A 125,075-nucleotide genomic window follows, 5' to 3' on the forward strand; every position below is an offset into this window, starting at 1 on the left:
TTTTCTTCATTTATTGTTATTAATTATTATGATTTATAATTATTTTTCGACCCATTCCTTTACGATAGACACATAAAATATGTAGTTCTTTTTCACTTTTAAATAATGAAATGATAATTTTCGAATTAGTTCAATTTGAATAGATATTTTTTTGGCAGTTGCGATTTTCAATAAAAAAATCTTTTTACTTACCTTTTAATAAAGAAAACTCAAAAAACAATTTGGAATATAATTTTTGGAGTTAGCTCTCGCAGCACTAAGATGTTAAACGTATTATGTAGTCGACGCATCGAAAGAATACAACCTGTCATAACACGTTTGTTTGTGATATACTCAGTTAGCGATCAACTTCCGAGACGAATAGACGCGTTTTGCTTTCGTTTAGAAGTCGTGCACGGGCTATTTTTGGTAACTGGGTTTTCCCCGATTAAAGGTTTGTTGGGCAGAGCCCTACACAAAATTTCATTCGTTGTCGCGCATAGTGTCGCAATGAGACGGCACAAAAACAGGTTTTGCATATACTATGCGCATCTACCGCGGAAACAATCTTACGAAGAGCTCCACAGCTTCGTAAACACAATTCTCGGATAGCAGAAGGAACATTTCGTCCGTATTAAACCAAGATGAAGCTTAGGATGCGCTTTCGTTAAGGTCAATGAACTATCGGTAGCACAAACCATCGTATCACAACAACAAACATGCATCCGAGATCAATGGCAAGACGTACAAACTGAGAATCATGATGGAAAATGGGGCAGTGAAAGTGAAACTGTTCGTTCTTTCCGAGGCCGTTACCGACGAGAAAATCGTCGAGTTTTTGCAAGTGTACGGTGACGTACTGTTGCTCCACGAGATCCTATGGGATAAGAGGTACACTTTTGGTGGTATTCCGACTGGAGTTCGGGTAGCCAAAATGCTGGTGAAAAAGAATATTCCTTCTTTTGTCACCATGGACAAAGAATATTCCTTCTTTTGTATTTTGTGATTTCGTACACAGCGGCATATCGTGTATCCAGAACAAAAAGCTTCTGGTTCAAAAATTCGCCGCCGATCAAGCAAACACATCGTATGCGAACGTCGCCAAGCAACCGGCCAGACCAAAGTCGGTTCAGGCACAACCGATGGTAAAGAAACAGCCAACCAACAAACTGTTGGTCCCGAAGTATTTGCCTCTACCGACTCCAAACACATCGACAGCCCTCTCGATTGCTTTCAAGCCCACGAATAGACCACCACAACAGCAGAGACATTCAGAATCCGAACAGCCTTCAACACATACAACTACAACAAACGACAGCGTTTTCAAAGTGCCATAAGTGGGGATTCGCAATCGACCATAAGGGGGGATTCACAACGCAGACCGGTGCCAAATGAACACCGAAACGATGGTGATGATACCGATCGATCCACGTCCTCTACTGGTAGCAGACGATTTCTCCGTCGTCCACCAGGTAAAAAGCAACGACAAGATGAACGCGATGACTCGCACGATGAAATTTTGGCCTTGTAATGGAGCAGCACACCAGCTACAATATCGCCACTATCAACATAAACACGATCACCAATACGACCAAGCTGAATGCACTCCAAATTTTCGTCCGAATGATGTAGCTCGACATCGTTTGCCTACAGGAGGTTGAAAATGAACAGCTGTCCCTGCCAGGCTACAATATGATATGCAATGTTGACCACGCAAAGAGTGGAAAGGCAATCGCCTTGAGAGAACACATACGATTTTCTCACATCGAAAAAAGCCTGGATTGGCGCCTAACATCGGTTCGAGTACACAACACCACACTCTGTAATGTATATGCACTGTCCGGCACAGAACTGAGAGCAGAAAGGGAGAGATTTTTCAATAACACGATAGCCTACTATCTTCGACAGTGTACGCGACGGGAAACAACATCAGCCCCGCACTCAAAAAGACCATCCAGCAAACGAATTTGCATGACGTATGGGTAAAGCTAAGCCCGCAAATAGCTGGCCACACATACGTAACGCACAACTCGACCGCATCTACGTCAGCTCGGGCCTCTGTGACCAGCTGAGAAACACACACACCCACGTCTGTTCTTTCACAAACCATAAGGCCGTCACGGCCCGAATTTGCCTTCCTCACCTAGGCAGGGATGTAGTATTGGACTCGACAACGTCGAGATGATAGTATTGGACTCGACAACGTCGAAATTTCTATTCATAGATGGATTGGTGGCTGGTATACGCGAAACCAAAAATTAAATCTTGTTTCCGATGGATGTCGAAATTAGCGCACGACGATTTTCACCGCGAACAGCAGAGGTTCTTTGCGCAGCTGCGCTTAGCGTACGATGGTTATTATCGGGATCCGACAATGCTAACAACCATCAACCGCCTAAAGGCCGAAATGCTATCACATCAGCGAAAATTCACGCACATGTTTGTGCGTAGCAGCGAAACGTACATCGCCGGAGAACCGTTGCTAACATTCCAGCTGGGGGAGAGAAGAAGGAAACGAACGACAATCACGCAACTGCGAATCGAGAGAGGCGAAATTCTCGGGAGCTTAGAGGACAGAGGGGAAACGAATGAAGCGAGGGATCACGATTTTGAATGCAACAGAGTTGTACCCGATAATGATGCAACGAAAGAGCAATTAAAACGAGCGCCCTCAGAAAATCACCAGGTTCGGACGGCCTTCCAAGGGAGTTTTATTTGCGAACCTTCGACGTCATCCATCGAGAACTCAATCTCATCTTGAACGAGGCCATGTCGTACAAGGTCCCCGCCGGCTTCGTTGAAAGGATCATAGTTTTGTTAAAAAAGAAAAAAAAACATTGGTTGTACCGCTCGCTCATACATACCAATTTCACTAATTATCGATTATAAACTTCTGTCTCGTATCCTCAATTCGACACTGGAGAAGGTCGTGAGTGCCCATCGAATACTGGGAAATATACAGAAAAACTCTAATCCCGATAACATCTTCCAAGCCACGCTCTCCCTCAAGGACAGGATCGCCCAGCTGATGGCACGTAGAGAGTAAAACTAGTAAAACTCATCTCGTTCGACCTGGACCACTTCTTTCTCAACCTCTGTGGATGATATTACTGCAGAAAGTTACACTGCTGAACACGTTTGCCACATTCAGAATGTGGTACCTTGTTTCTATCCTACCGCCGTCTAGTGTCCACACTGCCAAACTGACTGCATCTGTGGGAAGTTTCTTATGGCGTGAACTACCAGCTCGCGTGGCAATTCATCAACTAGTACGGGATCGAAAGCAAGGTGGCCTGAAGCTCCATCTGCCAGTTTTCAAATGCAAATAGCTGCTGATAAACCGTCACCTCAAAGAGATTAACTCCATTCCATTCTACAAATCCTACAAAGTAACTCGGCAAGCCTTCCACAAGCTGACTGCCCCTATCTGAAACTGATTCGACAACAACTCCCCCAAATACCCTCTCAACTTCAGCAAAATCCTTCCGCCGATCTCATACACCGTTTCTACACGGAAAGCGCCGAAGAGCCCAGAGTACAACGAGAAAATCCAAACTCGAACTGGCGACAAATCTGGTCTAACATACACCGAACGCGAGAACTTTCATTCAGCCAGAGAAGCTCACTTTTCCTTTGTAGTTAACGGCAAAATAGAACCAGGCGATTAATGTACGTAATCCGTCGCGCGGACGGAGAGCACTGCAATACTACGATTGAAATGCTCCAGTACAAGTTCAGCGAATGTACTCGAGTAGTAGAGGCGTGGACAGTGCTGCAACGAAAGGCTACGACAGTGCTGCGCGGATGGAAACTACTGCAGTTTTCAGATCTGATACGACTCACAATTGACGGAATGTCAAGAAATACAACAACGTATTTGCTAAAAGTTTTTGTAAATTATGTAAGTGTTATGGACAGATGTAGTATAGTTGATATAAATAAACTAAAATTTCATTTAGAAAATGATATGTAACTAATAGACTAGTCAACAATAAAAAAACAGTTAAAAAACATATACGCGTCACCCAAAGGCGTCAAACCCCCTCCTACATTCTGACCACTAGCGTGTAGCAACATGATATAGTCAAGATGCATGTGCTTGACAAAGTCTACTGAGAAACCCACTCATTTATGTGTAAAATTAAAAAAAGCAAGTGAAATTAAACTTTTGACTAGTAGTGTATATAGATCTATCTGCGGCTTTCAACAAAATGAACCATAATGTCGCAATAGCGAAGCTGGACAAACTCGGTATTCGTGGATAGCTCCTGCGGTGGTTTCGTGTCTACCTCGATGGAATGCAGCTCCAAATCAGCATCAGCATTCTTCGTTATATCCGGCATCCCACAAGGAAGCCTTCTCGGTCCAGTAATATTTTCCTCCTCTACTTCAAAGACGTCAATATCAAATTACAAGGACTCCGCCTTTCTTTGGCCGACGACATGAAATTTTTTTGCCGAGTATCTTCAAAGTGCATTTGAGAGCTTTAGTACGTGGTGTGACCTAAACAAAATGTAAATGCTCAATTGTTACGTTCATCCGCAAAACGCCATCCGATTCAGTTTAACTATCATTTACTAGACTCGAGCGTTCCAAGACACTCTTACATCAAGGATCTTGGAGTCATTATGAATTCAGCACCTAAATTCAAACCACATACTTCATACATCGGGGATAAGGTATCAAGACAGCTTGGGTTCATTTTCCGAATAGCGAAGAGAGTATTGTTCTGCTGTTTGGAATCCGTACTACCAGAACGGCGTCGACAGAATCGAGGTCGTCCAACGACGGGTCATACGTTTTGCACTTCGACATCTTCCTTGGCAAAACAGATTTGAGTTGCCGAGCTACGAAAACCGTTGTCAATTATTACAGTTCAACACTCTAGGCATCCGGAGGGACTGCTCTCGAGTCCTGTTCGTCTCGGACTTACTGTCTGCCATTGCCTGTAGGGTGTATTGCCCTACAATTCTCGGACGTCTGGAATTCAGGGTTGTTAATCCGATACATTTTTCACGATAATTTATCGGCGTTTGCTCGTTAACGATAATGTATCGTCATCGGAAAGTCCGTTGACGATAATGTATCGTCGCATTCATCGTCATCGTCGATAATTGTATCGTCGTATTAAGGTGAAGATATGCGGAAGCCACGTTGCTAGGCACCGACTCGCTTGTTTACATTAGGAAAAACTGAAATCTGAAGTGAAAATTCAAACGCACAAATGAGAGTTTCCGAACATTCTCCTTTGGTCATCTGCATATTGGCAGAAAATTTGAAGTTTTGTTAGTAAACGATTAAAGTTTCGCGAGTGTTTTTGCAGTGGTGTGTGAAAAAAGTGCATTTGAAAAAGTGCAATGAAAACGAGAAGTGTTTCGAAAAGAAACCCCAAGTGAAGAGAGGCGATATTTTCGCACAAAATAGGAGCTACAGATGGCATTCCGTCAAAAACTCGGATTGATTGTATTGGAAAATATTCTAGCTTCCTTAAGTAGCAGTTTCGTGGCACACCAGCAAGGTTAGTGTGTTGAAAAACGTATTTTTATATTTGCTCATGTCAGATACATGGTTAGGCAGGGGAGAGGGGTGTGTGTGGCGCAGCAGCTATGTTGTGGCTCGCATGTACAATGTCCTTAATCGGTATCGGCGATAATTCATCGATTATCGCGATACATTTTGCGTTATTTTCCCTTTATTGGAGTTAAAGCTGATGCGGTTAACTTTCAATTGTTTAGGAATAAATACCCATTGAAGGACATGTCGGCTGTTGAAAATCAATAGTTTTTCAATGCACACGGGGGTCCGACGATGCGTCAAAAGGAATTTTTTTCAACTTTTCGGGAATGTGTTTGTTATTGAAGAAAAAGTTGTTGGCAGTTGAAAATCAATAATTTTGGACATTTTCAATGCACAGGAAGCTCCGTTAATGTGTCAAAATGGATTTTTTCAACTTTCCCGGGAAAGTTGTTGCACAGAGGAGTCAGCAGGTGCACAGCGTTTCCAAAGTTACAAAAAAGTTAACAAAATTGTTTTGATCATGATAAAACGAATTTTGAGCTATAGTGTCTTCAGTCAAGTTTATTTACAAAATGTTTCCCACTTTGGAGAAAATATTAGCTTGGTAATTAATCCTTCTGAAGCTGAGAAGCAAATTTTTGTTTCGTATGCTATGTTTCAGCGCCCCATCTTCCTCTTGCCTTTATGTGACAAAATGCACACTTTCTTCTTTACCCTTAAACATGTAGTGACTTTTTATGACCGGCCTCATAATAGAGTTTTAGTCATTTTTTGAATATCATGAAGATCCGTTTTTATCAGTTCCTTGGTGAATTTTAGGCTGATTGAACGGGGACATTGACAAAGTCGAGACATATTTTTCCTTGCTTTTTAATAAACTGTAGTAGTTAAAATATTCTCCTCTAGTCCCTTGACATAGTATCATAACCCTTTCAGATCACTTAGTAAAAATTTCCCTTAAGGAGCTCTTACAGTGCAAAATTTAAAAAAAATATATTAATTTCCTCGAACTTGACTTGATTCGCATGCTAGAGCCCATCAGACGAATTTTCACATGAGGCTGAAAAAATCTGGTCAAAAAGCTGACAAAATCAGGGGTAGACAAAATCATAAGACGAAAAATCTGGGGCTGATAAAATTGGGTCTTCACTGTATATTTAGCATGCGACAAATGGTTATCCCTGGATATGGTAGTGTTTGCTTTACAGATTCGTATTGGTACACCCAAAATCCGACGAGTATGTTTCTATCACTTTTGGGTAAGATTCTCTTGTCTTTTCGGTAACAGACCACGCAATTGCGCATTGCGGTATTAAACTCATATTCCCGCAAAGGTAGTAAACGGTGGAATGCCGAATTTCGGTTGCTGTTCATGTATGTGCATCACACAATCAAACACTTTTTCAGTATGTGTCAACCTCGGCTCTGTTCGCATGTAGAATAATTCGGTCGATTTCTATGATAGTATTAGTACCGAGTCAAACTAACGGGAATCCTAGCGGATATCCAACCAAATTCAGGGTGGAATCTACCCCTAATATAGGTAGGTTGAATTGCGAAATTTTTTTTTAGGTATTTCCCGGATCCGGCCTAGTAGCCAGATCCGACACAGTTCCCGATCCGGACCAGTTCTCGGATCCAGACCAGTTCCCAAATCCGGACCTCCCGGATCAGGACCAGTACCTAGATCCGGACCAGTTCCCGGATCTGGACCAGTAACCGGATCCGGACCAGTACCTGGATCTAGCCGATCACCTTTCCCCTTTCCAAGTCCGGACCTGAACCAGGCCCAGACTTGGTGGTTAGACCCAGACAAGTGTCTGGATCCGGACCCTCGGTTCGGACACGTGGATCCAAACCATAGATTTTGCTTCCCGTGAATGACGGGAAGGACAGTTTATGTTTTGTGCAGTCGATATCTTGCTGTTGTCTGTGGAAATTTGCGGTTTCCATACCAAAATATTGCTTTTAGCGCATTAAAACATTCGATAACTCCAAAGATGTAAGAAATACAAATAAACTTACATTACAAACATTATGTATTTTCTTATTCAGAACAAAATCTTAAAACATTTTGAAATTCAGCAAATTCACCAGGAAGTTATTTTGAAAAAAGTAATTTTCAGGGGTATATCATAGAAATCTTCACAAATGTCTATTAAAATCGACAGATAGACACATAGTCTTTTAAGCGAAGTTAATGCTTTTGGAATTCTCTACAACTTTGCTAAATAAAGTTATTTGTTTATTTTCATAAAGGATTTGCTTCTAAGCTTTAGGGAGATTGATCACCAAACTGATTTAAAATGCGAAACAGTTTATAAATAAACTTTGCTGAAGACACTATAGCTCAAAAATTGTTTTTTCGTGGTCAAAACAATTTCTGAAATGTCCAAACCTATTTATTTTCAACTCCCAAAAACTTTCTCTTGAATAAAAAAAACTTTCGTTCACGGAGTTTCCGATGACATTGACGGGTGGTTAACGTTATCGACGATGACGATTAATTATCGATTAACAACCCTGGTCTGGATCTTCAACCCCGCGTTCGAGTTCTACGCAATAACTCTTCTGCAAGTTCCGTTCAGGAGAACCAACTATGGTTGCCAGAGCGCTGTTTAAAATTTTACAGGTGTTGTTCTTAGGCTAAAAGGAAACTTTTCCAGCCCAGCGCTCTTCGAGATCGAGTGATCTTGCAGAAATGACCAGGCTAATAGATACATTAAAAATCGCAAAAATTGCACAAGAGTATATAGTCCCAGAGAATTTGAAACGCAAAATTGATTGAAAAAAATGTCGATTTCTTCGTATAGCATCATTGTAGCCAATCGGATATGGGTGTTGACGGATCTATAATATAGATTTCTTTCGTGGAAGATAACGAGATTGATATTCGGACCGTGGTAAAATAAAACATACTGCAAACTGCTTAAGGTTGTTTTTTATACATTTTCCTATTTGATAACTTCTATTTATATTTACAAGTACTTAGCTAGTGTAATGGTTTGCAACATCTAATTAAGTTGCACAGTTCGATATCTGTTCCGGTAATTGGTTACCATATCTGAATTGCACGAATTAAATGCTCGCCTTCAAATCGTCCAAGTAGAGGAACACATGATTACGCCTTCGCCCGTTGATGTTGCAATTAAATTTAATCAAGGTATCTTCTTGAAATCGCGATATGCGAGCTTCTCTGGATTTTCATTCTTGGTTCCGGCATGTGCCAGCAATTCGATTGCTTCCTAATATAGCTGAGCCAACAAATGGCCGCCGGGGATCTTACTCATTTATTTACTATCTAATCTATCACAGCTGTGAAGTAGTTTGAATTGATTGTTTATTTTTCTTTTCGTATTGTTTGTCTGGCATTTTGTTGATTTTTCTAGCTAGTTACATACATACCTACCTCAGATTACTTGGCACTCCAAGATAATTTTAATACTTAAATACGACTCTTTTAGGCAAATTATTTGCTCTGTTGGTTTGACTGTGACGTTAGTGATTTGTAATTTGCACATTCGGCTTTCCAATGTATTGTTTAAATCATTTGGTTTACTTTGAAACCACTGTTGTCATTTATATTGCATCTAAAACTAGCACGACCTATTTATTTTTGAGAAGTTTGTTAGAGGTTTTGTATAAAATAGAAAATATTTTATATTTCACATAAACATTTTTATATGAAAAACTTACTGCAGGACAGAGGTGGTTCATTCAGCGCTACAGTTCATGTCTGCTTTGGTATTCTGTGGGAATATTACTGCAATCTCACATAAAACCACATGGCTCGTGACGCTCGATTGATTGGATACAAGTGCACGTGTGCAAAAATATTTTCATCCTACTTGAGACGTGTCTGTTGAGATGTCGTGTCAAAAGAGCAGTAATAGGAAGTATCTTTTGCCACCGGCTCTCAGATCATCGTGCAAATATTCACGTTTCAAACTAGAGTGGCGATTGACGACCAACAATGACAACGATAAATTCTGGCATGATCATGGATTTCTGCTTATGATTCGAACCAACAAAGGTTTGTTTGTTTGATAAGCGATGCTCCACTGAACAAAGGTGAGTGTCTACTTCTGGTTTAGATTCCAGCTCTGAAGTTTCTTGAAGAAGTGTTGTCATTAGTGTAGTGGATATGGGAGATAACAGCAAAATGTGTGTAAAAAGAATTTAGAATGTATATTAGTTATTGTGTTCATTTTGACGCAAGCAAAAACAAACGCAAAGCCGTGCCGGTAATCGACTATCAAAAACATCGGCTACACGAATGATGCAAAAGAGTTTGGGACACAACACGAAGTCATTTTTATACAGTAAGATTCCGTTTTTGGCACGTTCCGTTTTTGGCATGCTCCATTTTTGGCTACAAAAAAAGTTCCGTTTTTGGCAACAAATGGGTTCCGGTTTTGGCAACATTAATTTTGTTCATAGTAAATCTTTTGAAAAATGCTCAATAATCAGTTTGTTGTAATAATGGATATCGCTTTTGACTTTATTTCCAAACATAGGAGTCATATTCACTATATTTTATGGAGGCGGGCATAGCGAATAAAGTTAAATTTGTTGATTTTTTCTGTTATTTCATTCCATTTCACATATTCTTATATAATTAATGTTCTTGTGACATTTGTGATGTCACAAATTGAAAATAAAAGCTTTTAAGGTAAGGTTCCATTTTTGGCACGGTTCCAGTTTTGGCAACTGAAAAAAAATATTGTTGCCAAAAACGGAATACTACTGTATTTCTATTTTCGGTTAAAGAAAACCCAAAATGGAAAATGTTAAATTGGGCACCGTGTTGATAGAGCTTGTTGAAGCGAAATCGAACAATGCGAAGCTTAGTAAAGAGTTGGGTAAAGCCCGAGAAACAATTTTGTCGCTAGAAACATTTTTTCTATTATATCCCATAACCACTACAATTAGGATGAGGTATTTATTGATGGATAAGAATAATTATCATCAACTTTGCCGTGTTTAGATTTTTTCGTAAATCGTAATTTAGATTTTTTTCATAATTCGTAATTTCGTAATTTGCAGTCGCTGTTCAACAAATCAGGCTGAGAATTTTAGTGGTTGGGACTCAAACACATGACCACTGACACGCTGACATGCAAGACAAGCGGCTTACCGTGATACCCCCAGACAAGAAGTTCTTCGAAAATAGGCTTTAGGGATGTTGAGATTAATGCATTAGATTTTTCCGTAGTTAGCCGAAATTAAAACTTCTGAGCTTATTTGAAAATAGAATTTTAACTCCAATGAAATCGAAAAGTTTTACGGCTTTCTGGCATCGTCATGGCAAATATGTTTCTCGTCGTCTATGTATGGGTGTCTGCATAGAATTACTAAAGGCCACCTTGTTAAATTAATGACTGTTTAGCAACATCCTATAGGTCTCATTGCACCTAAATTTACTTTGGTTTCCCACTTGAAGCTTATGCTCACGTTTATCAGTTAACTTTGTGTCACTAAAACTAACTATTTTATAACCACTACGCATCACGAACAGCAGATCAACGGCTGTTGGTACCGTGCACCACTCACATGTTAACCTCCCACAGTTTAAGATAGTTATCTAATATTTCTTCGAACCACGCCCGTTTAGCTGGTTCCTTGAATATCACGCTTAGTGACTTCAGATCTAGCTGCAGAATAGCTTCGTTCTGTAGTAATTCACTCAGTATTCGCAGCAATGCACCGTCTCCGTGCAGCTTCAGCAAGCTACTGTAGGTGAACACATAGTAAGATAGTCGAAGCTTCCGCGATGCCCAGGCTTCTACCGTGGTGTTCCCACTGGCACACCGTATCTTACCCATGTGTTCCACGTACCATGGTGCAAAATGGTCATACAGATCCACTTTGGACAGTGCCAGCACCCCTCGTGATTTCAGTTTTTCTTTGATGTGCGCATAGTTGCGCTTATTGAACACAAACACCTGGTACATCGAGTTTCCCGTTACGTAAGAATTTATATAATGAGTCCCGTATTTGTTCATAAATTGAACCGCCGAAGTTGTATCTCCGATCGTTACACTTTGTACTTTTCGTTGAACATCGTTCTCCAGCACTTGGTTAGGTGGGATGGGTTTTGAAAACTTGGCGCTGTCTCGGAAGCGGGACACTCGTACCAACACATAGCAGTAATCGTCCCGCTCGAGGTACTTGCTTTGGATTCCTAGCTTCTTAGCAGCAATCTCCGTATGCCAACCTTCCGTGTATGCTCGCCACGGATTGTCCAGCCGTTCGATCTGGAAGTCTCTGAAGTATGCCTGAAACAACTGACGCTTGTTGTCGCAAAACTCCATGTGGAAGTCGCCGTTGAAGATACCTGGTTTCACTTCATACTCTTCGGTTTTAAGCTGATCCAGGCCCTAGCAGGGAAAGAAGAATAGAATAAATTAGGGTTATTGAATATAGGGAAGCAGAGATACAGAAAAGCTTGGGACAATCATGTCCCTTTAAGGATTGGTTAACGCAGATCATGTACGATCAAGTAGCAATATACCGGATACCGACTAAGGCCCATATTTGATAACAAAACTGTTCTCAGATTTTAAATTTTTGGCGAATGTAAAATGATTTAAATTTAAGACCATTCATATTGAATGAAGCATTTAAAATTGTTACTTGTTTGTAATTTACTCTCAAAAAGAAAAAATGATAAGTGTGGCAGTTAGACCGAATCGTCGAATCGCTATGGGAGAAGTTCTTGTGTGTTTCTTACAATAAATTGTACAAATAGTTGTCCAGAATCGATGAGGTCGTATTTATGAAGTTTACCCGAGAGACCCTCAATTGATTCAGAGTTCCCCTTAATGCCCCACAATGAAAAAGCTATTTGCTTTCTACGAGCGTATGTCAGTTGCATATATGATGAAAGCAGTGCGAAACAATCGTTCGTCCTTTGCCTTTGCTTAGCTTAGCTTACTTGACCGCCCGTGAGTTTCCCGTGATTGACCAAAGCCTGTTGAAATTGCATATTGAACTAACTGTATGATACTTGGAAGTAGTACATTATACTCAACGTGTAACCTAAAGAGACTAAGATTATGGTATGATCAATAACGTAGATGGCCACACCCATGCAAATCAGTTTTGGGATGGGAAGGAATGTTAGTTCAACACTTGTGCCTATTATGACCGAGGAATTCTCTGCATCATTCACAAGTGGCGCAGGAGAGGATTTGTGTTAAGCTACCAGTACACTGTTTGTCATAACGTGAAATATTTGATCAAGCAAAATTTGATCAAATAAACGTGTTTGACAAACAAATTTGACAAGCCCAGTACACGAGATCAACTGTTTAACAAACTTTTTTCATCAAATATTTGCATTGATGCGTTACCGGACGGTTAGCCTAATATTGTTTGACAAACATAATAAAACAAGTTTGATGGATCAGTACACTGTTTGTCAAATATAGTCAAACCGGCGTATACGTCAAACAAATCGCCATGCGAAAAAAATTTTGTGCTGTTTGAACTTCATGAATTTTCAAGAGTGCAAACACATGAAATATTTGTGTTAGCGCAGGGATGCCAGATGATTTTCCAGAAAATTTGTTTTATTTTTATGAATGGGCGAAGCAACTATATCGCACTCCTTTGATCGTGATTATGCAGTGTGATCAAATACAAATTAAATACGCCAAGGTCCCATACAAAAGGGTAATCATTTTATGACTCACCACGCAATCATATTTGTCTACCCATCGTATTGACAGGTCGAATTGTAGAAGAAAAAATAATTTGGAAGCGCTGTTCGATCAAAGCATGCCACGGTGTTCCTAAAACCGTTATTAACCAAAAAAAATTACCATAAATTTGGCATACGGCATTCGACAGATACAGTATCCAAGCATCTTCTCAGTGAATTTCAAAATGATCCATCGAGGGATTCGAGAGATATGGCGATTTGAAGTTTTATGATACGTTTCATAAGGCTACCAGCAAACACCCACGGGTTTGGTCCAATCTCTATAAACAAAACAAAAAAAATATTTGTCTACTTATTTAGTACATGGCATTCAAAAGATATAGTAATCAAGTATATCCCATGCAAGTTTGAAAATATTTCATTGACGGAATCGAAAGTTATAACGGTTTGGATATGGTATGCGGTCATAGATGGGTTTTCTACCAGACTTCAAGCGTGAATCCATGTTTGTCCATTGACTATTTAGATCCTTTATACGTGTCGCGATTTTTAAAGGAAACCCTTGCGATTTAATTACATAAATATAATGTACAAATGGTGTTATTTATATGGTGCACTGAAAAAATATGAAAATAGGGTTGTCTACCAAACGTTAAATATAATGTGTAAATTAAAAAAAAAATAGATGAAAGTTGGAATGTTTACTTCAAAAGGCCATATCTCAATGGTATGTTGACTGATTCTAATTATTTGATCATTGTTGAACAGGTAGACGTTTCATCGTTAATTTTCATCAAGAAGAATATAAAATAGAGTTGTCTCCATAAATAAATAGACAATATAATTGGTCTCAACTATATGTATTATAATTATTTAGTGATTATTTTAGTATTAAAAATAGCGGCCTATCAATTTTTATATACTAGTTGATTGCAATTGCTGTTTACTACAAATTATGGATATATGAAATGTTAAATATAACACAGTCGTGATTCGCTGGTCGCTCAATTTTTAACAGGAGCCGCTTTTTAGTTGGACCTCCGCTAGTTGGTCCATTGTCGACATCTGAATGTCAAATTCTCATGTTAAATTCAATTCGACAATAAAACTGACAATAGTTAGAGATATGAGCAGATGAACTTGTACTAATAACATCCCCTTTGATCCCACTACTAATAACATCCCCCAGTTTTAACATCTGTCAACCCAACCAGCGAATCACGATTGTACAAAATTTCCAACAAAAACCATATCATAACATAAATTGATCTGAATCAGCAAATACCTTCATATTTTTAAATATATGTAATGAATTTATGGTTTTATTTTCCCATGATTTGTAGTTTGCGTTCGTTGCATTCAACTAATGTATAGAAATTGATAGGTCGTCGTTTTGAATATAAAGATATTCACTAAATAGTGATAATACATATAGTTGAGGATAATTAAGTTGTCTATTGTTTGAAGTAGCCAACTCTATTTTATATTCTTCTTGATGAAAATTAACGATGAAACGTCTACCTGCTCAATAATGAAAAAATAGTTAGAATCAGTCAACATACCATTGAGATATGGCCTTTTGAAGTAAACATTCCAACTTTCATCTATTTTTTTTAAATTACACATTATATTTAACGTTTGGTAGACAACCCTATTTTCATATTTTTTCAGTGCACCATATTAATAACACCATTTGTACATTATATTTATGTAATAAAATGGTAAGGGTTTCCTTTAAAAATCGCGACACGTATAAAGGATCTAAATAGTCAATGGACAAACATGGATTCACGCTTGAAGTCTGGTAGAAAACCCATCTATGACCGCATACCACATCCAAACCGTTATAACTTTCGATTCCGTCAATGAAATATTTCCAAACTTGCAGGGGATATACTTGATTACTATATCTTTTGAATGCCATGTACTAAATAAGTAGACAAATATTTTTTTGTTCATAGAGATTGGACCAAACCCGTGGGTGTTTGCTGGTAGCCTTATGAAACGTATCATAAAACTTCAAATCGCCATATCTCTCGAATCCCTCGATGGATCATTTTGAAATTCACTGAGAAGATGCTTGGATACTGTATCTGTCGAATGCCGTATGCCAAATTTATGGTCATTTTTTTTAGTTAATAACGGTTTTAGGAACACCGTTATGCTGTTCATATATGATTATATAGAGTACTTGGCAATCTGTAACTGCATTTGTGTGTTCAACGATTTGTTTGCTTCCACCAACCACAGGTGGAGGAAAACAAATCGAAAATACTTTTCGGTCGGATTTTTTTTATGATGGAACCTGACCAACCGGTATAGACTTATCCAGCTGCGTTGGTACTGTGCCGTTTTGACGTTTGGATTGGGAGGAAAACAAACCACTCCTGGGTTTAAAGAGAGGGCTTTAGTATGAAATTGCGAGATCTTGGTGTGCGTATTTCAAACGTCAGATATCTACACAGTACGTCTCCTGAATAAGTTTTACAGCGACACAGAGCATTTCAACACCATTATAAATACTTCATGCGAGCTATTTCGAACGTTTAAATTGGCTGAGTTTTATGTATGTCAGCTGGAGGAAAACAAAACCCCGATTAGTGTGTGTGAAAGGAATAGAACTCTACAGCAACAAGGTCTACCCCAAAAAAGTTTAGGCAGACTTCAATTGGACAAAAAATTATTAGAACGGGAATTTGAAAATATTTAATCCTCTTGTATTGTTGGACATACAAAACGGCGATGAACACGGTATGGATTTTAGTTGCATTTCTTGCTCACTTGCTTATGTACTTTCTCACATCTACAGTTAAGCGGCCATATTCCTCCGACAGGTGTGGTTTCTGCGCTGGCCTATGTAAAGCACTCTTTCGGCGCGTGCTTGCCGTTACGGAAGAACGAAAGGAACAAATCAGGTGCACCCTGACGATACCAAATTTCTCCATTGCCTCGCTAGTGCAATCTAACTACATTACATGTTACAAACGCCGCCGAACCCTCATACAGCAGCTAATTATTTCCGAAAGCTGCTTTCAGATTTGGCCTAGCGCGGAAGAAGTTGACATCAAAGTGGATCCAGAGTTAGTACACGAGGACGCGGACGATGAGCGATCAGATATCGAAAACGCAGTGGAAGATGCTGATGAATTAAACATTTTCTTTTGGAACCAAAAACCGAAATGCGCATCAAGGGAGAGAACGGGAAGATTTACGTTATTAGGGGGTTGAGAGAGGAAAAAGTTGAAACGGGTGATTTGCAGAGCGTTTTCGTCGATTTATGGATCCGGATCGCAAGATGAAACAAAATAGTTCGAAGGGAGAAAAGGGATCTGATGGTTTGCCGCTAAAGAAGGATCGTTCATTATCCATTCAGAACCAATGTCCATATTGTAATAAAGAGTTTGCGGACAAGTACCTGATGATGACGCACATTCGATGGCACACGAGTAGGTTAAGGTTTTACTTATTTTCTTTTCTGTAAATTCCAATTATATACTGTTGACTGTTACAGGTGAAAAGCCCTTCAAATGTGTCCCCACTATTCGAAAACATTCACTCAATCGATAACGCTGAAGATACACGTCAGGAAAACTCCGTACGTGAGCGAATACTGCGACCGAGGGTTCACTCAATTCTACAATCTGACGGTGCACCTGCGAACCCAACACAACCAGATAATGGTATAGGACGCGAAGTCGACATGCTGCCCGAGCACAAATGTCGAGTATGTAGCAAGGTCTACCGATCGGTGAAAAGTTTCCGGCTGCAAGAGAAGTTGCATGCCACCGGGAAACTTCGATTGTAGCGATTGTGGTGAAAAGTATAACACATATGTGGCCAAATGCAAGGCTTCTAATACCGACGTGAAGGAAAATATGTACTCGTATAAAATCTGCAGCCAAACATTCAAGCATCAGCAAAGCGGGGTGTACCACATGAGCAACAAAAACAAACACAAACGGTTCAACAGAGGTTTTGAGAGATCTGGAGACGGACGAAGGAGAGGTGATTTGCCGAAGCTAAAATAACTTTCTCCTTCCCAAATTGTTAAAGCTACCAAGTACAACACCGAGCAACTTGACCAATTTTTCTTGAGCATGTTTTTGGCAAGTGGTGAGGATAGTGTACGCGTTTATTGGGTAGTATTTGGCGCAGGTTCCGTTTCATGGATTCGATGAAATCGCTATCGACAGACTCTTCATCATCTCGACTTCCATGAGCTCATTCAGTACTTTATGATAAAATAACAATAGTCAACACATGCTACGGTCCGACCAGGATGTAGAATTCAACTAGATACATTCGACAATAATACTACGCAAGACTGACAGTATACTCAACTGCTGTATGCTTTTCAAGAGCAGCTGATTCTTGGTGAATTATCGGAAAGGATTCAAAAGAAATGGCATTTGCTTACATTTCAGCATGTATCAAACAATGGAATTCAAATAGTTTGTACCTTTCCGATTTATTTAAGGCATGATTTTCCTGGAAAGACAATATCAAAATAGCGCCGTTTTTTTTAACGTGGCGAATGAATTATTTTAAATAACGTCACGTAAATAAAACAATCAATCAATCGGCCGAATTTCAAACCTTAACTTTTTTTCGTTTTGACAACAAATTCTGTCAAAAGAAATCAGTTTCGCGTGCGGCGTAAAATACTATCCTGAATGAGCAAAGCACGTTTGTCAAACTTTTCCATCAACAAGTTTGACAAATTTCTGCATTAACAAGTTTGACAAACTTCTCCATCGACAAGTTTGACAAACTGCAGCGTTACGCTGTTTGAAGTTTTGACAAACTGGTCAGTACACTGTTTGACAAATAGACAAATAATCGCTTTGACAAACACGAATGAAAAATTTGGCAAACTGTTTTTGATCAAATATTTGAAGATCCAGTACACAGCAGCTCAAATTTATTTCACGAAAGATGTCAAATATTTGACGTTATTACAAACAGTGTACTGGTAGCTTTAGTAGGTAGGGAAATGAATAAGGACATATCTTGGTAGATAGGGTGATGAGCCCATTATCGCTATGTTTCTATTATCACGCTACCCATTTGAAGCTTATTTGGTTAGAGCAGTGTCTGCCATCTTTGTTTAACGCATTGAGTCAAATGGTAGTGCAACAATAGGGGCACTCGATTCGTGTTTTCGTTGCGCTCAAACACGAGAATTTCACTGTTTTCAGCGCATGTATGTTATTTTCTTGGTACTTAACAACGAAGCAAAGCTGTTGATGTAAATTTGTACGCATTCCATTGTTTGTAGGCCGAGTAATTAATGATTCAGTGAGGCGCACTCCTTAGTATGGTGAAAATAGGCACTTCACCCTATTGTGATTTGACTAATTACTCACGCGCCTTGTCTTTTCATTTTAGATCAAAGTTTTCAGGAGTGCGACATCATGTAAAAATATGAATGCCTTTCGAATAGGCATTTTAATTAGGTTTTGTTTTTTTTTGTGTTTCGAATTCATCTCGTCAGTAACTAGCACCATCTGGGTGTCTAGTTAGACGATGTATCTAAACTAGTACCCAAATTAGCACTAGTTAGACACAAAAAAATCCAAACAGTTCACACGACATATGTGAACGCCTAAAGCCACATGTCCCGAGTGATGTCCCGGGAAGCAGATATAGCTCTGGTTTGCTGACGAGAAAGTGAAAACGAACTCTCTTTGGCATTTTGGCAGATCAATGGCGAGCCCGGTCGAACTTCATTTCTGTGTTTCCACAGTGCTTGAGATATAGTGCTACATATCAACATTGCTTCGACACCAATTCGACACATTTTCGAAATCATCATCTCCTGCATTTCGTGCTCGAGGACGAACCGATTTCGATTTCTTAAGCTTCGCCAAATATATTGCACAACTTTAAGCGCGCCGATTATGAAGTATACTGCGTGTGCTGCTGGACGGCTACTCTGAAACGTTGGCAGTTACATCTGGCATCCCACAAGGAAGCCATTTTGGATCACTCATCTTCCTACTTTACTAGAATGACGTGTAATACAAACTGAGTCCATGCTCATCGTATGCGGATCGCCTAAAAATCGTCAACCGTATCAGGACTTTGGTGGACGCACAGCGAACCTCGCTATCACGGGTTTACAACAAATTTTTTATCATGTGTCACATTTGTTTGATTTCCATTTGAGCCGAGATGTGATAAGGACGACGTTTTAAGTGTATCAGATTAAGAGGTTATACCACTGTTGAATTTCCAAAAAAATTAAAAAAAATATTGGTTTGAAATGTGCTCAAATGTGCAGGGTTGGGAATCGAACTCAGGTCAGCTTCGTATAAGGCAATCGATGTACCAACTACGCTATGCCCGTCCCCAGGTGCGTAATTTTATAATATTAACATACTATTACGCGACAAAGTTAACTTATTACGAGGAATGACCATGTTTTGCAATGGTGTTCAGTATATCTGAGAAGCAACCGCTCGAAGTGGTCCACTAGAGTCAAAAGATGCAAATGAACCCCATCGGGACAACCCTGAGTCGATTCCTAGTCCCACAGACTAGGGGCAGATCACTTGTGATGCATTTTTAAAAATCAGCGAAATTAAATGCATTTATTTCCATCGTAATAGAAATTCATAATGTATTTTGCACTGCGTGCAATGTTTTTGCTTTGTGTGCAATGTTGTTTGCGTTGCGTGTAAGACGTCAAAATCCTACAGAAAAACTAGCCCTACATTTAACAAAACGTCGAACAAAGTGGATCAGCGTAGGACGTTTGTTAAACAAACTTTTCTGCGAGGGAGTGCAAAACTGATGCAAAAATGGAAATTAAATGCATTTTTTCTAATTTGATGCAAATTTGTTATACATTCTTAGAGTGATCTGCCCCTAGCCCACATAAGTGTCTGCTCCAAATCGGACAGGACGAAGCTTGTATGGGATTTTTCGACAGTTTACATGGAGAAACCCACTAACCTATATTTTTATCGCTAGGTGGTACTTTATGCACCAGTTTATCACAGAAAGCGAAAAAGGAAAGATTAATTTTATTGTTTACATCTTTGTCGAAAACTGCAAATCAATCCAACTTCCTTAGACGAAATTATTGAACTTTTAATGAAGTGTTATCTGAGACTGTTTTGCATGGTGAATTAGTTCATGATCTGAGTCATCTTTCGACTACATATATTTAGTTCCATATTTCACCGCATAGTGCGCTGGTCCTGTAGCTATACTTATCCGATTTGACTCAAATTTGGAGCAGACACTCCTGTTAAAACTAGGAATAGACTCAGGGCCGATTGTGTTTTCAAAAAATTGTTTTCTTGCTGGGCAGCCTACTGTGCACATTTTATTCTGAAACACGGTAAAAATTTATTAAACACTAGCCAATACCAATCGCGCGTTACTGCGACTTTCAACGAAATAGGAGAAAAACACAATTTGTTCCAAAGCGCCATCTGGCGGGCAGATAACCAACCAATAGCACACAGACACGCTCCATAACAAATGCCTACTATGTATAAATTTTTACGGCAAACGGTTGAGCCGTTTAGGAGTCTATATATCATTATTAGATAAATTATTCAAGTACAATTCACTCCCAGGACTGTCAAATTCACCCCTAGGAGGGAATTTATTAAAAAATTTACCGTGTTTTTCGTATTTTTTTTCTGAGCTGACTAGAAACGTATCTTGAGCAAATCTTTTTGGTTGTTTTGACATTTCTACAGCATATATTTAAAAAAATTTAAAAAAAAAAACACGCCGGCGAAAAAATGCTTCACAACCGCCAATTTATTTAAAAACTACATAAAAATGTATCTTTGTGCATTACTACTAGTATTAAAAATCCCATTATATAGCATTTCAATTCTTCTCTTTATTGTGACATTTGGTGCTTTAGAATAAGTTTGCTCACTGAGCACGCCTCTTCAACGGTTATGTGTCCAACAAAAAACACCTTTAGCAGGCCAACGAGGGTACCCGGTACCCACAAATTGAAATGCTCATAACTATGTATGATTAGTAAATTTTAATAATATGCTAGCAATATGAGTATCAAAACTCTTCAAATTGTCTTGGAAGTCTCTTATTTATTGTTACGGGACCCTATGGCAATTTGAAAAATGAAATTGGAATGGAATGGCCACTCACGGTCCCACGGGAACCCGTTCCGGGATTAAATCACCAAATGGTTCCAAAACAACAAGATACAGCCTACTGATGCAATTTCAAGAATTTCGATACCCATATTGATAGTATTCCATTGAAATTCACAAATAGTATCCCAGCACTGGAACATGCTTCCGGAAATCCGGATTCCCGGGAACCGAATGAAGTAACCCGATTCATTTTTAACAAGTCTGAAAGTGGATTTCCTGAATCCAAAACACCCAAAAGTATCATAATTGGTTGAAAATTACCTAAGTTATTGGCATTTCAGTTTTGTGGGTACCCGGGTACCCACGTCGGTCCGCTATGTAGTAAAAAATTCAGGAGCTTCTCCTCACTCCCCCTTACTATATCAATAATATTATTAACTCAAAAGCTTGACTTAGTGAAGTTCTAAGATGTCACAAAGTTTCAATTTCCAGCTATGGATAAAACATGGGAATTTCATTATTTGAATCATACAAAGGTACCCGGGTACCGCGTCGGACACATAACGGTTAAATACCATGTCTGCCATATGAAATATAATACTGTAGTACATATCAGAAAGAATGGCAATAATGATATTTTTATCGAAATATGTACTCAAAAATAGTCTATTTTTAAATAAAAATTGTATATAATACTAACGACAAACTGTTCTCCTTCAAACTATCTGAAAGTATTTCTAAAACCATCTGAACGAAAAATGAAAACTTGCCTTTCTCATATAAAGAAAGGCCAATGCAATCACTCCAAAAATTGATTTTCAAACCGAGGCCCGGAAGGTCAAGTTTTATATCCCATTCGATTCCGTAAGTCGAGATCGCAAAATGTCTGTGTGTATGTGTGTATGTATGTGCGCGCGTTTTTTTATAGTAAGGTTAAAAAAGCTTCAAAAGCCTGGCCTGTAGTGTATTGGCATTGTGTGGGACTGACGTTCGTGCCTAACCACTAAAAAACATCCCTTTCTCGTCCCTGTGGTGAGCCGTTTAGGTGCTGATTCCCTGAGCCATTCAGCTCATGCTTCCGTGAGTCATTCAGCTCCCGGTCAGCCCAGTCTACACCGTCGGTGAGTTTCCCGGCGGCGGAATTTCTCCCGAAACCCTACTTGTGGTTCCACTGCGGCGTTCTAACCAATGTCGTTACTTTGTTGGTCCCTTCGCCACTTCCTTTGCAGCTCGGAGAGTATACTCGTAACAACTCTGTTGACAGCGGAAGCATCCATGCCCGGACAAAAACTGCATCGATGAAATGGATTGTCCCTCGACGCTGATCTCGACACGTTGGATTTGCTTACGGTTGCTGACCAGCACTACCTCAGTCTTGTGGTGAGTCAGCTGCAACTTGACGTTAGCCATCCTGGTTTCCACGATGCCTATTGTCTCTGCTGTCAGCATCTCCACCTCCTCAAGGGTCTCGCCCGTTATTGTATGTATGTGTGTGTGTCAAATAATGTCACTCAATTTTCTCAGAGATGGCTGAACCGATTTGCACAAACTCAAATGAACGGTGTAACGCTCCCATAAGACGCCATTGAATTTTTAGTTGATCGGACTTCCGGTTCCGGAGTTACGGGTTGAAGAGTGTGGTCACACAGCAAATTACCATATAAACTGGTAACCCTATGATGTCCGAATAATGTAAGACATATTCAACGTTACTTGGATTTGCGGGTCTAGATCACTAATGACCAATTGAAGTAGTTTTGATCACATTGGACACCTATGACGGACCTTGATGCCCCCTGGGAACTCGCCAAGCTCCCGAGCTAATGTCACATCTATTTCCCAGCAAACTCTTAACCGATGTTTAAAAACTTGATTTCAAATGAAAGATATAATACTCCCATTGACTGCTATTGAATTTCATTCAGTTCTGACTTTTGGTTCCAGGGTTACAGGTTGGTAATTGCGGTCACATAGGAATTTCCCATATAAACCGGTGCAATTGTAATACCTCATAGGTTTAAAATCTATTGAAATAAACATCAATTTACTTCGATTCGCAAGCCTAGATCACTGATGGCGAATCAAAAATTATTGGAATGTATTGTCCATTATCGATAATTCCGGAAGTACCGGTGTTCCAGGCAAATTCCAGATCTAAAGCCACTTCGGTGATGACAACCAAATTTCACTAACCTAGTCTCAAATGAATATGAAGTTCGGCTTTAAACTCTCCATCTACCCGTCCACCTACCTCTCAACCCCCAGTCCTCTCTCACCCCCACTCTCTCAGACCAACCTCCCACATGCATACCCTTCATCCACCCCGTATACTACAATAAGTTAGATGATTCCCGATGCATCCTTCCTCTCCCACTAATTATATCCCTTCCCTTCTCCACCATGTAGTTAACATGAAGACAACATTGAACTCACGCTGATTAAGCTATATAAATATTATATTTTTGTTTGTTTCAAGTGAGTCAGTATCGACATGTTGCTTATCAGGTTCGTGACAGTCGTACCATTAAATATTAGTTTGAATAAATGAGACAAGCACAATTGCACCACTAGGTGGATTAAAACAGGTTTTTATTTTGGAAATTGCACAATAACACTTTCCGAATATAAAGAGAAATTTATGAAAAATGACGATTTCCATTCGACTCTAGCAGGTCCTGATCGATTTTGATGAGCATTTGATTTTTGTTGTATGACCAATTATATGTATAAGTCAAATGTTTTAAAAAAGTAATTTAAGGTCAAAATAGCATCATTTTGAAACCGCCAATTTCGGAGGTTTAGTATCTTCGATGAGTTTTACAAACGTTAAACAGCGCATCATTTGATAAAATAATTTTGACGGTATATCGTCCAAGAAGTATTTATGGTGAATTTTCTCAGGTTAATATTCATGACTACAATAAAGTCTAAAGACGCGAACTCTGTTACTATTTTCTGAAAAATTAATTCTGCATAATTTTCAAACTTCAAACATTACGATTTCGGAATTATGCCGTTTGGACAGTAAGATCGATTTTCACCAAATCCCCACCAAACGGAATTTCTGGCTACGCCGCCGATTTCCGCCGGCTACGCCGCTGATTTCCGCCGCTACGCCGCTGATAAGTAGAAACAAAGTCGTTCTACACTCGTTCACAAGAAACTTTTTCGAATGCTGAATATCTATTATATTATAGTTTATGACTTCCATACCACTAAATCTAATTATAAGTTAGCAATTAGAAATTTTTAACATTGACACTAGCAATAGAATTAAGTGTAATCTGTACGATATATATATAGAAGATGTAATAAATAATAATAATAAAACATTGAAACCCCGATTTTATCAGCCAAATGTGAACATATGTTTGATGGGCTCCAGTAGACGAACAAGACTGAATTCGAGTAAATCCTTTCTCGAGCATGTTTTCCTTATCATGAAGATGGAAATATGCAAAAATAAAAAGTTCATCATAATCAGAAATAGTTATCAGACTACATCAAGAAACGGGAAGCATATTTTAACAGCTTCAGTTTATTAAAAAAGAAAAAAAAATTGCCCGATTTAGTCAATGTCCCCATTTTTTCAGCCTAAAATACGCCATGAGACTGATAAAAATGGGTCTTTATTGTATGTATTATTCACTGTGTTTCACATTAATAGGTACATTTCATTTTTGGAGATTTTTTTATTGCATCGAACTACAACAATTTTTAGGTAGTTTTCAAGGGGTTATTTTATAGACTTCTTTCAAAATTTGGCGAACTTATTCCAATTAATTGGTATACTTAAGGGTTTATATGTTGCAGATAGAGAAAATACTGAAATTTTCAGCTTTTTTCCTACACAATATTACGAAAGTTTATTAAACAATTTTTCCTAATAAGTTTGTGAAAATTATAAACTATTTGAATTTTTTTAATACTTTTATTTTTTATTTAACCGTGATTTTTTTATAAATAGTGACCATCGCTTCTTAACGTAGTCTATTTTTCATGGCTTGCGGTGAGCACGATTTCTCGAATTGATGAACTGAAAATTATGGAATAGAAATTAATTTTTAGTATTCTTTACAGATTTAACTCGCCGCGCAGATAGCTCTGAATTAGACCCGCTGGTGCCCTAAGACGATTTCGCTAGATTTTCAGAGCACTGTTCACCCAGTGCATTAACGCAAGTGACGGAAGGTTATCGAAAAGATTCGTGAAAAGGAAAATTCCAGTAATGATGATGATTTTCCCAAACGGTTCGTTTTCGTGAGGTTTTTATTTGTTCTTTGGCATTAGGATTAGCGATAATAATTCAAATCAAGGATACTACTGGGAAGTCACCTTTAGAAAAAGTCGATATCGAAGTAAAATTTGGAACTATGCACGCATGCACTTCAGAGATAGCGTGATATCAGGAGCTGCGATTTCATTTCAACGCTTTTTTGTGAAAAGGGCGATACTTACAAATGTAAACATAAGGACTTTTTTCATACATGCGAATGAGGGCTTTGAAACGCAACAAATTAACCTAAAAATTTGGATTCTACGATATTGCTTTCTTAAACTACAGCAAAAAATACAACGGGCGAAACTGTATTTTTGTTTGTTTATTTAATGTTTCGCCCTCCACGCTCCATGCAAACAAACAGGGCGATACTTTTTTTGCTAGCAGTTTAGAGGCGAAACTGTTATTTTCGTATTTTTTTTAGGATAATTAAGCTGATACCAGCTGTAAATAGTAACAATGATCCCTATTGAAAAAACACGGACGAAATCGGTGGTGTAGAACGGTAGTTATTGTAAAAAAACGTAAGGGCGATACTTCAATGCTGATAGGTGGGACCGAAAAGGTAAACAATCGCCAAAGGGGTGATACTATCATTTTGTCAATTTCAATAGCAAAAACAAATTTTAATTTAATAATTTCAAATACTTTATGAAGTTTCGATCACTGAATCATGCAGTCTAGGATGTAGAAAACACAATAGTTCTTAAATAGGAAATAAAACCAAGTCTGGAAATATTCACTGTTGATTTTCTTTGAATGGTATCACTGCTAGTATCGCCCTTTTCAAGAAAAAGCGTTGATTTCTTAGTTCTCAGTCGCGTTGGAAATTTGAGTAAAGTATAAACTTCAAACGATTTAAGAAAAAAATCGATTTTTTTGGCTCAGTACAATAAATAACCCCTTCAGGAAAATTCAGTTTTCCCACCACAATTTAGATATTTTATTAACAGAGCATTAACAATAATTCGTAATGATGTTGTCCTATGCTGATTTGAGCGATTCTCTGAGTCCTGCCACTATCCCATGTAGTATCTGTATTCAAAAACATCGCGAAGCATCAAGTTCTAAATGTTCTCAAACGATATAATATCCGAAGAGAGTGATAAAAGTTATAAGATATGTATCATCACACTGTTAGGTGGATTAAAAACGTTTTTAATAACAGCGTATGCTGCCTTTGATTAACGCATTGGCTAAATTGATAGAATAAAATATGATATCCGATTCAAATTTTCGCTTATGTCAAAAACTTAGGAAATCAACAATGATATAGGTAATTCCAAAATACTATTGAGTTAAACAAGCAATTATATATACACTCAAGTTTTTTTTTACGCGGTTTTTTTTTGCGCGGTATTTTTTTACGCGGTTTTTTTTTACGCGGATTTTGAAATTTACGCGGTTTTCATTTACGCGGATTTTGAAATTTACGCGGTTTTCATTTACGCGGATTTTGAAATTTACGCGGTTTTCATTTACGCGGTTTTTGAAATTTACGCGGTTTTCATTTACGCGGATTTTGGAATTTACGCGGTATCCATCAATGAGGTTCCCTTTATCGCGGATTCTTAAATTTAAGTGGTCTTCATTTACGCGGATTTTGAAATTTACGCGGCTCGTATCCCCCGCGTAAAAAAAACCTGAGTATATATATATATATATATATATATATATATATATATATATATATATATATATATATATATACATATATATATATACATATATATATATATATATATATATATATATATATATATATATATATATATATATATATATATATATATATATATATATATATATATATATATATATATATATATATATATATATATATATATATATATATATATATATATATATATATATATATATATATATATATATATATATATATATATAATAAGCCTGATATCAAAATCGTGTAGTAAAAGCGGAGCCTCGGCGCCGAAAAGTTTCCTCGTAATATGATGACAAAACTAGACTTACCTTGAAAATATTTTTCGTCGGCTCCTTGAACAACCACGTCTCACTGTCATTGTACGAGATCACCTTCATCGAAATCGATAGATAGCCATAGCGGATGAAGATGTTGATTGCTTTTCCCAGTCGAAGCTGCGATTCACGTTGTCCGGTGCAACTGTCCAGTGTCGTCAGCAGCAGCGTAACAACAACCAACGGTCCTAGCAGTGTGCCCAGCACATGCAGCAAAAGTATTTTCGTCATAACCCGGTTAATCGCGGGAGGAGTTAGACCTCCTTCTGACAACTGGTTTCGCACTATTTGCAGTCCGTCCGGGCGTCAGTTTAGACCCTGTTTCCGTGCCTCCCACCGACCACCGCTCACAGATCCAGTTTGATTTACTCTTTCACACCATCGCTAAGGTTACAGCATCTTTGTGAGGGTCGTGGACGCTGGAGACCGATCCATAACAAGGGCCACGGTCAGGGTTATGGTTGAAAGTGTATGGGCTCTGCAAATAAGTAATCAAAATGATGAAACTATTATTACTAGAAGTTGAAGATGGAGGTAACTTATTTGTGTAGTTAGCGGGTAGCGAATGAGAGAAACCGAGAGCTAATAACTAGTAACTAGTACATAGATGTTCATCTAAGCTACTAGTTTCATTATGCCAGTGCCGAGTCAAGATCAGGGACAATGTGACTATAACTCTAGATTCATAATGCTGGTCTATCTGAGGTTTCACAGCTATAATTTGTTTATTTGGATTACGTATACAGAAGCATACAAACGTCTTTCGAGTGAAGTTGGCTAACTTTAAATTGAGCACATTCAGAAAACTAGTTGGGTTAGACTAACACGACCAGATATAACGCATAATGTGGAAAAGCGTTAGACTAATTAGGGACCGTTCATAAACCACGTAGACCGAAATTTGAGAATTTTTAACTCCCCCTCCCCCCTAGTAGACCTTAGTACACTTTTACCAAACCCCCCCCACGCCAAAAGTCTACGTAGACTTTTATTTTTCTATTCGCGGGGAATGTAGAATTAGCAAGAAGCACATTATAATGTTCAATTAAAAATTAGCGTACCGATTTATTTCAAACTTTTTAAATATCAAAGAAAGGTTTTTCACATTGGTTTTTTGTCTATGACTGATCAAATCAATTAATAACAAATCAAGGTGCTTGTCAACGTTTGTGTAGCGGAATACTTCTTTTCAAGGTTAGTCACTCAAGTATATGAAAAAAGATTTATTGCTATAACTAGTTCAAGTTTTGGCCGAAGTGTAACCTACAGCAACAATGCAGAATTGCTAAACACTTTTTGAGCCTTACTGGTGCATTCATAATTGTTACATTAAAGGAAACAATTACAAAATAATACTGTCGATGTGTACTATTATCTAGACTAAAGTAATACACCAACCATGCTCACAAACTTCACTTTTCGTGAACAAATATTTAAATCTTCCCAAAAATATATATTTTTCTTATGTAATTAATAGCCATATCACCTGAGAGCTTAACTCCGAATATTTTCGAAGATAAATATAGTAGAACCGGTTTGCACGGAGTTGCGTAGGGTCAAGACATAAAATTTAACGGGTGTTTAAAGATTTTGAAATCAGTGTAAATGATTGCAAGAGAAACTGATTGACTCGAGTCAACACTTTGTTGTAGAAGTCTAACTACACTACTGCTTTAACCACCGAAATCAACAAATAAAAAAAATTAATCCACCTATTAATAAAAATCGGGTGTTTTGTTGTTACAATGGTGGTTTTATTGCTTAACTTTGACCATTTTTTAACTTTTATGGTTCATGCATTCAATGGTCCATGCATGTCTGCTAACTAGTGGTGTCTCAGATGATTTCACAGTCAAAATCTTCCGTCGAGAGGAATTTTGGTCAAACATCTTTAGAACTGTCATTTTGTATTATTCCTAGATCAAAACTATATCAAAATATACGCAAGAAACAACAACGTGTGAGGTTGCCCAAACAAAATCGTGGGTTCTGGGTTGAGTGGTTGCTTAACGAGTAGTTACCTCAATAGTGTACTAGCTTTGAAGTGCCTGCATAAATACACCTAGCTGAATAGACCGATATTTTAAATACAACTCTCTTTAAATCCCATTTATAATTAGTAATACGAGAATAACAAAAAATAAGAGTCTACGTAGACTTTTTCAAAGAGCCCCCCTCCCCCCTCGTAGACAAACGTAGACTTTTGCTAGACCCCCCCGTCCCCTCTATGAGTCTACGTGGTTTATGAACGGCCCCTTAGGTGCTAGCATACGATGATGATACTTGCGTGCTAACTTGGACAACTTTTATTAGATAAAAATTGCTCCTTATAACTAGGTCTCTAGATTGGGTCAGCTAATGAATATTGGCGAAAAGCTTTTCAAAATTTTAAAAAATGTTAAAAATATCTGGAAAACGTGCAACCTTATTCGGACCCTTACATATTTTGTATTCGTCCTACAAATGTGTGATTTGATAAAAGCAAGTAAATTCTTTGTGTTGTTTCTCAAGTCTCAAATTCACAGTTGGAAAAATGTCATCGAAAGTGATTCATAATTCGCCGGAGGCCAAGAGAAATCGCTAGTAGTGGTGCCTCTTCAAATTAGATTTAATTGTATCATTTGATAGTTGATCTTTAACTTAATAATTATGGGAAAGGTTTCTTTGTAAAAAGGTTGAAAAAAGTCCTTTGTAAAGTTTTTCTTAGAAGTATAAAATAAATTGTGTGCAAATATGTGACAAGTGGGGAAGAGCGTGTAAGCTAGAACAATACGTAACATGTTTTTACTGAAGAAAAAAAATTAAAGAATGGTTTACGTAATAGGGGAGGGGGGATAGAGAAATTTGTGACAATTTGTTACATGGGAGGAGTCAATTATGTGCAATTTTTGCGTTACGTAATTTATGAGCGGTCCCCATGTGAAAAATAATTGAAAATAATTTGTTTTGGTCACCGCTAGAATTTTTCTTTCTTAATAGCTGTTTGTTTATCATGTTAGAATGACCAAAATGTTGTTTCTTGGGTGACCATATCAGGCAAGCGAAAACCCAGGACAATCTAGGGGAGCCCCGTCCCCCTCCGTCATGTCTCGCTCGAACATGTTTGACGATACTCTGCCAGCCGTTCGTAACAATTCGAAACCCGGGCACTTCTTCGGGTCTATGCACACGCAATTTTAGCTACGCCACAATCAACGAAGATTTCAAGCTATTGTTGGAGAAATCTGCAATTCTCAATTGAGCGCCGACGAGTCTTTAGCATGTTATTGAAGAAAAGTAGAAACAGCAATGGTCCCAAGTAGCCTCACTGAGCTACTCTTGACGTAAAAATAAATGTCTGGTAATCTCTGGTCTAGGATCGAAACCAATGCAAAAAGTCGTGGTTCACTCTATTAAAAGCGACAGATAGGGGGGTGTAAGTAATATCAGTTTGATCGCGACGTTCCATAGTACCTGTTTTGTAGGATGTTTGACATGACAGGTTAGTCTCTGAAGTGGTTCCATAATCACCAGCTCGAGACAGCGCTCAATTAAGTTTTTTTTAAATTTCGATTATAGAGCTTTTAACCATAAGGTCATTCGCCTCTTCGGGTTAGAAAAATCTCTTATGAAAAATTTCTAACCCTATGTGCGGGGTCGGAACTCGAACCCAGATGCGCTGCCTACAAGGCAATCGATTTACCAACTACGCTACGCCCACCCCCATTAAGTTATTCCATGATGGTTATTATTGTATTAGTTATTTTCTTTCATGAACTGGAAACATGTTCACGGATTTCCAACAAGATAGAAAAATTCCTCATGCAAGAGATGTTTGAAAGATTTTGTGATTCAAGTACTGTAGGGTTTTGTTTCTCGTACTCCCTTGAGAGATAGTTAACCTCGGAGTTCACGTTGAAGTTATGGTTGCGGTCAGCCGTAATTGCGACCTGGACAAGCCAATTCAAGCATTTTTCTCGATATCCCCGGACACCAGGGGCGACATTATGGAACCATTACGAATCGATTTTTTTCTTACAAGCTTGCATACAATAAACCATTCGTTGCGAGATGGGCAATGCCACCCCAGGACAGTCAGTTCAAAACCAGGACATGCCATGGGAAACCAGGGTGTATGATCACCCTAAACGGTAGATAGAATTCGATTTTTTCGGAATTCTTCTCAAATTGAATATCAAATCAATCGAAATTATAGTAATTCAATGTTTGTTTATGTTTATTTTTTTTTAATTCTAGAGTGAAAAGTATAACACGATCGTTCTGAATGAACCTTTTTTCCTTTCTCAATAGAAAGGTATAGCAATTGCTCTGAAAACCGACTTTTAATGGTGGCCCGGAGGGCCGAGTGACATATACCATTCGATTCAGTTCGTCGAGTTCGGCAAATGTCTGTGTGTGTATGTATGTATGTGTGTGCGTATGTGCGTATCGGTGTGTGTATGTGACCAAAAATGTCACTCATTTTTCTCAGAGATGGCTGAACCGATTTTGACAAGTCTCAAATGAAAGGTGCAACGTTCCCATAGGCTGCTATTGAATTTCTAATGGATCCGACTTCCGGTTCCGGAATTACAGGGTGATGAGTACGAACACGCAGAAAATGTCGATTTTAATAAATTCTGCAATGAATGTATAAAGGTGAAAATTTTTCCAAAATATGACCACAACTGCTTCGATTTGTAGTATTAGGTCACTAACATCCATTCAAAGTCTATTTGGCCACATTGACCACCATCATCGGTTCCGGAAGCCCCGGCGGAAGTATCTAAATTTAGAATAACAGTCACATCGGTTTCTCGGAGATGGCTTGACCGATTCGACTAAACTTGGCCTCCAATGAAAGGTATTGCGTCCCCGTAAATGGCTATTTAATTTCATCCCGATCCGACTTCCGGTCCCGGAGTTACAGGTTGTGGCGTGCGAGCAAATTGTGATTCAAACCGATACTCCGATGAAAGCAAAAAAAAAGATGGGTGGGTAATGTCTGCGACATAACCGGAGAGATGTAGAATACATAAGGAACACGTTCTTCAAATATGTTGATATTCATTGGAATTTTCGGACAAAAGGTGATTTGGGCGAGGAATATTTCAAATTATTCTTTACAAAAATGATGGTGGTCCTGACAAGGACCGTTTTTGTTGGCGTTGTTGGCCTTGGTGGGGAGATGCGCTGGCTTCGATTTTCGTTGGATGCTTCTGACTTCTTACTATTTCCGGGCTTAGCTGTTGTCCAGGAGGTGATTCTGACATGATTGGTGTAGGTGTAGGTCGTCAACCGGTTATAATTTTTCAAGCGTTGTTTACATTTGAAATTAAACCACTGGATCAATTAAAAAAAGTATTGGTCTGTGATATGAAAAGTACGAAATATATCTTCGGGTTTCTGCATTGACGTTTTTGACAAATACAAGATCAATGCATGTGCCTGCAAGTGTAGTTGCTTGTGATGGATCAGAGATCAAACGAAGCTTGAAACATTCATTCATAAAATAAACAAATTTCAAATTCTCTTGTTTTGAAACATCTATGTTGAAGTCGCCTGAAACGACCATTGGAACATTCTGATTTCTAGACTAAATATTCTACATTAAAAGATGGGTGGGTAATGTCTGCGACATAACTGGAGTGTCGTAACTACACTTGTGACGTTAATCCAAATCTAATGATATGCAACGAAATTACGTTTGCATGTGAAATTTTCAAATGATTCGTTATAATTATGGTTAAAAATTCTAATTGGGAATTCTTTTCCATCACCAACTATTTTTCTTTTTTTCGAATCTACAGCATTCTTTGAAAATATTGTTGAAATGTTATTGATGAAAAACTGAAAATGCGTTTGGCAACACTGCTCACTAAATGGATGGTGGGAAGACGCACATTCGTTTTGATTATGCTAGTATTAGCAGCAGGAAAGAATGAAAAGGAACATAGCCCGAAAACGAGCAAGCGAGAGAGCGATAGTAATTCGTTTTCGCTCTACTAAACTAAAAAAAGATGGGTGGGTAATGTCTGTGACATAACCGGAGCATCGTGACTTCACTTCGAGACGTTAATTTAAATCTAATGATTTATGCAGTTAATCAAAGGAGGCTGCCAAAAAGTTCGAATAAAAGCACGCGACTAGTGTACTTTGCACGTTCTATATTTTATCAACACTAGAGAGAATCGAAAAAATAATTCAAAGTGTAATAGCAACATGCAATTGTGGCAACACTGGCCATGGGATGGTGGGGAACACGCACATTCGTTTAATTTATGATGTATTAGCAGCAGAAAGGAATGGAAAAGCAGTGCGCGAAAACGAGCGAGGATAATTTAAATTCTCTTTCTATCCACATATCGTATTTCTAACCTACTTGCTGAAAATTGTTAAACACCTCAAATGGATATTTCAGTTTAACTCTTATTAGAACACAATTAATTGGTCCTGAAAAGAACCGTTTATTGTTTTATTGCGGGAGCATAATTCAGACGCACTCCCCGCGACACGGTGAGCCAGTTTAATATATTTGGCCTGAAAGTTATGCGTTTGGTGCAGTATTTTGCATTCTCGAACAAACCAGGCGCACTATTTTGCATTCTCGAACCAGTAGGCATCGTTGGCTTCTCGGGGCATCATTACGACTGAGGTTTGTAAGCGTAGCTCGACTTTGCAGTCCTGTACAATCTCACGAACCAGACGCTGGAACGATAGCCTACAGATTAGTTGCCCTTTAGTTGGGGCGAAATTCTTGCAGGGCGACAGTTCCGATGAGTCACCAGTAGCTGGGGCACTGTTTCCGTCCATCGCCATTGCCAACTGCTTTCCTTCGGTGGACTGGCTGCTTGCTAGTGCTTGAACGAATACGAATGATGAGAAAAACCGACTGACCAATATTCATATATAAACACACGAGAAAGCACTACTATCGCTCTCTCGCTCGTTTTCGTTCCATTCCTGCGCCTTTCCTTTCCGTTCGGCTACCAATACTAGCATAACCAAAACGAATATTCTGTCTTTCCATCGCCTTCAATGTAGTGGCCAGTGCTAGCAAACTTGCATGTTCAGTTTTTCAATAACAACATTCAAACAATATTTTCAAAGAATGTTACAGATTTGAAAAGAAGGAAGGAAAATATTTTCACAAATTTAAATTCTTTTGTGTTATTTGTTAGCGCTGATAAAGGCTATTTAGTTTGCTACTAGCAAGGAGCTGCACAAACAAATCGATTTATGCAGTTAATCAACGGAGGCTGCCAAAAAGTTCGAATAAAAGCATGCGACTAGTGTACTTTGCACGTTCTATATTTTATCAATACTAGAGAGGATCGATAAAATAATTCAAAGTGTAATAGCAACATGCAATTGTGGCAACACTGGCCATGAGATGGTGGGGGAACATGCACATTCGTTTTAGTTATGATGGTATTAGCAGCAGAAAGGAATGGAAAAGCAGTGCACGAAAACGAGCGAGAGAGGATAATTTAAATTCTCTTTCTTTCGTTCCACACATCGTATTTCTTATATAGACGCTGGAACGATAGCCTACAGATTAGTTGCCCTTTAGTTGGGGCGAAATTCTTGCAGGGCGACAGTTCCGATGAGTCACCAGTAGCTGGGGCACTTTTTCGGACCGTCGTCATTGCCAACTGCTTTACTTCGGTGGACTGGCTGCTTGCTAGTACTTGAACGAATACGAATGAGAAAAACCGACCGACAGATATTTATATAATCGCGCTAATATGCACTACTATCGCTTTCTCGCTCGTTCTCGTGCCGTGCGTGAGCCTTTCCTTTCCGTCCGGCTTCTAATGGCCTAACCAAAGGAGTATGCCGTCTTTCCCCCACTAACTGCTCTCGTCAAGCAACCAAATACGAATAATCATAAAACAAACATGTAGTGGACCTATATATAAACTTTTCATTATTTTATTGTTCGGTTGGTCCACCATTTTGACGGCTCTGTGCGGGATGGGCTGAAAATTTTCACTTTTCCGAGTCGTTTTCGAAAGATTTTTCAAAACACAATTTTTTGTTATTAGTGCATGTTATACATACTTAAAATTTTAATACAGCATAGAGGAACATATTTTCAACAAATTGACCTAAAAATCAAATCATTCTGTTAAGTATGATAAAAGTTATTAACGTTCAAAATCTGACGCGGTGCCGCAGCCGATATTTTGAAACGGGACCCCTATATTGAAAGCTTAAATGTATTCTACATTAAAAGGTAAAAATTTCGCTAAAATGTCTCTCAAACAACTTAAATTTTCTGTTCTAGGTCACCGACGGCCAACCAAACTTTCGTTGACTACATTGACCACCATAGACGGTTCCGGAAGTGCCCGGGAAAAGCGGCCATCTTTCAAAATTTATGAACTCGCATCAGTTTCCCGGAAATGGTTGGGCCGTCCCAAATGATAGCTATAATATCCCCATAGATGTCTATAAAATTTCGTACGGATCGCTTATATGGGTCCGGAAATATAGACTAAATCGTCCAGTCACATATGAAATTCCCATATAAGCCGGAACTCAATTTTTTGTTTCAAAGGGGGGACCCCATAAAATTTCAAAAAGCGAATTCGTATTTTTGATGCCAAACATCTTTAAAATGCATGAAACGTCGAGATTTTATGTTATCACGAAAAATTTTTTTGGGACTTTGCCGATTTCCACCTTTTTTTTAAATTTAATATTAATTTGGCTGTTTTTTCTTTTACAAAGTTTTAGAACTCGAATAATGATTTCTATTCTTGTATATAGTTGTCATGTCGTGTATAATAAAAATGTAATATATACATTTGGAAGCTTATAATGAATATAAACAACGCAAAAATTCTCGTGTTCATGTTTGAGAAAGGCACAATTGCACCGCTAGGTGGATTAAAACAGGTTTTTCGTAATAATATCGTTGCGAAGCATTCGCTACTCACTATAAACGTGTTTTCCAAAATATATCCGATCACAATCAGTGCATCCAAAACATATTTGGACAATGTCCAAAGGAGGGGAGGAAGGGTCTAAAATGAAGAAATTTCATGATGAAAATAAATGTGAATTTCAAGTTCATGCTAATTAATTGAAAACCCATTGACAGTTTCCCTCCAAGAACAGTAGTTTTAATCAGTCCCGTATATATATTACATAAGAAACACAGATAAATGCATATTTTTTATCGTAAACGTAAAGTCACTTTTTCTAAGGATCAAAAACGAGTAGGTTACCCTAAAGAGTGTTCTTATATTCGTTCATCCCGAAAACATCTGATAGTTTTAAGTTAAACTACACACCAAAGAAATCTGAATTTTATCGTTGACGTAATTATAAACATGACACAATTCAACAAACCGTAATTTACGAAATGACGGAACATTACCGTGTTCCGTTTAATTTTACATGAAACATATACTTTACATGCGCAATAACATAAAATTACACTTCCTACCATTCAGAACAAACGCTGTATGTGAAGTAAAATTATATGATTTACGAAATTAAACGTCATGTAAAATTAAAATCAAACGTAAAACTAAGTCATTTTTGATGCTCGTATATGTCAGGGTCAGGAGACGTAAATTTACACTATTTTTTTAGGTGTGTATACAATCTGTGCATCAAATCAAACGTAGCAAGTGACCAGTGCAAGTAATATACGAGACAATTCCAAAAGCAGGTCATATATTATGCAACGTAAGGTTTGTGTAATTATTTTTTCGTCCGTGTCTAGACGAAACTTATCGCAAAGTATTCTTTTGTTCGAAGAAAATCTCTGGAATCGGTCAATTACCATAATAATAGTTATTGAAATATTATGATAAATACTCTAAACATCTAAATCACGATCACATCATTATCATAAAGGGTCTAACAAAACGTATAAAATTATTTACATGTTGGCTGAAAAATAATAGTTAATTCGAATTATCTGAACAACTATACTCATCAAACCTGCCAGGTGAATTACTTTTACCCTTAAAGTTTTGTCCAATTTTTTGGCATTCTGAGCACGCAACAGTTTACCGTAAGCACGTAAAATGATCGTAGCGTGGTGTTTTCTTGAACTGTACTATAATATATGTCCATCTGTGTGTGTTGTTTTGATTCGTTGCTAGCTCATTAATATGCGCGTCCATACTCTTTCTTTGGTTTTACTACCCAGGTACAGCACAGTAGGGGAGACCGGGGCTGGGTTTACTTTCGGAATTTCTGTACTCATTCTGGTTAGACTTTTTGAAAATCGGTTTGCGCTGTCATGAAGATACAACCTTTGAGCAAATATAATTTTTTTTTCATTCATGAAAAAAATCAGGGAAAAAGTTATTAGCAAACAAATGCAGAAAGAAAAATCGGCCAACCAACCCCAGGGCTGGTTTTAGTTGGATAGAGGCCCAACTAAAAAGCGGTCCAAGAAAAAAGTGATCAACCTGCAAATCACGACTGTACTAAAAGATGTGCAAATTTTTTTGACTGTCGTAAAAACCACAACAAAAAGGTGTAAGCCATTTTCATACAACGATTAAGTGGTCAGAATTTTCATTAATTCATCTATTTTTCAAATTGTGTTCAATTCTTCAAAATGCATGTTTAAGCATACATGGAATGATGAAATATTTGAAATTAAAATTCGACTGAGTTGTAATACACACGTGAAAATATTTTTTCTGGCAAGTCTGGTCCTAAAATGCAACTCGGATTGCGAAATCGTTTCGTGAAAACGTCATATAATACTTCTGGTTATGGTTCTTACTCCTGCAAATACTGTTAAAATTTGTGCACGTCTTATAGCATTAACATTCACAGTTGTGGTATTTTTTAATGTTTCGTAAATTAAAGATTACAGAAACTTAGAGTTCTGGATTAATATGCGTGCTTTGATATTTCCAATCATTTCTTAGAACATTTTACGAATAGAAAAAATCATAAAAAAATGAAAATGAATGTTGAAAAAGTCTTACAAACGTCTTGAAAAAGTTGTCACAAAATAAAAAAACTTCTTTGCTGGAAAGTAATTTTTACATACAGGCCAGTTGATGCTCATTGCAACTAGTATTTTTTCTTGTAGTACTTTTCACTGTCTTTCTAATAGAATAGAAATGTCTTCCACATATTTCTACATCTGCTAGCAATAGACGTTCAAAATGGCGTTATTTTTAAACTATTTTATTCAATAACTCTTAAGCTTTCAAATAAAAAATGTTGACGTCTTCGACAAATTGGTTTAATTTCTCAATTCCAACAACTTCCTAAAACATTTAAATTTGAATTGAATTGAAAAAATCTCAGAAAAAAATTATAATGAAAAAATGGTTTTTTGGGTGCCTTCCACGAACAACGTGCTTTATCTTAACACCGTTACGTTTTGGAGAGTTTGCATGTTCAGGAAGAATCGTAGTAAAATTTTCTACAACCAAAATCACTATAGATGTCGCTACTGCACATAATAGCCTTTTCATAAAAGGCACTCGGCCAACCTGCCCCTTCGGCCAACCAGCCCCGGTCACCCCTACGATTAAATTAATGCTGCATCTGAAGAGCTGTAAAATCTACACTGCGAGGTACGCTGCACTATTATCTTTTTACCCATAGCTTTTGATCAAATTATCCAGATTCGATTTTTTATGAATTTTCAAAAGAATCTTTGAGGGAGTTTTTGAAAAAATCATTTTTCGTGCATTTTTGAGGATATGAAGAGTGTTTGTGTAAACACTCAATTTTCATATAATAATACACCATTAAAACAGAGACGGCCATAACGTAGTTGGTAAATCCATTGCCCTGTACGCAATCCACCTGGGTTCGATACCCAACCCCGCACATAGCGTTAGAAATTTTCCTTAAATATTTCTTTAACCTGAATAGAGGCGTTATGACCATAACTTTCAAAGTTCTATAATCAAAATAAAGCAACATTTAAACAATACACGAAACGCGACGCGAGACACGACACAAAACTTATTGTCTTTACTATAAAAATGACTATTAATTTATTGGTTTCGGGCTCGGTGTTGTCCATCTACAGGGCGATGCCCGGCAATATTAAAACAATTTACTACATTTTTATTACAAAATATTAAAAATTGGGCGAGTAACAGTGAAACAAAAAGAGTGAACCCACACCTCGAAAAAAAATACGGTGTACCGTAAACCGGGGTGACATTGATCACTTTTCGAAGTAATCATTACATATTTTTAGATGCAACACATTATTTTTCAAATTTAATATTTTTAAACCATATACTGATGTATGGAGAACAAGATTGGATGGTTTTACCTAAAATTGTCCGCTTACAGCTATTTTTCCAAAAATAATTTCAAGTTGAAGTCCGTTTTCGTATTCCGGGGTGACTTTGATAACCTGCATGTTTACTCACATTAAGTTGTTAATGTCAATGTTCTTCATTCAAATGTTTGTTTAAATTAATTCAGGAAAGTTATCCATTGTTAAATAGATATTAATTGGTATTATAAAAAGTATTTCAATGTGCTGCACAATTCGAGTAACCAAAATTCGTATAATTTGTGTCCAACTAGAATAGAATATTCTGAAAATCTTTCACACTGCTAAAATGGTTTTTTGCGAAAATTAGATTTTCGGATTCAAAGTGTTACGAAAAATTCAAAAATAGAAAAAAGAAAGAGCTTTCGTTGTTACATTGGTTACCATATGTGTAACAATACTGTACAAAATTTCAAATCCATTGATCTAGTATATTTTGATTTATAATGTACAGTGCAAAACACGAGGCACCTCTGGAAATTAACTGTCACTCGATCGGCTTCAATATTTTGCAATGAAAATTTGAGACAATATTGTTTGATTGTTGCTTATGGAAATTGAATAAATTATACTAATACTCTATGTATCGCCAAGAATGTTTTTTAAAAATGTCTCTTTTTTACCAAACTATCCGTGCCGGCGAGGCCCTCCTACGCTTCATTAGGACCAAGAATACTACCTAAATAGAGGAATTTCAAGAGTGGTATACTGCCTATGATCGTAAATCAGCCCCATCAAAATAGTTAATCCCATAGAAAATGAGACATTTGTTATTTGGGTATAAATGTTCCCGAATTACTCCAAAAAGAATTCATACAACTTTGTGGAAGACATCAACTTTCTACCTCACTCCATTGATAAGAGAGTGTTGGCGCGAGTAGACTTCTTTGTCACAAGTATACAATTCCACCTACCGGTGAATACACGACCAGATTGGTTTCCTCCATGTAATTCATCAAAAAATCCCAACGTGATCCAGTACTTGGACTTCGCCGATTTGGCTCAAATTTGGAATAGACACTTCTGGTGGGACTAGAAATTGACTAAAACAATCGATCAGCCTGCCAGGAAAACATCTGATTTTGCCAACGGTTGACACGATTCAGTTCTGTAGCCTTACAAAGTCCGTATTTGACCAGGTCCCCATACAATTTAAAAACATATAAACCTAATTCTGGCTAAGATGGAAGCATACCATTTAATCTGCATCGAACGCCTGATTAGGTAGGATCGTTTCATACGTTGTTCGTTAACCTTGGCAATCACTAGTGAGAAAGCACTGCCCTGGAGAGTTTTAATGCTCAGCAGCGGACCAAATTTGAAATTATTTTCAATTTTAAATTCGTTTTAAACTCAAAATCATGCTAAACCGGATAGGACCACCAAAACAGATTTTAATTAAAAGAGATTATTAAATATTACGAATTGTACAACGAACATTTCAAAATCGAAATTGCGGACCCCCTCCGAATTTTTTTTCTGGATACGCCCCTGATGCTCAGTCTTCTATCAAATTTATTCTACATCATTTTCACAGCAATTTGTTCGAACACTTTCTGGGTTATCCATGTAACACAAAACTCTCGCCGAGATACACGCCTATTTAGAATTATTCGGATTTTTTGATCTGCGATCATTTATATTTTTTCAGGAAATTTGGTTGGAGGATGATTGCGCTGTACACCCCTCCCCTCTCTGGCTACGTGCCAGCGTGCACTTCTATCTCATTTGTCTGAAGCTTTAGTAAAAAAATGGACTGCATGAGACTCACTCAATTGCAATGGATGCGATCCGTCAGTGCAATAGCAGGGCGTAATATTCGCACCAGTTTTTCACATTTCACATATTTTGCTTCTGATGAAGAATGATGTTCAAAATGCCTTTGAGAAATGAATAAATTTCCTTCTTCTGATGATTCATATATTTCATTCATTTTTTTCATTTTTAGTAAATTTTCTTAGGGTGCCGACAACCGATCATATTTTTGCAAATGGCTAAAAGGATAATTTTACTAAATTGTTAGTAGGGTAAGGTGGGGTAAATCCGACCTAGTAAATGGTTTTAGTTGTAAAATGCTCATTTAACATCGGATCAAGTCATTTTATATACCAAATCAAAGGTTAGACTTCTGGGCAACTTTCTATATATAGCATTTTATTCGTGTCTTGGGACAATTTTGAAATACAAGCGTTTTACGAAAAAGTTCATTTTTGCGTTTTGTTTTTAGTTGATTAAGTACAGATATTACCTAAATTTTATGGGTTTTCAATGATAATTCAATGAATGTTATGTTATTAAATTGTAACACGAAAAAAATGGGATTCAATGTCAATCTTGGAATGTCAAAATCACAAGCAGTAGCACGTAAAGATATTCCCATTTGTATCGGAGCAATTGCTCGAAGAATACTATATTCATCACATTTCTGAGTCTTTCGCTTGTAATTACGAACCATTGGGCAAAAAATAATAATTAATAATTATAAAAATATATTTCAGTTTGATAAATAAAAATTTTCTTAGCAAAAAAGCGGTCGGACTTACCCCACTATTTTGTGGTCGGATTTGCCCCACCGCGTCATTTTTTTATTACTATGCAATTAAAAAAATATGAAAAAAGTTGGACTAAATTCATCTATGCACTTTGTAGGACTTGAATCAAAGAATTTAAATCTACTTACACTTTTTATGCAATCACTTTAACGATCAGTAATATTCTGTAGTCAATGATGTACAAAAATCAAATCAAAAGTTGCAAAAATCCACTTATTGTCGTTTGAGTATCTCAATGTAGACTAATAAAATGCTGTCATGCCACCATTATGATTATTTTCGATGCTCTACACGACAACATTGATATTAGTTCGCGTAGTGCTCCCGATTTTCGATAACAGAGGGGGGTCGGGTTTACCCAACGGTCGGATTTGCCCCACCTTACCCTAATTTTTTTCGAGGTGACCGAATAAATTAAATTCTTCCACCAGTTATTAGCTAAGGCCTCTAGCTTTGCATTGGTATGCTTATGTCCCTATATTGTGCAATTGGGGTAATGTTGTGAGCAAAATACAAATGTGTGCCGACAACCGACCACCTTCCTCTATATGTATAAAAATCAATTAGATGAAATTATATGACACACTAAATACGCGTGAATTTCTTGAACATGCATTCGTGGCAATGAGTCGAAAGTTTGATTATAATACTGGTATAATTATGGTACACTTATTATAACTGATCGGGGCTTAATAGGTTAATGAAATAGGTCATTGGGAAATCGGTAGAGCTAACACCTTCTACATCCCGTTTGCATGGGGTGATTGGACCATATGCAGAAAACTTTTTTTCAAAATGCCGTTGCCGCCCAGTGGGATTTAGAAGGTTAGTACACATACGCAATTGCATTATGGAGAAACTCTCATTAAAAAAGTTTTCTAAAGATAACATGAACATGTTTCTAAACTCCATACACGCACGCGAAATTTCAAACGCTCAAACCAACTATATTCATTTTTGATTTAAACCGTCACTCTATTATTGATTCAAAACTATTTTTTGTTAAGTATACATTGTTTTATTGTTGAACTAACAATATTATTTTTACTTCAACCAAATTTCATTATATGTTGGTCTTGCATAGTAGCAAATCTACATGTATTGTATATTTTTGTGTGGTTTCTATGCACCGTACGTGTTTTTCTTCAGCATACATGTAAGTAAGAAATCCAAAGTATAACGGCAGTACTATCACAATTTCTTTACTAAATGAAAAATTTCTGTTTCCACAGACTTCACTTACCAGCCACAACATAAAAGACAGTTGCGGGGCTGGTGCTAATATTATAATGACGTAAAGGATATTCTCTGGGTAAGCGCCAATTTTAAATTAATTTAAATATATTGAGTGTAACATTATCTTTCTAACTTTCAGAACAAACTTGAAATGATGAAAGTAGTCTGGCAAATGAACCTGTAACGCTTTATTATGAATGGAACGCCTTATTATGAAATAAATTAAACCTTTCAAAGATATTTCATTTAACTTTTATGGTACGAAAAGAATATTCTAATACCAATTGTTTACTATATTATTTATTGCTTCAATAACGGAATATTGTTGAACTAATCGTGTTCACATCATTCGATTAATAACACAGTGTCGGTCGTTTCAACAGTTTTATTGTTGATTCAACCGATAATGTGATTTAAATAATGTAGAAATATCAATATTATGGAATGATTGAATGTTATTAAGCCTGAGATAATAATAATTATTGTTGAGTTTGAACAAGATTATTGTTATATCTACAATACTACCTGTTATAATGTTATTAAAAAATATGATTTTAAATGTCATTTCAAATCAAAATACTTTTAACTAAAGTCTAAATGCTCATAACAAAAAGTTTTGAAAATGCAGTAGTTTCGAAATATTTTAAATTTTGTTTCAACCAAAACAATTATGTTGTTCTATTACGGCCTTCCCATAAGTTATTCGTGTTTCTCCATCAAGAACAAAAGGTTTTTAAAATTGCACGCGAAATGTCCTGTAACTTTTCTTTTGACATCAAGGCGGTATTGGGAGCGATTTATAAGCTACAAGAAAACAATGAATATTTTATTCAACTATAGGGTCTGATGATTAAACTATACAGTTTATTCATATTAACCCGAACACAACTGCAAAGTGTTGTTCGAATCGGTGAAGGTCATATTTTATGGTCAACCACTTTCTCATGGAATCCCTCACAAGCAAACGCGATCGCAATTTCTAGTGTGATCATCTTCTTTGCCTCCATCACGATCCAACAGATCAGAGACGACAGCACCATCAATGCTGATTTAATTTGCTTAACAAAGCCGTAATTTCGAATTCCGTTGGATAACGAGTGAATGGTGTAGATGTGGACGATGATGCTTCTCAAGATGATATTTAAATCCAGGCGGATGATTGACCGCTTCAAGACGGAAATTAACTGTTATTGAAGATATTTCCCCCTGCTTCTTTCGCACTTCAACAGGACGAATGAGCCCGGATCAGGTTGCGTTCGTGCACTGCAAGCAATCTTATTTGGCCTTCGATTAAAATTATTGAGACAGTGTAGATCAGGGCATCAAATGATGATCCGTATTGAGTATAATAGTGGTCTTCTATGTGTATTTCAACACAAATAAATTCAAACCTGCTATGCAATCAATAGCTAGACTGTTGCCTATATAATCATTAGGTCGATGACCCTATTAAGGAAGGTATTGAACTATCTCCTTAGTTAGTTAATGACCGACCATGTACTGGATGTACCTTTTGGCAGTTTGTTCGGTTGCACCGTCTCTCGACGCAAGCCATGGAAGGATTTCGCTACATTTCCCTCGATTTTGTGACTTTCCGGTTGTGCAGGATCGTCGGACGGATGGAACTCGATTTTCTCTCGATGTTTATTGTTTCGTTCAGCAAGGCTATGATCTTATCGATAACGAATCTACTGTTTCCTATCTACACAAATTACCCCACGATATATTTTTACTCATTCTTGGAAACACGTTGGTGAATTGTGCTCTTTTGGGATGAACTGAGCTCTATTGTCGTATCATTGTAGTACATCCTTTTATTGAGTAACTTTCTTTATTTCCGAATTCGTAGTGTTATCTGTCACGACAACGCTGATTTTCTTGCCACAGGAATAGATTTATTGCCAAATAATATTTTTTTCGTGATCTAATCCGTTAAAGTCACGGAATTTGTTTGAAATCGGCTATCGCATAGGTTTCATCGTGAATGCATCCATCGCGTTTTATCTGCATCTGGTCGAAAAGCATACGGATCTGGATTCTGGCCACTGCTTGTAGCTCGAGGCTTCAGATGGGTTAATTACTTGATCGATAAAATTTGTAACTTTGTCGAAGACGTATTCGCCGTAGAATACAGCGATTAGAGCTCTTTTTTTAACCAAATTATTTCCAAATGACATTCAGCTGCAACAAACGATATATGGTTCCATGACGAGGCTTGGTTTGGACTTGGCTACGTGCATATTTTAAAAGAAAATCTCAAAATTTCATCAACATCGGAGCACAACAACTTCAGTTACAGCCATTCACAACCTCTAAACCACTCGTAGACGGAAATCGGTTAAAGTTGAATATGTGCTCTAAGTGTACGGATTCCTGCGCATTTAATACAGCTGTAGTCAACTGAGTTCATAAGAACCATGGTTTTTTTTAAAAGAATGCAATCATTACCTAGTAACTTTTGGCGAATCTGATCAAAGTTTTTCATATTATTTTGTCGTGACCTCGAATTACCTTTTAATATAGAGACCCCTTTTAAAAATTTCGGGAGAAACCGGAAGAAAATTGCTTTGAGCGGAATTACATTATTTGTACTAATTAGTTGGGGCACTAATTTTATAATACATCTATGAATGAAGCAAAAACTTTAGAAAGAAAACCCGCAATTTGATTTCAGGCAAAGCCGAACCGAATATTGGGAACTTCTGTAAGTTCCAGATACATTTTTGTACCAATACAATAGTATTACCATAGCCCCACTTCCACCTATAGCCCATAATATGGAACATAACTTTTCCGAAAAACAACTATAAATAACTTTTCGGGATTTCGAGTGCTGTTTCAATTTTAGGATAGATTGTTCTACGAATGTATCACCAACACCAACAATTCAATCATAATTCAATTCAATCCTTTGGGAGAATTCTTCAAAACGATCAGTAATATTTAAAAGAGTGTCCCAAATCGAATTGCATCAACGTTGTAAAACATAACCCATTGGGTATTATCTCTTGAAAATTTGGGTAGAAGTAGTTTAGAGTGTATTGTTTACACTGTATTTTTATCGCTGTCAGTTTTTCGAAAATTGGAAATCGTGGTGTCACCCGAAAAGCAACGTCGCGAATTGATTTTGAGCAAGCACCTGGAAAATCCTCAACTCTCTCATCGGGCCAACTCGGAATCGTGTAGTCAACGGTTAGTCGTGTGATTAAACGTTACTGTCAAACTTTGAGCATCGAACGGAAGGAGAAATGCGGTAAGAATGGATATTCTATAAATGATCAAGATCACAAGCGTTTAAGTGGAATCCCAATGCCTCGGTCATCTGTCCAATTCTTCTGTGAATCTGTCCAAATCTTTTGTTCAGAGAGCCAAGGACCGGTAGGAACTGCATACGTAAAATTACAGAAGGCTCCAAATTGTGATGAACGGCAAAATACTGTGGGAAACTCCCGGGCCTGAAAACCTGCACACCCAGATTGCAACCGAAGCCTCATTTTCTCATCATGGATAATGAGACATACGTCAAGGTGTTTTTCACTGTTCAGCACAAGTTTGATGTTCTGGAGGAAGTAAAGAAGGGGAAACTTTCAAAGTTTGCCAATAAATACATGATTTGGCAAGCCAACTGCTCATGTGACAAACGGCGTGCGCCGTTCGTGACTACCGGGACTGTAAACGAGGAGATCCATCTCATGTATTCTACAGAAGCGTTGTTGAAACAACTCTACGAGGGCCCTACGATCTTTTGGCCGGATCTAGCATCGTCACTTTCGAACCCAAGGAATACCCCCCCCCCCCAGCGCACCGGAACCAAGGCCCATCAATAACTGGGCAATTATAAAGCAGGCACTACGGAGGCATTCCAATGAGGTCAAATCTGAGGAAGACATGAAGAAAAAGTTGGTTTCCGTACAGAAGAAGGTGCAGCCAAATATTATATAGAACCTAATGAGTATAGTTAAGTGTAAGGAGGTGCCAGCGTACGGTTATGGTATTAAAGTCGAATGGAATAAATATGTCAAAAGCTTACTAATGGGTTATGTTCAGAGTTAAAAATAATCGAAGCTCTTTTTTGACGGCTGAAAATGAACCTGTTGCGACTCGCGGTGAATAGAAAAAATATTCATTCAACTATCCATCTTATTCATTCAGTTGAATATCGTACAATATATTCATTACACTAATTATCTAGAAAAATGTTTTCAAATGCCGATAAAGCATATGAAACAACAATCATCATCGCTTACATTGTGCCAGGGCCTACTTTCCCGATCAGAAACACATAACAGAAATATTTCAAAAATTTATCTCACGTTGTTACTTGTTATAAAATCTGTTATTTTAATTACTAACGAGACCAAATTTATAACACAATATGTTACAAAAATTGTGTTCTGTTATAATCTTGTTATTTCATTCTGATCGGGTTGATGCGTTTGATTCGTTGCTGCACGGTCGCTTCGTGTAATAATCGAAGCTGAATGAAAATATGCATGGATGAATGGGCGGGTTGTTCGTTTGACGTTTTCAGCTGAATATTGAAAATTGAAAATGAATGCGGCTGAATATGATCAATTTTCGTTAAATGAAATTGAATATTTTTAACTCTGGTTATATTTCATTGTCTGAAAGTTTGAAATGGATCGGTCTACTAGATAATTTTCTACATCATTTTTCCGTGATGCAATTCGATGTGGGACACCCTTTATGTATCGAATTCATCTCATCAGTAACTAGCACTATCTTGGGCCCAGTTTGAAGAAAAACAAGCACACAAAATTGGCACCAGTTAGACAATAAATCCAAACAGTCACACAACTTATGTGAGTGCCTCAAGAAACCGGTACTGAAGATGATGTCTCAGGAAGCAAGTACAGAAACTCTGGTTTGTTAATGAGGGAGCGAAAATAAACTCTTGTTTTTCCATTATTGGTTTAGGAACCAAATGTCTTGTACTATATGAGCTACCGCGCTTGCTTTCAACATTCATTCGACATGCTTCAATCATTCACAAAAAATGTGCATTTTGAAATCAATTGCATTTTCATTTTTGACAGTGCACTACATGCATTCAAACTTAGGTGTGATCAGGCTATTTCTTTTTTGCACTTCACGGGTGTAGCAGCACCAGGTAAAAATAAAATGCCAATAATTCTGAAGAAACTTTTGATTAGGTCGTAAGTAACAATGAGAGATTCTCCTTGGTTACTTTTTCTTCTGTTCATTACTCGGTCGTTTCATCGAGTAGTAAACGATGAACTCTTTGCATAATATAGTAAAAACCGAAGGGCGGGCATAGTGTACTTGGTAAATCGATTGCCTTGTACGCAGCTCAACTGGGTTCGATTCCCAACCCCGCACATAGGGTTACAAATTCTTCTAAAGAGATTTTTCTAACCCGAAAAGAGGCGAATGACCCTAAGGTTAAAACCTATATAATCCAAAATTAAAAAAAAAATGGTTAGAACCGTCGGCTTTCGATATGTTCTGAAAAACTAATGAAAAGTTTGATAGTGACGTTGTAATAATCGAAAGAGGAAGGAAACAAAGAGAGGCTCTCAATGCTACTTAGAACATTGCATGAAAATGTATAACTTCATTTTTCTGACAGTTCAAAGAGCTTGTTTACATGGACTTAAAAAAAATCTGATTCCACCCAGTACAAGGAACCTGGATCAAATGCTATTACCATGTAAACAAGCTCGCTGAACTGTTATTTTTTTCGAGCATTTCTACTCATATGACGTCATCTTGCAATGACCGATATAATATTTTCTCTAGAATTAATTACTAGTTAATTCAGTCAAGTAGCTTAACTGTCGACGAGTCCAACTTACTTGTAAACCCATACGTATTTTTTTTTTCAAAACTCATACGCACTCCAGTTCTCTTATTGTGCGTTTCGCCTAGTGAAGAACAAAATTAACGTTTGACCCAAACTCCCGCCTTATTGATTTGTCTGGTTTCATCGTATTACTCTGAAATTTTACATGATGCCTAGTTTCCTCAAGCGGTGCGCCCATCATACCTATCCATTCATACTATATGGGAGCGGGTGTCAAGCAACAATAGTTATTACATAATGAACTGCAATTGAAGTCCCAACCCTTGATTTGTTGTAGTGCGATGATGTGAACAGCTACAAGTTACCTTCTGTCACCACACGGCGTTGGGTTTGAAATCAATAACAAGTTCTGATATGCATACAAAAGACTACTTGTCGACGCCGCCGACGTTTGAATTGAAAAATAATTGTTTTGCCGGCACGATCAACCAACGACGACGTCGGCATCGGAAAGCGGTGTGATGTCTTCTAACGGCCCGGCATTGAAGTTACCGGGTGTTTGCTGGTGTGTGTTTTCGCGCGTGCGCGGAAAAAAAGGGAAAACTTTTTGCATGGCCATCTGATGCTGATGAGCGAATTTTATTTACATTCGCTCCAAGCTGATGATGATCTGACACTACTCACCCTACGTATTTATTGCGATCTGCCGGTACCGACATGTACCGGTAGACTTGTTGAGAAGTAGAAACGACTAACCTACAATGACGAGCATTTCACATTGAAGCTGTTGGTATTCATTGCCATCTGAAACGACCCTAAGTTCAATGAATTTGTACGATATTTGCTCGCCTATTTAATCGTGCATTACGTATGATATGTTGGCCATTTATAAACAAATTTTAGTTACCGCCGAATTTTGGGGTTCCTTGTGGTCGAATAAATAATAGTAACGAGTTTCCATTCGATAGAAGCATTACTTCGGCGGGCGGCTGTCTCAACGCTTGAGTAAATATGTGGTTAAACCAGGAAATCAAACTAACTAGCAAACGTTGGTGCTCGAGGTTCTACGGTCAAGTATTTCGTCCAGAGCGATCATGTGATAAATCGCCATCATTCAAACCGGTATCAAATCATGACCAAACATTTATCAGCTGTGAGACCTTTTGCCTTTGCTAACTGGTTTTGTTATGTGGGTATGAGTTTTTCTTTTCAGATATCGACTTACATGTGGTTAAAAAATCACTGTCAAGGTAAAACCAAAGCAAGAGTCAGTGTCAGAGAAAACGAGCAAATGTACTCGCATTTCAGTTCGTACGGTGCGGATGAGAAACATTAGTATGGGCTCCACTTATAGTGTGTCTAAGTGCATGTGCAAACACTAATACATTCATAATAACATGCTGGGTAGTTAATGACCTGGCTTATTGAAAAGCTCATTGTCAGCTACTAGCATAGTAGAATTCTCCAGTGGTTCCTTTCAATTCTGTCAAAATCTATTGTGTGTGATCTATTCTGCCATACTTATCAAGTTATAAAACAAATATGGCAACAATCGAAAAAAAAATTAACGCTGAACCATATAGCCATGCATTTGGTATCACTGAGTAAGAATAAACGGTCCATAGCTAGCATGTGCGCCAAGGGCTTCATCACCTCATCAAATGTTGAAGGTTAACCGATCGCAGCGACTAGATCGTTTATCTCTGCTTGGTTAATGGTAAGGTGCGAGATTCCTCCTAGAAGCGGCATGAATAAAATTAGTATTATCAAGAAACACAGTAGCTGTTGAAGACAAACGTCAAATTCAAGGTTAGGTACTACCGAACCGTTTGGAACAACTTAGTCAATAGATGATGATGGGTGTCATGGTACAGTTTTGAAGTTTCATTCTCGATTCGATAAGATAGCTCAAAACTAAAACCCAATGAAGTGGTTATCCTTGTTCGATTCTATAGCAAAATACGAGGCGCGTTGAACCGGTTTCGACTAGCACACCGCTGCAGACTGTCCGGTGCTGAGTTTGGAAATAGCCACTTCAAGTCCAGCAAGGTGCGGTTGTCTTACCATTTGCGATTATGTTGCGCTATGGGGGTTAAGTTTGTGTGAAGGATTTTGGAAAAAACACGGACTTAGTATAAACCGATTCTTTCACGGTGGTCCTTCGCCTTTTTTATTTAAGACAATAAGGTTGAATCGATCAGTGTGGTTCACTAGATTGAAATCTTGATTCCGAGATGAGGCAGCAAACGTCCGGGTGTGCTGGGATCACTGAGCAGTGAGTATCCGATACGGGTCTACATAATTCATCGTATTTTTTGTTACTTTCAAATGCAATACCGCCACATTGCAACTGCGGGTGATGGTTGTGAACTATGACAAGAACTACCGTGAAACTTAAAAGATTGAATGTCATTTGAGCAAACATGATTTGGTCGAATTCCGTCCTTTACAGTAATTCAGGCATCAGATATGGCTCCAAACTGGAGCTCTCGTTCCCGACCAAATATCTCAGTAATGGGCAAATCGTAATCACAACTTCCTATAATTTTATCATTTAAACTCTTCATTAGATACCGTGACATTTCGAAATCCTTCGTAATAAAGGTTTCGCATTGAATTAGTTACTGAATTTGCGTTTCGACTTCGTCTGATCAGAATCCGACACTAAGTTAGTGCCGGATTAATGCGAGCTACAAGTCCTGGCACTAAGTTATTGTAGGATTCTGATGAGACGAAGTCAAAACGCAAATTCCATTACTACTTCAGTTATAGGTTTCGTGCTTTTAACGCGAAAATGTGATTTTAAACAATTTTCTCCTTAGGAGAGAAAACATAGTTTTTACCATAAAACTAAGGTTGGGTAATGTCCGGGACATAACCGCGCTGTTCACGTAGGATTATTCGTTAGAGTATCATATTATTAAAATTATTCTTGTATCTCTTTCAAATGGTTAAATTTACACATTCAGTTTGATTCATCGGGTTCAGTGAAAATTTTCTGGGGATTTGAATAGTATCCCGTTGATTAATTTTACTACCGACTTCTCCGCATAAAATATATAGCTGCCAATAGAAGATTAGAGTTTTCGGTAAATTTCTGCTGATAAAAGTTAAGGAATACTGATTAGTTCAATTATTCGAAAATTAAATTTGGCGAATTACCAGTAAATGTAGCATGTTTTAGTCGGGATTTTTTGAAGTAATCCTACGTCAACACCCCGGTTATGATCCGGACATTACCTACCCCTAGATTTTACAATAACACAGACTTTTCAATAGTGAACAGTTCAAATACCAAATTAATGTAGCAATCAATTTTTCATTCAGACATAAAACATATATACGTTTTGGAATGGATGTGTAAGAAGAGAATAACTGTAATAATTTGGGAACGTGTCCAATGGAAAATATACAGAAATGGCCGAAACGGTGAGAATGAAGATACGGTGAAATCCGTCAGTGGGTTAGGAGAATAAATCATGCTTCAGTTTCAGAGTCGATTTGTCTTTAAAAAGTTGCGAAAGCTACACTAAAGTGGTTCTAGGTGGTCAACCAAAAACTAAAGCAATCTGAGCATTCATTAGTGTTTACTTTTATGACAAGTTAGCAGGAATACTTTACACGATCAAATCCTAACTTCATTATTTTAGATTCAACCTTCATAATCTTAAAATCAATTGTGTATCGAATTCTTCAGTAACTAGCCCCAACTTGAGGCCAAGTTGAACGATGCATCTAAAGCAGGACACAGAAACTGACACCAACTTAGGGACATACCGCCTAACTAAGTGTTTGATCAGGCACACAAATTGTGTCTTCGTCTTCGGAGCTATTGTAAATTCGGTGCTAGCTTTATACTACCACTAAGTTGGAGTAGGATTCCGATAAAAAGAGGTCGAAATGCAATTTCCATAATGATAATTGACATAAATGATGACAACATACTATCAAAGTCTCACATCGATAGAAAAGATTGTCAAAAGATGATGTATCGCATTGTTTGAAAAATGATTTCACAATTAATAACTTCTTTGAAGTTTGATTTTTGCATACTTCTATGAAGCTTTTTGACACTTCTTTGACTTTTGTAAGTTTTTTTCGTGTTTTGGGATACCGCTGACGTTCGTAGAATGTATCTGAAATTCGTTAAATTATACTGAGTTTCATATAATTTCACCGAAGATTGTTGAAATTCTGTCGATGTTAATAGCATTCCCCTGGAATTCATATTTAGTAGATTATATTTCATTGTGATGTGATAAAACTATCCTAGGAAAAGTACATTGTACCAGAAGAGCGGAGAAACTCTGCCGTTCTTAAAAATTGCTTGAAATCTGTACGGCATCCTGACTGTCAAAAAAAAATCATTGAAAAATGTTGAAGATCTTCACGCAGTTCATAGAAATAATATGAAATTTCACTACAAATCCTTGAAAAGAGTATATGTCATCTCTAAATATTATTGTAGTTTAATAGCGCTCTTGAAATTTACAGAACTTTTCTCGTGTTCGAAGGACGTCGATGAAACCTGTAGAATTTTTCTGTTTACGATTGACTTCACTGAGATTCTAAGGGCTTATAGTTGATGTTGAACTTAAACTTCGTGGAGTTCGTAAAGTGTAAAACTGCTTTGAGCTGTATAGAGCTTTTTTTAATCTATTAGCTTCGCGTGCATAGGTCTTTCAAAAACTGTTTTCTGAAGTTATTAAAATACAACAAAAAATTTCTTACTCCTATGTGTACATCAGGGTGTCAATGCAATGTATAGGGAAAAGTGATCGGTGATTTTTCAAAAAGGGCAGACAACATTCAGCTCCTGAAAAAAAGCTCATATGCAAAGTTCAATCGGACATAATAAAGGGGTGCTGCGAACAAGCCCGTAGCCAGGGCTTTGTTTCGGGAGGGGCTTTAAAAAGATTATTGAATGAATCTTTTAATTTTTATGATTTTTGATAGCCACTAGAAACTAAATGAAATTTAGGAAAGGTCTTAATAAAAACGATTTCAAATTTAAGACAATAGAAACTAAAAATCCTAAAAACATTTTCTTTGTCACGAAAAACGCTATAGTACATCGACGAGTCATTGATGTTGAATTTGATTTTTATCATTTATCAAGTTACAATTTATTCTCGTAACAAGAATGGATATTCTAGAGCTCAAAGTATTTATGAGCTAACCGAATAGGACAATTCTTGACGGTGCTAGAAAATGCAATGTGTTTTAACAGTTATGTGTCCACCAAAAAAAACACCTTTAACAGGCCAACGAGGGTACCCGGGTACCCACAAATTGAATTGCTCATAACTATGGCTTCCTTTAACCGATTTGGACACTTTTAGATGTTTTGGATTCAGGAACTCGTCCAGTTTTTGATTCTGTACAATTGAACCGGATGAATAAATCTGGTTCTTGGTAATCCGTATTTCCGCAGTAATGTTCTAGTACTAGGGCATGATTTGTAAATTTTAATAATGTCCTAACAATATGAGTATCAAAACTCTTCAAATTTTCTCGAAAGTCTGTTATGTGTTGTTACGGGACCCTATGGCAGTTTAAAAAATGGAATTGGAATGGAACGGCCACTCACGGCCCCACGGGAACCTGCTCCGGAATGTCCGTTCCGGGGTCAAATCACCAAATCCAAAACCACGAGATATAGCCTACTGATGCAATTCCAAGAATTTTGATACCCATATTGCTAGTATTCCATTGAAATTCACAAATAGTATCCCAGCACTGGAACATGCTTCCGGAAATCCGGATTCCCGGGAACCAAATGAAGTAATCCGATTCATTTTTACCAAGTCTAAAAGTGGATGAGTTCCCGAATCCACAACACCAAAACGTATTAAAATCGGTTGGAGATTACCTTATTTATTGATATTTCAGTTTTGTGGGTACCCGGGTACCCACGTTGGCCTGTTATGTTGTAAAAATATTCAGGAGCCCCTCCTCACTTCCCCTCTTACTATTTCAACAATATTATTAACACAAAAGCTTGATTTAGTGAAGTTCTAAGATGTCACAAAGTTTCATTTTCCAGCTATGCACAAATCCCCGACTACATACGGGGAACGTGCCATTTAAGCCAATATATTCTGAAAAAGGTACCCGGGTACCGCGTCGTACACATAACGGTTAAACTACACGTTTAAAAGGTATGGTAGACGCTAAATAGAAATGAGTAGAAAAATATCCATAAAATGTTCGAACGTAGAGAATGTCGAAATTTGCACTAAATATTAGCCAGGGATTTGTAGATACGCAGAAATGGTTCAACTTCTATCTTTGTGGATCTGGCGTCCTGCAACTATTTCCAGTTCGATGGCATCATGCTAACTCAATCGGCAACTGTTTTGTTTTTTGAATAAAAATAATTTGCTCTAAAACTTTTTTTCCGCAATTCCCACGGTCGACTATAATTGATTGACTCTTTTTTATTCTCTTTTCTCCGTGATTCGTGAATCATCTATCTCATTTTATTCCGCAACGAACAAAAATAGAACGAAAGACTGTCGCATACTGAAAGCAAGACATCGAAACTATAATCCAGACTTTATTGATTTATATGTTCAACCATTTTCAACATTTCAGTCGCATTCCCTGATTGAGTACTGATGGTTGTTCGCTGTATCGTCACGTCGTTTTCAAAAGCGACTAAAATGCTGTTGCTATCAATTGACATTCGATGGAAAGTAAGGATAAAATCACAACAATTAGTCCTACCACTACTATGTACGTTTCTGCATATCAGCAAGGTTAGTAATATACGAATGTATACAATTCGTGAGTATACGCACAACTCAGTAGAACACCGCTGTTTTACCACTTTTGGCTTGTTTACTTTACCACGTTTCCCTTGCTTACTGTTCGATTGTTCCAAAATATCAGAGTTTCCCGGATTAACAGTGTTTTGAGTACGGAATGCATTCCCTGCATAAACATGAAATATAAATACTATTACTTTAAAATGGTACAAAAACTAAAACTGTCTTCTAGGGTATATTGTTATCAGCAAACTGAAATGTTTTTCCTAGCACACTTAAGTGAGATGTTTGGTATTTATACTAAGCGTACAGTGTACGAACTTGTTATAGATATTCAATTGTCGTATACTTTAAAAACTTGTCATTTAAACAACTAACCCTATTCTGACCTATATGTAGTATAATACCTGAGTTTTGTTAAACGTGACAGTCACTGGCGATAAAGTGCTCATTTTTTGCTCGGTTTTCTATAAAAAATTTATTTTTATATTATATAATTCTTTTATTTGATTCGGTTCACTGCGTTAGCTAAATGGAGCCGTGTTTTTATAAATTTCTATGACGTAAACAATAAAAATGATTTTTGCTATGTTTCCATAGTAATTTTACTTGTTCTGAGGTTTAAAAAAATTTACCCTCTCACAAAACGACAGACGTTGTTCCTTAGACATATCTTAACATGTTAAAACCAGTTTTAATCCACCTAGTGGTGCAATTGGGCCTTTCCCATTTATCCAAACTACGATTCCATGGCTGGTTATGTTTAATATAATGGTTGAAATGTCTATTGAATATTCAGTGCGATTTACACATACGTACAATGAATCAACAGCTACGAACTTGAGTCGGTATAAATGGACGCTGAAACACACCAGCGGCGAATCCAGGAGGAGGGTTCGGGGATTTGGACCCCACCAAAAATTTTCAACTTGTTAGGAAATTTTAAATTAGTTTCTCAACTCAAAATCATTTCAAACCAAATTTCGCACTGGTTTTTCATACCCACTAGGAAAATTTATTCTAGAGGAATTAGAAAATTTTATTCACGTAGAGGGGTACTTGATGAGGGCAGGGTGGTTTAGGGAAGGGTGGTGAGTGATGTGGGGGGAGGGCCTCACCCTATCCCCCTAACTACGACCCTGTTAAAATACAGAAAACCTATGTAAGTCAAAAAAAATTGCCGGGATTAAGTTGACGATGTGCAGAATGATTGCATAACCTTTCTATAGGAGAAAGGCAAAATGAATTCGCTGTTGGGAAATCACTTTCCAGATGTGTTCTTTACAATGAATTCCATTTCTTCCCCAAATGTGACATGAATCACAGTGCAAGTAAGTGGTATCAGACATGATTTTATCACCGTTCATATATATATATATATATATATATATATATATATATATATATATATATATATATATATATATATATATATATATATATATATATATATATATATATATATATATATATATATATATATATATATATATATATATATATATATATATATATATATATATATATATATATATATATATATATATATATATATATATATATATATATATATATATATATATATATATATATATATATATATATATATATATATATATATATATATATATATATATATATATATATATATATATATATATATATATATATATATATATATATATATATATATATATATATATATATATATATATATATATATATATATATATATATATATATATATATATGAACGGTGATAAAATCATGTCTGATACCACTTACTTGCACTGTGATTCATGTCACATTTGGGGAAGAAATGGAATTCATTGTAAAGAACACATCTGGAAAGTGATTTCCCAACAGCGAATTCATTTTGCCTTTCTCCTATAGAAAGGTTATGCAATCATTCTGCACATCGTCAACTTAATCCCGGCAATTTTTTTGACTTACATAGGTTTTCTGTATTTTAACAGGGTCGTAGTTAGGGGGATAGGGTGAGGCCCTCCCCCCACATCACTCACCACCCTTCCCTAAACCACCCTGCCCTCATCAAGTACCCCTCTACGTGAATAAAATTTTCTAATTCCTCTAGAATAAATTTTCCTAGTGGGTATGAAAAACCAGTGCGAAATTTGGTTTGAAATGATTTTGAGTTATACCGATATATATTTATATATATTTATACCGACTCAAGTTCGTAGCTGTTGATTCATTGTACGTATGTGTAAATCGCACTGAATATTCAATAGACATTTCAACCATTATATTAAACATAACCAGCCATGGAATCGTAGTTTGGATAAATGGGAAAGGCCCAATTGCACCACTAGGTGGATTAAAACTGGTTTTAACATGTTAAGATATGTCTAAGGAACAACGTCTGTTGTTTTGTGAGAGGGTAAATTTTTTTAAACCTCAGAACAAGTAAAATTACTATGGAAACATAGCAAAAATCATTTTTATTGTTTACGTCATAGAAATTTATAAAAACACGGCTCCATTTAGCTAACGCAGTGAACCGAATCAAATAAAAGAATTATATAATATAAAAATAAATTTGTTAGAGAAAACCGAGCAAAAAATGAGCACTTTATCGCCAGTGACTGTCACGTTTAACAAAACTCAGGTATTATACTACATATAGGTCAGAATAGGGTTAGTTGTTTAAATGACAAGTTTTTAAAGTATACGACAATTGAATATCTATAACAAGTTCGTACACTGTACGCTTAGTATAAATACCAAACAACTCACTCAAGTGTGCTAGGAAAAACATTTCAGTTTGCTGATAACAATATACCCAAGAAGACAGTTTTAGTTTTTGTACCTTTTTAAAGTAATAGTATTTATATTTCATGTTTATGCAGGGAATGCATTCCGTACTCAAAACACTGTTAATCCGGGAAACTCTGATATTTTGGAACAATCGAACAGTAAGCAAGGGAAACGTGGTAAAGTAAACAAGCCAAAAGTAGTAAAACAGCGGTGTTCTACTGAGTTGTGAGTATACTCACGAATTGTATACATTCGTATATTACTAACCTTGCTGATATGCAGAAACGTACATAGTAGTGGTAGGACTAATTGTTGTGATTTTATCCTTACTTTCCATCGAATGTCAATTGATAGCAACAGCATTTTAGTCGCTTTTGAAAACGACGTGACGATACAGCGAACAACCATCAGTACTCAATCAGGGAATGCGACTGAAATGTTGAAAATGGTTGAACATATAAATCAATAAAGTCTGGATTATAGTTTCGATGTCTTGCTTTCAGTATGCGACAGTCTTTCGTTCTATTTTTGTTCGTTGCGGAATAAAATGAGATAGATGATTCACGAATCACGGAGAAAAGAGAATAAAAAAGAGTCAATCAATTATAGTCGACCGTGGGAATTGCGGAAAAAAAGTTTTAGAGCAAATTATTTTTATTCAAAAAACAAAACAGTTGCCGATTGAGTTAGCATGATGCCATCGAACTGGAAATAGTTGCAGGACGCCAGATCCACAAAGATAGAAGTTGAACCATTTCTGAGTATCTACAAATCCCTGGCTAATATTTAGTGCAAATTTCGACATTCTCTACGTTCGAACATTTTATGGATATTTTTCTACTCATTTCTATTTAGCGTCTACCATACCTTTTAAACGTGTAGTTTAACCGTTATGTGTACGACGCGGTACCCGGGTACCTTTTTCAGAATATATTGGCTTAAATGGCACGTTCCCCGTATGTAGTCGGGGATTTGTGCATAGCTGGAAAATGAAACTTTGTGACATCTTAGAACTTCACTAAATCAAGCTTTTGTGTTAATAATATTGTTGAAATAGTAAGAGGGGAAGTGAGGAGGGGCTCCTGAATATTTTTACAACATAACAGGCCAACGTGGGTACCCGGGTACCCACAAAACTGAAATACCAATAAATAAGGTAATCTCCAACCGATTTTAATACGTTTTGGTGTTGTGGATTCGGGAACTCATCCACTTTTAGACTTGGTAAAAATGAATCGGATTACTTCATTTGGTTCCCGGGAATCCGGATTTCCGGAAGCATGTTCCAGTGCTGGGATACTATTTGTGAATTTCAATGGAATATTAGCAATATGGGTATCAAAATTCTTGGAATTGCATCAGTAGGCTATATCTCGTGGTTTTGGATTTGGTGATTTGACCCCGGAACGGACATTCCGGAGCAGGTTCCCGTGGGGCCGTGAGTGGCCGTTCCATTCCAATTCCATTTTTTAAACTGCCATAGGGTCCCGTAACAACACATAACAGACTTTCGAGAAAATTTGAAGAGTTTTGATACTCATATTGTTAGGACATTATTAAAATTTACAAATCATGCCCTAGTACTAGAACATTACTGCGGAAATACGGATTACCAAGAACCAGATTTATTCATCCGGTTCAATTGTACAGAATCAAAAAGTGGACGAGTTCCTGAATCCAAAACATCTAAAAGTGTCCAAATCGGTTAAAGGAAGCCTTAGTTATGAGCAATTCAATTTGTGGGTACCCGGGTACCCTCGTTGGCCTGTTAAAGGTGTTTTTTTGTTGGACACATAACTGTTAAAACACATTGCATTTTCTAGCACTGTCAAGAATTGTCCTATTCGGTTAGCTCATAAATACTTTGAGCTCTAGAATATCCATTCTTGTTACGAGAACAAATTGTAACTTGTAAATAAATGATAAAAATCAAATTCAACATCAATGACTCGTCGATGTACTATAGCGTTTTTCGTGACAAAGAAAATGTTTTTAGGATTTTTAGTTTCTATTGTCTTAAATTTGAAATCGTTTTTATTAATTTATTATTATTATTTTCTAGTGCCTATCAAAATCATCAAAATTAAAAGATTAATTCAATAATCTTTTTAAAGCCCTTCCCGAAACAAAGCCCAGGCAACAAAGCCCAGGCTACGGGCTTGTTCGCAGCACCCCTTTATTATGTCCGATTGAGCTTTGCATAGGAGCTTTTTTCCACGAGCTGAATGTTGTCTGCCCGTTTTGTAAAATCACCGATCACTTTTTCCTATACAAAGCATTGACACCCTGATGTACACATAAGAGTGAGGATTTTTTGTTGTATTTTAATAACTTCAGAAAACAGTTTTAGAAAGATCTATACACGCCAAGATAATAGATTAAAAAAAGCTCTATACAGCTCAAAATAGTTTTACACTTTACGAATTCCACGAAGTATAAGTTCAACATCAACTAAGCAGGCATTGTAATTCTCTCTCACTCACGCGAGAAGAAGCTTATCAGATGTCCAACTTTTCCGAGATAGATGAGTCGCAAAATTCTCCGTCTCCACAAATGGCGCGAGAAATAATTTTCCGGATAATTTTTTTTTTTATTTTTTCCTTCTCACCGGAGAAGGTGATAATATTTTAATTTCGTGGAAATCAATAAAAGCGTCAAAATATACATTCAATTTCAAAGAAGGGCGGCAAAGAAGTACGATAGACTTGTTCTTTCGTGTTTTGGAATAGTGATAACAAGGCAGTGAGCGCCAAAAGGATACCGTGATAAACTCATTCGCTCATTCTCCGGCTGTTTTATTTATTCGGAGAAATAACATGTTGTATTTATCCGGAGAAGTTGTGTGAGTGTCAATAACTTTTCGTGTGAATCACCGTTCATATATATATATATATATATATATATATATATATATATATATATATATATATATATATATATATATATATATATATATATATATATATATATATATATATATATATATATATATATATATATATATATATATATATATATATATATATATATATATATATATATATATATATATATATATATATATATATATATATATATATATATATATATATATATATATATATATATATATATATATATATATATATATATATATATATATATATATATATATATATATATATATATATATATATATATATATATATATATATATATATATATATATATATATATATATATATATATAGGGGGACCCAGGGCTATTAAGACAGTGGGGTAATTCAGACCCCTTCGATTTCTCCGAAAATCGCAAGACTTTCTGACTGTCGTACATATTCATGGAATTGCTGTTCTAAAACATTAATTTTGAGAGCTGAACTTAATTCTTTGTTTTTTTTGTAAAAAGGAGATACAACGTGTTTCATTTGTTTGCCATCCTCAAAACAAAAATCATTATAATGGTAAACCCATGATTAAAGCAACAAATAAAAGTGAAAAATAAATGGTAAATGTTTTGGAAAGCTTGAGGCTCCTATTCAATGGAATGAGTTTCATTTGGGTGAAAACACAGATATTTTCAAGACGCTCACCACTTTTGTGCGAAATGAGCGTACGGGGCTATTTGGACCCCCTATTCCATCAACCACTGTTCAGCGTATTGCGGCTGCGCACACCATTGCACACGCCACAACAAAGAAAATACATGATGCGCCAATCGACGGCTGTGACTAACCAGATTATGTTTTTGTTACGCAATTTCTTTGTTTGCTTCCTGAGGAGTTTTTCTTATAAAAATTTCATAGGTAAACAAAATTCCATTGTAAACAAATTAAAAGAACAATGACGGTCCGTGTTACCCCTACATTGTAAAAGGAAGGAAAAACGTAGAGGTTTGCAAATCATCGCCTAGCGCTGCCATAGAGTGATGCAAATGAACTTTTTATGGCACCAAAATGTAGGGTAATGAGGTTTCAAACTAACATTTAGGACCTTCGCATGATATTTTTTTACATCTATCCATTTGAAAGGGCGATTTGCTTAGGTAGGTTCAAATAGCCCCGGGTTCCCCTAAATATATAAGGATCAACCACGTGTTACAAGTTACTGGGCTAATTTGTCGAACGGTATTACATCACGTTTCACATCACGAATGCTTTATACATCTTATGTGAAAAGGCCGAAAATCAATAGCCTCCGTATTTGACTGCAGCACCACTTATTGCTTCTGCGACTCACTCTTCTCGATAGATAACCACTGCAAGAATGAAAGTAATAGTTTCTTTTGTCCTTCTGATGAATCACTCAATATGAAAGGAACTGTTGTTGTCACACTCAGCATACTGAATAGGTATCGTGATCGATGTCTTTGGTGGTTCGAAATAGTAATCTTCCTCAACATTCTCTCATTAAATTGTTCAAACCAAACAAGACAAAAATTTATGAAGTAACTGAAAACATAAAATTAAGTTTTGTTTATTTGTGTTTCGAATTCATCTCGTCAGTAACTAGCACCATCTGGGTGTCTAGTTAGACGATGTATCTAAACTAATACCCAAATTAGCACTAGTTAGACACAAAAAACATTCCGAACGGTTCACACGACATATGTGAACGCCTAAAGCTACGTCAGCAAACCAGAGCTATATTTGCTTCCCGGGACATCACTCGGGACATGTGGCTTTAGGCGTTCACATATATCGTGTGAACTGTTTGGAATTTTTTTGTGTCTAACTAGTGCTAATTTGGGTACTAGTTTAGATACAGGTTTGACCAAATACAACAAAAACTATATATCCTCAAAGTTTTGTTTTATGACACAAAAGAATATTTTTAGGACTTTTCCAAATAAAAAAATAGTAATGCTATCGTTTTTCGGCCGATTGTTTCTTTTGTGATTTGTGTCTCATTGTTTGATTACTCTAGAAGAAGAAGAATAAACCTTTCCAACGGTATGCTATGGTATGTTCTTTTGATAGAAATTCTATGCGATTTTATGACAACAATATGGAAATAACCATCATTTTGCAATTTTTTCATGAAAAAATTGTAAGTTACTCAACATTTTCAGGAAAAAGCGTCCTTATTTTAGAGAAAATTTAGAAAGAATATTTAATTCCCCATCTAACGATATTAACCATCAAAATCTGTTGAAAAGGGCCAAAATTATTGATTTTTTTTTCTAAGTAGAAACTAGTTTGCATGATTATATTCAAAATTATGTGTGTAAGCTTTAAAATTAAAAATGGAAAAAATATCGGAAATAATTATAGAATCCCACTGTGTGTGACAACGTCACACCAAACCCTTAAGAGTTCAAGCTTCTATTTTGGAAAAAAAATAATAACTTTAGCAATGTTCATTGATGAGGGTCGTCGAGCTTTTGAAATACATATTAACGTCCCTTATAGATCCTTATAGTAACTTTGTAGACGGTTCCGACAGCATGAAGTACCAAGTTACTTTACGCTTGTCCGGACATGTCCTAGACTCAGGTGATTCGCATTTCTAATGCCAAAAGATCGTGACTCCTACGGTAGCAGACAAAGGATTAAGTCGCCGGTAAACTCTAAGCTTGCACATATGACCCCTCCACGCTTTTCTTAACTTTCTCCCTTCAACTCCTTGCTCTCCCTTGAGTACCATGGCTCTTAATATTGAAAAAAATACTTCATCTTCCAGTCCCTTGATAATTAAATGCCGTAACAAGAGTTGACAAATTGACTCAATAGGTAGTTAACAAAAAATGGTTAACAAAAAAATGGTAAAAATATTGAGCTTGAGCTTGTGCGACCACTCCGTTATCGATCTGGACTAGCTGAAGTTGCACAGGTAATCAGTAGATAATTATGCCTGGGAGTAGCGAAACATCTTTCAATGTGCAACTCCTGGTAATCCTAAAGTGTTTATTGATCAATACCGGCGCCGGCCAGGCCCGAACGTAGATCGCGGAAGGAAAGGGAAGGGATGTTAGTCCGATACTTGCTTTTGCTAAAGGCCGCATATACTACTACACACTCCACAAGTATCACGGGAGGAGGGATTTGTTAGTAAGTATAGAAGTTGGATTCTACTTCTTCTTTACCGACGCCAGAGAGGTGACTCTACTATCTGGATTAAATTATCGATCCATCAACTCATGGACCGGGGACTAACGGCTTTACTTCCCTTCCGAAGGAAGACGTGGCCACAGATTTTTCACCTCAAAAAAATCTCAATGACCTCGGCTGGAATTGAACCCAGACCAACTGGAATGAGTGGCGGTCACGCTCACCACTCAACCACCGGCGCCGCTAAAAAAATGGTAAAAATATTGTAAAAAAATGAATAATTGGCGGATATATGTACATCAACCCTATCTTTCCCTTTCATTGAGTAACAACAATCCCACGCATATAAAACTGTCCAACCGTAGTTCGTGGCGCCAGCGGTTACTGTGACCATACGGCGACATTCAATGAATCGTATACGCGCTCCCAAACAATCCCCAGCTGGCAGTAGAACTCGAAAAAGTGTGCCAAAATTTCAAGGTTTTCCTCGATGGACATACGCGTCCATACCTACCCCATACCATGCCACACTGCCGATAGCTGTTGCTTACTCTTTATTAATTGCCGAGCTTGCAAGTTGTTTCTCATTCTTCAATCAACCCAAAATGAAATGAAAGTGAACGCCAAAACGGACAATTGCGTCGTAATGTGGCGAGGTATAAAACCGTTACGAATGATTGCCGACGAACAAACATACAAGTTATTTGCATGTCTTTGGTGCATTTTTATTATGACCGCGTACTTGATAGGGTTAATCCGAGTGCCGCAGCTTATTGGCCAACCGAAAACTAGGTGAATCTGCTACCCAGGCATAAATAAAAAACAAACTCCATTTAAAGGTAATTGTGTAATTAGTCAGCACATATGTACACTACATACATACACATACAACTAGCATAAACGTGCACCTTCGCAGTCCAACACTTAGCACAAAGCAGTGAAACAGGTTCATACTTTTCTCGATCGTTAACCGCAGACAATATCCTTGAGCTGGTTCATTATTTTTTGTCCTGCTTCTCTAGCTAGAACAAATAGCATAATTACCAATAAGGAGGTACTACCTGATGAAAAATAGTAATTATGTTTAACTTGGTCCCAAGTATCTATTTGCAACTTGTGGAATATTTGAACTATTACAGTATAGTTATTCATAAAGGATTATTGTTTGTTTAATATGTTCGAAAGGTAATTTCATGGTGATTAGATTAGATAAGGGTCCAACGCGTATTTCAAATTGATCCGATCGTAACTTCAACATCCGTTCTTTTTTCATGTCACTTATAATATTCGTAGAACACAACAATAAATTTGTCTGTTTTTTGAAAATAGCTTTTGTTAGTGCCATATATAAAGTCATCTTCATCTTCCCAAACAATCCGGGTGTACCGAATCATGAACGAGTTACAGACTTTCAGGTTGCAAGATATTGAGTAGTAATTTTCCAGTCTTCATGTATGCGATTGCTGCATACTCATCTTCCTCAATGGTAGACAAACAGCGTCCGCGAGGACTTTTCAGAAGTCGACAAACTCTTCCAAGCTCTTTGGTCTCTTCCAGCATTCGCGCTACATGCACCTTGTGACACACATTGCAATAGATTTTGAGATGGGTCGATAGAAGACTTTTTTTCGTGTACTTAACGTACATTCTTAATTTAGACTGACCATTGAAATCAATTACGCTTTTTTGCCAAAGTGCTATTCCATTTAATGTAAGTAGGATCACATATCCTGTAATTGTCTCATTTGCTATGGAGCGGCGACAACATCTGCATATAAAGAAGTTCAAGTCTTGCAACAGAATATAAGTATACCAAACCTTTACTTTATTTTTTTTGGATAAGACCCTGCATAGACTTTACATAACAAGAAAAAATAAAATGTATTCTCAATGTCATCTGCCAGCAACATACAACAGTTATCGTGATCTAGGCCTACAACGAATGTCACGTTGAATACCCGGCAGAATGGACAAAGGTCAGAACTACCCGCCCAATGACCATTCACAGTTCGCTTGCAGGAACGAAAGGCGGAATGAATTTTTCCTCAATGGCATGAGAACGCTTCTACACGAGTCAAACAATGGGTTTAAAAGCATCGAACTGGAGATGAACAAAACAAACTACCTTTTATTAGCTGTTGCTACCAAGGTGTAGCATACCTAGGTATTTATGGACTATCAAACCGAGTCAGCACTGCCCGTGTCGGTGATGATGCAGCTGCTGGCTTGTCGCGATGATGACATGGGAACCGATTTGTTTAAATACTTGCACGTTTATTATTTTGAACTTTTTACCGTCTCGCGTGTGCTTTACAGGAAATCATATACATTTTGTAATCTTCCTGATGCTGGGGCTAAACGGAAATCAATTGTTTTAATCCATTGTAGTTTTTTTCCTCCCAGGAATGTTTAATTGAGGTGGTAGTCTAATTTAGAACAAAGTGTTTTCGAAGGGAAAGGAAAGGGAGGAGATAACCATGCTCCCTGAAATTGTTTATATAATTTTATACATATTTGAATAACTCAAATATTTTTTTTTCTAAATTATGAATAGTAAACCCCGTATTTAAAAAAACTATTTGTGTTTTCAAAAAACGAGTTCGCACCATAATATATATGGTGTTACATTCCAGTGTTTGGTTGGGTTACTGTAGTTATTCTCTGGATGTCTTTAGTTTTTGTTATGATTCTTGTACATAATTTGGGGACACACTGATTTGTATAAAGTATATCAACTAAAAGAATCGTAATTTGAACGATGTTCATGATTTCAGGAGCTTTGTCGTAATTTTCATACTATCTCATCACGTAACCGTGATTTATGATTCATCGGTTTATTATCGGATTTTTTTGCAGAGTAGCGCAATTTATATTTATATATTCATTTCAGTCACGATTTCCTTGATTTATATTCTCGTTATCGTGATATTTTAGTCACAATTAGAGTGATTTGTGTTCAGGATTTCAGGGTCTTAGGCAAGATATTTGATATTTTAATCATGATTTTAGCCATTTATGTTCAAAATTTCAGGATCTTAGTCACGATTTTCGTAATTTATATGCACGTTATCGTGATGTTTTGTCTTCAGCGCATTTTTGAATTTTACACGAGGAGTAAAGTGACTTATGTTGATGCTATTTTTATTTACTAATGGACTTTTTGCTCTGAGTAATGTAACAATTTTAACTGGATCATAAATGTGTAACTAATTCGTGGTATATTATTTTGTGAACTTTATCACGAACACAAACACAGCTATAATTTATTTTAGGTACTCAGCGCAGTTTTCGTTCAGTTAGGTACTTAGCGCAGTTTCGTTTAGGTACTCAGCGCAGTTTTCGTTCGTCCGGACATCACATTGAACCTTATGAAAAGAAAAACGATGTTCGAGGTCTTAATAGTTTTCTTACGTCTGCTGTTAGAACCTATTGTTAGTCGCTAGTAATTGGACATAACTATATGAGATTTTATGAAAAACCCTAAATTTTATGAAATAGTTCACGTGAAAATTTCATGACCATTTGCCGAGATGCATGAAATCGAAAATGATTAGGAATATCTACTAAATATCACAAGAATTCAAGATAATGAACAAATGCATTCGTTTTCGAGCTCTCCATCGAGACAGAGGTTGTTTTTTCTAGTCCGTAGTGCTGTGTGAGGCGATAAAGAATAGTTTTAATCCGCATTCAAGGTTATTTTGCCAGTTCGGTTCGGTCCTCAGTCTTTTGTTCGCGTGTGAGGATTAAACAATAGCCAGCTGTATAAGCTGGATCGGTTCGTCGTTGGACACCAGTTTAAAGCTAAGTGGTTTTTGTCTTTTGTAACACATTTATTGCTTTCTTCCGTCTGCGCGGGCGCTGACCCCGTGCGTTGACGTTTTCTATGGTTCCCTCTCCGGATGGTCAAATGGAAGTTGAATCGGGTTCAACTTCTAAGGCTCCCCCCCGGCCCAAATGCTATCCAGAACTCTCAACTGGTCCATTTGTGGTCTTCTTTCGGCCCAAGACTAAATCACTGAATCTTCTTCAGATTTCTAGAGACCTGACGGAACGGTTCTCGGCTGTGACCGAAATTTCAAAGGTCCGCTCGGACAAGATAAGGGTGTTGCTAGCCAACTCAAAGCAGGCAAACGATATTGCTTGCTGTGAGCACTTTACGCGGGATTATAACGTGTATATTCCGGCTGTAAGAGTACAATCCGAAGGCGTCGTAACCGATGAGAGTTTGACGTGCGAGGATCTGCTGAAGTACGGGGTTGGCCGATTCAGAGACCGCTTACTTCAGCCAGTTAAAATACTTGAGTGCAAACGTTTGCACTCAGTAGTAGTTGCGGGGGATGGTTCAAAAACGTACCCCCAATCAAACTCTTATCGGGTGACCTTCGCTGGTACCGCTTTGCCAAATTTCGTCCTCTTGCACAAGGTTCGTCTGCCTGTGCGTCTGTTTGTGCCGCGGGTCATGAATTGCACAAAGTGTAAACAACTGGGTCACACAGCCACCCATTGTAGCAACAAGGCCCGCTGTGGAAAATGCGGGGAGAATCATCTAGATGATTCGTGCAGTAAGCAAGCCGAAAAGTGTCCTTACTGTGCGGAGAGTCTGCATGATATCTCGGCATGTCCCGCGTACAAACTACGCGGGGATAAACTGAAACGTTCCCTTGCGGGACGATCCAAACATTCTTTCGCAGAAATGTTAAAGAATGCTACGCCACCATCCTCAGCAAACATCTATACTCACTTGCCTCCTGACGAGGGCGAGGCTGGTAACCCACAAGAGGGAACATCTACTAGGGTGCCTAGAATTTATAGGAAGAGGAGGAACACTTCCTCTCGTAAAGTTCCTTGTAAAGGCCAGAAGGTGTCCCTTGAGGGGGCTCCGAAAGTCACATCTATTGGAAGTGTTGCAACCAAACCGAAGCAATTAGCTCCTGGTCTCGGAGGATTAAGCTCAGAGAAGGAGTTCCCAGCACTTCCAGGAACATCAAAAATCCCAAGTGTTCCTTTGTTTCAGTTCGAGAGTAATCACAGCACTGGAATTATAAAACTCTCGGACATAGTGGACTGGATAATAAAAACTTTCAATATTACTGATCCTATTAAAAGTCTTATGTTAGCTTTTCTCCCTACAGTGAGAACATTTTTGAAGCAGTTGACTGCTAAATGGCCCCTCCTCTCAGCGATTGTATCCTTCGATGGCTAACTCATCGAACGAGGTCACGGATTTGATCACTGTTCTACAGTGGAATTGTAGAAGTATCATCCCGAAAATCGATTCCTTCAAAATTTTAATAAATAATTTGAGTTGCGATGCATTTGCATTATGTGAAACTTGGTTAACTTCCGACATAGAACTCAACTTCCACGACTTTAATATTATTCGCCTGGATCGAGACACCCCCTATGGAGGAGTGCTTTTGGGGATCAAAAAGTGCTATTCCTTCTACAGAATTAACCTTCCCTCGATAACAGGTATTGAAGTTGTCGCTTGTCAAGTAACAACCAAAGGCAAAAGCCTTTGCATAGCTTCCATATATATTCCCCCCAACACCGCGGTTGGGCACCGACGGCTACAAGACATCTTAGAATCCCTGCCAGCACCGCGACTAGTTTTAGGAGACTTTAACTCTCACGGTACAGCATGGGGTTGCCTCTATGATGATAACCGGTCTTCCTTAATTCAGGATCTTTGCGATAACTTCAATTTGACAATTTTAAACACGGGTGAAATGACACGGATTCCTGCTCCTCCAGCGCGCCCGAGCGCCTTAGACTTGTCCCTTTGCTCAACATCGCTGCGGTTAAATTGCACGTGGAAGGTAATTCCTGATCCCCACGGCAGCGACCATCTGCCGATTGTAGTCTCAATCAATAACGGTTCAAGGCCATTGAAATCAATCAATATTTCGTATGACCTCACACGAAATATCGATTGGAAGAGCTATGCTGCCGCGATATCCGACAACATCGAATCTACCCAAGAACTTCCTCCGGAGGAAGAGTACAGCTTTTTGGCTGGCTTGATTCTCGACAGCGCGAATCAAGCTCAGACTAGGCCAGTACCCGGCGCGAACATACAAAAACGTTCTCCCAATCCCTGGTGGGATAAAGAGTGCTCAGACGTGTACGCAGAGAAGGCCGCCGCGTTTAAGACCTTCCGGAACGACGGGTTACCCGCCAGTTTTCGACAGTACGCGACGTTAGACAAGCGAATGAAGAGTTTGATGAAAGCCAAAAAACGCGATTATTGGCGCCGGTTCGTCGACGGATTAACGAGAGAAACATCGATGAGCACTCTTTGGGGAACAGCCCGACGTATGCGAAATCGAAACAGTACTAATGAGAGCGTGGAATATTCAAACCGTTGGATATTCGATTTCGCCAAGAAGGTTTGTCCGGATTCCGCCCCGGCACAGAAGATTTACCGCGCCGCGTCTCCTCACGATAGCGCGAACGAAACACCTTTTTCGATGGTGGAGTTCTCACTTGCTCTCTTGTCGTGTAACAATAAAGCTCCGGGGCCAGACAGAATCAAATTCAACTTGTTGAAGAATCTGCCTGACTCTGCCAAGAGACGCATGTTGAACTTATTTAATAAGTTTCTTGAGGCTAACATTGTCCCACACGATTGGAGGCAAGTGAAGGTCATCGCCATCCAAAAACCAGGAAAACCAGCCTCCGACCACAATTCGTACCGTCCGATCGCAATGCTATCCTGTATCCGGAAGTTGTTCGAGAAAATGATCCTATCCCGCCTCGACAATTGGGTCGAAGCAAATGGCTTACTGTCAGATACACAATTTGGCTTTCGCAAAGGCAAAGGGACGAACGATTGTCTTGCGTTGCTCTCAACTGAAATTCAAATGGCCTATGCTAGCAAAGAGCAGATGGCATCAGTGTTCCTAGATATTAAGGGGGCTTTTGATTCAGTTTCGATCAACATTCTTTCAGAGAAGCTGCACCAGCATGGTCTTTCAGCGACTTTAAACAACTTTTTACTAAACTTGTTGTCGGAAAAGCACATGCATTTTTCGCATGGTGACTTATCGACATCACGATTTAGCTACATGGGCCTTCCCCAGGGCTCATGTCTAAGCCCCCTTTTATACAATTTCTATGTCAACGACATTGATGAATGTCTTGACAATTCCTGCACGTTAAGGCAACTTGCAGACGATGGCGTGGTGTCTGTTACGGGACCCAAAGCTGTCGATCTACAAGGACCATTACAGAATACCCTGGACAATTTGTCTGCTTGGGCTATTAAGCTGGGTATCGAATTCTCCACGGAGAAAACTGAGCTAGTTGTATTTTCAAGGAAGCGTGAACCAGCACAACTACAGCTTCTATTAATGGGTCAAACTATCGCTCAGGTCTTCACAGTAAAATATCTAGGGGTCTGGTTCGACTCGAAAGGTACTTGGGGATGCCATATTCGGTATCTGAAACAGAAATGCCAGCAAAGGATCAACTTTCTTCGTACAATAACCGGAACATGGTGGGGTGCCCACCCAGGAGACCTAATTAGGTTGTATCAAACAACGATACTGTCGGTAATGGAATACGGATGCTTCTGCTTTCGCTCCGCCGCGAACATACATTTCATCAAACTCGAAAGAATTCAGTATCGTTGTTTGCGTATCGCCTTAGGGTGCATGCAGTCGACCCATACGATGAGTCTCGAAGTGCTGTCGGGCGTTCTCCCTTTGAAAAATCGATTTTGGGAACTCTCATATCGATTGCTCATTCGATGCGATATCTTGAACCCGTTGGTGATTGAAAATTTCGAAAGGCTTGTTGAGCTCAATTCTCAGACCCGTTTCATGTCCCTGTACTTTGACTACATGGCGCAGAATATTAACCCTTCTTCTTACAATCCCAACCGTGTACATTTCATAAATACTTCTGAATCTACTGTTTTCTTCGACACATCCATGAAAGACGAGATTAGTGGAATTCCGGACCACATACGCCCACAAGTGGTTCCAAACATTTTTTATAATAAATTCCGAGAAGTCGACTGTTCTAAGATGTTTTATACTGACGGATCAAACCTCGAAGGATCCACTGGCTTCGGTATTTTCAATCAAAAGTTCACCGCGTCCTACAAACTCAGTGACCCTGCTTCAGTTTACGCCGCAGAACTAGCTGCCATTCAGTATACCCTTGGAGTCATTGAAACATTACCCGCAGACCATTACTTCATCGTTTCGGATAGCCTCAGTTCCATTGACGCTATTCGCTCGATGAAACAAGGCAAGCACTCCTCGTATTTTTTGGGGAAAATACGGGAGCTACTGAGTGCTTTATCTGACAACTCTTTCCAGATTACCTTGGTATGGGTCCCTTCTCATTGCTCCATTCCGGGCAATGAGAAGGCAGACTCCTTAGCTAAGGTGGGTGCCTTAGAAGGAGACGTTTACGAAAGACCAATTTGCTTCCACGAATTTTTCAGTATTACTCATCAGAGAACCCTCGAAAGTTGGCAAACTTCGTGGAGCAGTGGAGAGCTGGGAAGGTGGCTACATTCGATAATCCCTAAGGTATCGACGAAACCTTGGTTCAAGGGGATGGATGTGGGTCGTGACTTCATTCGTGTGATGTCCCGACTCATGGCAAACCATTACACGCTGGATGCACATCTCCGGCGTATTGGGCTCGTGGATAGTGGTATCTGCGCTTGTGGCGACGGCTATCACGACATCGAGCACATTGTCTGGGCGTGCACCGAGTACAGTTCCGCTAGGTCTCGGCTAATAGATACCCTGCGGGCCCGAGGAAGACCAACCAACGTCCCGGTTCGAGATATGCTGGCAAGCCGCGATGTTCTCTATATGTCCCTTATATACACCTTTGTGAAAACCATCAATATACAAGTCTAACTGCCCCTTGTTATCTCCTTATCATTCTCAGAACGCTCTTCCACCTGTATCAAACCATCTGTATCGAATGAGCCAACAAACACGGGACCTACGGCACGAACATAACACGCTTAACTCGAAATGTAGCCGATCCACATCTGAGCCGTACTACGAAATCGTCTGGAAAAACCCCTGCCATCTTGAGGAGGACCACCCGGCGTCCCAGTACATGATTCCCCTGATGAAGGCCACCCGAGTTTGTAATCCATCCGTTGATCTCACGATGCCTGAAACTGAAATAATTTTCTCTCCCTGCCATCTTTGTCTACCCTCCCTCCCCTGACTCTTATACCCAGAAGTAACAGCCCTACCCCCCCCCCCCCCCAATATCATCACGAAGCATTTAGCTCTTCTTGTCTCTTCTAGTTTTAACTATTATATTATATAATCTCGTTGAAATTGCCCAACTCTACTACCCACAAAAATAACTATAATTACGAATCTTTACAAAATTCAATCATGCCCTCTAGTTATGCCTAGTTTTAAGTTAGTCGTAAAAAATTGTCCCCCTTAATTAAACATTATTTGCTCCAATAATCTCACTGATAAAAATGTCAAACCATATTGCCACAAAAACTAAATGACCCCCCTAATCTTACGAAAACAATATTATCCCCTTGTGTAGATATATAAGATAGCTATAAAATCGCATTAGTTTCATTTTAAAAAAATCAATATGTAATCCCCTAGTTTTAAGCAATTTAAAATGTAAAACAAAACAAAATTGGCACCTTTAAGCTAACGCAACGTGCCTTATCAAATAAACGATTTGAATAAAAAAAAAAAATGAACAAATGCATGAACAAAATTTTATGAGATTGTGAATTATTTCACGAGCACGCAGGTGTGACTACTATACTAGGAATTTTCACATTTCCATGAATTTTCATGATTTTGTAATCTATTCCACGAGTACGAATGGTCAGTCGTGACTGATTCGCTGGGAATCATTAATCAGTTCCCGTATACCTGAACAACATTTTCCGATTTTGTGAACTATTTCACGAGCACGAATGGTTAGTCCTATCCTAGGAATTATTATTTCATGATTTTGTGAACTATTTCACGACCACGAATGGTGAGTTGTGACTAGAGATGGTCGGCTTTCAGATTTTTTCGAAACCGAACCCAATCCGAACCCGAGAGCTTCAAAATTGAAAAACCCGAACCCGACCCGATTCCAACATTATAACATTTAAAAAATCGGAGCCCGATCCAAGCTCAAACAGTTTAAAATTGGAAACCCCGAATTTGAGAATGGAAATTTTGTAGAACCCGAAACCGACTTAAATCCGAGAATTTCAAAATTTGTAAACCCGAACTCGATCCGAACCAGGAAACTTATAATTTATGAAACTTAATCCGAACGCGACTTGTTAATACGGAAAATCAACCAAAGATCCGCAAAGCGTGTTTTGTACTGTATATTATAAACGCCGTCAGTGCATCTAGCGCTGGCACTACTCATTCAAATTTATCTCGGTAGAGATTTAACATGTCGTGCTCTCAGTCTAATTGGCAACCCTACCTAAACCAAGGACAGCCAGAAACCTAGCGAAAAGATTTCTGTCGGAGGACCCGGTGCCTGGAGAGGTGTTGATTGAAAGCCAAAGTGTTTCGTCACTTATAACATCGACTTATTTTATTTTAAGTTTTTTATTCAAAATGAAATCTACTATGTTTCCTGTTTAAGTCTGATGGGACATAGAGAGTCCCTAGTAAATAAATTTTGGGATAAAACTTCTTGAATGATCTACTGTTAAAAAAATACATAAGATGATGTGCCTTTTTCAATTTGGTCAAAGTAACACCAAATTTGTAATTTCGATATATGGGAATTGTCAAATTGTCCTCGTACTGAAACGGCCTTATTGTTGAATATTCTCTCATAAGTGCTCGTTCAAAAATAAAATAATTCGGAAAGTTTGCGAATCTGAAGAGAAGAAATTTTATATATTAATGAAAAATACAAGATTTGAACACCAGAAAATATAACGAATTCTAACGATTGAAAAGTAATTTAGTACTATTATATGTGTCATCCATTCGTATCACGAAGTAAAGTTAATTACTATAAAAAGAGAGTTATAGAAGTAAACAGCGTAAAAAAATGGTTGGGTATGTTCTGTTCAAAACCCGAACCCGAAAAATACGAATTTGAAAAACCCAAACCGAACCCGAAAGTTTAAAATTTAAAAAACCCGGACTCTACCCTAACCCAAGAATTTCAAATTTGAAAATCCGGACCCCAAGTAGGTTAAATTTATAGAGCCCGAAACCCGTCGGGTGTAGGTCGGGACCGGGTTTCGGATCCAAAAACCCGAACCCGACCATCTAGTTGTGACTCATTCGCCAGAAATCATGAATCAGTTTACGTATACATAAATAATATTTTATGGTTTTGTGAAATATTTCACGAGTAATTGTGAATAATATATTAGGAATCATGAACTACGACGATTGAAAGGATCCATGAACAATGTTCCGAGATTAATGAAATAACTCACGTGAACTAATTCTCAACCACCAGAAACAGCTCTTGTTTAAGATTCGTTTTAGGAATAATGTTCATTAAGTTGCGAACTTGCACGTGCAGCAAATCGATTTGGCAATTACGTGGCTGAATGGTGGCATTACTGAAGGGGAATTGAACATAATTATAGAACACATTATTTTAAAGGGCGAACACGAAATTATTGCGACACATTCAACAGGGCATAACTTTTTTACCATTGGGTAAAAATCAACCAAATTTTGCACACTTTCTCATTGATGTGTATTGTTTACATGCTGTCAAACTCGAAGTCGTGTTTTTCGATTCAACGAAAATGGAGGTAAACCAACGCGAGTCGAGAGAACAAATTCTTTCCAAACACCTGGAATTTCCTGACCTGGCGCACCGGCAGTTGGGAAAAATGTTGAACATTCACCATTCAACCGTCTCCAGAGTGTTGAAGCGGTTCCAGGAGCGGTTGACGTTGGACCACGGCAAAGGAGCTGGAAGAAAACCGGGACCGGAGAAAAAAAGACGGAGGGAAAGGTGAAGCGGATGATTAAAGCAAATCCCAACGTCTCAAGCCGTGATTTGGCTAAAAAGATCGGCATGTCGCAGAGCTACGTACAGAATGCAAAGAAGAGAGCTGGACTACATACATACAAGGTACAGAATTTCCCAAACCGCGATGAGCGGCAACAATCGACGGCTGAAACTCGGGCACGAAGCTCTACGAGAAGATGCTGACAAAATATGGCTGCTGTGTGATGGACGACGAAACGTATATAAAAGCCGATTTTAAGCAAATTCCGGGGTTGGAGTTTTTCACCGGCAAGAGCAAGTTCTATGTGGACGACAAATTTAAGAAGAAGAAAATGTCGAAGTTCGCCTTCAAATATCTCATTTGGCAGGCCATCTGCTCTTGCGGACCGAGGAGTGAGCCTTTCGTGACAAAGGACACAGTAAATGGCGAGATCTACAAATCTGAGTGCCTCGAGAAGCGCCTTTTGCCGTTCTTGTAGCAGCACGACGAAGCTCCGCTATTTTGGCCAGATTTGGCATCATGCCACTATTCTAAAAGTGTCCTGGAGTGGTATGAGGCCAATACTGTCCATTTTGTTCCAAAGGACATGAATCCGCCAAACTGTCCAGAGCTGCGCCCGGTGGAGCAGTACTGGGCAATGATGAAGCGGGAACTTCGGAAGAGCAAGAAGACAGTCAAAGACGAGAAGGACATGTTAAGAAAATTGAAAAAAACTGAGAAACTGGTGCCGGATGATACTGTAAAGACTTTGATGGAGGGCATGAAGCGAAAATGCGTTCAATTTTACACTCAAGGCTCCATCGATTAACTTTTCTTTTGATTTTTGAAGTAAATATATGTATAAAACTACCCTAAAATTTTGGTTTTATTTTAAACATTATAAGAAAATTGGCATGACATTTTCGGTGTCGCAATAATTTCGTGTTCGTCCTTTAGTTCATAGTTCTGTTTTCGTATCGTAAAAGCGTGGTAGTTCCATAATTCTTAGCACTTTGTCCACGATTTTGGGAACATTTGTTTCCGTATGAATCGAACAGTGAAGCAGTCTCACCACTGCAACCTAGTTACCGTGGAAAATGCAACTGAAAAAGGTAACTAATGATTTTCGTTTGGAACGGCACCACAGAAACGAGAATATTTACGATTCTCATAAGTTTATTCGATAGTTGAACCAAAAAAACAGTGAAATGTGGTATTTACCGAGAAACAGTATTGACTACGAGTTAACAAAATATTAAACTTTAGTTATGAACACCTGTTTTGGTATAGCTAGGAACTGAATTCTAGGCCTAGATTTATTTTAATAGGGTCCTAACTTAATTATTCATCATTCCACCCAAATCAACAAAATCGTAACATTGAAAAGTGAAAAAAACTGGATTCATGTGAACGTGCAAGAGGTCAGCCCCACATTCACGGTCGTCCGAGAGCTTGCATACCGGTTCGCCGCTCCTTTCAATTTTGTATCTTCTCATATATTTGGAATTTACTTTGAAAACTTTCACGATATAATCTTAGAAAGTGATCGATTTAAGCAATGAAAATTGTGTTGTCTTTGTAAATCAGCGGATGTAATTTAGAGGATTTCATATCCCGACTCGCACCCTCATTCCCGTCGCTTATGGCAAGTATGAATAGCCGTCTGCAAAGCAAAGTACAAAACGATCAATTTATGATCTCATTTGTTTGTTTCTCAGTCTAGTCGAATCTTCTCTCTGTGGAAACAATATTAACAACACTACGTAGAGATTAGTTATAAGCTCGGAGTGTGATGTATGTAAATAATCCCAAAATATAGAAGCAGAAGAAGATAGAAAATGCAGCAGCTTACAGTGTGGGAAATACAATCATCGTAGAAGATTTGCATAAATTTTGCTAAGTATAGCTAAGATAGTTACACTTCATGATTGACCGAGTATGTAAGGACACACATATTAAATCAAGCTTTACATAAATTATGTTTCAACATTTCAGATAAATGATCTTCTTACCCTAGAAGGCAACCGTCTATGCAATAGTTAATGCCATCTCAGACCGGTTGAAAATTGAACGACCATGATTTGCAATAATGTGTCACCTGTATACACGGAACCTGTCCGCGTAATTATTCTTCATACTCTGCCCTCTAGCTGTGGCTTCGTGCTTGTACACTAAAATGTGTAGCTTTATTGTCCTCTGGGTAACTTTTTTATGATGCGATACGTTGAGAGCATCTTTTTCATGCGGACCCATCTTACGGTCATCCTTGAACTTCTCGCATGCCATCAGGGCATCCATCACAAAAAAATGCTTGGTTCGATACCATCGTGGAAATACTAAGAACTTTGGCTGCATTATGGTATTGCATTACTCCATTGTCTGGAGGATGCTACAAATGCTGATTTTTATACTACCTATCATAAAGTCAAGGGTATGTGAATCCCCCAACCACTTAATACTTGGTACAGGTTTTTGATTCAAACCTACTTCAACTTAAGATCATCAATTTATCATTTGCACCTGTTAGGTGGTGTTCTCATCTAGCGTATTACTCTTAAGTACCGTAAACCGGGGTGACATTGATCATCGGTGTGACTTTGATCACTCGATACTTTTTTCGTAGATCGCTTATTAAACCAGAATAGTCTACTGAATATAATTTGAATTTGAAAATAATTTGAATAATTTGAAATGATTTTTACTCTAAACTTATAAAATACTGATTTGTTAAACTTTTTGAGTATATTGTTCGGTTTTTGGGTACAAAAACTACAAAAAACCGAAATTTGACTTTACCTTATTTTTACGAAGCTTCATAAAGTGTCTATTTTTTATTAAACAAATAAATCTCAGATTTGTGCAAGAGTAATAAATTGCAAGCGAGTTTTTTTATTTTCCTTTAGCGTGGGATGTGTCAAATTTACTATTAAGAGTTTGTTTATTTTAAGTACAATTTTTTTTATGAAACTAGTTGGCAATTATTTCAAATTATTTTAAGCTAAAATTCGCAACATTTTTTATTGTTCAATATTCCAACGTGTTAAAATGGATGAAACTTTTTGTACATTGATAAAGCACTGAAATAAAACAATTTTATCAGTTTTAAAGGTTTTTAGAATCTTTTATTATAGTTGGACACAAATTATACGAATTTTTGTTACTCGAATTTTACAGTACATTGAAATACTTTGTATAATACCAATTAACATGTATTTAACAATGAGTATCTTTTTCGAATTAGTTTAAACAAACATTTGAATGAAAAAAACATTGACATCAATAACTTAATGTGGGTGAACATGCAGGTTATCAAAGTCACCCAAGTATACGAAAACGGACTTCAACTTGAAATCATTTATGGAAAAATAGCTGTAAGCGGACAATTTTAGGTAAATCCATCCATTCTTGTTCTCCATACATCAGTACATGGTTTAAAAATATGAAACATGAAAAAATGTGTTGCGTCTAAAAATATGTAATGATTACTTCGAAAAGTGATCAATGTCACCCCGGTTTACGGTACCTATGATAACAAACCAATCGACACAAAAAAGATTTTTTCTATTATTTCGTCAGCAATATCTTTTATTTGCATAACAATAATAACTTTGTGGAACATGTCAAACTACAAACAATACTAAACGTGAGTACGGGAAAAATAAATTACTAAAAATTGTAAAATGAAAAATATCGATTGAATATTTTTTTGGCAATCGTGATCACGGCAAAGCCGTTTTTGCAAATATTTAGAGATAATATAACTTAAAGTTTAAAGTTACCACTACTCTTCGTAGACGAACCGCGTCTTAAAGTGAACTTTCGATATGTTGCTCTATGAAAATTAGCAAAATATTCTTAAGGAGTTCTTACTTTGAGGTAAAGCCAAAAAATGAATTTTTTGGAAAGAAAACTGTATGGAAGAGTTTCCATACCATAAATGCAACAGAGTTAGTGTCTTCAGAGTGAATTCTTGTTAAGAGTTAGTTCTTCAAAAAAGGCAACCCATAAAAATGGTCAAGATCATAACGAATGGATGCGCCTTGTTGAAAAAACGTTTCCATGTTGCAGGCTTAAACTATTTTTTTATTTTGCAGCCTTTATTCTAGATATGTTGAATTTCGTTAAAAATTATTCGTTCATTTGAGAGATATTAAGGCGCAAGTCGCCATGCCTTTTCAGTTGGCGAACGGCTTGCTCGATTTTCATATAATTTAATATCAATTTATAGGTAATTTCAAGTATTTCAATGTAAATCTTAAGAAATTAAAAAAAAACATCTGTTTTTTACTATTTTTTATTGAAAACCCAACATTAATTTTTATTGCTTTTTATCCAAAAATGGTAAATTTTCCTTTTTTTTTCAAATTTCTGGGATCTTGATCTTGAAGTTACCTTTAATTTGATATTTACATGTAAATCTATCGAGCCGATTTCTAACACGCCTCTCGGGACGCCTACTGAATCGACTTTGTGCGATAATATCTCTCAAGTGAAAAAACATATTTTAATGAAAAAAAACATATTTAAATTAAAGACTTCAAAATAAAAGAAAAGTTTAAGCTTCTAACATGGAAACTTCTTTTTTTAAACCAAATAATGCAGCACACGTTTCGACAATTTATTTTGTCTTCTTCACAGGAATAATAGGTTGCGGAGACAAAATAAATTGTCCAAACGATGGACAACATAGACATACGGCGTTTGTGCTGCATTATTTGACTGAATCGCCGAAAACCATTTTACAAAATATTCCGGAACAGTCGACAGGCTACACTCGAAAAGAGGCTGAAGGCGGATGATGAAAAGTAGTATTTCTTATGTATAAAAATCCGGGGAATTTGTTGAAGATAGTGGGAATGGCCGCAATCATTCACATAACACAAGTGTGGTGATACACCTTACTCAATATTATTGAAAGAAGCAGAAAGCGGTCGATCAAAAGTAATCTTTTTATGCCATAATAATAATCCAGGAAATCGATAGAAGATAGTTCAAATGACCGGACAAAACACGTGTATCCGTTTTACCCGAAATTCTTCCCATAACTCAAGTGTGAGGTTAAACCTGGCTGTACTTCTCGGAAAGAGGCTGATAACAACACTTAGCCTTCTATCAAGCTATTGAGTTAAGTCGCATTTTTGATACTTTTTTGCCACAATGCGGCGTCCTGGCCGCCATGGAACGCTCTTGACTCGAGACGTTCGCCGCAGGTAGAAACCTTTCATTGGCATTATGCACGTTCCCAGAATACTTCGCGTTGCACTGTACATGTGTACAGATCTTGAGAACGTACTTCACGACTTGATCTGTAGAGGGTGCTACTGCTGCCGTGAGTTATCAATCAACCATAGAAAACGGTGAAAATAAATTTGTAAATAAAAATGAAAATATATGTTTTTGAATCCTAAAATTGTCTCCACCTGTGGTTTTTCATTGGCCCACAAAAAATCCAAATTTGGCTTACTTTTGATCATTTGAATGAGAACATCCCCTTAAGCATATGTAGGACGAGCACTGAAAATTTGTCCGGATGGGTTTAATTTTAAAATCTCTCTAATTCTATGAAATTAAATTCTTTTTGGTTTTTCGGATGGGCCTTCAGAGAGGTCCAAAATTGAACATGCTTTTTTTTATTTGAATCCAATACTTTGGAAAACCTTTATATTATACCTTTAAAAAATCATGATTTTTAAAACGTTATATCTCTTTGCAACAAGCTAAGTGATAGTAGGTGTGCATGGACGAGTTTTAGGGTAAACCTAAAGCAACAAAAGCAAATGTTTCTGATGTTTTTATATCCACTTCCATTTTGTTCCTGAGGATCCCCCATGGTGAACAAGGTCCATTCAATGAAAATTGATTGTTTTTGAGCTCCATCTAATATTAAAGTGAACTAAGTGTTAATGTTGTTAAAAACTCCTAATCTTGTTGGAAATCGCATAAATCGCGATGCTAACACCAACCCTATAATGTTGCAATCCAACCCCTACAAAGTGCGCCATCTGTTGATGAGTAGCGAAAAGTGTATCGCATATTTCAAGTGGGCGGGTTACAACTAGTCATGAGTTCTAGTTGCAAGACATGTAACTCTCCTGTTAATACGATTAGAGAAAATTGCATGTCACAGCAACTGCAGATCGGTTTTCCACCGTACTTGCATTTCTGGTATAATATAATCGCAATAATTTCGAGTGAGTTGTGCGAGTAGTTCCGGTTGGAATTTGAATGAAGGAAACGGCTTAAATTTCTTATTTTGCCTATATTTTCAAATTCCTGTTGGGGCATTATTGTACGAAAAACTTGTTTTATGTATATCTTACCTGTGATTCTAAACCTTATTTGAACGCGATTTCCGTTAATCCTAAATAACCCGACTGGCAGTCAAATTCGTCACCTGATTCCACGTGCTAGGTCTGCATCTATTATTTCAGCGCGTCCACCCAAAAAACAATTCCAATTCACTTTCATTCGGCTTTTTTTCAACGTCACTATCAGCTCTCCACACCTTTGTTGATGCCACCATTTATTTTTGTTTTACATAAAACACTTTATTTTTAGCAACAGCAGCAAAACACACTCTGTTCCCCGTAAAGTAGTTTAAAATAACTCCTTTCTGGGACTGGCAACACACTTCACCTCATTTTCTATGCCCACACTTTCGGTCGGAGGGAGGGCCTTTTCTTCTTGGAATCTGCGGCTGATGTGAGTTTCGGCGGCCTGGCACTGATAGATTGTGGCGGCAGTATGCACTTTTCTTTTCTATGTTTTTCTTCTGCAGCTCTTCATAACTGACACTCGTGGCTAGAAAAAAAAGAAGGAAAACAGAGTGTGTAAATGAATGAAAGTGATCATTTTGTGATAGATTTAGAAAGAGAGCCTGCATCATACAGTTTGATGCTTATGTTGTCTGTGGGTCCCAAAGACTGGTGAATTATGCTCTCCACTTCTATCAAAGGTCCGTCGGATGGGGGCCGAGGAGCCTCTAGCCTTGCCATAAAGCCGGCAAGTGTGAGTCGATTATCTAACCAATCATATGCTATATGGCAATTATTTCCAACTCAGCTTCCGCTATCGATTTGCTTTTGAAGCTCAAGCGAGAAGAAATTGAGTTGTCGGACTCACGTTTCGTTTCAGGCATTTTTCCATTATATTTACTAGCTTCATTTATGATTTCGGTAATATATATTGGTTGGGCGGAGTTAAAAAAGATCCCGATTTTGGGTCTAGTACGAACGTATTTTAGAAAGTATCATTCATTGCACAACAAACTGGTTTTTTAGAAATGTAACATTAACTTTTGAGCTAGCTCTCAGAAAATGTTAGTTTATTCCTTTGTTCGTGTAATTTTGTCTCCAAAAATCCTAAGTTTTAATAATATTTCTGCTCCATGTTTCAAATCATACGTTTTTGCAGTTTTTCTAATGTTAAAAATTTCAATCTTTCCGACCTTAGATAGAACACGAAAATTTAAGGTTCTAGGGCATTTTGGTGTTTTGGTGTTCCATCTTGTGCTTGTCCCTTCATTCGTATTCGGTACACTCTTACTTTGTGCCGGGCGCTGGACCCATGGCCCACTGTGTCTTTATTGATACAAAAAATCGGCATCTCTCTCTAAAACGTCAGGATGCGAAAGAATGGACTCTTTTCTTTCATTCACAACCAAAAGCAAAAAAAAAATCAGTGTGGGGGTTGGGGTCCAGAACAACTTTTAATGTTATAGTTTTTTGTTTGAAAACTTAAGTTTTGTAGTGAACCTAGTCCACATATTTGCCATTAGGTGGTACTATAGACATTCATATAATACAAAAAGTGAGAATCTGATAAACAGTATCATTGTCTACAAATTTGCAGAAAACTACAATTCGATCTAAAATCATCCGAGAAAGTTATTAAAGTTGTATCCGTTTTCAGATTTACATGGAGCCTTCTGGTTAAGAAGTCGATTTACAAAAACTTACAAAACATTGTGGAGTTTAGTTGTCCAGCGTATTCAGATAAAATTAAGTGTTTATAAAGTCTCAGTAAACCAAAAAATCTATTTACAGATTCCTTCGGTTCTTGGCTACCAATGATATTTTATGAACAAGGAGATATAGAGAAGCATTAATCAAACTTATTCAATCTTTATCTTACCTTTTTTAAGATGTTGATTAATATAGTAAACAGAAACATTTGTTCTATCGTGTATTCGTATCTTCTTATTAATTTCCTTCCTCATTCTAGGGAATGGTTAATGTAATTTAGAATTATTATTCTTCCTTACTATATCCTATCTGGTAAAATACATTGGCTTAAATTCCAAACTTTCTATTTGAATGAACTCGATGGGACAATTCAAGTCGTTACAATAAATGTTGAATTTCATTGCAACTTTTGATTGATAATCCTGATTGTCACTGTCAATATTTAAATAAAGATGATTGAAAAAGGAGAAACTCTCTGATTTTTGTGTACATGTTTGTTTTCTTTTGGGATAGATTTCATTCATCAGCAGAGATGTAATGCACCTCAGAGCAAATAAATAGAAGAATAGAAAACGCTCTCTGCACTTTTCATGCGAACCACCGCTCTTCTCTTTCACAATAAACCTGTTCACTCCGATGTGTGTTTCTCCCATACGTACATTATACATGTGTGTTTCTCCCATACGTACATCCCCACATTACATTATCCATGACTGCACACCTCAAAGAGAAGAAATAAAGAGGCTCTTTAGTGTGAATATTGGTCCCAAGCGCACGGAAGCAGAGAAGGCAACCAAAAAACTTGATTCGCCTTCCTACCTGCTTGCCAGTGAGGGGAAGCACAAAAAGTGGCTCTTCAAGGTGACTCTTTGCGCGAAATTCTGCAGCTCTTGGTGCATTTCTCATTTTTGTTCTCAAGTTTCTCTTTGTGCGATCGTTCTCCACAACGTAGTGTTTTTGTGCTGCTCTATACGTCATCGGTGTATTTCGCTCTTTGTGCACATTGGGTGAGCAAATAATAAGCCTGTTCATCAAAATGTATGGAAGCAGAGTTTTGCTTCTACCCAAGTCGCATTTTATTTCTTAATGGAACACAATTCACATAATCTTAGCAAAAGGGGTCAAAACCAAGATTCATAATTCCCTTTATGAAGAAATTTTTGAGTCATTAATCGCCAAACAAACAGGAAAACATCAAGGTGGGCCATAAATTCAGTTAATTCACCAAGTTTTTCAATTGAAGATTTCTAGCATAATATTGGAGAAGAACGAAAACCACATATTAAGAAGACTGGCAACTCTGCCCAGGACCAGGAGATTGTTAAAGGTATTTTCTATCTATTATATTATATTATATTATATTATATTATATTATATTATATTATATTATATTATATTATATTATATTATATTATATTATATTATATTATATTATATTATATTATATTATATTATATTATATTATATTATATTATATTATATTATATTATATTATATTATATTATATTATATTATATTATATTATATTATATTATATTATATTATATTATATTATATTATATTATATTATATTATATTATATTATATTATATTATATTATATTATATTATATTATATTATATTATATTATATTATATTATATTATATTATATTATATTATATTATATTATATTATATTATATTATATTATATTATATTATATTATATTATATTATATTATATTATATTATATTATATTATATTACATTATATCTACTTTTATATTGAACCCCCTGAGCCCCTATATACAACAGAAAAAAATATTTATTTCGCATTTACTACGGCGTTTTATATTCGGTGTATAGCGATTCAGCAATTTCTTCTCAAAGAGAATTATGACAGTAGACTTCAACGATTTTCTCCTAGATTATGTGAAATGTGTTCCTTTTGAATCCAAAGTGTGATTTGAGTACAGCTATATCGTTCGATAAACAGTAGTCCTCGATTCTATCCGAAAATTTATTAAACTTTAACCCAAATCTCATTGAATTATTTTTCTATCCATAATCCTTACATTACTTCTATAACGGCCGATCAGGATTCTCAATCGAAATCAAGTCAAATGACTAAATATCTAATCGAGTTTGTTTAAGTAATTTTAAGCCAAATATATCTTACAGGTTGCTTAAAGGAGGTTGATTCAAGATTACATGAGCGAAGAAATGAAAAGTAAGGAACGAAAACGAATATATTAGCGACTAAAACACTGTTGATATATTACCCAGCACCTTGGCAAAAAGTACCAATTTTATACAAATATATCCATATCTCCTTGTCTATAAAATACCATTGGTGGTCAAGAACCAGCGAAATATGGAGTTCTGTTTTTTCCGCTAAAAGGTGGGACTTTGTCAATACTCAAATTCTTCTGAGCACAATGTTCAACTAAAGCAAACCATTGTTTTACAAATGAATATTTTGTAAATCTAATTCTTAACCAGTAGGCCCTATGTAGATACACACTTTGATAACATTGTCATAACTTTCTCGAGCGATTTTAGATCGATATAAAGTTTTCCACAAAGTTGTAGACAATAAAATGAACCATCAGACTCTCGCTTTTAGTAATATTTGAATGTCTATAGCAGTACCTAGTGACTAAATTACGGTCTGAACAGCTGCCACAAATTTGGCCACCGTTTGTGATTCTGAAAATTCTGTATTAGGTTGGTTTGCCGTGGATAGTTGGCAATCGGTTGATCATTCTCCTCTGCATGTTCGGCACAAGGGTTTCCATGATGCTGTACTTGCATGTAAGCGTTTGCTCCTCATGGGTGCATAGCTTTGTTTGTTTAATTGTAGTTCCATGAGTTTTGAGTTTTATAGTCAAGTAGGAATAGAAGGTCTTTCGACCCGTATCTTCACTACAAATATGCCGTTAGGAGTACCCAGGAAGAAGTTTCTCTAAACATCAGGTGTACGGATTCTTTTTCTCCGTATTGCGACATGCATTTTGCAATTGGCTCAGGAAGTACGAGGTGATAGGTCATGTAGCTTTACATCTATATAGTCATTTTCTATATACGCGGGAATCCGAATTCCAACGACCAACGTTGTCACTTTCATCCACGTGTTTCAAGTTGTTCTACAAACCGAAACGCTTGGATTTGGCCAACGTGTTGAATGATATTACTACTGCATTGCGAAGATACTGAAGGTACACGACTTCCGCAAGCCTAAGTTGCATTTTCACCTACAGAAGGTATTTTTTCAAATTTTGGCGAAATTGTCTCACAGCTTCAACACGTTACAGCGATGATTTTGAGACAGTTTTCGCAATGTTGTTTTAAAACAGCATTGCCTAATTAAGGGTTAAGCTAGCAGGCGGTAACTAGGCTGCATTTTAAACCTGAATGGCGTTTTCATGCGATGTCCAACTCAAGTCTTAGTGATCCTGATCTCCGGAAATCATGACAGTGTCCTCAAGTAATACCTTGTCACAAAGGTCTCGTACTGATGCGATATAAGACTCAATCACATCTACTGCTATCTGGTGAAATCTATACATATTGCACAAAGAAAAAGGTTACGCCAATTGATGGGAGTTAGACGAGGAATTCCACGAAAGTCCGTCCGAAAATATTTAAAATCGTCACCTACCGTCTTAGATTCCTATGAAACTTTACTCATTTCACCGCTATGGAAGACTACACATTTTAGCAAAACTAAAATAAATATTTGTGTACGAAAAAAATATACACTGAAAAATATGTAATGCAACACAAAAATAAAAATTTGTGTTAAAAATATAAATTGCAAAAAAACTCATTTTTTCTATTTTTTTATATTTTGTCAACAAAAACCTATAGAGAAAAGAAACATTTTGAATGCGATTCTATGATGAAGAACTTATCGGTAAAAAAGATTTTCTTACAATAACTACATGTTTTTAAATTTCATACTAATTGACATACAAAACTGTAATTTTATTACAAAATATAATTCTAAGTATCATTCTAAATCAAAATATATTTAACAAAACATTTTTTTGAGAAAATTTTTGTGATTAGTATTTTGATCTAAAATATCATTTAGAATCATATTCAAAAAGAAAATTATATTTTTGACTGCAAATAGTATAAATTGCTCAAATCAAAATCAAAAATTGTTATTAGGAAAATATTTTTATTGAAAGCTTCGCCATGATACAAATACACTAAAAAAGTTTCTTTTACTTCTTTAAAGCGATAAAAATTTGATTTTTGACATTTTCTGATAGGGTAACGCGAATAACTTTTAAAAAGAGCATAATCACACGAATTAACTGTTTTTGTTGGAACAAAATTCCAAATATCTCGAAAACTATCGCATTTTGAAAATGTTTTGTTAAATGCATTTTGAATTCAAATGATATTTAGAATTATATTCTGTATTAAAATACAGTTGTGTGTCTTCAATCAGTATGAAATTTAAAAACATGTTTTTGTTAGAAAAACTTTTTTACCGATAAGTTCTCCATCGTGCAATCATGATGCAATCATCTTCAAAATGTTTCTTGTCTTTTTGGGTTTTTGTTGACAAAATATAAAAAATTAGAAAAATGGGGTTTTGCGCCATTTAAATTTTTAAACAAATTTCTATTTTTGTGAAAAATGACAAGTAGTGTATATTTTTTTCTCACATAAATATTTATTCCCTGAAACTCGTTCTCAGAAAGTTTTCATGTATAAAATACAGTAATCTTTAAAGTTTCGTTCCAATCGACGATGGTCGTATTTTGTACTCGGCCGGTTTCTCACGGAATCCCTCAGCTACACAAACTTGATTCAAATTAAATCCATAGGGAATGCTTACATATTAACTTGCATGTTGAAACAGCGATCAGAACACTTCCGAAGGTAGATTTACACTGTTGGGTTTGTTCCTTTCACACCACAATACGTTATAGGAACTGCCGAAAAAATGAGGTTGTCATAGAAACAGGTGGAGACTGTGTCTGCAAAGGGTAACACTCTTTTAGAGTGTGTGTGTAGCGTCAAACCAACCTTCGCATTTTGAATATTATATGTGCTACATAGTGTTCTACAATTCAAACTTACAGTAGTGTTAATAACAAACTGTGGTTAATTCTCAACCTGCCAACCGGGTATTTTCCTCGATGGAATCCGAATGGTTCAAAAACCTATTTCATACTTCCACTCGGTTGTTTTTCAAATTAATTAAACCACATCGTTCTGATCGGGCACGAACATCCTTGAGTTAGATCCGTACGTATGCAGTTAAGTGGAGAACTGAAATTGAATCATTGGCCAGAAAATTGGCGAGAGCGACAGCGGCTCCATTTTCAAGGTTCCGTAAGCACAACTCATTGGTAGGTACGCCGGCTACCATCTATGGTACCTACAGAGTCTTCATATAAACACCGACAGATTCCGAGTCGGATTGAATTTTCCGAACATGGCAAATGAGGATGAAATGAGAATAATAAGAAGCACACTGGCAAATGTTAGGCATGGTCATTTTAAAATCAAACTAGGGTAAATGATCCCTAATTCATCTCGTTAGTCTACATACTATTGCATTGGTTGCTCGACTGATGCGAACAATGGGTTGCGCTTAAATCGGTACCAATGTCTTTGCTTCGTTTGTAAGAGGTAGGGTCGTAGCAAAACTGGTGTAAAAAGTATAGAATACTTCTGTATAAGCAACGCCAAAATTCAAGTAGAATATCTCTCTTTGCTTTATACTATATGAACAGGCATTTGAAAGGTTAAATTCGTATGGGTAGAATGAAAAGAGGAACTGAGGTGAATTAGGGAGCTTTTAGTTGTTTAACCTTCCCAAAGTCGCGCTAGTGCACTGAGTGCACGCTGCTCTGAAAATCTAGCGAAATCGTCTTAGGGCACCAGAGGCTGCTCGTTCAGTGGGCCATAAGCGCGACTTCCGGAGGGTTAAGTGAGCGTATTCAGGTTGTAAATAAATAAATAAATAAATAAATAACTTTTTTATATCTGGGGTACATGCCTCAATAATAATGGAACTAAGCATGGCAGTGACATGCAGTCTCGAATCTCTAGTTATCATATGTTAAGTGTACAAAAATACCTCTGATGCATTTGATTGAAATGAGAAACAATAATGCGAAAGAAGCATGCATGGACGTAAAGTAGATTTTTACTTCCGGAACTCTAGCTTATTGCCAAGCCTCTATTCGTGCCGGTCGAGGTCAATTTTTTGATCGAAATAACGCGCATCCGAAATGGTGAAGCTTTGTCCGCGTTCACACATGACCGCCTGATGGTGATGATGAAGCTTTTTTTTCGCGCCCAGCAGCTAATAAACCTAGTAGTATTTTTCAATTCTATTGTGCGGTCGGTCGGTCGGTTGGCTGGTCGCGCGCCGGCAGAATGTAAATAGCAAATATTTTTCAAACCGACAGACTGCTCAATGTTGAACGTTTCGCAACTTTAACGAATGCTAAGCTGTACCACCTTCATTCATTCATGCCCATCAGTGGGTAATTGTTGGCTGGCACCTGTAGTGGACTTTTGCTTAAGCGATGACTTTTATAGGATGGCAGCTCCCGCCCTGTGACTTCTGCGAAGTGTTTCAAAAACAGTACACTAATGCACTTTTTTCAGTGTCAAAATAGTATTTAATTAATTTAATTAATCTGTTACGCTACAACCGGGAATAGGATAATTTAGCCACGTGTTGTTCTTTCCTGATGCAGTTGATGTTAAAGAAAAATATTTAAATGTGCCTTTCTTTTTGTGTTACTCATTTTGTTGTTTAAGTAGTTATAGAATTTGCGTTTCGACTTCGTTTCATCAGATTCTAACTTAGAGCCAGGACTAAGCCAAACGGGGAGTGAAAAAATCGATAGGGTACTGGATTCTTGCAATGATCAAGAGTTGTAAGATCACAACAACTATAACATCCAACAGAGACTGTCCCCAGGAAGGTGTGCATCACCCCTGATCTGGTCACTATTGGTGGACGGTCTTCTCGATGATTGGACTGAAATGGGTTTCGATATTGTTGGATATGCAGATGACATTGTCCTAATTGTGAATGGGACACATGAATCTGAACTAAGCATTCGGATTCAAGTTACCCTGAACCAACGATATCAATGAGGAGACTTGACTCTACTTATTGAAATTGAGCTCCAACTCTTAGTCGGACTATAATTAACTATGCAGAATAAACGAAACATTCTGGACAATAAACTGAATTGAAACATTCTGGACAATAAACTGAACTCGCACCTGACATGCACCGTTAATAAAACAACTATAGCACCGTGGGCGGCGAAAAACTTGGGGTCTCAAACCGAAGATGGCTTATTGGTCCGACACGACTATGCCTTGACCACGGTTAACTTATTCCTCCATTGTATGCTGGCCCAAAATTGAACAAAAGATCGTCCAAACTAAACTAAAAAAGTTTGGAGGCATGTCTCTTTATCACAGGTGTTATCAAATCAACGCCCACTATAGCTATGCAAGCTATGCTTCATTTACCTTCATTGTACACACATGTTATGGGAGAGGCGAGACTTGATTCGCTGAGAGTGCTGAATTGTAAACCACTATTTGACCATAATGTTGAAAACAGTAGCCATGGCGGAAAGTTTTGCTAAGGAAAATAACTTACAACACGTCGTTGAGCATGACAAAGTTAGAATCAAGATGTAACCGTTTATATAGACGATGCTAAGATAGATGGGCGTCTGTACGATCTGTCTCCGCGTACTAGCAATCAGTTCATTCTAACTATCGTTTTACGCAGCGGTGGAATCCGTTAAGTAATTTTTTCCCAGGTATTTCCAATGGCGCTAGTGTCGTAAGGATGCGAGTGACGAAGCCTATTCCTTCTTACCTGAACTTTTAATGCGAAATAAAAGGCATTACCAGGGGTGGCATTACGCATCTCGAAACGAAAGGTTTATTGTATGCAAGCTTGTATGAAAAAGTCGATTCGAAATGGTTCCATAATGTCGCCCCAGATCTCAAATCATGCTGTGCACATATCAAGGACAGAACCCTACGTGTCAATTCTGTAGCAAGAAGATACACTACAGAAAACCATGTATAAAAACTTCTAGCGAAAAAAACATCAACTACAAGCAAACCCAGCACACAGCCTTTATCAACATCAACTAAATGAATATCAACCTTAGTTGCTGCTCAGGCACCAACGAATGCTGGAATAACAGAATCTACGCACAGCGTTTCCGACCGTTATGATGCGCCCACTGACTCCAAATCAACAACCAGTACCACCAACTATAGAATAAATGACAAAAAACGCTGATATATGTTCGTGACTCATATGTCCAACAAACAATCCAAAGCAGTTAACCGGAAAAACCGATACAACATCGATAGCAAGGACACCATGAACGAAAACGATAAATCGAGAGAATGCGGACAAGGTGACCCCCAAACAACAGCAGGCGATGCAAGATCTCCAACAAAAAAGACGATCTTTACGCGAAGTAATAAAACGCGTACACAAGATCCGATTTGTTCTTGTATTTACATATTGTAAATATCAAAAAATTCACGGCTCAGTTAAGCTAACGCTTTGAACTAATATAAGATAAAATTGAGGCTAAACCGAGGTTCAGCATCTCATAGGGGGACCTGGGGCTATCAAGACAGTGGGGGTAATTCGGACCCCCTCGATTTCTCAGAAAATCGCAAGACTTTTGTGGGAAATAAGCGTACGGGGCTATTCAGACCTCTATTGTATTAACCACCGTTCAGTGGCTTGCGGCTGCGCACACCATTGCACACGCCACAGCAAAGAAAATTGGCGCTTCATGCCAATCGACAACTGTGAATAACCACGTAAAATTTTTTCAAGGCAATTTTTTTTGCTTCTTAAGGAGTTTCTCTGATAAATATTTCATAAGGAAATATTATTCCATTGTAAAAAAGTAAAGAAAAATGACGGCCTGAATTGCCCCGCAGGGAGGTCCGAATTACCCTTACATTGTAAAAGGATGGAAAAACGTAGAGTTTTGCAAATCATCGCTTCGCGCTGCCATGCAAATGAACCTTATATGGCACCAAAATGTAGCTTAAGTCTCAAACTAACAATTAGGACCTTTGACCGGTAAATTTTTTCACATCTATCCACCTAAAAGGGCTATTTACTTAGGTAGGTCCGAATAGCACCTGGTTCCCCTATGTGATCCACATAGTGGATCGTCACATGTGGTCAAATAGATGAGCTGACTGGTTCGTGATTCTACGGACCAATAATTAAAGATGCGATATCAATGAGAGCCTACCAAGCTAAGCTATATGCAATATACACCTGGTCAGAGGAAACGAAACTACAGACATCCAAAAATCATTTGGCGTCATTGGCTCTCATCCCAAAAGATAGTTCGTTTCCCTATACCCGCAAGCGCACAACGACAAAAATACAGTTTTATGTTTCGCTTTAATTTTAATTTTTTAATTCCACTAAATATAAGAAATAAAACGATTTTAGCTTCAAAATGTGACCTGATCGGCGGATGGACTTTGTACGGTAATTTACTAGGGTTTATAATTGAGCGAGCAAAAATAAGAGCCGCAAGAAAAGAATATGCTTCGTAAAACCCGTTTCAAATATATTAAAAGCGGATATAAACTTCAAGTTTTAAAATCGGGCAAGGACTTTCCTTTGCAAGAGTCGGGTAAAAAACCTTCAGTATTAAAACAGGAAAAAATATTTTCGATTCTAACAAAGTATTTTTTTAGCTAACTTTTAATCTTGAGCCTCACGATATACGGATGCTCCGATTTGTTTATTTTTCACCGGAATTCACACCGATAATTCAATCTTGCCGAGTTTTACGGGTGAGAAGTTTTTAAGCGATTCTTATGCTGAAGGATCTCTGTCTGATTTTTACACTTGAAGTTTATTTCCGATTTTTATATTTTAATATGTTTGAAACGGGTTTTATGAAGCATGTTCTGTCCTTGCGACTTTTATTTTCGGTCGCTCAATTGAGAGTGAAACAACCGCCTTTGAGGGGCAAATTACATTCGTCAGACATTCACCGTTTTAGAAATCAAAATGTGAATATTGTAGTGAGCGACTCTGTTTGGAAGCGTGAAAGGAAAAATTACCACTAGTATAGACAATTTGTTGGCATAGAGGAAGTATTGTGATCATATATGATCGTAAAAATTCTATTTCATGCGTTTTTTAAGGAAACGACCAATAAGAATTTTGACAGTTAGGTGTGTCGAAAACTGATATTCATTTATAAATATTATTTGATTTACTTTTTTTTACAAATTGTACATTGTAAAAATATAATACGATTTCGCAGTTATTTTTGTTGGAAGATATTTTAAACCTACTTGTCAAGTGCAAGACACTTATTATAAAGCTAACTTACAAGCGTTAAAGAAATCCATTCGTTGCAGTTGGTAATTGCATCGATTTTCGTGGAAAATTGTTTATAATTCTAATGATAATTTCCAAAACTTTTAAGTTTCATTTGCGCCAAACCAGGAATGGTGCTTCAAAAATATTTACAGATTTTTTCTGTTTTCTTTAAAGTGTTTAGTTTCCCACCAGATACCCCTATCTGAAATTTTCTTACCAATGCACTGTCAGAAAAGAAAAAATGATTTTCAATTACATGAACACCACACTTTTTCAAGAAGAAACTTGTTCCTGAAGACACTTAACCACACTGAAAAAAATCTACACGATAAAACCATAACAAATTAAACATCTCTTTCATGTTCGTTTCACGTCAAAAAGCAAAACAAATGATTTTCCTTTGAATTTCACATGGAAATCCATTAAAACGCCTTTAAATTGATTGCCATGCTATTGAGCCGTAAAGCACAGAAAAACAAACGTAACACGAGATGAATTTTTATCGCCCACAGAAAAAACGGTCGATTTAAATTATGAAAAATGCGCCATCTCACCGAGCGTGGCGCTAGTGAAACGATTTTGACACATAGCCATAATGCGTCACTTCATTTCCGCACGCACCCGGAAATCAAGATGAAGGGAAAGAAAGGCGGGAACATTTGTCACTTTTAAGTTAAATACTTTTATACATGTAAAATTAAACATGACGTTCGCGACCCTGGAAATAAACATTAAGAACCGAACGAGAAAAGGTCGAGTTTCACCTAGGATATTCCGATTCGAACATTTAGGGACACTTTTTTTATCTCGAATCTACTGATAAAAATAATTATGACCAAACCGAAACAAAACCTCTGGCCACAGAACAGCCCACTACGTCATTTGTTTGTTTTTCTGCATATCCTTTTGTTTTATCGGTTTTTTTTTAAATGACAACTGTACATATACATTGAAAAATTTGGTATCGCCATTTTCATCTTGCTTAATTTCCCGTAACAATAAATGGTTGTGTTGAGTTTTAAAAATACAGTCGTTACTCTACATTCTTTAAATCTGCCAATACAATCATTATCCCATGGAGAACTGAAGTACATAACATAGCCGATTTTTCTATTTCGTTCTTAAAATTTAACAACTGCATCAACTTAGTCAAAAAGGGCAAGTTACTGGCTAACGGGGGGCAATTTGCCAACTCGGATGGCAATTGACAAATTGCTGGCAATTAGGGGGCTATTTCAAATGCAACATTTGGGCGATTTGCCACCGTCATTTTTTTGCCGCCCAACCCGCCTTTAAATCGCCCACGGAACGCGCCATTTAGTCGCCCTTAGTTGCCTAATATGAAAATTACAAATAATGCTTATTTTCGGATTCATTATCTACTCACATAAACACCACCAAACTATTCGAAGAATCAATGGTGAAATTGATATTACACACCAAAACTTACCACAATCTGACGTTCATTAAGATTTTGGGTCAGAGATCTTGTTCTACTATACTTACACACGATTCCACAATTTCCCACATTCGTTGGCTTCATGAAGTACACGAAACAAACAAAATTCAAGCGAGAACATGTCAATTGTTAAAAAACAATTTCAAGCTTAAGCCAAACATGAACCGCCATGTTGGAAAAACGAGAAAACAACCAAGTCCATTTCAACCGCCAGAAAAATTGTGTAAGTATTGAAATTGCCTTTAAATCGCATTCGCAAATTGCATTTGTTCCTAGGGGCAATTAGCACAGGCGAGTTGAGTCAAACGTCAAACTGTTTAAATCGCGTGACCATGCTCGTCCGCATTTTTTTAACCGGGAATGCTTACCTGTCATTTATCATCTTGTCTTTGACAAGTGGTGTGGGCATTGTTGCCAGGATTTCGGTTGAAAAAAAATGTTTGCTATGGTTGCCAGAAACCCATTTTGTGCAATGTGTTCAAAAGATGTCGCTAGTATACCGTGGGCGATGCTTTTTTAGAATTTTCAGCAAGCAGTTACGTCTGTTTGTATGTGCGTAACGTATAAACTTTCCACATGTCGTTCAGCATACATTTTAAGTGATTCTTATTTTTTTTACAAAAGCTTAGATGACGAAGAAATTGGTGAATTAAATTTTAAGAAAGGAAAAGTGATATTTAGAGACGAAAAAAATTATGAAGTTTTTCTTTCAATGAGGTGATGCTGTAGTTCGGTGCGCTTGTGTGAGTTGTGTAAAGGAAAATTTCCCCTCAACTTTCACCATCAGTTTTCTCAGCGGAAAAATGTTTTACATACATTTATCGCCTAAATTCATGAAAATACGAGGAATAGAAACGGTGTGAAGTGTTTTTAAGGAACTTTTGAGTAATAGCGTGCTGAAAAAAAGAAGAAAATTTACAGAGAAGCACTTACACATTCAAGTGTTTATGTTGTTTGCGACGCGGAGCCGATGGTAAGTAGAACCTTAAAGTAGGAGCGAGCATAATAGAACACGGTTGTATAAAATATAAAATGTTGCTCCGAACTTCTTTCTGGATTCCATTAGGGTCGTAAAACAACTGTGCAAATTATCAGTTTGATCGGTGAAACCAAAATAGTTACTAGAGGTCGGAACAAATCATTGATTTAGGCAAAATAAGAGAAAGTCAAAACATAATTACATACAATTGGACAGTAAACAGCAATGATGCTAGAAAAAATGAATATTTTATCAATCGTCAGAGCATCACTCGGTTTCTGTTCAATAACTTTCAACAAGCGTCAGATCATTGCGGTCTCGAAACTTTGTTTTTTTTTTGTTTCTACAGAATCCACATAACCATTTATTTTTAGGAGGCATTGGAACTGCTGGAGGATTTATTTTGTTAAAAATAAATTTTCCCCTACGAAATCCCATGTTAACCGTAGGCGTAAAAATATAGTTTCACTGATCGAGCTAAGAATTTGCACAATTGTTCTAGGACCCAAATAGTACCCAAAAAGTTACTAGGAGCAGGAACCTAGGTTTTGTCCCACCCTAGCGGGAATTGTGTAGTTGATAAACCGATTGCCTTCTACGCGGTTGACCTAGGTTCGATTCCCAACCCAGCATATAGGGTTAAAGATTTTACTACAGAAATTTGTCCACCTCGAAAAAAGAGGCCCCTAGGCCAAAACCTATATGATCAAAAAAAAAATTAACTATTTTGTGTATGGCAGCGCAAATTAGTTAAAAAATATCAAGGCGTTCAATTTTTTTTGAGAAAATAATAAAATAAGTTGCTAACTGCAGTGGTGGCACTTTATCGTAGCTGTGAAATTATGTTGTGAACTTACTGAAAATAATAGTTGTTAGCCAAATGTTAACCCGTTAATTGAAGGTGTTAGTAATTTTTTAGGTTTCAATGAAAAACCCGTATACGTAAACTTTCGTGAACTGAAAATAATTTCTCGGCACAAAAGCAATGTTTAATATCTTTTTAAGCAACTCGAAGATTTAAGCAGCAGAAGACACATAAATACTTATGTCCATAATTATATCCCAGCTTTGCTTTGAATCGAATTTTAAATATTGTTTCATCTATTGAACTTAGCCTAATCTCAACAAAACGTACGGATTGTCATCCGAACCAAAAAAGTTGGGACCGCATTATATGCAAAAAATTGCCAAGCGTTTGATTTTTTTCTTTTAGATTTAATTCATGTCGGATTCTCCTAGTAGATACAGAATACTATTCTAGGTTTGTCGCTAGGGTACGTTTCTTCTACTCCTTCTATTACTAAATAGAAGACTGCTGACTCACGCCCAAAACAAACTCAGAAGTGCACTATTTTTTTTTATAACTTGGCATCAGAGCACCTTTTGTCCGGTATGGATTACAAACCAGCCATAACTATGGTGCCGCATTGCCACACGGAGTCCAGCAAGGAAACGCCGCGTTCCTGCCGTCGTTTTTCGTGCACTTGGTTCAATGTAGTGAGTAGTGAGCATTTTATGTTTCGCCAACCCGCACCTAATAAATTGAACGAATTTATGCTGGTCGATTGTTGGATAGATTTATGTCTTCGAGCGTAATGCACTAAATTGGAAGCAAAGTGATTGCATAATTGTAGCATAAACTGAAGCGGTTTTACGAGAATCATACACAGATTTAGCTAGCATCGTAAGATGGAATCCTCAGCAAGACAACTCTTACAGCTTTTTGCAACTCTGCCCAATTACAGCAAACTTCATAGCGCAAGCATGTAGGTCAAGTCGAAAATTCACCCCACTTCGTAAAGTAGAACTTGTTTTCTTTTCTTTTAAAACTTCACAATTCACCCTCAGCACTACCCTATGTTCACCGCTAGTCGTGTTTTGATCTCTGATCTTTGCGGCAACAAGGCTCCATCCAATACTGCGCGCATGCATATGCAGTTTAGATTTCACAAGATCTTTGGCAGTCCTTGTCGGTGCATCATTAACATCATCTGATCTTTACTTCTTTACTCACAGAACGGCAGGTTATCCAACTATGCATCACAGCCTGTTGTAGTGGTCGATTTTTACTATAGGTGACATAAAACTTTTAAGTATATGGCACTCACAGCACTCGACTCGGCGCGCCACTAACCACTTCTTCTCAATCACACTGAACAACACAACACCACACAAGGATTTACCAAGGCATCGCGAACTCTCCAAAAACTGTTCTCGATCGAACCGCTGCCAGTCGAATACTGATTTGATGCCTGGAGCTCCCTCGACTGCGAAGTTCTGCGCTGCTCGAAGTATGCGGGCTTCCGAGTTCTTCGCCGCCTCACAGATAGTGGTGTGTAGGTTGCTGTGTGTATAATATAGAACTACTCGATCGAATCTGTTGCCACAGCCGCAACCGCCGCCGCCACCATTGCCATTATATCGATATACTAGTTGACTAAACGCAAACAACAATAAGGAAAAGACGATTCAACAAGCCGCGCGCTCTCTGTGTAACGATGTGCGGCTGTAAACAAACTAAACCCAGCAAGCGCAATCGATGCCGCGAGTGCGAAGGCTTACGCGTAGAGCCACCACGAGCGCCGCATATGAGACGACATATTTTGGCTGCGCGCCCGCGAACTTCAAACATTTTTTCATGCAGCATGCGCACGTGCGCTTCAAGATCGGCGCACTCATTAAAGCCGACGAGAATGGACGCGTTAAGGTAACTTTGTCGAATGTGGCTGTTGCGAGGAAGTGCATACTGCAACACAAAAAAATGCTGTGAATTCAACTCAGCCGCAAAATGTTGTAATACCGGCAAATATGTTGAACACAATGCGATGATTCAATGTCACCTGCTATAGAGGTGGAGCGCAAAGCGTAGGAAAATTCTCACAATTGTTTGCTAGTGTTGCAACATCTAAGGACAAAGCAACGACCGCAAACGACAGCAAAATGTATCGATTGGATTTGGTAACGAAGTGATTTGATTTGGCACGGGTGCTGCAATCAAATCGAACACCAACGCAATTGGAAACCGCCGAGTCGTGCAAGAAATTTCGCACGGAAAGCTGTAATACGTTGATAAACAAAATTTGTTTCATTGTGGAACCAGCGACCTCGGCTCAAGGTTTGCATGCTAATCCGTCAATGTCGTTTAATGAAACATTTCGTTTCTCAGGTACTTATGTACTGGGCATTGGAAGTAGCTCTAAGAGAAAAAAATTGCTTTTATATACATGGACCGCAGAGCAACAAAACCAGATTCATACATTAATGTGTTGATCACGGAAGCAAACCCAATAGAATGGGTTAGAATTTCTGACGAGAACATTTCAAAATAGATCATCCAACGAAGCGCATTGAATCATAGAATTTTTTTTCTAAAGACCGTATTTTATCAAGAAACGTGCTGAATTTCGCGATATCATGCTGAATTGAACAAAACAAGTCTCGTGATCTTATTGAAGATACATTCAGCAACTATAGGTTTTTTACATGTGAGAACAACTAACATCCTCTAGGTATCTGTCTCGTTGTTCGGAATGGGCGAAGCGTTTTACATATTCAGATTCTTATCCATTACATGCACTAGTTTCAATACTCTTAAAATCGAAATAGCGGAATGTATCGAAAACGCACATGAATCATGGCTTATAATGAATGCACGTCAATTTTGGCGCGTTATTATCGAAAAATATTTGACCGAAAGCCGATTGGATTAACGTAGTTGGTTGTAACAAGAACTGTGATTTTACTACAACCATTGCTCCAGTAGATTTTGAATTATAATGTACACCGCATTTTTTGGAAGTACCTCCAGAAATTCACTGTCACTTGATCAATTTTCAATGGCTCGACTTGAATTTTGATATCTATTGGAGTAAAACGGGCCACTGATAATATAAATTCGTAAATATAATGAAATCGATCATACAATACACGAATTCATTCGTCGTTTTCTGCAACGTAGTATTTTCGTGCATTCTAAATAGTAGGTTTCGTTCATTTCATGAACAAGAATGGCCGCTTGGTGAACGAAATCTTTCGTAAATTTTACACGTTTAATGTATACTGCACGAATGTTATCGTTGATAACGACATTAATTTTCGTGAATGAAACGAAATGTTTTGTTTATTTTAATAAACGTGTGTGTATATTACGAACGATTTCGTTGGTCGCACAAATTAATTTCGTTTATCTTAGAAAAGTATTCGTATTTATTATTCTCTTATTGTTTTCAGTCGATCTTTTGGGATCGATGTTTGACAACATAGATCTTTTTTTATTTAAAAAAATCGATGTGGCCAAATCGATTTTATTGTGGTACGAAGAAATGGCCGCTTGATGAACGAAAGTTTTCGTAAATTTTACTTATTTAGGTTACATTGCACGAATGTAATCGTTGATAACGACATTATTTTTCGTGAACGAAGCGAAATGTTTCGTGTATTTTAATAAATGTTTATGTATATGATGAACGATTTCGTTGGTCGCACGATTTCGTTTCGTTCATCTTAGGAAAGTTTTCGTATTCACTATCATATTATTTTTTCAATCGATATTTTAGGATCGATGTTTGACAACAACGAGTTTTTCAATTAACTAAAAGGATCGATCTGGCAAAATCGATTTTAATTCAACCTGCTCCCTTCTATTGAGGACTAAAAAGATTGTGGTGTGAAGTAATGGCCGCTTGATGAACGAAAGTTTTCGTAAATTTTACATATTTAGTGTACATTGCATGAATGTTATTGTTGAAAACGGCATTATTTTTCGGGAATGAAACGAAATGTTTCGTTTATTTTAATAAACAGTTGTGTAAATTACAAACGATTTCGTTGGTCGCACGAATTCATTTTGTACATCTTAGAAAAGTTTTCGTATTATTAGCCTCTTATTGTTTTCAGTCAATCATTTGGGATCGATGTTTGACAACATCGATTTTTTTTATTTAAAAAAATCGATGTGGCAAAATCGATTTTACTGTGGTACGAAGAAATGGCCGCTTGATGAACGAAAATTTTCGTGAATTTTACTTATTTAGGTTACATTGCACGAATGTAATCGTTGATAACGACATTATATTCCGTGAACGAAACGAAATGTTTTGTGTATTTTAATAAACGTTTATGTATATTACAAACGATTTCGTTTGTCGCATTCGATGTTTTAGGATCAATGCTTGACAGCACCGATTTTTTTTTTATATATATATATATATATATATATATATATATATATATATATATATATATATATATATATATATATATATATATATATATATATATATATATATATATATATATATATATATATATATATATATATATATATATATATATATATATATATATATATATATATATATATATATATATATATATATATATATATATATATATACAAATTACACTAGTTTCTATACTGCCCATAACAGCATAAGAGTCCCATGTTGAAAAACAGCAAGCCGAGAAAAACGCTGTTTAAGATTGTCCCATCCATTGATCCAAATGGATGAGACAACCATGTTTTGGTATTTCTTTTTGATATTTTCTGAACAAACCCGGTAATCTTATTTGTGCAGTGTGATTTAGTGGTGATACAGAATACAATCCAACGGATAACTCATTTTCGACAAAAATCCACATGAGACTCTTATGCGTCTATGGGCATTATAGTAAGAGATAGAACTTGGGTCGATAGTAGAAGGATCGGGTAAGATACACTGAAAACCATTCGATGAAGAAAATAACAAAACAAATTCTTGTTTTCCTAATTAGTTGAATTCAACAGAAAAATGAAAAACGTAACTAAATTTTCTCTTAATTTTGCGAGATTCTCAAATAATAGTTATTGAAAATTATTATTGATTTTGATCCAAGACGCACATCATACGAAATGACAGCAAAGTAGCCATGATACACACCTTACTGAAATGCATCAAGGTAGCGACAGCAACTATGTTCATACATGCTGGGCTTAACGGTTATGCAGGTAGGTAGTTGCTTGTTTTAGCCTGGAAGCAACTACCTGTACCAGTACACAAAAAACAGAAATTCAACTGACCTCATTTTGGTTTTACCTAGTTTTTCTTTAAAAACATTTCAGTAAAGGGATGATTTTGATTGACATTTTTTCACTAGTTAGTTATTTTTTTTTTGGTTTCGTCTAGTTAGTTGAGTTTTTGGTTTCGTCTAGTTAAGGTTGCACAGAGAATGCGCAAAATTCGCAACCGAATGTTGTTACAGTACTGCTGATTGATTTTTATGAAGATCTGACATACGGTGTGGAAAAAAACTGCTTTTTTCGTTTGCGAATTTTGCGCATTCTCTGTGCAACCTTAATATTTGGGTGAACTAAGTTTTTGTTGAAAACAATAATCCAACGCTGTTGGTTTGATGCTGTCAGTTTCAATCTGGACAGGAACGTTCTGGAGCATAGAAATTTTTACCTTTTTTGCTTTCATCAGAGTATCGGTTTGAATCGGAATTTGCTTTGTGACCGCACCCCACAAACCATAACTCCGGAACCGGAAGTCGGATCAGGATGAAATTTAATAGCCGGGAATAAAACACCTTTCATTTGAGACTATGTTTGGTTTAATCGGTTAAGGTTGAACAGAGAATTGGCAGAAATCGAAAAATAAAAAAGCACGTTTTTCCACACCGTGTCTTAGATCTTCATAAAAGTCAATGATTTTTATGAAGATCTAACACATGGTGTGGAAAAAACTGCTTTATTCGTTTTTGATTTTTACCCATTCTCTGTCCAACCTTAAGTCACCTCCGAGAAACCGATGTGACTGTTATTCTGCATTCGGGCTTCCGGAACCGATGATGGTGGCCAATGTGACCAAAGAGACTTTGAATGGCTGATAGTGACCTAGTACTACAAATCCAAGCAGATGTGGCCACATTTTGGAAAAATTTTCACCTTTATATATGCATTGCAGAATTTGTTAAAATCGACATTTTCTGTGTGATCGTAATTTCGGAACAGTACACACACAGACACACATACAAACACACAGACATTTGCTGATCTCGACGAACTGAATCGAATGATATATGTTACTCGGCCCTCCGGGCGAGGAGCAACACCTAAATCTTCAATACGACGCAGTGCCCAAAGTCTTACATAATTAGTTACTTTAAGTACCATAAAGTACATCAAGTACCGCAAAGATTCCAAAAAGTATGTGTCAAATTAATTGTACTTGAATTACTGAAACGATTTTAAGTCCAGCACCTTCGTACTTTAACTACGCAAAATATTTTAATTACCATCAACATGTACTTTAAATACTTTAAGTACGTACACATCGAATTAATATTTTTTAATTCGATGACAATACGTACACATCGATATTAATTGCATTAAGTACCTTATTAAGTACAACAGCAGAATTTTTAAATACTTTCATCATTTACTGTAATTATATTCAAAATACGCTGGTATTTTCCTGGGACGGGACGTGCAAAGTGAAAAAAAGCAAATGTCACCGCGAACCGGCAATGGCCTGTCATTGCGAACCGGACCTATCTTGACGATTTTCATTTTCTTGAAAGCAATAACGTTTGGGCAGTATCGTTATTTCCTGGCAAAGTCTATGACGTATTAAAAACAAAATTTTTGCATTTATAAAATTTGTTTTGAATCTATATTTATATGCCTTTGTTAAATAACCTTTAGATATATTTTGAGGTGGAAAGAAGTTCCTATTGCTATCAGAATGCGTTAAAGAAGATATTTTTACATTTCTTACAAAAGAAATGTATAGGATTCGCTCAAATTTTGAAAACTTTTTCCGAGGGCCGAGTCTCATATACCAATCGACTCAGCTCGACAAATTGAGACAATGTCTGTATGTGTGTATGTGTGTATGTATGTATGTACAAAATGTCATGTAATTATCTCAGCAATGGCTGAACCGATCTTAATGAAATTAGTTTCAAATGAAAGGCCTAACGTTGCCATTTGACACTATTATTTTTGATTTTCGATATGTTGTTTACTTTCTGAAATATGGGCGATTTTGTCAAAACACGGCAGGTTTTTTGCAAATAACTTTCAAACAATACAATTTCGTCCCACAAATATAAATAGAAAGCTTGTAAAAATACCTTTCTAACAAGCTATAGATTGTCTAAATTCGTGCACGAGCAGCGGAGATATTGAACATTTTGTATTTTTAGTCCACGCTTACCAATTTCCCCTAACTAAAAATGAAATTGTTTCATACAGAGTATTGCTTTACTGGTGTTTTAGGGGCAAATCTAAACCGATTTTGAATATCGATGTGAAAACACATCTACGTGCTTCAAGGAATTCGATGTTGAGAGCATTTTGTAAATTACCTTTATAATAAATTAACTATTTCTCAAAAATCAATATATAAGTTCACTTCAAAGACAAAATAATGTGTTGATAAAGCAACAGTGAGTTCTAGTATTTATTCCTTGGATTAGGCATTGCGTTCAATCATGAGGTAAATGTTGGATGATATATCAATACACAGATCAACAATCAATTCACCTAGTAGTGAGATAAAAGATTTCTAATATAATTATACTTGTGGCGTCACCGAAAGCAACTGTATGTTTGAAGCCCAAAAATCTAGCGAAAATTTATCTCTTTTGCAAGATTTAGGTTATACTGGTTATGGCGCAAAAATTACTACTTACATTATTTATGATAAGAATGTAAGAATCAATATATCAAAATAATATACCTATAAAAATAATGTCACTGCATTAACCATCATTTGCCATTCCTCACACGCCCCCCCTCCACCATCTCTCTCTCCCTCCCTCTCTCTCTCTCTCTCTCTCTCTTGCTCTCTCTGTCTCTCTTCTATCGCATCTATCTAACTATTTCTGTATCCATTTCTAAGTTGTGTGATAAGATCTTCTGCCAATCTGAAATATTTATTAATTGTAATTGCGAAGGTTTGAGAAAACAAAACTATGTCTTGTCTGCTGCTACATCAACTCAACTTTAATTCAATTCTATTCAAAGCCTGTATCTACACTATAATTAAGGAAATTCATGGCTATATCAGAAAAATATTTGGCTTAACTGGGTAATATGAAAGTTTGACGATGAAAATTTTCAAAAGAGACATTCCACGTGAAATATTTAAACTATTCGTATCTCTATTGAATTTTGAATGAAATATATGTTCAAAGACTGAAAGCTGAAGCCAGAAGGATTGGACTTGCCACCAACGTTTCGAAGACAAAATACACGAGAGGTTCTAAAGACGACAGTGTGAACCTCCCACCCGAGTTCGGATTGACGGTGAGGAAATCGAGATGGTCGACGAATTCATGTATTTGGGTTCACTGGTAACCGACGACAATGATAACAGCAGAGAAATTCAGAGACGGATCTTGGCGGGAAATCGTGCCTACTTTGGACTCCGGATGACGCTCCGGTCGAACAAAATTCGCCGGCGCACGAAGTTGATTATCTACAAGACGCTGATTAGATCGGTAGTCCTCTACGGCCACGAGACCTGGACTATGCTCGTGGAGGACCAACGCGCCCTTGGAGTTTTCGAACGAAAGGTTTTGCGTACCATCTATGGTGGCGTGCAGATGGAAGACGGAACGTGGCGCAGGCGAATGAACCATGAGTTGTATCAGCTGCACATTAGTTGTATTGGTACGAACTTTCATGAAAAATAACGGATCAAAGACCAAAAATATCCACAAATTAGATCCAGGAAAAGAAGTCTCCCAAAGTACCCACTCTCGATGGGGGATGCAACTACAATGTGTCTTCTAACTTATCGTCGTCTATATCTGGATATACTGAGTAGTTTGAACCATTTCTTTTTCACAGTATTGGTCTGCATAGGACTTTTTGATCCATATTTCCTGCACGAGAATTTTGAACGAAACAATATGAAAGCTATAAGGATGAATCGAAAGCAGTCTACAATCAACTGAATGCACGGCTTTTGTACTATCGACATAACCTAGACATTTCACAACATTTACTTCAATGCAAATAAAAACTTTGAAATATCTACCTATCTCATTCACGAATCGCATTCTCCCTGTCGTTCTCTGTTCAAGGGACTTGAAAGCACATGTGACCTTGTCTCACTTTACTATATTCAATTGCGCGTTAAAATACTGGATCTGTAAATTCTATTCTGTACATAAATCTTTTTTTCGGGAATATGTGACCAAAAAGTAAACTTCGAATTCCAAAGAAAATTGAACGTTACAGGTTCCTGAAAACTAATTAAGGTCCAGCAATAAAGTAGAAAAACCAGATAATCTTAAAACGAAGCCGTCAAGTAAAAAAGCATGAAAACAAAAGAATAAAACCAGAAAAAGATGGAAGCTCTAGAAAGTCCATTGCATATTTATTAGCTTTTTCTCAGAAGATGAGATTTTCAAAAACATTTCAAAACTTTCTGATGCAATGGTTCTCAAATTCGTACAATCCGGTTTATTCATTTTTTTTATTCAAAAATATTTTTAGCTTCAAATATATGACCCTTTCTTTTTAATTAATTATTTCATTCCGCATCTTTTTATTCGTTTTGTTCATCTGCGTTCATTTTACTTATTTTATTCGTTTCATTCTTTGGATTCACTCTGATCAGTTTACTCTTTTTGTGCATTTTACTCATATCATTCATTTAACTTATTTTATTCATTGTTTTCATTGTATGCATTTTATTCATTTTTTCCAGTTTATTCATTTTGTTCAGTTTCTTCATTTTAATAATCTGACTACTTTTTCAGTTTTAATCATTCCATCCTATTAATTTGTTTGATTCAATTTATTTCTTTATATTAATTTATAACCTTTTACCATTGTTCAATTTTTCATCTTAATCAATGCATTAAATTCTGCTCATTTTCTTCTTTTTATTTATTTTATCACTTCAGCTCATTTTGTTTATTTGATTCGTTTGTTTTATTTATGCATTTCATTTATTTTTTACTTTATTCATTTTGTTCATCCATTCTTTTTATTCATTTGATCCATTTCATTAATTTGATTCATTGTATTCACTGGATGAATTAAATCAATTTGATTCCTTTTATTTATTTGATTTATTTGATTTATTTGATTTATTTGATTTATTTGATTTATTTGATTTATTTGATTCATGTGATTAATTTGATTCATTTGATTCATTTGATTCATTTGATTCATTTGATTCATTTGATTCATTTGATTCATTTGATTCATTTGATTCATTTGATTCATTTGATTCATTTGATTCATTTGATTCATTTGATTCATTTGATTCATTAGATTCATTTGATTCATTAGATTCATTTGATTCATTTGATTCATTTGATTCATTAGATTCATTTGACTCATTTGATTCATTTGATTCATTTGAATCATTTGAATCATTTGAATCATTTGAATCATTTGATTTATTTGATTCATTTGGTTCATTTGGTTCATTTGGTTCATTTGATTCATTTGATTCATTTGATTCATTTGATTCATATGATTCATTTGATTCATTTGGTTCATTTGATTCATTTGATTCATTTGATTCATTTTATTCATTCGATTCATTTGATTCATTTGATTCATTTGATTCATTTGATTCAGTTGATTCATTTGATTCATTTGATTCATTTGATTCATTTGTTTCATTTGATTCATTTGAATCATTTGAATCATTTGATTCATTTAAATCATTTGATTCATTTGATTCATTTGATTCATTTGATTCATTTGATTCATTTGATTCATTTGATTCATTTGATTCATTTGATTCATTTGATTCATTTGATTCATTTGATTAATTTGATTCATTTGATTCATTTGATTCATTTGATTCATTTGATTCATTTGATTCATTTGATTCATTTGATTCATTTGATTCATTTGATTCATTTGATTCATTTGATTCATTTGATTCATTTGATTAATTTGATTCATTTGATTCATTTAATTCATTTAATTCATTTGATTCAATTGATTCATTAGATGCATTTTATTCATATCTTTAATTTTATGCATTTAATGTTCAGTCATTCGTTTTATTTCATTCAATTTGTTAGTATGAGTCAATTTATTCTTTTAATCTTATAACTATTTCTAAATATAATCTTAATTTTTATTTAATAACCTAATCTAATTTGATTCGTGTATATTATAATTTTGATTTACATTAATTTTTCTACTCATTTTATGAATTTAAAAACCTATTATTTCATTTTTTGCTTTACTTTTTTATTTCGGTCGTTTTGTTGATTTCTATAATTTATTCAGTTTATTCGAGATTGTATTCGTGCAAGACTAGAAACTGTTTTCATCCCACCTCTAGTTGGGTGCTTACTTCTCGTGAGTTCTGCAAACTAATCCAATAGTGTGTGAATGTGTAAGAAATGTCTCATCTCACTGCTAGGTGGATTAAATCGGTTTTTTTCTATTCAATGCGAATCGCAACAGGTTCATTTTCAGCCGTCAAATAAGAGCTTCGATTATTTTTACCTCTGGTGTCTAGTGTAATTATGGCGTAAACTACGTCAAGAATTCGTTGCACATTGTATTTTTACCGTAAGAGTTTAAATATTTTCAATTATCAACTTTCTACACTCAGCCAAAAAATACAGTGAACTTCATAAGTATTTCGTATATTTTTTATAGGATAGGACGTATGTAAATCATAAGACTATCTTATGAAGCGGCCTTTATTTCGTCAAATCGGTTTGCTATGATTTAATTTTCCATAACGCATTTTCGATTTTTCATAAGGCAAAATTATATATTTCTCCTATGTTTATGTGAATCATAAGATGCTCGTATGAAACTCAAGCGAGTAACGTATGCAATACTCAATAAAGTCTTATTTTTACATAATCATCTTATGAAAACATAGTTTTGTTATTTTTCTATGCATCATAAGATAATTCTTATGAATTTCGCTGCATGATTTGGCTGGGTGTAGAAATCCGTCTGTTTATCTCAACGATTTCTCTGACGTCACCGCAGAATTCGCGGAGTAGCAAGCCTCGCTTCTGAGAGCCGTGGTAGCACACTTCTGTCAATTCAAAAACAGCCAACAAAGTTCTGTTAAATAATCATAGTAACCTGTCTCCGCGTTTCCCGCAGGAAGGAGTACAGAAAATCTAGAACTAGAAGCCTCTTTTCCTCTTATTTTGGGTTGCCATAGCAAAAATAACCTGCACAACTTATGAAACATTGCGTCTCTCGTTCAAATTTGTGGAAAATAATGTGTGCGTAGAAATTAGTTTAACTTTCTCAGCAGAAAGGTTATGCAATTGCTCTGTTTATATCAGATCGGTCAAATTGATCAATCGATTGCGATCTATTAGTCTATGACAAGACAAATTCAAAATTCTTGTAAGCAGTTATTTAATTTTCGGCTCTAGGTAAAAATTAATGTCTCTAGATAAAAATAGGTACAAAACTCTACTACTTGACAGTTACGGATAATGAAGCTATAATCAGATTATTCATATGAATGATAACATTATTTTGTGTCATGTGAAAGCTACATCATTTTCCGTACATCATCGGCACAACTCTGTACCTCATCTGCACAGCTCTATCATTGACCTTTGCTTGAAATTATATTGTGAGCGAACTTTTCCTTGCAAAATAACAACAAAACCGAGAGGGAAAAAGAAGACCGTCTTCGCATGTCCCGTCCCAGGTATTTTCAATACGACGCACTCAAATCAGCTAGTGCTTACCCCTCGCCTCAGGGCCTCCGTTAAAAAGTCGGTTTTCTGAGCAATTGCAATACCTATTGGCGATTTGCGGCAAAACCAAAATTAGTCATGCGACACCTATGATTCAGCTCATGAACTGGTAAAGTGATACAGTTTGCTTTTTTTCACCCGCAAGTGAGTCGTAGCTTACAACAAAAACTTCATTTTCTTCTCGGAAAAAGCTTACCACTGCCAAAATATGAATGAAACGAGTAAGAAATTTAGTTTTATTTGCAATTAATCTGAAATTACAGCCATTTGCAACTATTTGGCTCATACATTTCTTCGAAATGTATTCGGGGTATTATTGTGGTTATCAAAAATCGTTCCATAAATAAAGTTCCAACTTGAAACCGAGACCCAATCAGTACCAATGTCAAACTCCCTCATATTTTGGACTACGTAGGAGATTCAGTGAAGACTATCAGAGAGAAGGATCGGCTGTGTATGATACAAAGCTGACACTTCCCTATTAACCAGATAGATATATTTCCTCGCGTGATCCGGAGAGTTGCATGAATTTACACCATCTCATGAAGGTTTAGCTTAACTTAGGAGGAACTGGAAATGATGTTGCGGCGGCTCAACAAATTACATTTTGAAACATCACACATATAGCTCTGCGAATAATATTAGAAACCACTATGTTTTACAACCTTTTCGTAAGATGTTTACTCATCATCTTATAAAATGATGGTTTTCTATCATTTTCATAAACAATTATCAACAAATTGATCGGTGATTTGGTGTTTAAAAGTTATTTTTTTTACCAATGTTTAAAGAAAATATATGCACTATGACAGAACAGAATCAAATCAGCAACACTTTGCTTCCAGCACTATCTGTGAGCAGTTTCAACGTAGAATCGCCAATTGAGAAAGGCAAAATATGTACCGCCGGTACCCGTATAACAGTCCCATATGCATTTTCATCAGTTTTGAGTTAACCTCAGGGTTAGGTAAAATTTTTATTGTACTATCTAATAGCGCACTGAAAATTGATTTATTCAAAAAAATGTATCAAAAAACTCCAACTAATGTCGGTTTCATATGCAAAGTACCCACATACCAGTCCCATATGCATTTCAGATGAAAGCTGCAGACAATATTTATCTGTTATATTTGTATTGTGAATTTTTTTCGACTTCCCTGATCAAATGCATCTCAATTAAACTGATTGTTACTAGTTGGTAAATCGATTGCCTTGTACGCAGCGCATCTGGGTTCGAGTCCAGATCCCGCACATACACACTCAATTCGGCTCGGCAATTTCCCAACAGCTGTGTAGTCAGCGAATTTAAAAACTGATGTCTCAGTAAAGTGAGATTTGATTGCTGATTTTCGGTGAAATATTTTCCGAGACTCAACTATGAATCGTCACTTTTATTGAGATCTCAGCAAAAAAGTTGTTTGCTGAGTTTTCAGCTGTTGAGATTTCGGCAAAAGATGCAAAAAACTGAGATTCGGCAGAACAAAATAAATGTGTCCACTCAGGCAACTAGACTAGCGAAATTTGTAAGTTTCTCTTTATGAAGCTGCAAAAACATTGAAAACCTAAAATACATAAAGTAACTATGAGTTCCATATGCTACCTGTAATTCTTTTGACAACAACGTATAAATATCTTACGTCATACATTGGATTTTCATTACCGCGCCTTATGAAATTCAATGTTGCCACTTATGCGAAAAAAAGTTAAGCAAACATAAAAATGGCGCCTATAATTGTGGACGAACTAAAGTTATTTGCAGATTTCCTGAACGGTGCATCCGGTGTAAATTTGGAAATATTTCGACGTAAACCAAAGTAATTGGTCTCAATTCATTTATTAAAAAAACAATATTACATCTTCCTTTCATGCGCAAAAATCACAGTTGGATAACTGCTAACTTTCAGCGAGATCGAAATTTGCAGCGCAATCGGAACCGTACTTTTAACGAGCCTGGTTCATATATGCACGAATGTAATCTATGTATTCAAAAAATGCATTAAAACCAAGTAGACGAGTAGAAATAAAATCGTAGAGATATCTGATCAATCAGAGTTTCCACTTCCTATGTAACATTTATTCGAGTTTAAAAATGTTGAATTTCATAATCTTCTCATTACAACCTTCATAAGGTTGGATTTATTTATTCCATAAATTCAAAAATTAGAATTTCATAAGGTTGCCCTATGAAAGGCATAGGTCATATGGAACTGGAAATAGAATGGAATGGAATGGAATGGAAATCAAACTGATTTCTTGTGTCGAAAAAAACGTTAGGCAATTTTTTGAATTTTGATATTCTAGTTACGTCAGTGTAGTCTAGTCTACACAATACACAGCCAGCTCACCTGGGTACAAAATAAAACAAAAATCTTATGGACGCATTTTCTCGACATGATGATTTTGTATATGGGACAGTTATGTGGGTACCGGCAGTGTAGTATATGGTAAAAATGTTGAATTAATTTGTACTCTCCCCCAGAGCACCGTATCTGGGCCAGACAAATATTTTTTGGTCTAGCAGGTATCTTGCGTGCCTATCCCATTCATCCTAAAAATATTTAGTCACTTTATGCTAGTATAAATATTCCTCCTTGCGTTCTGTAAACCTTTTTTTTGAATTCCTAGGCAGCGCATAAATTATTGAAAATTATCGGTTACCTAACCTAATATGTAGATGAAAATTCAACAAAACCACGAAAGTTATATTTCATTATCAACTTTGAAACATCGACGATCTTGATCAACACCAATGCTCTTACATAAGCATTTTGTTTGCCTTATTTTTCTACTTAATTTCGAACAAGGCAAAACTTCTGTGGGCTGATTGCACAAGGCAGCTCAACTGCATTCTGTTTGACAAACAGTCGAAATTGTACATTCATGACGAGACAAAATAGAACTGCACTTTTCGGATGACAGTGTTTTCCAAACGTTGCACTTCCAAGGAATTAGTGCTGTCCTACTTATTTGTTTCCTGTTGGGTTTTTAAGTAATGTACTACCAGTTTGTTATGCTAGATACAACATGATGTTTTTTTTATACTCACTAAATTAAATTGTTTAAAGGGTAATGAAACAGTTTACCTTATAGCTATATACCTGAACGGTCAAGCCTACTGCTGCCGGTAAATATAGTTGAGTACTGCTGAATACAACTTCATAAGGCAAGGTGAATATGTCTAAGTCTTCAATATTAACTTCATTGCATCAGAATTGAATTTCTGCATTCTAAATACATGTCATAGGTAAATTGAACGAGGTAGCAGGATGATCAGTTGAATTCATTTAAAACAACTGGGAAGCAATCCAGTCCAATTAGTACTAGACATCAATGTTAGACCCGGAGACAATTTCTTAAATTTGCTGACCCCACATCTATTTTAAACGATCAATTTATTCAATTATGACTGTTATGATCTAAGATTTCTGCTTCGACTTACTTCTCATCGATTGCTTTCATCCACAGATGGGAGTGTGGACCGTTAACAGCTACAGTGCTGTTATGCGCATAACTGTCCCATGTACTAGGGGAATCCCTATATACGACAGACAATTATGCGACGTGCGACAGATCATGTCTCCTTGAATCCAAAATTGATAACAATCGGAATAATCGTCGCTTAATGCAAGGAGTGAACGTAGATATTGAATTAGATCTAATCAATTGGATCAAAACAAAACATACAAGCACTTACTCTCTAAAAATCAGGTTGTATGGCTGAGATTTCACACTCCTCATGTTTAATTGAAACACAGTCTAGATTTTCCCGTCCATTTTACCAATTTTATTTCTATGGCTTGTTTGAAGCCATCTATAATTATGCATAGTCTTATTGTTTAATAAATGGAAAACAACCAATCTTTACCGTGCTGGATATAAAACCGCCCTTCCAAATCAACAATTTCCTGTACACTTATCTAATATTATATATTCAACCACCAAACCTATTCTATCACACTGAACAGCATAAAATATGACAGGTTGGTTTAACTGGACCACATGTAGAAATAGGTTTCCTGCCAGTGTGGAATGTACGAAAGAATTAAGCTCGTGATCATTCCTGTCAACGGAACGTTTTTTCCGATTCTAGTAAGTAAGCCAGCAATTTTGTCCTTACTGTACTTGTCGTAGAACGGTGAGCGCATCAAGTATAACAGCATAGAAACGCAACGACGGGAGAGTTCTTGCTTTTGCTCCTTGGACAGGTCCTGACGATTTTTATAGTATATACGCAGGCTGGAAAAGAACTTCTATCAATATTGTTACCCAAGACAAATATTTAATTTTCTCACCTAGCCACATCCATAGCCATCGGCACTAGGTAGGATTTCCAACTTTTCAGACCATACTTCCGAATACACGCCAGATGTACCATTGGTTTTAAAATGTACATTAGTTCAGCAGTACGAATGAAGCGACCTGCGTACTGGACTACGTGTGAGCTACTCTCGTGTTTGAGTGGTTTCCAGGATCGAGCCACTATCGGAGGAGCTCCTTCAACTTTCCGTAATATCTTTCCCGATCGTTTCAGTACAACCGTCTGGCCATCGCTTTGAAACGACGCATTTTCTGCTGTCGGTCGGGATTCGATCAGGTTCGTCCTATCAAGCACCGGTATCGGCGGGTTGTGCACGATATTATTTCTGCAAAACATCGTGAGAGCCAAACGACCAATGCACCTGGAATGTACGAATACGAGCCTATGAATGTCATCTGTGTACTTAAAAATTTGTTGAAAAACGATTCTGCCATTTTACTCTGTAAATCGGACTATCTAAATTTGTTGGATGATGCGTGAATCATGAAAATGTCAAAATTGGTATTTGCAAGTGACTTATCCCTTATATTGACCCTTCTTCGAACATAGGGTTTTGTCTATATGCTTGTAGCATTTTCGTTGTTCCCTGGTGCAACACCGGTGAAGCACCAGGAAAAAAAAACTGATTACACCAAAGGTTGAACGACTACACCGGTTTAGTGTACAGTCAAACACGAAAATGCCATTAGATAGGCAGCTTCTTGGTTGTAATACCTACTAAATGTAATTTATTTAGCATGAACGATACCCTGGTGGTTTTACCATTTGTCAAGTCAGGGAATACTACATACTTGATTGTCTGCACGACGACGATTAAGAACCAGCGTCCTCGCGAGCCCCATACTTTATGAGCCGACAGTTCAATGAATACTTCGCAATACTCTAGTGTAGTGAGGATAATCTTTATCTGCCTTGCAACTGAACCGGAACCTTCACACACGATAGTACCATTGGCTTTCTCAATGATCCGATCGTTGTAAAATACCAACAGGTTGGATAACGAGTAGACCAGCTCAGATGCCGCGGACGATTTGTTGATTTGACCTAAATTTACACAATTAAAATGTTACTGATGGGATGGAGTTTTTTGTGTGTAAATACTAACCGGCTATGAAATATGACAACCATTTTACCGTCATTTCCACATCCCCCAGAGCTGACGGATTGCTGGAAACCCATTTGACGTATTTCAAATACAAACCATGAAGCTTTACCCACGATACCGACATGTTTACCAACCGCGAACAATTTGTCACAGGATCTCGTTACTTATCTTCCAGAAATGCTCATACAGATGCAAAATACGACAGAAATTTGGAAAATCTTCAGCAAACAAAGGTTGGCGTGAAATTTACTTGCGGCCAGGTACACGATATTCATGCAACCGAAGATAAATAAATAAGAATGAAAAAAGAATGACAGTTAGCTTCGTGGTACAGTGCTTTGTCCCCCGCTCAATGAACAACGAATGAATACACAGGGGGTGCTCGAATCGAAACAAAACGACTGATGAATGAATGAGTCACAAAAGACTAGAGGGCGCATGCCGCTGTTTACATTTGATACCGATCTCTTCATCTACTTTGAAACCAGGTTTAACATACCACCCGTATAAATGTGTACCATGCATATGTCAACCAATACATTTGCAATATGGTTCGTTCAACAATAGAATATCCATTGCTTGGAATGTTATCGAACATAAGCATTATCGTTTTTCCATACTCGACCATACTGCCCACGATCGCAAATCAGTCCCATAAAGATAGGAAATCCCATAGAAAACGGGACAAATATGCGATCATGGGCAGCATACAAACAAAGGGTTGTTAAAAATGGTCACCTAACCAGAATATGTTTTTTTCACATATACATTTTGACAATATTGCACTTGAGAACCGTACAGTTTATGGTGATATGCATATTTTAGATCTAGCGATGCATAAAATACTAGGTGGAGAAAACAAATCTCTTCCCTTTCACATTTTAATTCCATCGATTAAGGATATTTTACTTTGTTTCATGCCATTTTCTGAAGAAAGCTCCATTGACACTAAGTGGACGCTTTATCCAGTTGAGCTATCGCAGTAATATTGTAAGATGAGGTTCTTTGATCATGTTAATCTACAGGTTTTTGAAGAAGGGTACGAATAACGAAGACCACCAGGGCAGTAATAACCAAGAAGCTTTTATTCTCAGGTGATACGATCCTCGAAATCGCCGATCAGCTATGTTGGTTCTAGAAACGACAGCTAACAACATTGTTTACTACATCCCCATGCATGTTTGCTTAGATTTTAGTATGTAAACAAAGTTGTTCGCCGTCATTTTTCTACTCCGCAGCTTGCTGCACGCTTACCTCACTCCTCACCTAGTTACTGCCAAAGACGAATCACCTTATAACTCTAAGCACCTTGGTAATAACCTCTGGCACAAAAGTACAATGTAGTATACAATTCTTCAATATAGGATACACGTAAGATACTGGAAATGGTAGCTAAAATGAGTATGGTTATTTAATAGTTGAACCAAATACAAACATATTTGTATTTGGTTGAACTATAATGATGGAGTATATCGGTAGCATTCGCAATATGGTGAGTATTATATGAATATGTAGTTTGGAAATAGTTCAAAACGTTTCTGAAATGGTATTTATTTCTGCGGGCGGAAAACCTGGTTTAAAAGTTAAACAGGGGTGAATAAATTGGCCCTCGAGGTTCAACTGAGAAAGCGTCACGCAAAAGAATTTGTTTGATCCAACAAATGATTTCTTTATTTTTAAGCTAAATATTTTGTTTATTTCAAATCACGGAATTCATTGAACTAAACTAAATTTTTGGGTTAAATCAATTAAAATATCTCTTGAATCAATCTTGCTAGTTTTATTGTCTGTGCTTTTCGAATCTCTACATAATTATTGTTTGTTTAAAAAAAATCTGTGTTTGAAGCGAAAACTGGGTCTGATTGATTCAAAAGGACTCATTGCTTATTTTCACCAATCTGTTATGAGGATTCAAAGAAAAACATGTTTCTTCTAACTCTTCTCTTTTCTTTCTTCATAAAAATCTGTTTACACGTGCTTGACGCACGGCAAAATCTATGGCAATCTCTTTTTTTCAGGTCAGAAGAATTGAAGGTCTTCGCTGATCTTACTGAGATTATTCTGTCAACATTTTTTTTTTCAAGCAGTGGTTACCGAATATAACTCAAAGTAAATTGTTGTACAGGTTTGTTCAATATAATCTAGTTGACTTCTCTCCATTTAATTATTTCCAGCAACGTTTCTGATCAGCTGATTATTTCTTGTTTATTTCTTCTGACTCCGGTGGGCGCGACGTCCGACACTATCGTTGATTCGATCCAACATCAAACGAATCGGTCTAACGAAAGATGTTTGTCGGACGATTTTTTTCTGTTCGCAGAAGTATACTTGACAACACCCACCACTGAATTGTCAAACAAACGTCTCATGGATTGCCTAATTGTCAGGCAAGATAAAATATCTGAATAGGACGTTTATCCGATGTATACTAGAGTCGGTGATTTGAAACTAGTTTATAAATAAAATTGGATTTACTTTAGATATGTTCAAAACAATTTGTGATTGATTGATTGAACATCTGTCGTGCAATTTACATTTAATACAACAAAGCAAACTTATTGAAATAACAAAATTTGTAATTTGTTTCAGTTGTTTGTTATGATGAGGTCAACAAAACACTTTTTTGATTTGATTTGATTTATATCAGAATATTTTTTTGTTAAACACAGAACAACTCAACAGAATTCTCATATTATTTGCGATTAAAAATTATTTTTCTGCGTATTGGAAAAGTGGCCATCTTGGAAAACTAAAAAAGCAGTGAGAAAAAACTGCTTTTTTCGTTTTCCAAGATGGTCGCTTTTTGAAGCGTTCTCAGTTGAACCTGGCCGTATTCATCTACTTAAGCCCGTCTAGTTGCAAATTCGTTTACTGGGTTATTTTCCCGGGTACACACATGTCGAAGTAATAGGTTACGCAGAGCACGGTGTTACATAATGTTGTTCTCCAACCAGAATGACATTCGCTGCCCTCTTTGTTTACTATTGCTGATAAGCTGTTTTTAGAAAATCTGTGGACATTTTTTTTGTTTCGATTATAAATGGTTTTAACCTAAGGGGCATTCGCATCTTTTGGAGTTAGAAAAATTTCTATGCTGAGGGGGGGGGGGGGGGTTGGGGATCGACCCCACGTGAGCTGCGTATAAAGCAATCGATTTACCAACTACGCTCCCAATCTGTGGACATGTTGCAGATAGTGAATGCATGGAGACAGTAATGCCTTGCTTCCTCTAGTAGTTATTATCTTATTAATGCACACGTAGAAAAATAAGGCTTGCTTGAAACAACAAAACGATTAGTTGATCTGTCAGCTTACAGCATAGGATAACCAACCAATTTTGGATCCCTAGAGAAAGTGAAATTACGTTAACGTCAAAAAATATTTGCTGGCCTATGTTTTTATTGCAATACATGCACGAGTCTACTCCAAAATTACTGTTCTTGAAAGAAAACTGTCAAGGGATTTTTTATGTATTGACAAAAACTCGAAAATGACATTTCTTTACAGCATAATTTTTTCACTTTCGGACCCATATTTTGGACACATTGAATGTGACTGAATATATTTTGTAAGCAGTAAAGTTTATTCTACTTAACTGACCTACTGACTCGTTCTCTTTGCAGTATATTTAATGGATGTAAGAAGAACATAAGCAAATCAGTGACTGCCAATCAAAAATGATACATTAATCTTTATATAGAAGGCTGACTGCATGAAGCATTTTTTTAGTGCTATCATTTTGTGAAACAGAAAAACTTTCGTATGTTTGCTGCAGATTTAACAAAGCAGCATTACATATTATGCAATACAGTTAACAAAAATATATTTTGTGTAACAATTCATCTGTAACAGTATTATGGAGTAACATCCTCAAGTAGATGATAAATCAAGGTTCAAAGTTCGTCAGAAATCTTCTTGTACTAAATATTAAATTTTAATTCTTTTGTTTAAGAGGTGGTTTCTTGTTATTATTTCTAAGCTCAACTTTTCTTTGTTCCTCTTCATCTACTTTCGTTTTCCTCAGTTTTCGCCTTGTGGTATTCAAGTCTTCGGCACAATGTTAAAACAGCAGGTCTGCGTTCTTGAATCAAAATGGTTCTGTTCGTGTGAGTGTTTCAGGGGATTCTAGGAATTCAGCAAGCACACTCTTACACTGCTGGTCAATAAAATAGGTATGTGATACATTATTTTATTTTTCTCTCAATTACACACACACACACACACCAAATTACAACAGTCTCAATCACACCTACCGCACACACAAGCCTTGGTATCTGTCAAATTACTAATGGATTATACGTTTTATTTTGTAAAGTTTGCATTCTGCGTGCTAAAAAATGTATTTAAACGTTAAATAAGGTAAAGATTTGTTACAGAATGGGTCGAGCATCTCGCTGTTCTCAAGTAGAACGAGTTTTTCTATTAAATTTTGTTCAAGAAGATAAGACATACAAATAAGTCGTAAAGACACTTTGACGTTCCGAACACTTCGTTACAAATGCCTTAAAACCTTTGAAAAAAGGAAACACACAAAAACCCAAGAAAATATATACAGTAGCTGACCATTATTAGCGAAATCTGATCCATTCACGTCATTCAGGACTATTACAGTACAAATTGGAAATGTGATAAGTCCGAGTCCGAGACTAGGGGCAGATCACTTGTGATGCATTTTTAAAAATCAGCTAAATCAAATGCATTTCTTTCCATCAAAATATAAATTCATAATGTATTTTGCGTTGCGTGCAATATATTTTGCGTTGCGTGTAAGACGTCAAAACCCTATAAAACATTCAACAAAACGTCGAACAAAGTTTAGGACGTTTGTTAAACAAACTTTTCTGCAAGGGTGTGCAAAGTTGATGCAAAAATGGAAATTAAATGCATTTTTTTCTAATTTGATGAAAATTTGTTATATATTTCTAGAGTGATCTGCCCCTAGGTCCGAGAACAGTTCGCCGTAGACTGCAAAATGTCAATCTTCCAGAAAGAATTGATCGGAAGGTTCCACTATTGTGAAGTAAAAGCCTTCGAAGAAGAATGCAATTTTCAACAGCGTTCATGGACTGACCCAGAAGAAATCAAAAAATGGCGACATCTTCTTTGGAGGGACGAATTTGATCTGTGACACACACAAAATACGGTAAAGCACGGAGGCGAGAATATTAAGGTTTGGGACTGCTTTTCATGGAATGGCGCAAGTCCTATTTTTCGCATAACCACTATAATGACAAGATTTGAATGCAAGACCATCCTAAAGGATGTCATGCTGCTCTCTGCCGACGATAACGTGCCTTTATATGACAGCAAGATATTTTAGTTGCAGGTGAAAATCGAAGTAGTGAACTTGCGCCTTTCGATTTTTCTCCTATTTTCAGCGTGCGGAACTAAAGCGCAATTGGTGTAGATGATGCGCAAGTTCATTCTCTAACATCTACACAAGATGCGCTTTAGTTGCCCACTCTGCAAATAGGGAAAAAACGAAAGGCGCAAGTCAACTTTTCGATTTTCAACTGCAACCAGAATATTGATCGGAAGCACACATCGAAGTATGTGAACGAATAATTTTGGGGTAATAAAGTGACTATAATTTCGTGGCCCTGAGCTGAATCGACTATTATGTTGAACAGAACTCTGTTTAAAACCCACTCATAATTAGTAATACGAGAAGAACAAAAAATCAAACACTACGTAGACTTTTGCATACCCTCCCTCTCCCTCGTAAACAAACGTAGAATTTTTCTAGAGAACCCCCCCACCCCCAGAAGTTTATGAACGGACCCTCACTTGAGATACACAACGAGAGACAGCGCCATATGGCCACTGAGAACTGACATACAAGTAAACTTTTCAACTTGTGTAAGAAAAATAACTGTCGCTTTGAAATGACAACAGCAAGTAGACACTTGCCACTGGTCGGCGCTTCGATCGGCCAGCAATCACTATACGGGACTTGCAAGCAAACTTGAATGCAATGGTGACTCACGCATGCAAACCTGTATGCGATGGTGATTTTCAACGTATTTTCATTTAAATGTTTACACAGGTTTTTCAGGAAAGTTTGTTCTAGCTTATATGTCTGTTCTCTGTGATATGGCTAATGTAAACGGAGAAGAGGGAACTCATCCAACTTACCCCAACCTTGAACTAGCCACGGGCTCCCACACACTCACGATGACGTATTTTCCGAATCTCAGCTATCACAATTTGACATTTAATGTCTTTTACTGAGATCTCGGCAAGAACAAGATTTTTTTTTTAATAATTAATTAATTTATTTAGGCCCAAATGCGGTAGCTCGACGAGGCCGATTGTTTGTTTTTTTACAATAAATAAAAAAAACAGCTACGTTAAATTTTTGGTCTCGTTCAGGCGCAGCTTTCTGCTGCGTGTTGAGATCCTTTTTCTAGGGGGCGAAATATTGCCAGTGTTGTCCTCTGCAAGTTGAGGTTCATTTCGTTTGTCTTTCGCGTTATCGTTCACGTCCATGTCCTCATCCGTACTACTTTCCTGCTGCTCGCAGTCGGATGTTCCAGTTTGTGTTTTACTCTTAAGGGTCGTTTTAGTATGTTCGTTATCGGCATTCGTTTCGTTGTTGTTGTTGCTGGTTGTTGGTGCTTGATCCATAGATGTTGGTTTTGCAGCTGTTAGTGGTTTAGCGTAAGATGGTTGTGTGCTGATTTCAGTTGGAGTTGAGTTTTCCTTAACAGTTTCTACGCAAGGTTTTCCGAGGTGCAGCTTCTTCGTGCAGAACTGGCACGTAGGAATGTGCCCTGGGTACGTGACTAGTGATGTTTGATGAATGAGAACATCGTCACTTCCTAACGCTGTGACGGTTATGTATGAGGGAATTGGCTTGGTCACACGCATTCTCACCACACGAACACCGTTAGGGATGCCCGGGAAAAAATTCCTCCAAGTCTCATGTGTAACGGAGTCTACTTCTCCGTATTTTTGCAAGCATTTTTTAATCGCGCCGTCAGGGGTACGCGTAGCCAAATCATGGACACGAACTTCTACAGCGCCGTTCTCGATGTATACGGGAATGCTATATTTAACATTGCCGCATTCGGCGGTGTGCTGCATGTTGTTTCGCGAGGCGAATGACTCAGCTTGGTTAATGTTGTTGAACGAAATCAGCACGCAATGTTTGATATGATGCATTTGTAGGGTTTTCACTTCAGCCAGATTGAGTTTCATCTGCACTTTTAATAACTGTTCCACTTCCCGAATGGCTGGTCTTACGGGGCATTTCGAAAAATCAACAGCAACACAGTTCAACCGCAGCTGGGTTGCTTTTTGCTGGGCACAGTCACTCATCACTAAATCGCACAGTAGGTATAGGCTATTGTTATATGGACTGCTTGTGTGATAGGCACCGATTGATTTTTAGGTAGAATTGACTGTTTCACTTGCGCGGGACGATTTTTTGCTTCTGCTCAGGGCGAGATGTGGACAAACTGAAGAACAATTGTCTGATATCTCAGCTGTTGAGATCAGGCCCCTGCTAGGCAGCCATTTTGTCCTAGCCAACATCTGCCTTTGTTGAAATCAAAACAACCCAATGCTATTGCACGGGCGACATGGGCCTAGAGCCGGCTAGGCCCACATATGTTGACTACTGTCAAAGTCTGTATATCTCAATAGCGGATGACAGGAGTGACGCCCCCCTGGTTGAGATTTTGGCCAAGGATGCAAAAGAGCTGAGATTCGAGAAAAAAAAATGTGTATATTCTTTTTGAGAGGCATAAGGTTTGTTCCAGTACCCGGAAGCTTCTCCGGAGCAAAAAATACTTGCTCTTTTTTACTCCGTTTTGCTACCAGAAGATGAAAAAGTGGAGCAGAGAATACAGGAACGGTTTTCTACCTGTTTGTCACGGAGTACTTCCAGTTTATCCTGGTATCGGAACGGAACAAACCTATTATTTTTAAGGTCTAATCTCATATCTAGTTTTTTTGCTTCTACAAAGTTTCTTGAAGTAAAGAATAAAAATATCATTAATGAACAATAATCCCCGAACAAAAGTCACATTCGCGCGACCTGTGTGCCAAAATGTCCGCATAGATTTTCCAATATTTGCTGTAAAATATTGTTTAAGTGATGAAGTGGCGCGCATGCGTATTGCGCATGTAGCATAAACGACGTGAGCAAGAAGTTGTTCATTCTTGTATTCATTTTTCCTAACCAGCTGGCAACAGCCAATGAATGAAATCGTGGTACAAATAATAATATCACACTACACACGACTGATCCGATGGGGTAGCCGAATGTAAA

General features: G+C 37.0%; 2 protein-coding genes across 3 annotated transcripts; both read right to left on the reverse strand.

Annotated features, from left to right (window-relative positions):
• Positions 1–8,458: 8,458 nt before the first annotated feature.
• LOC131677775 (torso-like protein) lies at positions 8,459–100,064 on the reverse strand. Of its 2 annotated transcripts, none has more exons than XM_058957809.1 (4): positions 99,851–100,064; positions 83,209–83,689; positions 27,524–28,007; positions 8,459–11,876 (listed from the first exon to the last, which is right to left on the reverse strand). In XM_058957809.1, exons 3-4 carry the CDS (start codon positions 27,758–27,760, stop codon positions 11,046–11,048), a joined length of 1,068 nt encoding a protein of 355 aa, XP_058813792.1. In that variant the 5' UTR covers positions 27,761–28,007; positions 83,209–83,689; positions 99,851–100,064; the 3' UTR covers positions 8,459–11,045. The 2 variants fall into 2 exon arrangements, with proteins under 2 accessions (XP_058813792.1, XP_058813791.1); XM_058957808.1 differs by having other exon boundaries at positions 99,682–100,064.
• Positions 100,065–115,146: 15,082 nt separating this feature from the next.
• Positions 115,147–117,109, reverse strand: LOC131677777 (peroxisomal membrane protein PEX16). The gene is made up of 4 exons (XM_058957813.1): positions 116,801–117,109; positions 116,487–116,739; positions 115,670–116,056; positions 115,147–115,613 (listed from the first exon to the last, which is right to left on the reverse strand). The coding sequence occupies exons 1-4, from the start codon at positions 116,922–116,924 to the stop codon at positions 115,364–115,366; spliced, it is 1,014 nt and encodes a 337-aa protein (XP_058813796.1). The 5' UTR covers positions 116,925–117,109; the 3' UTR covers positions 115,147–115,363.
• Between the last annotated feature and the right edge of the window lie 7,966 nt (positions 117,110–125,075).

This window comes from Topomyia yanbarensis, chromosome 1 (assembly GCF_030247195.1).
Source record: "Topomyia yanbarensis strain Yona2022 chromosome 1, ASM3024719v1, whole genome shotgun sequence".
NCBI classification, from domain to species: domain Eukaryota; kingdom Metazoa; phylum Arthropoda; class Insecta; order Diptera; family Culicidae; genus Topomyia; species Topomyia yanbarensis.

Coding starts and splice junctions, on each gene's coding strand:
- LOC131677775 (XM_058957809.1), bottom strand. CDS start 27,760: ATGACGAAAATACTTTTGCTGCATGTGCTGGGCACACTGCTAGGACCG. Junction 11,877..27,523: donor CGACGAAAAATATTTTCAAG/GTAAGTCTAGTT, acceptor TTTCCCTGCTAG/GGCCTGGATCAGCTTAAAAC.
- LOC131677777 (XM_058957813.1), bottom strand. CDS start 116,924: ATGTCGGTATCGTGGGTAAAGCTTCATGGTTTGTATTTGAAATACGTC. Junction 116,057..116,486: donor GTCGTCGTGCAGACAATCAA/GTATGTAGTATT, acceptor CGTACATTCCAG/GTGCATTGGTCGTTTGGCTC. Junction 115,614..115,669: donor ATGGCTATGGATGTGGCTAG/GTGAGAAAATTA, acceptor GTTCTTTTCCAG/CCTGCGTATATACTATAAAA.